At 43.7% G+C, this 125,088-nt stretch overlaps 1 protein-coding gene across 3 annotated transcripts; it reads right to left on the bottom strand.

The window, feature by feature from the left end:
* Positions 1 to 35,114: 35,114 nt before the first annotated feature.
* Positions 35,115 to 121,594, bottom strand: SLC6A11 (solute carrier family 6 member 11). Of its 3 annotated transcripts, none has more exons than XM_010409748.4 (15): positions 121,377 to 121,594; positions 120,702 to 120,932; positions 117,767 to 117,901; positions 117,460 to 117,600; positions 115,952 to 116,042; positions 98,935 to 99,067; positions 78,936 to 79,070; positions 52,402 to 52,505; positions 47,197 to 47,321; positions 45,403 to 45,515; positions 43,953 to 44,090; positions 41,896 to 41,998; positions 41,071 to 41,171; positions 39,669 to 39,839; positions 35,115 to 38,267 (listed from the first exon to the last, which is right to left on the bottom strand). In XM_010409748.4, the coding sequence occupies exons 2-15, from the start codon at positions 120,919 to 120,921 to the stop codon at positions 38,115 to 38,117; spliced, it is 1,863 nt and encodes a 620-aa protein (XP_010408050.1). In that variant the 5' UTR covers positions 120,922 to 120,932; positions 121,377 to 121,594; the 3' UTR covers positions 35,115 to 38,114. The 3 variants fall into 3 exon arrangements, with proteins under 3 accessions (XP_010408050.1, XP_010408052.1, XP_010408051.1); XM_010409750.3 differs by lacking the exon at positions 121,377 to 121,594 and adding an exon at positions 121,250 to 121,313 and having other exon boundaries at positions 38,044 to 38,267; XM_010409749.4 differs by lacking the exon at positions 121,377 to 121,594 and adding an exon at positions 121,035 to 121,143 and having other exon boundaries at positions 38,044 to 38,267.
* Between the last annotated feature and the right edge of the window lie 3,494 nt (positions 121,595 to 125,088).

Below are 125,088 nucleotides of genomic sequence, written 5' to 3' on the forward strand. Positions count from 1 at the left end.
AAAACCGCTTCAGGAAAAGGAGAAAAAACGAATTGCACTACACTTTTAATTATTTTCCAGAAATTAATGGACTGAAATCACATTTAGCAACCAAATCTCCCTTGAGCTCAACTTCCCTCCCTTGTATCCACTTTGTTGTCCAATACACTCCGACAGGAAGCAATTTTCAAGGCTTCACATCCACAAAATGACTTTGAAAATATCAAAGCTGACATTTTCCTAGTCAAGTCTTGTTGGACTCTGAGCCAGATTCTTAACTTGGTCTTGGTGGATTATTTCTGTGCTCAAAGACATTTTTATCCTTCTCAGTCTACTGCCAGCTATATAACTCCCCAATTCTCTTCACTTCATCTTGGCAGTCACTACAGGAACACAGAAAGGTGCAGACCTGTTTGAAGAATTGACAGGGAATCAGTGAGATGTCTTCCCCTGCTCCAGAAGACAACTGAAATCTGCTCTGCAGGGAAGAACACACAGAAGATACTTATTTAAATCAGATTATATGGGATATTTTACCCCCAAATGAGTGTCCACGGAAGGCCCCAGCCTTGTGCAATCACTGTGGAGCTCAAAGAGAGGAACAACCACACTGAGCAAGTTGATTTTCCTTTTCTGTGGCTACTATGAAATAAAAACCACCTCAACCACCACTGACAAACATCCTCTTATTCTCTCACTGAGGTTTTGTAGATCTGCAGCGAGCTGGGGACTAAATGACTTGGGATTCTGTTTCCTGGCTTTTTCTGCAGGAACTCTGGTGTCACTTTTTCACTTAATCTGGACTGGTCCCAATGCCTGCAAAAGGCCCAGCAGAGCCCCAGTGGAGTGAGTTCAGCTGGTGTCGGGTCCTTTCACCAGGCTCACACACAAACTATGAACAAACAGCGTCTCCAAAGGCATCCTGAGACCTGAGCCCGCTGCTGATGGCAAAGGGTGATGGATAATTTCCCTCTCCATTGATTTCCATGTCTGTGTTTGGCAAAGAGAAAGCAAGAATTCAACCACCTGCTCAAACCTCTGTGCTGAGCACATCAATTTAAACCCCTGGGAACGACAGCAGAGCCTTTTTGCACTCGATATTTCCAGCTGGAATTCCGGATCAAGGGAATGAAGGATCTTTTCCCTGGTGCTGTGTGAGGGTGGTTTGGTGCTACGCTGAGCACAGAGTGATGTTTCTCTCTCACCCCTTTGTTTGGTGTTATTACAGGTGGGTTTTGGTGTCTGTGACACTGAATTACCTTGTGCAAGCTTTAGATGCACCAAGCAGAAGCCACAGCGGGGAACTGTGGTGGTTCCCTTCTCCGAAACACAAGGTCCCTTAAATTTTTGGGAGAAATTGAGCAGCAAACAGCTGGAACTGGCATTTACAGCAAGGGGTTATCAATCAAACATAACCAAATAACTCGGTGCAAGCAGGACATGAACCTGCACACGGGGTTTGTTTGGGTGGGAGAGACTCTGAGTGTTCAGGTGGTGCAATAAAATCAGTGACACACCTGGCCAGGAGGGTGTTAAATAGGGATGTGCAGAATTTCCTGGCACCTTCCTGTGGCGCTGCTGCTTCAGCTCTTCTCTCGTGCCTGAGGGAATCTGAGAGGGAGTGAATCCCCCCCACACTCAGGTAATTTCCTGTACAACGCCTCAACCCCAGGCCAGGTGAGTGTGTAACACCCAGCAGGATGTCTGAGGTGAAATCTGGAAGTACAGGGTGTGAAAGAACAGGAATATATTTCCTTTCTGACCTCAGCGTACCTCAACACTTCCCTCGAACCCCATGAAGTCATTTGGCAGTGTCACATCCCATTATGCAGCTTGCTCACTCTGGGACACATTCAGTGGCATTTCCTCTCCTTTTTTATCTGTTTAGAATCCCAGCACAAGCAGTGTATTGAAAATTAATGCACAGGCAAATATTTTCATTCTCGGCAGGTAAAAAATTACACAAGGACCTTAAAATTCAAAATGAAACTGGAATTTTTCCCAGTTGATAAGGCAGAGTTTTCCTTTTGCATTCATTTAAATCTGAGTGGGAAAAGACTTCTTATACATTGCTCTCTGCCCAGGTGACAGAAAGCTTCCACAGATAAAAGCTCTCACTGCAGATGTATCTGAATTTCTTTTTCTTCAGTACACTTTCTGTTGATTTAATCAAGTTGTCCTGTACCCTACTTTTGACCCTGTAAATACTGTCTAGAGAAGAAATATGCATTTCCTCTCTAAATCATATGGGAGTGAAGAGCATTTTTTAAAAATTATTTCTTTTTTGTCAGGGGCCATAAAAATTTGGGAAGCCATGGAGTTACCTATTAAAAATATGAATTAGCTGATGGGAATATTCAGCTTCTTCCATCCTTTATAGAGACCAAGCCATCCTTCTTTGTGGAAGTTACTGCCAAAAGTATGAGAGAAGTCAACCTTCAGGGCTGGTGGCAATGTGGAAATAACTAGCCCAGCCCAAACTCTATCTTTGGAGCCATGAGCCAAAGGAACGTGTGTTGGTTCCTTGATTTATTTTTAGGAGGAGACACACAACAAAGACATGGTGCAGAATAGATAAAGCATCCTGATTCTGCCCAGGAGCAGACCTTCCCCTCGAGTGGAGCAGCACAGGAAAATGTCCAAGGGGAGAAGAAACTGATTGTGGAGGGATAAATCCTGCAGCACAGAGACAGCCAAGAGGAGGTTCCTTTGTCTGCACCTCATCTATTTCAGAGCCAGCCAGCCCAGCAGATTTTGCTCCCTGACCTGCAGCAGCCTCTCACCAGGCAGAACTCTGGCTAAATGGGCTTTTTGGCAGCAGAAGACCAACTCTGCTCTTTGCAAAGCCAGACACCAAGCTCAGAAGGGCTCCCGAGGGTTTGGATCAGCCGAGATGCTCACGCAGTGACACAATCCTTTTTGGCACAGGCACAAAGAGAAGATACATCCCAGAAGTGCATTCCCGGGTGGCTTCACCAGCTCACATGCAGCCACAGGCAGTCCAGATTTATGCTCAAGGGATTTTAGGGCTGGGGGAGTGCGGGGAACAAAATGGTGCTGCTGGAATGAGCCACGGGGAATTTCAGTGCTCAAATGCACCCCAGACTTTAGTGAAGGACTTTTCTTTGCTTATCTCAAGACCACACTTCCAAGTTTTGTCCAGTTTTTCCCTTATAAAGTCATCTCTTTGAAATGATTCCTCTGATCCCACCATGGCAGAACAGGTCTGATGCTTTTTCCATTCACTTTGGGGGAGAATCTTGGATTTCCAGCAGAGCAGACCTGGCAGATGGCATTGAATGTGGTATTGTGCAACAAACAGAGCACTGCAGAGATTTGTGCCGCCCAAAACCTATTCAGGATATTTTGGGATCACATTTCCCAGTAAACTGGAAGGGAATTACAAGAATGAACACGGGCAACACAAATCATACACCACAACCAAAAAATATCTCCACAAAAGGCACAGAATTGAATCAAACACTCCATGAGGAGTTTTTCTGAACTGAGGGACACCTTTTTCTTTGATCCCTGCCTCAGATTGTGCGCTAAGATAAAAACCATTATTTACAAAACATCTTTCACTGTCTTTACATAGAAGACTTCATTGCACTGCCCCAGCAATTTATTTCTCACATGGAATTCCTGTATAAATGAAAGTACATACAGATTATGGAAACGTTGGTGAGAGAGTGAGAGCTCTGAGGTTTTTGGGTTTTCTTTTAAACCACAGTGCTGTTTGTTGAAGAAAAATGAATTTTGGTTCAGATCAATTTAGGTAATAGAGAAAGAACCAAACAAAAAAAAAAAAATTAAAGTATTGCTGAACTCACTTTGGAAGCACAACTTGGTCAAAAAGTCCCAACCCCTGAGACTGTATTTTTATTTTTATTCCCTTGGAGAACTTCCATTACAGTGTAGATTTTGTGGATGTGCACATGCTCAAGGGAGGGAAGAGACAGCACAGGAAACATGCATTTTTTCACTTTAAAAACTGCAAGCACCAGCTGGGTAGTGCTTAGAAAAACCTTTTATTTCCTTAAATCCAAAGCAATAAAGAAATAGTCCATAAAGGTGGCCAAAGATGATAGCTTAGTAATTTCTTAGGGTTATTTTTAGGATGTAAAATTGAGGTGTTTTACAGAAAAACTCCAATAGAGAGCTTCATTTCATTTGCAGTCCTGCTGGGCTGTTATCTGAGGAGAAACAATACCTCAGACATGTAGCTTAGCTCCTCTAATAAAACTAAAACTTCAAGACCTGAAGGCCACCACAGCAGAAAGGTTTTAATTTCATTATTAGATACAAATCCAAGTGCACTGGTAATTCCTTTGGATACAGCTGTTTCAGGGTGAACCAAGCATGACAAGAGAATGGCCTCCTAACAGGTTTTAATTACGAAGGCAGAGCATGAAAGAGAAGAATGGAGGGGGAATTTTGCTGAGTTCTCTTGGAAAGGAGGAGTAGAAGCTACATAACTGCCCTGAAACTATGAAAGCAAAAGGAGCCACTCTTCTGGTGCAGCCCAAGCTGAAATTCCAAAGCAGAAAGCCCTGGAAGAGTGGGGGACACAGCAGCAGCAGGAAAACAGCATTTTGAGTGTCCACCCCAGAGCAGCTGGACAGCCACAACCCATCAAAGCCTCTGCAAAATAAGAATTCCCTGCTCGCTGTCGTGGTCATCAGCAGCAAAATGCCAAATTATCTTCCAAAGATTACATGAAAAGCAGCAAAGGAATGTCAGGTAGGCACTGCTGGATCTGAAAATGGCTCTGGGGAGCCCAGTGTCCATTCTTTGTGCTTTAAGAGAAAATTTACCTCCAGAAAAGTTGTCCCAGTTTCCCCTTCAGGAACTCAGGCTGGGTTTTCACACGTGTATCTCAAAGAGCTTAATGTCTCAGGGCATGGTGGTCTTGGGAAAAACAAACAAAGCATTTTTAAGAGAACTCTTTTCCTTCCAAAATCAAGAGCTCCTCTCCCTGCAGTTACCACCTCCTGCTCTGTGCAGCTCCTCCAGCCCAAAGCACAGGAACACAGAGTTCCCAGTTTAACAAGCTGGGTGTACCCCCAGCTCCTTGTAAATCCATAAATGTTGGATTCAGCTGTGGAATTCCAGTGGTTCTGGATCTACTCTCACTGACACCACACAGATAATTCACCTCCAGGCTGGTAAGGGCCCTACATTTATTTGTTTTCCCCTACACAGGCTGTTTGGAGCATAATTTAACACAACAAACATTTCAAGCTGCTGTATATTAACTCCTAAACAATCAATTTGGTGAATTCTGCCCCTCTTCTGAGGGGTGATGGATCCCATTTAGAACACACAGTGATAGCCTTCATCTGCCACGGGTAAAAAGCTTTTGCAATGAGGATTAATTAGCACGTTGAACACACATCTGGGGATGAGCAAGGGAGCTGCAAAAATCACAAAGAAATTTCTCTGCGCCAGTCTCCTCTCAGCTTTTCACAAAATCTCACAGCAGTGAATTCACTGGGAGTTTAAGCAGGGCCTTCACCTCCACTGCCCATTAATTTCTTAGGGAATGCCCTGTTTTATTTATTATCTAAGCAGACAAAGGGAGCTGACCTCGTTTGGTGTCTGCTGCAATTTGCCCCGTCAAAGAAAAACTTCTGTTGATGCTAAACCAGAGCAATTCAAACCTCAGGAACTGCTCAGCTTCTGCTGAAAGCTGGATGTAAAACTGATAGGAAGAACAAATGTATTTGTTTATTCACATCTGGCAACCAGTCATGAGCTCAGAGATCTTTTTCAGACTCAAAGTTTTGTCAGGATGGAGAAAAGTCCTCCTGTTTGTACATTCATATCCCCATAAACAGAAGAATCCCACAACAGGATCCTCTGTCCTCTAGAAAGACTGGGCTCAGAGACAGCCCAGGCTCTAACAGGTGATGTTAGAAGTCAATTGCATCACTTAGCAGGGAAAGTCTCTTTCATTTTAACTCAAAATAATATCTTTTAATTGGATATGCAACAGAAAGACCTTTTTTTTTTTTTTTTCATATTTGGATCCCCCCACCAAACCTAGCTCTTAATTTCAAGTTTGATGAAAATAGTACCAAAAAAAACCCCCAGACACCGATGCGAGTCAGATTTTTTGGTTTGGAGAAAAGTAAATTTTTCTCTTGATCTCTGACCTTTACCATAGTTTTGATTCTGTGAAATTAGAGCAGAATGCTGCAGCTTGACACGAGGATAAGCCTGGATTGAGGAAACCTTGCCTCTCTTCCTGACATTTAATATTTTAGCTGTTTTAGACTGTTGTACGATGAAGGGAGAGGGGATGCAGTTGTGTTTTCTGCACCAGAGGGTTTTCTCCCCTATTTGCAAGTTCTACTGCAGGATATATTTAGCTACAACAGCACTGGAAATGAGAATCACTCCTACTTTTGGAATTTACTTAATTTCCCTCCCACACTGATGTGAGGAGGAATTACAAAGCTGGATCTGTGGCTGAGGGCACATCCAGAGATGACACAGCTGATGCCAAGTGACACTGCTGAGGACAGAGCAATGTGTAAACCCACACGATTTCTGCTTCACCTCAGAAATATTTTATAAAGTAAAACAAACTTTCAAGAGCAGAAACAACATTAAGAAATAGAGTTTAAGGGGTTTGTTTGTTTTACAAGGGTCTTCCAAGCTACCACCTCCTCAAATGCATGCCGCAGATATGGATGTTTAATATTTATTTAGCACATGCAGTATTTTCTTTTTGCCAGTCTGGAAAACTTGGGCTGTGATTGTGGGATGGAAACTCTTCAGATAAGCCCTGCCAGCAGATAAGAAGTCAGATCAGTGGCATCCACACAGCACTGAGGGGGAAAAAACATTTGAAATCACTCACAGTGCTTATTTATCCACAGAAATTATTCCCATTTAATCTCGGAGCGGGAATAGCAACAAAGAAGAGACTTCATCCCAGCTCTGAGTACGGGCATGGAAAATGATTGTGCTCCCAGAGAATGGCGAGCTGGAACAGAAAACCCTGTGGGGTTGTTGATGTGCTGAAATGCACATAAGGCCCATTGTCCTTTCTCTCCAACTTTAGCTCTGAATTATTCCTCTGATATTTTGCTGCACTCCCCAAAACCCTTCAAAAGCAGGAACATTGCTGGAATATGCCAGACAAGAATAGAATCACGAGCAACGCTCGGCGAGGGGGGTGAGGGTGGGCAGGAACAGAAAAATCCCATTGTCTAATTCTTAAATCTGTTCACCAGGCTGGGGAAGGTGTCAGAAGACTCAGAAAAATTCATCCCAACAGCAGTGCTGCAATTAGGGAGCTGCTCCAAGGCCTGGGGAGAGACAACAAAATGGGAATCACAGCTGAGAGTGGTGGGAAAGTCCATTTAGGGTCCTCAATTCTTTCCCCCAATGGGGCTTCTCACCTGCAGAGTGGCCAGAAAGGATCAGGAGAGGCCTCAGGAAAGGGAATATTCTGAGAATTTGGATGGAACCCAACCTGTTCCAAGGAGAGAGGCAGCGGATGCAGAGCTTTGTGTCGGTTTTCATGGAAGGAGGAACAGTTCCATGAAGTTTTTTCTGCCTCCCACAGGGAGTGAATTTTTCCAAGCAAAGAGATAAAAATGATGGGATTCAGCAGCAGAAATCATTGATCCCCTTGATTAATTCCCAAAGCTTCCCAGGCCTCGTGGTGTGGCGTGACTTTTGCATTTCTGAGATGATTCTGAAAGCCCATCTGCTGGAGCCAAGTGATTGCATAGGAATCTCAGTTTCCACCAAAGACCTGAAATTAATTACAATTTAAAAGCTGTGAAAGCAAGATCTTTAAAAATTATGTCCCCAAGAAGCCCAGTAGTATTTTTAAAATGATGAACATTTAATTTTTCAGATGCACATTTTGGGAGTTCACAAATTTGAAATTCAAATAGTGATGCCTTCTTGCTGGATCACCGCATCTATCACGACCTAATTTTTTTTTTCCTACCTAAATTTTAATTTCAGCTGTAGAATAGAAATTAAATGAATTTATTTTCATTTTGCAAGGAGTTTCATGCTTGTAAGTGTATCCATGATAATTTAAGAAGTGTTAAATCTAATTATAAGTCAAAGACCCTTTTATACATTATGGTCTCATGCAATATGACACAGAGTGGCTGCATAGAATGCATAAAATTATTTTTTTCACTTTCTCAACATCCAGATACAGAAATCTGTCCTGCTGGTATTTCTCAGATACAGAACCTGAATTCAGATTCACACACAATTTTGGCAGAAATAAAAAGAAGCAGCCAGGAGAGAGCAGATAGCGACTCAAGAGAACATTCCTTGAATATTAACCGTAATTTCAAATAACGTCTTTACAGTCTTCCAAAATTTTGTTTGCTGTTCCTTAGAGCAAATATTTACAGAAATAATAGAAGGATCTGCTGGGAACAGCACGAAATATTCCCAGCGTGGTACTGCAGGAGCAGTAGGAACTTCCTCAAAGCATTTTTGTGTGTACCTCCAGTGAGAGACAGGGTGTTTACACTGCAAACAGCCTCGTGGAGGATTTCAGGGAAAATTCATCATCTCGAGGCAATGCAGGAGGAATTCTCAGCTGAGCCTCCAACAAGGAAGGAAATATCTCTATTTGTGTGTGTTTGGGAGAGGATCCTGCGCTGCACCAATGGACAACCCAGGGATGTCAATTCGAGATGGCTTGGAATACTCACAAATAAAAGATGGAGGATTTCCATGGTCCTGACATCCATGGAAACGAGCCCCATAGGGAGCAGCAAAAGGAAAAATCCCAGAGGACTCAGCTGCCTCCCAGAAGAGCCGGAATTGTGCAGGACTGATGATGATGATGGGAAGCCTTCCTGTGCAATTTTAAAGTGAACTGTTGTATTTTGGGGCTGCAGGCTTTGGGGCTCCTGCTGCAGCCCATGGGGATAGGTCTTAAAGCCTAAACTTAAGGAAGGCCCAAGACTTAAGCACAAAAAGAGCCTCTTAAGTTCGAGGACACTTCTCTTTGGTGATGCTGCCAATGTCACTCCACACTTAAAGCCCTTTCAAAGACACTGCAGTTACCAAATTTAGCCTTTTTTTTTTTGGCTGTTTCCATTCCTACCTTCTGGTAATTTATTGGCTTGAATTTTTTTTCCTGAAGACAGGGATTTCTGTGGGGTTTAGAGTTTCTAACTTCATTAGGAGTTGCAGCTGCTGCCGCCGTGGTTCTGATTAGTTACCTTCAGCTGCTTGGCAAAAGACAATTATCATTCCAGCTTGCCCAGCACGAGCAGGACGTGGCTCCTCGCGCCAGAACTGAATCAGGAAACAAAGTGGAGCATGAAATAAAGGGAAATGAGATGAGCTGATCACACCTTCCTGGCCTCGAGTATTTTAAATAGAGGCCATCGCCCTGAAAGGCAGGATATGGGAGGACAAAAGATACAAATACCACCAATGAATGTTAATGCCAATGAAGTGAAATGATCCTGCAAGGAAGGAGGAAATTTTACATATCCAAAAGCCAAGCCCCTCCTACAACAGATCTCCAATTAATTCTCTTATAATCTCTGCAACTTTAATTTTCTTTTCTTCAAAGGCCCGATTCCAGCACAATTATCCTTCATCAGCTGTAATTTCTGATCATTTCTATTCCATTAGTGGTCAACACTCCCCTCCAAATGCCTCCTGCATTTGCTTTCAGCCTCTCTGGCCCCATATTGACCAAGATGCCTTGAACAACATCATTTTCTCTTTGATTTATGCTGATCTTCTCCACATTGAGAAATCATAATGATTTCTCCAGCTCCTTCCTTTCACTCCAGTCACTCAATTCCAACTCAAAGGAGCCAATTTAGTTTTTATCTGACTATTTAATTCCTGTCTTAGCATCTAAATGACACCAAGCTGGTGGAGTTGTACAATTTGAAGCTGGCCTGTGGTTTTCTGATGCCACAAAAAAAGAACCCAAACATCCTGGGCTCAGAACTCCACTTGTTGTGTATAATTTGGGAGCAGACCCATTTCATTTTCTCCAGCAGGTCCCACAGCTCAGTCACAGCTGTCTCACTCTGCCTTTCTTTTGCTGACTTGCATAGAAAATGTTCCTGCATCTCTGTTTAAAAAATATGATTTTTGTATTGGGGTTCCATTGCACAAAATGCACAAAATCCCTGATTTTGCTTTTTTTTCCCCCTCCACTTTCCATCCTGATACAAAGCAGGCGCTGAGAAAACTCAGTAACTTTTGCTTGCCCTGCCTCACTTCATATTCCTTTAATATCTGCAAACCTTATCAGTGACCTATAACTTCCTGCAAGAGGCTGTGGCCACAGACAATCCAGCAGCTCAATTTTCTGTGGACATTATGAATCAAATTTTTTTTAAAAATGACATTAGAAATCTCTTTCAGGTTGCAAAGTCAAGCACCAAACAAAGAGGAAGTGCTGGAATTAAACTTGCCTGCAAAAACCTTAATTTGGCCCTTTTATGCACAAGTATTATGATATAGACTTTAATTACATGAACACAGCCTATTTTTTCCACATCTAAATGCATAGATGTGCAAATTCTCAAGCAGTTGACTTGATTACAAGTGTGCATAATATAAAAGTTCAATAGTCTATTGATATTTAGTCAGATTGCAGAAATTCCACATATTCATGGCAGCAGCTGACTAAATTGGGAGACCATGCCAAGAGCTGAACAAATGAAATCAGATTACTGCAAATGACAAGGAACAAATAGCCAGCAAAAAAAAATAAAATAGTAGGGCCAGAGGAAAAAAAAACCCAGCATGGTGAATGCTAGACAACTGAATTAGGTTCAGCTGAAACAAAGCAGGAAGTCTAAAGCAGCCCACAAATAATATTTAGTCTTTCCTCTGGTGCCAGGAAAACAGACTGATCAGCACAGTGCCACTTGATTTTGGGTGAGTCCAGAGACTAAACCACGAAAATGGGGTCAAAGTAGAGGTTTGAAATACACACAAAATATTAGAGCCGACATCTTGGCCTGTAGGTCTTCTTCTGGCTGCAGAAAAAAAATAGAAAAAGGTTAATTTGAAGGTTAGAACTAACCTTGTTCTGGTTTTTTTTACCCCAGAGCCCAAAGCAGAGCTCATGGCCAACATGTCACCTCTAATATCCTTTACCATCTCAACTGTGGGTTTTATATTAACCTTTTCTCTTAAATTTGGCAGTCAGGATGCAAGTGCTCTGAAGGTTTTGCTGCAGTGTAAAGAAGCTTGGCTTGATCTGCTTTTAATCACTGGCCAAGCAAGCACACAGCCTGGCAAACATTGGTGGTAGCGTTGCCACTCTTTGCACCTCACAGAGAACCAGCCAGGGCAGAGCTGAGCTGACACCTCTGCAAGCAGAGCCAAGCAAGGAAAGGCTTTATTATTCACAGATTTATTTTTCTTTTTAATGTCTGAGGGTAAAACTTGGTGATTCAGGAGCATTTTCATGCTCTTTTCCTACGTGCTGTGCAGATTATGCTCAGTAATCCATGCCTGGTCCTCCCTTGGCTTGCTGGAGAAAAGTTCAAGACCAGAACTCAGCACCCGGCCCAGTAAATTCCATACATTGCATATATTCTATAGATATTCAGATAAGATTGGATATTCCATCCAGTTTTAAGCAAAACCAGATTTTCCTTTGAATACATCCCTTATTTTTATTTTGGCCACTCAGATTCCTCAGTGGATTCTGTCCAGCTTGGCCTGGGGTGAACAGCCAGTCCCAGTCACATCCCTTTCAATAAACGGGGATACTCAGAGCTAATTCCAGCTTAAAAGCTACCACTTGGTCTGAAGAACAGGTTTGCTCACAGGAAAATCTAGAGAGGTTGTCAGTATTCTGTTTCAGGTTCTTCCTATGCTGATGTCTTTGGTGAGGTGAGGCTATGGAGGAGCTTCTTTTTCATTTCACACACACAGGACTCCCCACATCCCGCCTCATTCACGCCCTGATACCCAGAGCAGGGCATCCCATCGTAAAAGCCTGTGCCACCAAGCCTTTTCCTAGGCTTTTCCAGGGCATTTTACAGCCCACCCCACTGGCATGGGGATTGGTGGAGCCAGCAGCACTCCCCTCTCGTGGCAAGGTGCTGTGCTAGGGGTGAAAATGCAAAATACACTGCGTGGGTGCATTGATGTTGGAGTGTCTGCCTGCCTCTTCTTGAAGCAAAATGTGGGATATTTGGCTTTTATTTCAAATTACTGAACTGAGCCTTCTGCTAATTGTCCTGTTACATGGGAGAGCCAAGGAGAATTTCACGTTGCAGATACTTCTCAGGGCTCACAGGCTGGAGTGTCCAAATATAGTCCACGGGGAGGAAAAGCTCCAGGGAAAAGCTGTCAAAAGCAGTATTACTGCCCTGGTATGGCAGAACCAGGAACAGGGAATGCCCAGGGCATTGCTGGGCTCCATGTGCTGTAAGGGGATTTTATTGGGGGCAATTAAAGCCAGGAAGAAAAAGGATGAAGGTCAGGAAACAGCCATTGAACCTTGCTACCCAACCACGTTCCTGTTTTGTGCAGAAATATCTCCTGGCTCTGCTCACGAAGCTCACGTTGCTCTGGTTTGAAATGGGGTGTCTTGGGAAGAGCAGCACAAATCAGGGCACACACACAGATGGGTTCTTTCTTTGTAGGTGATGGAGCAAGAGCAGAAATCATCAGCTGAGCTGTGCCAGAGAGGAGTCGGGCTGGTGACACGGACACAGAACCAGGTCTGCTCCATTAGCAGTCTGACACATGGCCTGAACCACAGCTTTACAGCCCCTGGAAGATCCCTATTTATTCTTCTCTGAAGCAGATTTAGAGAAGGCTTCGGGGTTACAGGAGATGGGATGGCTGCAGGCTGCTGTAACAAAGCTTAGGGCTGCAGCCCTGACATGTTCCCTGCAACTGAATCCTCCCTTCTCCCAAAGATGGCCAGAATTCCACGGGCAGCTCTGACTCAGTCTGGAGCAATCCCACGTTCTCCTGCAGCACATGGCTGGTGGCAGCCTCCTTAAAGACCCCCAGGAGCAGGCTGGCCACGGAACTGTGCCACAGCCCCCTGGCAAAGCCATTCCAGGCTCTCTCCAGCCCTCACTCCAAAGCACCACACACAGAGCAAAAACAGCTCTAGGTGCTCCTGGTGCTTTCCTTCAAAAGCAAGAAATGGAGCCAGAAATCGCTTTGGATTCATTCTTGGGCTGGTGGTGCCTGTTCTGTTTGAGAGGGAACCTCTGTGCCCAGCCCTGCAGGGATTCCGGGTCCGTGATTGCCAGGTAGGGAATCACCTGGAGGATTCCTTATCGCAGCAGGGGAAGATCTGTCTCTGCAGTGGAGGAGATTGCAGCTCCTACTCACTGGAGCAATGATTTCCAATCTCATTTCGAAGACCTGGAGTTAAAAGGATGAAGAAGAAAATATCTTAAATATTCCCTCGTGCTCTTTCTTGTCACCTAAACCTCAAATCCCCTGTGCTGCCTGGGTCCCTCACCACACCACAGGTACACAAAGGCTGGCACACAACCTTTTCTCTGTATTGCAGCAGGAATTTTATTACTGTTCCAAGGCAAGTCTTCCCAGAGCTTTCCTAACTAGCTGAGAATGACATTTTTATGGGATTAACAGTTGCAATAGAATACACCCCAGGCTCTAAAACTCAGCTAAGAGTACAGCGTGAATGAGAAGTGACAGAAGAAAATAGGAGATATTAAAAAGATGAAGAAAAGCTTCAACTTCAGCCTCCCATAGCTCCATTAAACACTGAGAGCAGTGTGACACTCCCTGGGAGACCGGCCTCCTGTCCCACAAAACACCCCCAAACCTGTTTGGCAGTGGTTTTTTAACACATCACCTCGGATTTCCATCCCAATCCTGTCCCAGCACAAGGGCCTCAGAGCCAACATCAAGGGTTGCCTAGCGACAGAGCTGAGCCCGGTGGGATCATCCTGCTCCTGATTTCTGCATTGAGATTTTGGTTCCCAAGGATGCTTTGGGATTATAAAGGACATTGATAACCCTGCTTTCTTAATTAATGCTTTTGCTGCTGTGAAAGTCACTGCTTTCCAGAATATCTGTTTGTCAGCTCTCTTAGGGCATTTGGGAGCAGCACACGGCCCTGGGTCCAGCAAAAGAACCACAGGTTTCAAGCAAACAGCGTTCCTGATCCTCTTAAATCCACACAAAAGTCACTATTTGCAATGAAACTACAGCTGGGTGTGACTTCTGAGGTCACAGAACAGAAGCATTTCAGGTTGAGGAGATCACTCCAACGCCACCCAAACGCCATGAATATCACTTTAACCAACGAGTATGAGGCCCAGGAATTGTGTCTGACACACAAATGGATTACCTGAAATCCAGACCAAAGGGAAAGGCAGCAATAATTTTTTCTTTAAGAAAGCAGAATAGTACTCTTGGACTAAGTGGCAAATACCTGTTCCATCGTGCCCCAGCCCAAAAGCATTACCAGCTCAAAGATACAAATAAAAAGCCATCAGTGACAGAGCAGGGGACTTTATTCCCCTTTGTCTCTGCTGAACAGTGAAGTCATCGTTCTTGATACAATAAATATTTTTCTTCTATTACTATTAAAATGCAAAATGTGTGTAAGAGAATCCTGGGGCTCCTCAATCCCACGGCCAGCACAGTAAGAATCAATGAGACGCAGAAGTTACAGTGAATAAATCAGCAAGGTGTGCAGTACATCCTAGAAGTGGGTCTTAATTTGTGTTTGGGGAAAGTTTTAGGACATCCCTACTCCTGCACATCCCGTGGCTGCCCAGGTAAGAGGCAGATTTATTTCAGGAGTCGGAGGATTCTTTTTCCAGAAGGTTGGAATCTGCTGATGTGCAGCTCACACCAAACAGGACCTTTAAGCCCCCAGTTTGTGAAGCCTCTGTGCCTGAGCAGGTACTTGGACACAAGGACAGAGAGGGGCTGGGAGCTGAGGAGAGAGGCAGTGACAGGGTGGCTCCTTCCAGCACAGGGGGCCAGAGGTCAGCCCCGTTCACGTTATTTGTGCTCCTGTCATGTGCAGTTCCTGGGTGAACACCACACTCCTGACCCGAGACTAAAGCCCAGACTAAAGGCTAAGCCTTGCCCAGATGCTCCTGTATAAGCTGGAGTCAGATTGCAGAATTTCAAGGGTATTCCATACCAAAACCCCCCAGAGATCCAGCCCAGACTGGCTTTGCAGTAGCCGTGATGGGAGCACTGTTGGATGGGAAGCAGGATTCCACTCATTCCACAGGGGAATGGATTAGCTCCCGCTGAAAATGGCTGGCCACCCATGACCTTAAACCTGAATTTCAGCCATCGTGATCTGCAGAGCTCTCCACACACAGACTTCAGCTGCCTCTCCTCAGATTTAACTTTTCCTCTCTGGCCCTGCTGTGGCTGCCAGGAAACTGCAATGGGACCTCTGGCCTTGGGGACGGCTTCAACCTTCATCCCAAAGAAACCAGCTGGCACCATTCCCTCTATTTTCACAGCAGAGGCAGCTCTTTTTGACAAGTGAATCCCAAACAGAACGAGCAGTTTGACAATTATCATTTTGAACAAATATTTCCAGCTCCGCGCAAAACACCGTGGCACAAAAAAAAGCAAACTTTCAATAAACAGAAAATAGATGATTGTTCTCAAATGACAGCTTTCGTGCTGTTTATCCCAAAGGATCCTCAGAGCTTATGGAGTATGAAATAAATTTGCCACTGGTTAAAAATGTAAATTCTTTAAATACATAAAACCCTAATGAAAAGGCTTGTAACATTTCCCTTTTCCTGATTCCCACTTTTCTCTTTTTATCTCCCTAGAAGAAGACGTTGATTATAATTACAGTGGGGACTAAAATGTAGGCTTGATTTTGTGTGTTAAAAAAAATCTGGGAAGTAAAAGGAGCTCTTGGTGTGATTGGGTGTGTGCATGAGCTTCCACACATGCATGCATGGCTCAATTGTGGCATGGCATTAAAAAATGCGTAAAAGAACTGATGCACCCAGGACATTCCACATTTAAATGCACATAATTTGTGGAGAGCACACAGAAGAGAAGCTCTGCCGATGGAGATGAGAGGGAAAAGCTGCTCTGAGCTTCCAGCCCCTCTTTAGTGCTTGCAAAATGCACAGGGATGCAAAAGGCAGGGGCTGACGCTGCTTTCCTTGGGCAGAGCGAGGATGGAGGCAGCAGAGCCCAGCCTGGGCTTGGAGTCATCACTCTGGGGTCAGCTCTTGTCCTGGGCACACAGGGCTCAGACCTGCAGCAGGACGCTGGGTTTGCTGGCCAGGGACTCATTTTGGATGCCTTTTCTTCTGCTTAACTTGGATTTCCAGTTTAGCATTCTGCTTTCTGAGGTGAGGAGCTAAAAGTGACAACAGAGAAACTCGACTATTTTGGCTCTGAAAAAAAGGCACTTTGGACCCCTCTCATGCCAACCCTCTCCACCCAAACACAAACAAGACCAGGGCACTACTTTAACCCCCAGAGCACCAGGCGGAGGCAGGTGTGGAATTTGGGTTAGATTTCCAAGCACAGGGTGACCCTGCAGGCTGGTGCCACTGCCCACAGCAAACCCAGGGTGATTTCAGCCCAGCAGGACTGGCCCAGAGGGAGCTGCAGGAGAACTGGGCTGGGATCAGGACATCCCAGCAGGTCACACACACACACAAACCCAGCAGAGCCATGGCACAGGCACAACTGCTGGATTTAGGCAGAAATCTGGCACAATCAGGACATGTCAAACACATCTGTGTGATCCCTGCTCCTGTGTTACACCAGTGCCGTGGTGATGGGACGGACTTTGCTCCATATCCTGATTCCTCCTCATCCACCCCAACAGATCATGATGAGCTTGAGAGGTGCAGCCACTCAAGTGCCACTGTATCAATTCCTGGACCAGAGGAGAGGATCTGAGCCCTCATCCCATCACTCCTGGTCACTCATGTACAGCTGTGTGAACAAAAGTTCACATCTCACCCTTCCTTAAGTAAAGGAACCTGCCAAGCCTTCCTCCTCACACCTGCTCAGGCCCCGTTCTCTTGGACAGCATCTCAGCAAAGTAAAAAGAGCTTTTAGTCTGGTTTTGATTTTTCTTTTTCAGTTCAATTATTTACTATCAAATAATTTATTCAGTGTTCTCACCAAAGCCTTGTTCATTCCATGTGTTTGGGTTTCACTTTTCATGCCCAGGATCCAGAAGCCATTCCTCTGGGGCTGTCTAGAGTAAAAAGAAAAGGCAGTTTTAAGGCAGAGAATAAACTGCAGAAGATTGGCTTGGACTCTTCCAGGGATCCAGGGGCAACCACAGCTTCTCTGGGCAGCTGTGCCAGGGCCTCCCCACCCTCACAGGGTGGCATTTCTTCCTAATATTTAATCTAAACCTACTCTCTGTCAGCTTGAAGCCATTCCCCTTGTCCTGTCACTGCAGGGACTGAAGCCCTGGTGAGTGCTGTGCCCATGAAATGCTGTGTGACAGCCCAGAGCTGTGTGACACGGGTGCCATGCAGGGGCCTGAGGACATCTGGGTGGCAGATGGAGCACTCCAAGCAGGGGATGGACTGTGCCCAGACCACTGGAGTAGTTTCTGGGAAAAACTCTGTGCCCAGGTGGCTCACGGGGAGAGCAGGGGATGTGTCACCCTGAACCCTCAAGGACAACACCCAGCCCCCCTGCTCCTGCCCCCACCCTCTTGTTTGCCCAAAGCAAGGCTGATGGGGAGAGACAATTAATTAGCCTTTTAATTCCATAATTAAAAGCTTTCTACTCTCTTTATCAATAGGTGTCTATTGTGAAATTTCCTATGTTTTGCTTGGCCCTGAAATGAGAGAAATTCCTGTGCAGCTCCAGCAGGGCCAGCCCTCCAGAGGTGCTCACAGCTGGGCTGAATGCACAACCAGCAGCTGAACAGAAATATTCAGTACATTTTAAATGAGATCTGTCCAGACCATAATACTGCAAACAGTATTATCTTCTGGAGTGAGGCAGCTGAAGAAAGGTCAGGGTGCAGAGATCCCTTTATCACAGGAGAGCTCGAGTTTTGCTCTGGACTTTGCAACCCAGATCCTCTGCTTCTTTATTTTTTAGTGAAAAGAGCACCAACACAAAAACCTTCACAACAGTGGGTTGTTTGTTTTTTTAGTGAAATGCCTTGCAAACCTTTTCTTTTTTTCTGAAAACGTACTATTTTTGCTATCAAACAAACAAAGGGAAAAAATGTACCATCACCTTCCTTCAGTTATGGCAGAGACAGAAGTACAAAAGGATCTCTGATGCTCAAGTGGGGTTTAATTCAGACTCAAAGTGTGCTTTATATAAAATTTAGACCTTCTTCACGTTTTATAAGTACTTTGTGAGTGAACTTAGCCTTTCTTTGCTGTCTAAATTTGCTCTGAGCGTGAAGCTCACACTGACTCTGGGACTAATTCAGGCAACCAAATAAAGCCTCAGTCAGGTCTCACCCCAGGGTTGTGCCAGGGATACCAAACTGCTTGGAAACTCAACCCCACAGTCGCATTTCAGTGCTAGGTATGGCATTTATCATATCACTGATCAATGATGCAAAATTCATTCACTGTTCCATTGCATCAATGACAAAGGAGTTGGGAAAAAAGTAAAATAGTAAAAAGTGTCAAATGTTCAAGAACCTCACCTGAGTATTTGTTGCCCACTTCTCATTTTGATGTGTCCCTTTTTTATTAGGACTGGACGTATTGAAAACCTTTCTGGTTTTTTCTCTAAGTGATTTATTTATGTGAAGAATAAGAAGGAAAGGCTCTTCAGAAGAACAGGTATTCCCATTCTCCTACTAATACTGTTCCATGGTTTGAAACCCGTGGGAAATTGTCATAAAAGAGCTATTACGAAGATTACAGCAGTTCTAGGGCTGTGATTTTTAAAGGGCTCCTTTCAGCTTTGACTTCTTTGAGATCACAAAAGCTTTCCAGAGTCTCCCTTGACTGGAATTTTCAACACCTTCCTTCCATGTCAGTTTTCTTATGTCAAACATGACAGTGCAGCTTTTCGCTCTGTGAGAAAAGAGATTTCATTCCTACAAACACAGCATCTTTGATAAGTTGGCTCTTCTCTCCTTGGCCACATATTTTCAGAACCCTGATAGGAATTCGGTGTCTTAAGCCCTCTGTTCCCCTCCCTTATCCACCTGAACTTTACCAAGTGCAAGGATGGCTGAAGGCATGATGAGAAATGAGTGTCAAAGCTTCCAAGGTGCACTTCCTTAGGAACCCCAGACAAAGAGAAATCTGTTCTCAGATATTTTCAGATAAACCCCTGGCTGGAGAATTTGGGAGGGTGAGACTTTCCAGGCTTGCCTCTGAGCTCGGCTGGGAGCAGGGGATGTGGAGTTTCTCAGGCTCCTTCTCCTCTTCCCACATGTTATTGTTCCTGTGCCAAAATAAAAGAACCAGAGCTCTATTTTTAGAGACGGTTGTTCCAGCTAAATCCATCCATCACCCCCTGAAGTTATTGTATGTGGGTGAACCTTCTCTTTTTATTCCAAACCAGGCCAAATTTTACAAATGCAATTCACAATTCGGGCAAGGACCAGCAGATCTCACTGTTCAGAGGGGGATTTGGACAGGCTGGATCCGTGAGCTGAGGAGCTTTGTGTGGGTCCTGCCCTTGGGTCTGCTGCAGACTGGGGCATGAGAAGATGGAAAAGGCCCTGGGGGTGCTGGGGACAGTGGCTGGACACGAGCCAGGGGTGCCCAGGGGGGCAAGAGGCCAACGGCCCCTGGGCTGTGCCAGCCATGGTGAGGCCACAGGAGCAGGGCAGGGATTGTCCCCTGTGCTGGCACTGCTGAGGCACCACCCCAAATCCTGGGGCACTTCTGGGCTCCTCAGGACAAGAAGGACACTGAGGGGCTGGAGCGTGTCCAGGGAAGGGAACGGAGCTGGGAAGGGGCTGGAGAGTTCCTGAGGGAGCTGGAAAGGGGCTCAGGCTGGAGCAAAGGAGGCTCAGGGGGGACCTTGTGGCTCTGCACAACTCCCTGAAAAAGGGATGTAGTAAAGTGGAAGTTGATGTCCTCTCTTAAAGAACAAGGGGCAGGACAAGAAATGGCCTCAGGTTACACCAGTGAAGGTTTGAATTGGATATAAGGACAATTTTTTCACTGAAAGTGCAGTCAGACATTGGCAGGGACTGCCCAGGGCAGTGGTGGAATCACCGTTCCTGGAAATGCTCAAAGGATTTGAACGTGGCACTTGTGGCTGTGGTTTAGTGGTGCTGGATTAATGACTGGATTCAGTCTTCAAGACCTTTTCCACCCTTACCCATCCCATGATTCCATTCCCCAGCACACCCCTGCCAGCTGCACACGGGATCCTGCACGGGTTCTGAATCACCTGATTTGCCCTTCCAGTTTCCATTGTGGAATTGCAGAAAAGAGGCAGAGGGAACTTTGCACCCTGCTGCTGCTGCTTGGAAGTCTCTGCACGCTGGATTTGTCCAAGTTATTTCTGTTAAAAGCAGCTATAAATAGCCTGCATAATGCCTCAAGAGTGGGGCGGAATTATTGGGAGTTTTGCCTGATTAGAAGAAATAAGAAGCAAAAATCTCTGAGAAAGGAGCTCAGGATTTTACACAGCAATAAAGAACAGAAAGTGAAGTGATACATATCTATTTGTGGGCTTAAAATTAAGAATACACTCAAGTGTTTTGCTCAGCTGGAGATAACTTTGTGAAATAATGTTGGTCCTTATTTGCCCAATACAAAAATGGCCCACAAAATGTCTTATCTCACACCACGTGTGAGTTTCATCAGAACTTTCAATTGCTATCAAATAGTTTATTCAGTGTTCTCACCAAAGCCTTGTTTATTCCATGTGTTTGGGTTTCACTTTTCATGCCCAGGATCCAGAAGCCATTCCTCTGGAGCTGTCTAGAGTAAAAAGAAAAGGCAGTTTTAAGGCAGAGAATAAACTGCAGAAGATTGGCCTTGGACTCTTCCAGGGATCCAGGGGCAGCCACAGCTTCTCTGGGCAGCTGTGCCAGGGTCTCCCCACCCTCACAGACAGGAATTTCTTCCTAATATTTAATCTAAACCTACTCTCTGTCAGCTTGAAGCCATTCCCCCTTGTCCTGCCACTCCAGGCTCCTGTAAATATTATAAAATTGCACTAAGCAATGTTGTATATTTTTCCTGGAGCCATCATTTTGCTCAAGCTGGTTGTGCCCACCCTTCCCAATGTTTTCTCATGGATTCATTTGAAGATGTATTTGTCCATCTCCTCACTCTCAGGTAGATAACCTGAGGTATCCTTTGGAAATCCAAGTTGCAGGGGAGACAAGAATGCTCTCATGGCCCTTAGGCTGCCACATTCACTGATGGGTTATTTGGTGAACAGAAATTTAGGGCTGGACTCCTGTCTCTGAAAACCTCTTGGAGTTTCTTCTTCCCCAGCACAGAGTTAAAGCTCCTCACCTCCCTCCTTTTTCAGCCTGGTTCAGTCACCTGAGTGGTGCTGCAGAGTGATTTCAGTCTGTGATGAAAGGATTAGATGAATCTCCCCCTCCTTTCCACAAAACCCCAGTGTTTAATTCTCTTTTGCTGCAAAGCCAGTGCGACGGGAGAAGCTTTTATCACCTGGGCTGGTGAGCTGCTGCTCTGCTTGGAAGCTAAATCATGTTGGATTTTGGGAAGGTGGTTACCTACTGGAATAACTGCCAAAGACAGTCTTGCATTCCTGCACCAGAAACCCAGGAATCTTCCTCAGCTGAAAAGCTATCTGCTAAAACCCAGGTTTCCATTAAGTCCTGTAAATGGGCATCCTCAGGAAGAGCTGACCTGATGCCCTCTGGAGACACTGACCTGAACCTGTGCCTTCAGTGGATGTTTGATGAGCTTACCAACCACAGAGGTGTCCTGCAAAGACAGAGATTCCAGCTCCATCACTGCTGCAGGAAGATGCCACATCATCAGGGATGATACGGGGGTTTTAATACGGCCAAACCCATTACAATTTATAGTTAATCTGAGCCAAGCAAGAGCATCAATGACACAAAAGATTGTGATCTCTCAGTTTGCTCAGTTTTCTGGGGTGACCATTTTTTAACCAGGCCCAGTGAACTTTTTTCTGTATAAGTTTGAACAGTTTAATCACCCATCAACGCAGCAAGTAAGAATTCTCCTATTTTGTCTGACTCAAGGCCAGATTTGAGGAGCTGAGGGACAAGTGAGCAGTGAGTTCACCTTCCCAGCCTTCATAACTGCCTAAGAAATGCCTGCAGAGAACAAACTCCACAACCACCACCATCCCCCGAACCCAAAACTCGTAATATTGATAAATATTTAAAATATCTTATTTCCACAGCAGTGGGGTTTGGTTTCCTCCCTCTGAAGGCCTCCAGAAAGGCTGTCCAAGGACACAGGCAGCAGTTTCCCCCCCGACAGACAATCCCACTGCTCCCAGCCCTTCGGCAGCTCAGCATCTGTTCCCAAGCAACTGGGGAGGCAATTTGGGAGCAGGCACCACGCTCAGCACTCTCTCCTTGCAAACCTGTCACAGCCCCAGCCACTCAGTGCAAGCAATCCTCTCCACAAAGGCACGAGGTTAATGTAAGAAGATTATACATTTCCAGAAATAAAACTGCTTCACCACTTCTCTAATCTATAGTTAGGGGATGTTCAGGGTATAATTTTCCCTCACAAGCACTGGATACTTAATGCAACAACTGATGAGCCCAGAGCTGTTTCTAGGTCAGAGACACAGCCTGGAGAAAGCATTCCAGTGAATTCATCCCTTGGTCAGCAGTTGTTGTTGCTTCCACAGTTCAGGTTGGCCCCTGGGCTGCAGGAGGGCTTTGTCCTACTTGAGAAACTCCCAATAATCCCAAAAGTTATTCCTAAACACACATGATGTGGATCTCCATGTTAGACACCGATGGATTTAATTTAAGAATGAGCTGGCTCTGCGTCAGTCTTTGAAGATGTTAGTCAATTTACTGTGTGAAATACCTGGTTTGTGGTGGGCAGAGGCCACAGGATTTTTATGGGAAGCTACTGGAATATTTACTATGAGAAGGGAAGAAACCCCTCAAGTATTGCCAGTGAAAACTGCATGTAACAGCTGGAATTTAAGCCCCAACACAAATAAAGTGATATTAAAGAACTGATGGCACTCTGGTCAATACCCTGGCTCAGACAAGTGAAAAATCAAAATACTTTGGGTCATTAAACAAGTGAGCTCTCACTGCTCAAACACCCTTTTACCTGAGCAAAACTTACATGTCATCTGAAAGGAGACTGGCTAAGAATCTTTTGCTATCTATTTACTATTAATCTACTATTTATTACTATTTATGATTCATTTTCAACGGTTGGGTGTGCAGACATTTAATCAGGTCAGCACTCAGGCAGTGAGAAGAGCCTAAAGGAACTACTGCCAGCAGTAAAAATTCAAATTACAGGGCAGTAGGGGCTTCAGACAGCAAGCAGAAATAAACTGAGCATCTCAATTTTACCACAATGCACAGTCAGTCAAGGTTTTGGAGGCTTTCACTTAAGAAGTGCTAGAAGAGGACAAGAGGTGGCTGCAATCTGCTTGCTCCTCTCGGGAGAAGCTGCTGTAATTTGAAGTGTTCAACAGGATTCCAACAATACCAAGTGCTCTCCCAAAACCAATATTTTTGCTCTGCAAGAGCTCCGTGTGCTGGCTCTTATTGCCAGCCTCTCACTGATAACAGCTGCAGGAAATCTTTATCTAAACCCACAGATAACTGGATACTTGTAATGCAGAAGTGAAAAACTCAGGCAGCCAAGGCCTCATCCTGCCTGGATTTCAGTTTAGACTGAAATCCCCTCACATTTACTGAGCTGTGTCTCCCATCAGTGACAGCACAGTTAGATGTGAGCAAACCACAAAAGAAGAAACCAGCCCAAACCTTCCACCTGTGTCTAGGCTTCGAGTGATATTCGGAAAGGTTTTAAAAGGATGATGTATTTTTCCGTAGGTGAATGTGTTATGGACCCAAAAATAAGATATCTCTGCTCCTAATGCCGATAATGTTCTGCTTTTAACAGGAATTGGGACATCCAAACACAACAGGGCTGTCCTGGGGCAGGTTTGAACTAACTCAGAAGCTTTCCAGAATTTTTTCTTTACAGGAAAATGGTGTAACACCAGATTACCCAGAGGTTATAGATGCTTTGATCCCTGGGAACATCCCAGAGAGGCTGGATGAGGCTCTGGGCAGCCTGGTCTGGTGGGAGATGTCCCTGCCCATGGCAGAAATGGCCTTTAGAGCCCCTTCCCACCCAAACCACAGTCCCTTGTGCACAGCAGGCTCTGGGGCTGTGGATCTGCCTGGATTTCTGACATAATAAAGCAAATTTAATAATGAAAAACCTCAATCTGCATGAGCTTAAATAGGCACATGAATTCCATAAACTTTTGACCGCATCAGGCTGAGGGCAAAATTTGCAGCTCCACCTCCATCCAGGAGAGCTCTTACAAACCCTCCACAACCCACTGCAGACACAAAATTAAACTCAGCCCAGAAGAACCATCTCCCCACTTTAAGAGCTCTGCTAAACGAAGCAGGAAGATTTCCATGAAATCTCTTAAGCAGATTTTCCTGAAGCCACCAGAAACTTTTCACGGGAAGCCTTTTCTAGACCACTCACCCTGCAGATTTCCTTTTGGATGTGTTCATCTGGATTTCTGAGGGTTATGAAACTCCCCAGGTGCAGGAGGACAGGTGGTGCCTGCAGGGCCACCAAATTCATCCTTTGGAGCAGAAAGGAGCCTCACCTGGCTGGAAAACTTGCTCCAGTCCCGGTTTTGTTTGGGATCCCAGCTCAGGGGGTGTTTATATGAACTCCAAACCAGTTTAGGTGGAGCTGGGGGGGATTTCAGGTTTTGTGTGACATTCACAGATCAGGCCTGAGGAGGCCAAGCTTCAGGCAAAGCCTCTCGTGTTCCTTCTGCACCAACAATCACCCACAGCATGTCCCATAGCAAACAACTCCATACCCTGCAAGGTTTTGGCACGGCAAGAATGCCAAAATAATGCAAGGAGCTGATCCCTTTCCTAAAAGGACTTCCAGAAAGGGCTTTCTTTGCTGCTTCAGGCAGGTAAATGACGTTTAGGGCCACTGGAGCCAGCTGTGGTTTGTAAAACTTGCAGTAAAATGCACCAACAATCAGCCAGTGTAATCAAGCTCCTAATCAGGAAAGCAACCAAAATAGCTTGAAATGCACCACAACTACCTGGTACAAATCAATCTTTATTTTTGTTGCTGTTTTACTCCAACCTTGAGGATGTGCAGTAAAAGAAAGACAGAACCAGACAGGGAGTTGCCAAAGCAAGGCCAGGTTTTAATGTATTTATGGCTAAACGAGGCCAGAATTGCTTAGGGAATGAAGCAAGACGCCTCTGTGGTGTTAAAACAACCAATAATCCAATGCAAAGAGGGAAAAAAAGCATTCACTGTGTCACTGCTGCCTCACAGAACTTCTATTTCCCACCCCCCCAGCAGTTAAGCATTTCAAAGGGTATCAGAGAACCCCAGAAAAGCATCACTGGTGTTGGAGTCCTTTCAGAGGAGTTTGCAGCAGCCTTTCATCCCTCCAGGTTCAATTTTGGCCCTCCCCAGCTGGGGCAGAAGGTGGTACCACATCAAAGCCACATCAGAGCACGCTTCCTCTCTGGCTCGCAGCACTGCAGACCTGTGGGGCTGGCTCTGCTCTCTGCAGCCTTTTCCCACCACATCCCCTCCCAAACCCCAAACCTGGATTTGAAACCAAGCTGAGCACATCCAGCCCTTCTAAAAGGGTGTAAATGGGGTTCTGGCTGTGGCCACACCAACCCCCAGAGCCTCTTTAAGGGGCACAACCTCAAAAATGAGAAATAAAACCTCAGGGGGAATATTTTCAGAATAACAGGCACATCCTCTCTTTGCTGACAGGCTGAGTGACATGAACAGAAAGGGATAAGATTTGGGGTTTTTTTCCTGGAAAGGAGGTCTGTGAGTCTCACATTTTGTATTAACCAGCCTTTGGACACATCCAAGGGCTGCATTTCCCTGCCCGTTTAAATGAGTGATAAAGAGGCACGTGGGGGAAATGAAGGCCCTTCCCCAACACTTGTTAAAGGGCTGAGCTATTTATGTGTCACCAGGGAGACATCCATTGATTTCCCAGGGATGAGCTGGATAATGGAATTCAGAGATTTTTCTCTTGGAGTCACTGAGTCAGCTTCAGGTAATGAATGACACAAAGGAAGCACCCCCTTGCAGCAGGAGCTGTCTGACATCACCCATCTCACCTCATCTTGCATCTCCTCTCCCAAAAGAGCCCCAGACCACAATTTCTAGGATGGTTCCTCTGAGATTCCTACTGGCACCAGAATTCCAGAGGAACTTCCACCAGGAGACAGCTTCCTGCATGCCAAACCACTCCGCAGCAGGGCTCAAGTTAAAAGAGAAACTTGTGTGACTCAGTCAGCTAATTATGTAATTAAAATTTTGTACAGTGCCCTGACATTCCATTCTATTGTAATACATGGGGAAATTATCCAGCTTGCCACAGAACTTACATTTTTAACAGCACTTACTGGATTTTCCAGCTATCTTGTATGTTTTAGGAGCAATTGGTGAGTCTATTTAGATTTGAAGCAGTGGCTGCAGCCCCTGTGCAAATATTTCAGCAGCTTTTCTCACAGTGGGACTAAAAGGAGATGGAAGAGGGAGGGAGAACCAGTCCAGGCTGAGTGACAGTGGTTTATAAAGGTTCAGCAGGGTGGGAGAATCACCGCAGCTGTGTTCAGCAGAGGTCAAGAGGTCACACCTGGATAATTTAAAAGGTATCATCCAAGTTATCTTAAAGTATTCCATGAGTGGAGATGCTCCTCTGGTGCACCTTAGGGCTTCTCCACCCCGCCAAGCATCTGAAAGGATGATTCTCTAGCTGTCTTAGGAGCACCCACCCTCAAATTATGACTTTGGCTGATTTGTGGCTCGAGTTCTCTGCGCAGCAACTCAACCCCATCACTTGTTGCTTGTCCTCAGGAGAGTCACTTCTCTACAGAGACATTTCACATTTGAATTTCGTAATGACAGCATTCTTGGTGCCTGAGCTAAATTATCTTTTATCTTCTTGTCACTCTTTGAAAGCTGAGGACAGGGTTAGATTTTATTGATTTTTTACTTGATTTGAACATTCAGCTTCCACACTCTGCACTGAAACTCTCAAACGTGTAAGGAAATGGGACACAAAAATAGTCGGAGTTGACATTTTCCTTCCCTCTGCACCCAAAACAACCCCTGCAGCAAAGTGAGGCTCTAGAAAGAAATCCTGAAACCTCCAAGATGATACAAAAACCCAAAATGAAACCTGGGAGTCTTTTGACTGATAGAATATTTGAGTTATCCACAGGTTCTATGTGGGAACCTCTGAATTGCTTCATCCCCTTTTGCTGAGGAGCCCAGAGTTTAAGAGACCCTGATTTACAATGGAAATGTAAAGATTTGGATTGCCAGAGCACTTTGAGCTTTGTTAGAGTGACATCCAGTGGCATTTTAAGTTTTCTTGCTTGTGGCAGCATAAAGCAGAGAAATCCCTATTTGAGCAGTACCAGCTGTGCAAACATTTCTGCTCAGGATCCGGTCAGTAACCAGGGCAGGAGAAGGAAATGCATCAGCTGAACTCTCCAGGTTAAAGTAGGACATGGAAACTGATAATGTATTTATACAGGTTACCTGCTGGTGTTGAGAAAGCAGAACTCTCCACTTGATTATAGAATTTGTGGAAACTTCGGAAGAGTGGGATCTGGAAAACCCAGCTCACTGGTTTCAAAGTCAGGTTTAAAACATCACCTCACCAAACCCCATTAATGCAATAACCACACACTCTGCTGGGAACTGCAGAGTTAAACCTGGGAAAGCCTTCTCTCTTCTGGCACAGCTTTTTAACCCAGCTGTGCTGACTGAAAAGGCTTCAGAACCTCAAAACCAGATCCCTGTGCACATCTTGCTCCAAGCCCTGGAAAAAGAACCCACCTCAATTAATTCTTTAATCGTAAAAAGACCAACATGGAGACAAAAAACACTTCTCCACACAAGACACACTAAAAATAGGGAAGGCTCCAACAGAAAGGAGGCATTGGACCAACCTGGAGAAGTTTTGCCATTCCAGTACGAATTATAACCTGTCCTGCTGCTTCTGCATGTTCACGTTCCAGATTAATTCATGGTTTCCTTCAGCTTCTACAGACAGGCCAAAGCTCTCAGCCAATTCCAACAGGAGAGCACAGCTCAAGCAGGGTGGCAGAACCAAGCTCTGTCCAGCAAACATTTTTATTTAAAACAAATTTTGCATTGATGTGGAGAATGCGCTCCCACCTGAGCCAAGTTCCTCAGTGTAATCTGGTGCTGCAAAGAGCAGCACAAGAAGGACACAGAGGGAGGATCTGGCTCAGTTTCAAGCCTGGCAGAGGGGAGCCCGTGTTCAGGTTTCACATTTTGCAACTTTTCTGATGTTTCTAGCTGAGCTCCCCACTGAGAAGGTGTTAAATCAGATCCCATCCTTCCTAGGATTATGGGCTGTACTTCCTTCCCAGCCTGCTCTCTAAATCCTCCAAAAAGCATCTTCACCAGGCAGCCAGAGAAACCAAAATGAGCCCTGGACTCGGAGCAAGGGGCCAGTGTTGAGGTCAGGATGGCAACTGAGGTGGAACCAAGGCAGGGCCCCGGCAGCAGCTGGAGGCTCCGTCTGCCCCAGCGGGGGCTGATCCAGCTGCTGGGGCTGCCCAGAGCCAGCAGGGCACTGAGGGGACCATTCCTGAGGCAATTCCTGCTGTGGGGAGGAGAGAAGGGCTCAGCCCCAGGCCAGAGGAAATTTGGTGTTTTGAGCAGCAGCTTTTCCAAGGAAGGAGCCGCTGGAGTGGGGAGGCAGAGCTGGGGTCAAACAAGGGGTGAGACAAAGCCTGGACAGTAAGAACACAACAGGCCAGTGGATTTCCCTCTCTGCCTCCTTCCTTTCCCACACAGTTCTTGGTAAAACAGGGAGAAAGTTATACAAAAGGTATTGAGGGATGGTAGAACCATCATAGAATCATTTAGGTTGGAAATGCCCCCTAAGACCGAGCCCAGCCACTAAGCCAGGGCTGTTGGCATGTCCAGGTACAAGTGACAGCAGAATTTAGGCTCAGCCTCCATCAATCTGCTGTGCTGCACAAGAAAAGAATATTTCTGGTCCAACAGGTACAGGACACAGTCACCCAGCTGGTGCTTTAGACACTCTTTGTTCTGCAAGAGTGTTTTGGTGCTAAAGATCCAAAAGTGCAACACAGACACAGCTTAACATCCAATGCAAAATTTGCTTGAAAAGACGAAATTGCTGAAGCAATTTCAAACATTTTTCTGAAGCAAATGTTGCTCAGACAGACAAATCTGGTTTTGACATGCTCCCCAAAAATAACCATGTCAGACTCAGGATTTACATCTACATAAAGAAGGTTAATGAACCAGGCAAATTGTACTGCTCAGGAAACAAATGCCAAATATTGCTCTTAGCTTTTTCTTGTGAGTCAGTGGCTGCTCTGGGAACGGGGGCACTGAAATAAATAGTACCACATCCTCAGTGCAGTTGGAACATTCCAAAATGCCATGAAGCTGTCAGTCTGCATGTCAGAATCGATGTGCAAGCTTGTCAGGAGAAGAGTGTGGGGAATTTGGGGCTTTAAATAGTCACCAGCTTTTATGGTTTATTAGTAGTAATGGAAGGAAGGCCACCTCAGGATTGCAAATCAGGCTCTTTGTTCAGAACTGTGCTGTAGTAATTAACTTTCCATGTGAAATCGTTAAGAGATACATGTTTATTCCTGTCTGACAAAGAAATACTCCAGTCAGAGGTGACAAGACAATTCAGATTATTTGGGGATGTTCGGGGCTCCAATCCAAGACTAGGCTTGGAAGCATTAACAAGGACTGGGAAAACAAGGAGTTGGAGAAAGCAGAGGGATTTTGACTGATATTGACAGAAGCTCAGCAATGCAGCTCCTTTGCAGGATCACAGAATTCCCAGGGCAAACCCTGAGGGTCCAAGCTAGGCATTTCAAGGAATTCCCATAAATTAGAGCTGAAGGGCCTTGATAGAGCACCAAAGATCCAGCTGCACAACTCCTGAATGAGAAACCTCCCAGTAACTCTCACAGCCTCTCAGCTGAAGCCTCAGTGTGAACTATTCCTCACTTCCCTCCTTTTAGCCATGGCCTGGCCCATCTCAGGTGCTTTTTTCCTCTCACACAGCTGCTTTCCAAGTCTGTTCACAAAGAATGTTTAAAGATAGGGAAGGCTTTGCTTAAAATGCAAGCACACACAGAGTTAAATAAAAATCTGCACCTTGTTCCCATTTTCCTCTGCCTGCTGCTTTTTACCTGCCCGTCATCACCCCACGCCTGGATCCAAAATTATCTACAGGTGTTAAATACACCTGCTTCTAATTAAAGAGGAGGTTTCCTTCAACTGTTAATGCTCTGATTCCTAGATATTCAATGAGCCAGGGTTGAGGATGGGCTGACAGTGTAGTTGTGCAGACTGGATGTTCTGAGATGTTCTTCAGAAATATTGGGCAGGGTTCAGACAGAGCAAGAATAAAGTGAGGACCAAAAAATGTCAAATTTGAATTTGCCTTTCCAGGTTCACGTAACCAGAGCTAAGCAACAAAGCCAGACATGAAATTTATGGCAGTGGCCTTTCCCACAGGATGTCTTGTCATCATTTTCCCTCACACCACACACTATTCCCCATAATTTAGACATCTCTACCAGTCTCAGTGGCAACTCAGGGCAGCTTGAGCATGAAGCTTTATGGATATTTTACAAAGATATAATGAAATATCTTCTTGTAAAGACTCGCTGCATTCTTTGCATTGTGATGCAGATCCAAGGAGACCTCTCCTGACTCTCTGTCTTCCAGCCCTGGGGACAAACAAATTTTATACTGGCATGTGCTGCCACCTAATGACATGGGAACCAAGGCTTTGGAAGAAAATCCCTCAGAGGTGCGCCAAGAGAGATGCAGCTGCAGAAGGGATTTGCAAATCTCATCACACGGAACGGGACAGGGCACGTCCATGTAGGAAAAGCTGGAGGTAGTGCTGGCTGGGCAGCGGGTGTGAGGTGGGCTTTGGATCCAAACCCAGGTTCAGGCTGCTTCCAACCTAAAGGTGTCCCCACAGCACCACGGAAATTCTGTTCAAAGGTTCTTCTGGAGCACCTGCAGCCCGAGGCTGAGGTTACCCTGCACCTCAACTCTCCCCCACCAGCAAGAAACCTTCCCCAGGGAGCTGCTGCCTCCCTGCACAGCACAGGGCACGCAGCACAAGATGCTGCCTCCAATTTCTGTTCTGGAATGGGAGTTTCAGCTGGGGGAAATCCGATTTTAAAGTCAGATTTCACTCACTATTTCCTTCTTGATAGGGAGAAATAATGTCTCTCAGATAATTGCATATAAAAGCAGAATTCCGTGTGCAAAGCGTTCCCTGAGTTTGAGGGTTCCTCAGACGGTTCTACCAGCCCATGAAATATCCACATTGATTTAGGAACAAACCCAGAGAAGCAAAACCACATTTCCTGCCCCCAGTGCTGCCTCTTCACTCCATCCTGCCTGCAGATTCCTTCCCAAAACCGAGCTAAAAACACAGCTTCCAATAGCATTGGATGATTTCATACAAAACCCCCAAGCTGTACACAAATGCAGGTAACTCAAACTCCTTCAGCTGAATAGATAAAACCTTGTGTTTACCTTGAGGCACCAACCCAAAGGACACCTAACAGGCCAGTGATGCACAAGAGGATTAGTCCAGACAATCTGGTACATTCCCAACAAAAACACACGTGGGTTTGTAAACACCTGCTGAAAAAATTCCTTAAATTCCAACCATTTTAAACCAATTCATTTGAATCATCCGAGTAATTAGGATTTTTAAATTAGCAACAGCGCTGTAATAAACAGAGCAGGTTTACAACTAAACCTGAAGGGGTGGGGTGGATGAAACAGGGGTTTGAGGAGGTTGATCTTGGCAAGGGTGGGAATAATTGAGGACAAACCTGCAAAAAATTTGCCAATTCAGATCACACAAAGGCCTCTGGGAAAGCCCAGAAACACATAAAAAACCCCCAAACTCCAGAAGTAACAACACTAGAAAACCAATTGAGAAAAAAGCTCTTACCCCTCCTTGCTGTGTGCACGAGGAGAGGAGACCATGAGCTCCAGCACTCACCCAGAACCGTCCCACAGTACCTCCCTCCAGCTTCTTCACAAAAAACCACCTTTTTCCTGCCTTCTCTCTCTATCACTTCACTGTCCTTCCCCAATCGTGGTCACCATGTGCTGCCAAGTTCTTTTAATTAATCCAATTAGCTAATACCCCCCAACACCAGCCCTTTCCCCTCCTGCTCCAGAGGCAGAGGCTGCACTGGCACCTGAAGATGTTGAAGGGGAAGCTCAAGTGTATGGGAGGAGAAAGACAAAAGTGGTACCTACAGGAGGTGAGGGGAGGAGGAATCTGTGCCTCAACAAACCAAAAGGTTTCCTGTGAAGTCTCAGGAAAGAGCTTGGCAAACAAGCAGAGACTTTTAAGCAGAACCTGGGCTGCTTTGCTGGAAATAATATCTAAAAATAAGCAGGAAAAACCAAAGGCTGATTTAAGTGTCACATCGTGCTTGCATCCCTGCAAACAGCACACAGAGGTTCCTTATTCCTGTTAATGGCCTATTCTGCTCTTATTTCTCTTTTCTGTCCTGGTCCTGCTTTCTTCGGCTTGTGATTTTTGCCTGCATTTCACCAAAGCTGATTTCACCGGGAGAAAAAAAACCCTGAACACCAAAGCCAGGCAAACTGATAAAGCCCAAAATAATTCCCAGGCAGGTTCCTATTGGAGTTTAAACATTTGTTCTTCAAAGGTGATTTGGGGGCAGGCTGGGAGGAGAGCTGAGTGTCTCCAGACAGGCACAGCTCAGCTCCTGCTGCTCCAGCCAGGCTGTGCTGACCCACAGAGGGCTGTGAGCACAAGCACAGCCCTGACCCCCGTGTCACGAGTGAATAACCCACAGAAAGCCTGTTCTGACTGCCTGCAAAGGCACAAGGGGCCATGGCTTGGCTGTGCCCCGTTCCCTGCCCCGCTGGGATCCATCCCTGTGTGTGTGGGTGCCAGGGCTGTGCCACCAGTGCTGAGCAGAGCACAGCCAAGTCCCACGTCACTGCTGCTGCCAAACTTAGCCCTGGCCCTGGAGGTGTCTGCCCGAATAGCTGCTGTTTGCTCTTTTGAGCATGGCATGCCTTCATGCAGACAGCTTCCAGCCCTTTGGGAAGAGGGGAGGGATGATTCATCTGCGAGGCTGGGGTGAGGAAGGGGGTGTTGTCAACCCGGCCTCTCCGTGCTCCTCAGAAGATTCTTCACAACAATATTGAGGAAAAGCTGCTGTGCCTCTTCCAGAGCGCCGTGGGAAGTGCTGGGAATGGAGAGGGGGCTGAGGGGCTGGATTTACAGAAAACACCCCAAGACTTTGTCATTAGCCACTGCTAGCAGGGGATTCTTGATTACCTTTATGGAATGACACAAGGATTCCCCAATTTTAAAAGCCATGGAGCTCATCACAGTGTGGAAGGAGCCTCTCCATCAGCTGCCAGCAACATCCTGGGAGAAACAGGGCCCTGGCTGTGGCTTCTGGCACAGAGTAAAACAGCACAGAGGCACCCAGGAGTGGCACAGCCAGAGGGGGGTGTAAAGGGTTTGTCAAAATCCATAGCACGTTTTCCCTATTAGAGCCAGGCTTGGGCAGTCAAGATGAGAAAGAGCCTTTAAGAACTTCATTTCCTCAGTTGCAGGCTGCTGTATAATGGGATGCCTCAGGGCACAAGAGCAGAATTTTTCATAAGTGTATGGGGGTATTAAAGCAAGAATTTCTCCCTGTACACGGGCCAGAGACAGAAGAAAGGATCAGAGAAAAATTTGGGTTGGGAGAGACCTTAAAGATCAGCCAGTTCCACCCCCTGCCAGGGGCAGGGACACCTGCTGCTATCCCAGGGTGCTCCAAACCCTGTCCAACCTGGCCTTGGGCACTGCCAGGGATCCAGGGGCAGCCACAGCTGCTCTGGGCACCCTGTGCCAGGGCCTGCCCACCCTGCCAGGGAACAATTCCTTCCCAGTATCCCATCCATCCCTGCCCTCTGGCAGTGGGCAGCCATTCTCCCTTCCCAGACTCTTGTCCCCAGTCCCTCTCCAGCTCTCCTGGAGCCCCTTTAGGCACTGGAAGGGGCGCTGAGCTCTCTCTGGAGCCTTCTCCAGGTGAATCCCCCCAGCTCTCCCAGCCTGGCTCCAGAGCTGAGGGGCTTCAGCCCTTTCATCACTTTTGTGGCCTCCTTTGGATTTGTTCCAACAGCTCCACATCCTTCTTATGCTGGAGGCCTCAGAGCTGAATTCTCCAGGCACTCAGAAGAGCGTAAAAGCATCAAATCAGAGCACAGAAGATCATCAGGGGGACAGAGCACTGGCTGGGAGTGAGGCCGTGGCTGGGAGGTTATTTCAATCCAGCAGCTGGAAGATGCAATTCCCCTCCCTGAGACATCTCCCTCCAGCACCAGCATCCATCTGGGCAGGGGGCTGGAGGCACTGGGAGCTTGGGTTGGGCTGGGTTTTCATCCCCAGCAGTTCCTGAAGCCACTCCCTGCATGGCTCTGACTCTGCCAGCAACACAAAGGGGCCCCAGCAAAACCAGCCATGAGTGTGAGGGAAGGGGCAGCAGCAGGAAAGTGGTGGCTGGTCTGCACCTTTCTTTCTATTTATATATATTTATATTTATACTTATATTTATATTTATTTATGTTTATACTATTTATAAATATTGCTATATTATTTATATTTGTGCTTTATATTTGATCTATATTTATTTATGTCCATATTTTATAGAGAAATTCCTATTTAATAACGGTGACATGAAGTTGTTACAGCAGGGGGGTTCAGTTTCTCTCAGCCACAGACTTGCTGCATGACCTCAAACAAGTTACTAAACCTCCTCTTGTTTCTCAGTTCCCCATGTCAAATCAAGGGATATTTGTCTGCTCTACCAGGGTAGCTGTGATTATTTAATTCATACGGGGAGTGTCATGTAAATACATCGATATAAACTAAAATACACAGAATGGGGTTTGCCCATTTCCTTTAATTTTTGAGAACAAAGCAAGTAGATGAAATCTTGTGCCCTCCAAAACCAAACAGAATCTTTCTTTGTGCAAAATGTTACAGAGACCTTAGTGGCTGTTCATTTTTATTGCATTATTTTTAATAATACTGCAAATATTTCAGAAAAGGGCAGTTGGTTGCTACTGCATAAAAAAATCCTCACCACAGAGTTGGGTTTTTTGCATTTCCCCTTCATATAGTTCCAAAAAAACCCCCAAACCAAACACAATTAGGAAATGTACCCTCCCACTTCCCTCCCCACAAAAAGAAAGAAAGAAAAAAAGGTTTTTAAAAATCAGTAAAGCGTTAAACAAGTCAGATATTAGGAGCACACAGAGCACAGCACATCAGTAACACCGGGGATGCTTTAGACCATCCCAAGCCCTGCAGGGGTACAAAGCACAGCTGAAATGTTCATAGCAGCACAAGGAAGCAGCTCCCAGACACAGCACAGCCTTCCTGGAGCAGCTTGGATGAGGACAGCCCTCCAAAGGACTCGGACAAGGCACAGGACCCAAGTTTGTCCCCTACAGCAGCGTTCATCCCGATGCCAAGGGCTGCCTGTGCCCGTGTGGGGTCACCCTGTGCCCATGGATGGCCCCAGGAGCAGGGGCTGCGCCTCTTGGCGCTTCCTTAGAATCCTGATTGATGAGGGAATGATGCTGAAATCGAAGCCAAGCACAGCCTAAAGGTGCATCTCCCTTCACTGATCAGAAAATGTCCTCACATTCTCCCTGCCAGGGACCACAGCCAAACCCACGGGGGGCTCTGGGGCCTTGGTTCTGCAGCCCGGGTGGGTGGAGAGCAAGCCCAGGAAGGGACAATGGGCCACAGACATTTATGACCCACCAGGACTTCCAAAAATGTACATTCCTAGATTTTGGGGTGTCAGTGTCAATTTAGTTTCTTCATTGCATATAAATCAATCTGTGGTTTCAGTTCTGGGGGAATTTCTCTCCCAGTATTGTTTTCCCATGGAACTGAGTTTTGGCTGCCTCTGCGGGAGGCCCAGCAGGCACAAAATGATGGTTCTGTGCCTTCCCAAATCCAGGTTCCTTCCAAATGGCCTGCCCCAAGCACCTCACAGTGGAGGCACGCAAACAGGACTTAGAGGATTTGAAGTCCCTTGTTGGGTTTCCACCTTGCCACACACAAAATAATCCCCTAAAAATAAGATAAAGTAAAAATGAAATGGCTCTAGTAGATTTAATGAAGTGACTTGAGACAAAGCAGCTCCATGAAAATGTTTTTTTTTTAGGAAGTAACAGCAAGAGCTCAGAGAAATGCTGGTTGCAGGTACAGTTCTAGCCAATATTAAGATATATTTAGTGATTTCTGGGGAAATACTTCCTCTGGAGAAGGCCAGGAGCCACTTCTGTTCCTAACAACTCCAGGTGCTGGTGTCTGAGCTTCAGTGGGTTGGAGTTGCAGAGAAGGCAGCAGGTTTTATGACATTTCTTCTGGGTTGTCTCTTGTCTCTCCCCTCCAATCCTGCGCAGTGTAGGATGCTGTTCCTCCACAGGTTTCTCACACAACCATCAAATAACAAAAACAGGCCAAGAAAAATTGTCCAGAACGAACAACAATGTTTGGAATATTATCAGGTAAAAAAACCCCACATCCTAAGACAGAGTTTAGAGGTTTTGATACCAGGCCATCTGCACACCTCCTGGAACAACCATCCAGCACCTGGATTCACATACAAAATCAGCTTTAAACCCAGGCAGTCACTCCAGCCTGACACGACAAACCCAGCACTGCTCCCTCTGTGACACCAAGGAGTCACAACATCCCTGTCTGAATCCCTTCCCCTGCACCACACAGAAATGACCTCCTGGGACTCCTGCAGAGATAAAGGACCATTGCTCCAACCTTCTGCTAAAGAAATTCCTGCTCTGACTTCAGTGCAAGCCTCAAGCCCATCCAGGGCAGAGGAATCAGTGCCTGTTCTGAGGGGACCTGGAAAGGACCTTGAAGAGGAATCAGAACACCCTGAGTTGGAAATGACCCACAAAGATCATCCAGTCCAACTCCTGGCCCTGCACAGGACACCCCAAAACCCCACGCTGTGCCAGCAGAGGAGCTGTGTAGTGCTACACATTGGCATTGTAGGATCCTGGATTCCTTTGGAGGGGAATGAGTTGTGCAGACAGAGAGAGCCCTAAACCTGCTCTTTTCCCCTCAGAACATCTCCTGCTCTGCAAAACAAAGTTGACCTCCTGTTGTAGGAGCACAGACAAGCAGGGGTCACTGCAGGGGCTGGGAAGTGCCAGCCAAAATGCAGGAACAGCCACCCACGGAGGAAAACGGAGAGGTTCGGGAGGTCTCCTGAGGAGTGCATCCTCTCAGAGACCAGGAACTTACAGCAGCAAGATTCAGAGCCCTTCAGAACCAGTCTCTGCCCAATCTCCAGGAAAACAGTGGCTCAGGATGGGCCCATTCCACATTTGCAGTCAAAGCTGGTGGAGGGTGGAGGGAAGGAGGTGGGAGCAGCTGAGGCGCCGTCGGCGTCACCAAACTCGCCCTGAAAGGAGATTTCTTCCCAAGCAAACCACAGGATGGGCTAGTCCCCTTTATATACACACATGGACAGCTGAAATGGCCTGAAATGCTTACAGGTTAGGAGATCTATACAACGTTACACCTGCCACAAATCAAAGTAGAAAAGTTTTACAGCACATTATACAGGTCCCTCTAAAGTCTAAAAAAAAAAAAATCACCATATTACAAGAAGTCATCACTAACAGACCATATAATGCTATTTCTTTTTCTTTTACAGAATCATTACGTATAGAGTAATTTAAAAAAATCACTTTTTAAACAAGTATACAATTTTCACTTTAAAATTAACTGGTTAATAAAATTCTGTGCAAAACAAGCCAGCCTCTATAATTAAGTGAATTTATTTATTTCTTTATACAAAAAAAAAAAAAAAAATAAAACAACAAAAAAAAGTTCTTTCAGAAATGTGTCTCCTTTTCTGTGATGGTGGAAATGGTGCCATCTCCTTTCAGTTTGGCGTCGCAGTCATTTATTGCTGCAATGTAGGCTCCTCCTCCCAGCTTGCCCCGCATTTTCAGGTCTGAGCTAGGTGTAATCAACTTCCTGAATTTCTAGAAAGTTGGAGAAATTGGAAATCATTATGTTTTTCTTGGTCACAGAAAATCATTACGCTTTTCTTGGCCACACCTCTCATTAACAGGTTGATTATAAAAGGCTTTTCTCTTTCATGTCTGCTTCTCACTTCCCTGTTGTGTGCAGCCACACAATTCTGGATAAATTCCACCAGACCAAAGAAGGCAAAGCTCAAACCAAAGTGAATTTTCATGCTGATTTAATCATCCCCTTCCATGAAGACACCCAGCACTGTGTCTGTTCTACGGGTACGTTTTGTTTCTGCTTTTATCATCAATGGATGTCCACTGAAAAAAGCAAATAAACCAGAGACAGCCAAGGTGTATTGAGCTGCAATAAAGAAAACTCTACATGTTCAGCCAAGAGCTTTCTCTTTTCTAGCAATGACATCCACAGCAGGGTTGCTGCTCACAGCAGGACATTGGCTCCCTGAAAAGCTCCCAGCTGTGATTAAAACAATCCTCTTGTGGTCCTTGCAGGGAAAAGATAACGACCTGTCTGCAGTGCTGCAGCTCCAGCAAAGTCTGCTCAGCTGCAGGGACAGCTGAGGCTGGAGCACTGAGGAAGGATTTCGTGGTTAGATTTGAGCAGACTTCTGTTTTTTGACACACTAAGAAAAATAGATCATGGAAAGTTCACTTTTAGCTTATATAGCCAGTAAAGATCTCCTAGGTAGTCTTCAGGCTCTGTTTAATCAGCTGAATGGAGTGGTTGCAATATGGACAAAACGAGGCTTTTCTGCAGTGTGAGAAATCCCAAAAGGCTGGATAAGGGTTTGTGGTTTTGTTTCTTCCATTATTGCCTCCTTCACTGCCTTTCTTTGCAGTTCCCACAGAAATGAGCAACCTTCCAAGCTTCAATTTGATAATAACCTCAGCCTAGACCTGAGCTAACCTGACACCAAATGTCAGAAAATTCTACTGAATCTCTTTATTTGTGTTTCTCACTTAGAGAGCTGAAATCAAGAAAACTGTCCAGAAAACAGGAATGTGGGCAACTCAGCTCCTGGAGAAAATGCTGGCAGCACAAACATTGGTTACTAAAACCATGGAAAAAGGCAGCTGACCTGAGGCAATGGCTGGTACAAACCTTGTGGGATTTAGGGGATGTTACAAACATTTTAAGCTACAAGTTGAGCTGGGACAGAGCACCTTAATTCAATAGTTTTGGTTAGTTTACCACTGGCTTACACCACTGGAGGCAAAAAACCCAACAGGAATTCAGAATAAACCAGAGAACATTCAGAACTCTGGGCTTCCAGCAGCGACTGAGAGCCCTAACCCAGGGAACAGGGATGTGGCACTGCTGTTGTGACTAAAGGGTGCAGGTGAGGACTCCCACTCCCTTCCCAGCATCACTGATCTGCAAATCCCTCTCACCTCCAGGAAGGTGCCTTCTGTCTTCCAGAGTTTGATGCAGATCCACAGTGGGATGCAGACCATGGAGGAGAGGGCCATCATCCACCCTATGCCATAGCCCCAGTCAGGGTAGATGTACACATTGTTGTATTTCAGGGGCTTGTATTTCACCAGGAAAAAGATGAAGATTCCCTGAAACAAGCAGTGCTATTATTAGAGGTATTATCAGATTTGAGCAGACCCTGCCCTTGTTACAAGGACCTGACTGAGTGTTTAGGCCAGGCCAGGCTCCCTGAGGAGGGAAAGCAGAGGGAAGCTCTTCACTCAGAGAAAAAAACCCACCAGCAACATCCTCTTTTCTGTACAGCTTAAATAACACATCTCAGAGGCTCCTGCAGAAACGAACAACCTTTCAAGTTTAATCCTATTTACCTCGGGATGACAATAAACCCTGCACTTTGATGGCAAACAGCACCTGGGCAGGAAAGATTAAGTTTTGCTACAGTGAACCAGCTGTGATTAAGTAACACGAGCTGGGTTCTCTCCAACCTGTCACAATGAAACAGAAAAGCCAAAATTTTTGAAGTTGCCTTAATCCACTGTATCTACACTTTTGCAGGCCAGTGCTTTCATCCTGCCAAAAGCCCTAAAAAATCTGTCTAAATTTCTAATCACCAGCTTGGACCATTTCAGTGTATGAAATAGAGAAAAGCTGCCATGTAATGCTCTCCGAAGGGGTAAAATTAGTGTACAAGAGCAAATGGTATAAAAGTCATTTCAGATTTGGTGCAAATGAGTCAGAAATGTTCCTAAGTTTGCAAATGAGAGTTCAAAGAAACCTGGATGTCCAGGTGCCCCAGCTCCTGTGGTTTGCAGTTGTCCTTATTTGAGCATGACACAGCTGGAAGGCGTGTGAGCATCTAATCCTCACTTTTAAGGGCAGTCAGATCACGCTGCTCTGGGAATTTTCTCCCTGTGACACTGCCACACATCTCCAGAGCTGGCACCAGCTTCCTTCCTCTCCTTCATGGCTGTGGGATGGGCTTTTGGCCTCCCCTATCACTTTTAAAAGTAAAAATGTCTACTCCTCCAAAGAGAGAGGGGAAAGGACCCAGCACAAGTCTGGAGGAGCTTGAGCTGTGTGTTGGCACACAAGGTGTACCAACTACAGGTCTCTCTTGTTCTGGAAAATGTTCATTTAGGGCCCTGGCATTATTTATTTCCTCTGGTTGTACATACTGAGGTTTTTCACAGAATATTTAACAACTTTTACAGATCCTACAGAGCGGGCTTTTTATTTGAAAGACGTGCTACGAATCAATAGGCATTTCTCTCAACAATTAACAGCAGCAAAATTATTAAAAGCATGTACAGAAACCCCTCTTTCTATCTACAACAAGTTATTTGGACATTCTGTACTTACTGCACAAATACCTGGAGTTAGGACCATCCAGCACCATTTGATCAACGACACGGGTTTGTAGCCAATCATGTCTTCGATGTTATCATAAAAGCGATTGCTGCCTGCCCAAAACACAAGGGAAAAGCAGATGTAGAGTGCACATGGAAGGGGTTGGCCAGCTCAGGATTTAAAGCAGTGAGAGGAAAGCACAAAGCTGGGAAGGCTGAAGCTGCTGCCTCTTTCCCTGGAAAACTCCTCCCTGCCATCTGCCCCATGCTCGTGGCAAGGGTGGATATAAAATTCCTGCTGCTATAAAAACTTCTGGTGCTATAAAACTTCTGTTCAACTGCATTTATTCCATACAGGTCATCATATCTCTTATCAGAGTGGGAGATTTGATTTGAGTGTCACAAGCTGTCACTAAAATATTAACACTGCATTTAGTCCTGCTCTCCACTTTCCTCCACGCCTTTAGTTTTGCTTTCCTTCAAAGCATGTAGAAACCCAAAATATTTTGCTTAGTTCATTTATTCTCTTCACTGTGGAATCAAGTTGTAAACAACCCCAGTTAAAGAGTATATATTTTATTTATAAATGTATTTAGATGCTAGGAGCTCACGTGTGAACCCAGGGGTAGCTGGGCACATGTGATTTGCAGTTCCTATGTCATTTTACAAAGTGAAATTATCCAGAGTGTGCATCTTCATGGACAAAAAGGCATTCCTGATTTTTTGGAGGCATGGGAACGTGGAGGGCCCCATTCCATAAGGATACAAGGTCCTCACTTTGCTTTTATGCAAAGAGAAAACTTTGCTAAGAAGACCAGAGCAATTTCCAGGCACTCACCGTACACCCAGCCTATGCAGACACACTCAAATATGGCAACAAAGAGCAGGCACATCCCACTGGCTGCATAGGAGTCAAAGAGCTGAAAGACATACATCCCACCCTGGAAGGGAAAAACAGGAAAGGGAAACAAATCTTGTGTTGGCAGCGGCGGGAATATTTCATAGCAAATCTGTTTTAATTACACAGTCATGCTGTTGGCTCCCTGGCAAGCTTCCTACTCAAGCTGGTTCTTCTTGAACAGAGAATATTCATTTCTCGGGGTCTTTTTTACTCTTCACTCATTTTAGGGTGGTAAATCTGGAGTGGAGAGAAGTAAATTTGATTTTTTTTTTGTAAATTCTCTCCCACCTCTCTGCTTTTACCTCCATTTGTTATCACATCAAGCTGTAGATATTCCCAGGTGCTTCTGACCTCCAGATCCTGCTATTCATATGCAAAATAGTCAGCTAAAATGTGGGGAAAGAAGGTAAAATCTGTAGCTACCAAAATCCCTCTCTGTTGGTGTAGGGACTGTAAAATGAGTAAAGTGACCTAAAAACTGTGAGTGTAGCTCACAGCCTTTAAGCCACTTGGCTGAAACAAGTCTTTATTATCTGTCGCAAAGAAAAAGCAACAAGAATCATCCAATCATTATATTATATACAATGGTTATTATATATTATATATAATGGTTATTATATATTACATATAATGGTTATTGTTTTATACACAATATATATTATGGTTAAAATAGTTAAAATGATATAGATAATATTACACTACTTCTTATGTGAGGTACTTAATCATTTATCACATCTGCATTTAATATTGAAATAATGAGGAGGAACGGTCCACAAGAGAGAATTTCAATGGAAAGGAATCCTAAGGAAGGAAAGAGGGGCTTGAGATGAGCTGAATTTAATGTTTTTTGAGGAGCTCATGAGATCCACTACATCTCAGACAACTTTCTGCAGATGGAAGAGAATCCTAAAAATAGGAAGAAAACTAAGTTTCTACTGCAAAGTCATCATGGTGAGGCTCAGCAAATACCTGAGCAAAATGCAAATTTAGAAATCCACTACAACAGCACAAGGTAAGGACAACAAAATTGCTGCAGGATATTCCTGCAGTTTGGAGAACTTGCATCCCCTTCACTCTTCATGTTAATATTTCTTTTAGCCTGGATAACTTGATAATATCTCTCTGTGCTCTGCCCAACACGTGCACTGTGAGGGGTTATTCCAAGATTTCCCATTTTCACAGCAAAGATGATTTATTTCACTGAGAGTAAGAATGATTCCAGGTAGATGTAAAGTATATAAGAATATAAAGCTTCTGCTCAACGCATTAGTTCACACAGAGAATTGTACCTCTTATCAGAGAGGGAGGTTTGATTGGTGCAACTAAAATATTAATGTTCCAAGTTCCAGATCACTCTGAGTTGGAAGGGACCCACAAGGATCATGGAGCCCAGCTCTTCAGTGAATGGCCCACCTGGGGGTGGAACCCTCGACCTTGGTGTTATCAGCACCAAGCTCTGCCCGCCCCAGCTCATTCCAGTGCCCATGGGATGGATGGGCTGACACCCTGGGAATTTTTGGGTTAGAATATCCCAAAGCAAACATCCTGCTTTGTTTGGGAAAAAAAGTTCTGCTCAGAGATTGGCTGCACTGATTGACATGGCCTGGTGATATAGAAACCAAAGATGTTTTAATTTTCTCTTTTCACTTTACTTCATCTTCTTTACTGTTCTTTCGATCCAGAATGTGGCTGTTCATGCCCAGGGTAAGCAAGCAGAAACCATGACTGATGTGTGTGGCTGGCTGGCGCAGAGCAGATGGAATTTCCTTGGCTAAGCTGTGTATTTCTGATTAAAACATCTCCTAAGCCCAGCTGACAACACAAGGACACTTTTCCCATTTCAGGTGTCCCACAGGAGCTGAGAACGGGCTCTCAAGTATTTCCTTGTCACATTCCTGACAGGGAGATTTGTCTGTGGCAAAGATTCTCGTGTTTTATTCTTGTGGTTATAAACACAAACCCAATCCTTTTTCTCTGCACAAGTCAGTGCTTACCTCAGTCAGCATGATGAGGCCAAGGAAGTAGGACACGATGGAGAGGCCGAGGATGAGCAGCTCCCTCCTGTAGCCCCTGCGGAACACCTTGGGGTACATGTCCACCACAGCTGTCACGATGCTTTCCACACACACAAACTGCAACAAAGGACAGCAAACACCAATGAAAGCTGTGTCCCCTCTGCTGCTGGGATTGGGATTTGCCACCAAACACTTCAAATATCCTCCCACATTTTCATCAGAGAGAGAGGATGATCCCTGGGGACACTCCATAAGCACAAGCTCAAACTGAGAGGAACATTTTAGAATGAAAAAGTCCAAAGTTATGGAGTTCCACCAAATTCAAACAGTTGGATTCTCTAACATTATCTCAGAGCGCATTTGCCCTGCAGCAGGTGGATTAAATGAAAATTAAATCTTTCAAATGTGGCTTGAATGGGAATTAAATAATGTACAAACCCTTCATGGCATTGTGTCACTCCAAGCACTTTTGCCATGCACCTTCCAACCTGCTAAAGGAGCAGCAGGGCTGGGGGAAACTTCTCTCCATTTACCAGAAGAGAGAAGTTCCCCAGAGCTGTTGAGTGCCCAGGCCAGGTACCTCTAAGGAAGGAGGGCAGGAACATGTTCAGTGTCTTTAAACATCAGCAAAAAGCAAAAGGCCTGAGCTTCTGACTCAGGGCTCTGAAGCAAGGTTTCTAAAACAGGCCCCAAAATTAATGCCCCAATGACAGTGGAATAGTCAAGAGCAGAATCCAGAAATTGCTCACTTTAAAAAACAAAAACCAAAACCCAAAACTTTTAAAAACCTCTTACATCATTAAAAAGAGCAGTTATTAAAACATTAGGTTTAATGATTGGAAATGTCATGCAGAACAAGCACTGCTGAGCTTTAGAATCACAAACTTTCTGAACCCAGTCATGCCAAGGGCTGAGCTGCATGCTAAAAATCCCAGCCACTTCACATTTTTCTTCAGGCAGCCTTTGCAATTTTTACAGTCACACAGGGACAACAACTCCTCTGCTGCCCCTTTGCTGCAGGATATGACTACACGTTCCTTGCTATGGTATCTTGCAGTAAAAATACACCATAGAAAATTGCATTGTCACTATCTGATATTCGGCTTCAAAATTCATTGCAAAGTGCTTTAAAAATGGGCAAAGACATGCTGGTATTTTACTGAACGGTGAATTTTGATCAGCCCCGTTGAAGTTCAGACTGATTTCCATGTTAATAATGAAAGCTGGAGTCAGGCTGAACCAGCCTTTAAAGTGGATCGTGGAGGAATATCCAGCATCACAACTAAGATTTAAAATAGGGACTTGAGTGGAAGCTCTCAAGCAAAGAATTAAGTTAGGGTTCAGTCTTTCATCAGGGTGGTGCTGCTTAGGTGTGATGTCCACGTGCTGGGGAGGCTGCCAAAGCACTGAAATGGGGTTTGTTTCATACCTGACTGTCCAGTCCCAGGAAGATGAGCATCATGAAGAACAGAGCTGCCCACAGAGGAGACAGAGGCATCATGGTGACAGCTTTAGGGTAAGCAATGAATGCAAGTCCTGGTCCTGAAAAGGAATAAAGAAATGAAAAGTTTACACTTGTGGGGGAGTTTGAGATGGAGTTCAGCTCCTGCAGAGCAGCCTGAGCTGTGGGAGAACAGCACTGCTGACATCAAAATTGTGGCTCTGGCTGAGCAGGGCTCACTCAGCATCACTCATCAAACTCTTTTGGCTGGACACACCCACTTTGTCACTTTTCCTGTTCCCTTCCCCATCCCACTGGGGCAGCTGAGTGGATGAACAGCAGTGTGGATGCTCAGCTGCTGCTGAGGGTCAGCCCACCACACCCTGATCCTTCTTTCATGGCAGGTAAGAGGAGCTAAACCCAAGACTGAAAACCTTGACAAACTCTGCGTCTCTCACAGTCTAAACAACTGGTGTTGAGGCTTATCAGAAATGGAGGCTTGCTTGGCACAGCTCTGCCTGCATCCTGCCCAAAGGATGCTCAGCCTTTCTTCAGACATCCCAGTGCTTTATGGTCCCCTTTTTTGTGTGGATGTGCATCTACGAGCATCCCTGGATAAATCATAGCGTGTGGTCCTGTGATTGCCTTGTATAACTTAGGAACATATCTTGGAATCTTTATTTTTTTCCTAACCTGGTGCAAGGCAAACGTTGGTTCCCATCCTGCTCTGTGTCTTTGGGTGCTTGTTTCCCATCCTGCTCCGTGTCTTTGGGTGCTGCTGCTGGTGTGTGACACTGGCTACGTATTTAGAGAAATCTTCAAAACAGAACGCTTTTGTAACAGCACAGATAACTTCTCAGATCTGCTAAGATACCTTCTCACCTTGCTCATGTTTTTCTGTTTTTATTTATCTAGGCCTGTTTTTTATGAAGCCAGCCAGCTTTCAAAGCAGGGGTACAGAGGCCCTCTCCCAGCCGATAGAGGAGAACTCTGTGCTCCTGCTGCAATAACTTCAGTGAAGACCTGTCACACACTGCTGCTTCTTCACTGAAAGCAGCATTTACAGGCTCCTATAATTGAGTGTCAGCCAGTTGTGTTGCGGGCTTTAGGAAAAGAGAAATATTTTCCAGCAGAAGAATATCAGTGGAGCTCTGCTCCTTTTGCAGCTTTCCTGGGACTAACTCCATGAGAGTCCTTTCTCCTCCTCAACAGCTCAGCATTGCTTTGGGGTTTTTTCTGGGAAGCCTCTTGTTCTTTTTCTTCTGCTTGAGGATGTTACAGCCATAAAGGGGTGGAGTAACCTCCACTGGATGCCCAGCTCCAATGGTGGTTGTGGATGGGTAATTTTTCATAAATCTGGGCCTGTGTGTCTGTCTGCTTTCTCATTTTAACAGGTTTAGGTTTTTTTCATTAATATCCTTTTTCATTTTCTTTTTCCAGAAGGATCAAATATCTGTGGATTTCAGCCTGTCTCACTGGAAGAAGATGGAATGCAGATGAGGATTAACACTCAACCGAGTTTACCTCTGCCAGACAACATTCTGGATGCTCAGCTGGCGTCAGTTTGTGTGGCAGGGGCTCCTTGACTTTATGAATTTGGTTCTATGCACAGCAACATTTGCATTTTTCACACACAAATGTACGGCCACAAAAATAGTTCAGAACTCTTCCTGCAGTGGTCACTCCATGGAGTCAGCTCAGGCACATGGCACAGACCAAGAGCTCTGATCACAACCTCAGGGGCATTTTTTGTCAACTCAGAAATCTGCTTTTGGAACTTACCTGATTCTGCAACTTCTGCAATGGGCACGCCTTGCTCATAAGCCATAAATCCAAGAACTGAAAAGATAGCAAAACCAGCAACAAAGCTTGTGCCACTGTTCAAGCAGCAGAGCATGATGCAGTCTCTGAAAATATAAATAAAAAACACTGCAGTTGATCTCCAGAGCTGGGGTTTCTTTCATCCACTGAGCCAGAGGACTGACAGAACCCTGGACTGCAGGAATGGAAAGCAAGTTGGTCATTAACAGGAAGGTCCCAACTCAAAGTGCTCCTTAGAGCAGCCAGGGATTATCACATGCAGGAGGACACCATCAGAATAACCTTGCTTGTGTTTTAACTGCTGGAATTGCAAACTCGCTCACAGTTTTCCAATAGAATCTTTAAAAACCACGTAAAACTACTGTAAGAATGGTGCTAAGAACAATTTCTCCATAGTAATTGTACTAATATATTCTAGAGGGTGTGAACTCATTTATAAACTTGATAAAAATGGTATCATTTGTTTCCTGGGGATAAAAACTATCCTATGGTCAGAGCTCATCTCCTTCTATCCCAGCTACAGAATATTGACAAAATATATCCGTGTAAAATACAGCTCCAGTTTGGTTTAGAGACATATTTAAGGGGCTGTGGGAATGAAAAGCACTGTACAGAATCTAGGAAGTGTGTGCACACCTAAAAAAGTGCCTAAAATAGGCAAAGGCATTGCAGGGACAGTGATCCCTCAGACAAACACATCCCACACTTCAAACCACGACAAGGCCAAGGTGAGGAAGGATTTCTTTGCCCAGAAACGTCACAAGAGTAAATCACTTTAGAGAAAGGGAAGATCCTCTTGCAGAAAGGTGTGAATTTCCCCAGAGCCCAGGGAAATCTCATTGTTCATGCTGCTCTGACAGCTCTCCAGGCATGACAGATGAGGAGGCAGTGATGATTTATCCTGACAGCCACTCCTTTAAGACTGTTTGCCATGAGAGACAGCTGTGTACTAGAGAAAGTAATAATCTAACCCAGATGTCTGAAAGAAATTAGGGTTCTATCCCACTGAAACACAAGGCAAGCCTGGAGCTGTCTTGAGCCCATCCCTTAATCCCCATCCCACTGTGGCTCTGAAGCAAATTCTTGTGCAAGTTTTCATGAGAAGAAAGGACCCTATAAAATCCAGCAGGTTCTGAATCCACAGCTGCACTAATTCAGTCGTGGATCACATCTTTGTCACAGATTTGGTGCTGAGAATCAGAGACAATTCCTGCTTTATTCATTCCCTCAAAACTTCTCTGCTAATCTCCCTGTTTTGCTGCTTGTCTCATTTAGTATTCTTATCCTGTAACATCACCTCATCAGTTTTTGGAGCTGAAAGTGAGGTGACCAGTTTCAGCACCTTGTTCCTTCACCAATGAGCCCTGCACTATCTCCCACATCTGTCCCAAACTCTTCTGCCACCACTGGGACTCACCTGAGCACCAGGCACACACATTCCCTGGCAGGGAGCCTGACACTCCTGAGCTGCAAATCCAGGGATCAGCTGAGCCTCTGGGCCATGGGAGGCTTCGGCGCCCTCTCATCACCTCAGCTGTACTTAATTTTAGCTATTATTTTGGGAAGGTTTTATGTTTTCATCGTTTCAATCATTTCAGAGTAAAATTAATCTCTGTGGCACATCATCTACAAATTGCTAAAATTTGCCCAGTAATGAAAAAAAGTGAATATTCCCATTTGTAATGAAGATTCAGACAGGGACAAGGGCAGTGATGTTCACACTTCTTTCATGCCTGGACTCTCTCTCTGTTCATTTGCAGTGAAATACTTGCTGAAAATACAATTGCAACCTTTATTTATTTGTTTTTCATATGAAATTCTTCCTGTGGTTTTGCCCAGCCAGGCCAGTTCTACACTTTGGATGTTTTAAAGCAAAACAGCAATCCAAAAGAAAGGACTGAGGAGCCCAGAGGCCTTTGTGCTTTGCAGAGAAACAAAAAATGAAAAACCAGCCCCTTCCCAACCTTCTCAGTGCATTTCAGCTCTGGAGAGCTCTGGAGGGACTCTCACCCCAGGAGCTGGTGAGTTCGACACCGAGAAATTAAAACTGTGATGAAACCCTGTCGATAAGAGAGGTCAGAAAGATGAATTTTATAACCCTCTGGTGGGGGGAAAGGGAGACACTGCTGGGGGGGGATGCAGCCAGATGATGCCTCTACTGGGCACAGGCTGTTTTCTTCAGATAAGATTTGGTTTAGGTAATTCCCTGCTTCAAATGCAGCCTGAACAACCAGATATTTCCTTCTGAGGAATGCTGTGGCTCAGAGTACTTGAGAGCTGCTGGTTCCTGAATGGGATATAAAGGCTGGAGCCCCTGGCAGGGTCAGCTGCTCCCTCTTGAAGCAGGTCCAGGGGCAGAGCCCAGCTGGACAATCCCACAGAACAAGAGCATCCCAGGGATCTCCACTCTCAGGGAGGTTTGGCAAACCACAGCACTGGGGTACAAACTACCTGCAGAATAAACACACCTTTCTCCAAGGAAATGGGGAAAAGAGGATTTTCATCCCCTCCAGCCGGTGAGGAGCCTGTTCTTTTCAGATAACACCACCCTGGCTGAATCATTTCACCCACAGATGGAACACAGCTCCTCTGGGGACCCCAATAAAAATATAACCTGCAATTCCCTTCCTTTGTCTTTGCAGGAACTCCACCAACTCCCCAACTCCTGGCTTTTATGCCACAGGCAGAAGCAACCTGTAGTCCAGTCTTTTTTCTCTGCTCTGGGAAGAAAAACTGGAAGGGGGATCTGGATCCATTGATTGTGAAACCAATGAGTTTTAAAACACAAATGCTCAAGAACCGTCGGGAAGACAACATGAATTTTTTATGCGCACCCTTGGCAGGAGGGCACCAGAGCCTGGATGAAGCCCTGACTGATGTCAAGTGAAAGGAAAACTTCACATTTTTATGAAAACTTCACATTCTTCCAAATTAAACTCCTACCAATCACCTGAATAATTCAAGATGTGCATCACTTCTCCTCTCCCTGCCTGACAGGCAGGACACTTGTGGAAATTCATCCTGCCTTCCTTAAGGAGCTTCTCCAAGCCCACAGAGCCCCTGGCATCCCTCCAGTCCCTTCCTTCCCTTTATGGATCCCATCAACACCAATTCCCATTTCTCTTTTCCTCCTAGACTAGAAACTTGACAAAGGACAAATCCTCAGGTCTTAAAAGTTTTGTCCATGTGTGAAATCACTCCTTTATCTCCTGCCTCACAGTGGGAACAGGGGAGCTGACCCCGGACTTGTACCTGGGAGTGCATTTGGGTTTCTGAGCTTGATAAAAATTAGAGGGAACATCAGTACACCTGTCTTTTATCCCTGTGGGGAAACACTGCCTGCTGAAGGCACTGCCAGGCCTTCCATCTTCTCAGAGGAATCACTCTGGATAGAAACTCTGGGACATCCAGGGAGGAGCTGTATTTATGTTTTTCTATGAAATGCACATAAGGATAATAAAAACTAATTTCCTATTCAAAGGTATGAAGTGACTTTTGCAATTCATTTATGAGGTTAATGAATTAAATCAGGTTTAAATCTTAAATTCACAAGACCCACGTGCCATCCAGATTTTCCCATTTCCCACTGAAATACCTCTTGCCATTATATTCCACTGCAATTTTCCCTCAGGAAAAAAAAGAGCAAACCAGAGCAGAAAAAAGTCGATGTTATGATCAGACTGTGGGGGTTGCAGGAGGCAAACCCCCAGCTTGTTTTTATTTTTTTAAAGCTCTGGTTAGAATACAAAATTGTGCTTTCCACATCACAGCTCTGTTTATGTCTTGCCCTGCTCAGCTCAGCCACGTTCTGCACTTCCCTGCACCACTCCTTCCCTCAGACTCCTGTCAGGATATATTAACATCTACTACCCAGCTGGAAAACTTGGGAAATGTTTTGTGAGGGGGACTGTGGAGCCTGGATGCAGTGAAAGGTGTTCTGCTGCAGCATCCTGCTCGGGAGCTTTAGAGCAGAGCTGCACAAGCTGAGCTCCCTGGTCAGAGGGAAGGAAGGAAGGAAAATTCCACAAGCACACACATCCAAACTCCTGCTTTTTGCAGCGGGTTACAAAACCTCAGGAAAAGCATTCCTGCACTCCTCGAGGCAGTGACAATTTCTAGTTGGGATACAACTGGAAAGAAATAGAAATAAAGCTGAGTAAGAGAGGAAAGGGAGTGGTGTCCTTGCTAAAGCATCACTTGTGCTAATCAGGGAAAAGGTTCATTAACAATGCTCTGTGGGGTGGCTGTGAAGGTTGTAGGGGACTCACATCCCTTTCTGCAGGAGAAGATTTTGTCTTGCTCAGACATGGAAAGAAGGAGGCATTTCCTAAAACTGCCTCCTGAGCTGTCCAAGTAAAACTGTAATTTAGAGTTAAATATTTTTGGGAGGTTTGGGGATGGTTTTTTGGGGTTCTTTCACTTTTGGACTGTGTTATTTCCTTTACAGAAACATGAAATTTTAATTCTCCACCTGGAGATCTTAATGGAGTCACTACAACCAAACTGTCCTTGTAGGAATTGTAGGAAATCTGATTCAATAACCATGGATTCCAGAAGAAAAGAGTAAAGCTCATCTTGCTGCCCACACCAGTACCATGAAATGAGGATTTTGTGCAAGTCATATCCTTTGGGCATTGATTCAGGGGAGATTAAAACCTCCTGAAGTCATCAGCCATTCCCTCCTTGGGAATACAGAGATAAGCCATGATGTGCTGCCCATTCCCTCTGGGCTAGGGCCTGCAAACTTCCCCAAAAAATGGGGACAAGTGACAGTCAGGGCGTGGACCAAACTGAGGTGATTTTTAATGACAATTTTTTGGTAGTATTTTTTTAAAGAGCAGCTTAAATAATGCGCACACATGCAATTATACCTGTCTGAAATTCTGTATTTTTGCATGAGATTGGTATCCCTGTGCATACTGAGGGGCTGTGCAAGGGTCAGATATGCCCAAAAAGGGATGAAAACACCACATTTTGGAGCAGAGTTCCTCTGGGGCAGTACCAAGAAACATTACAGGTCTCTGTCCTATGAAAACACGTGCGTGGGCTTATGGTTATCCATGGAAAAGGAAAAGAGAAGGGATTCCAAGTGAAGCTCAGTGCATGGTCACTTCCACCCCTGCAAATTGCCCCCCAAAAGCAGAACTGCAGCGTGGCAGGTGTTACCTGTAGCAGTTGTTGTTGTAGTTGTTGTAGCTCCCCAGGGCTGTCAGGCACCCCAAGCAGATGGCGTAGGAGAAAAAGATCTGTGTGCCAGCATCCACCCACACCTGCAGACAGAGAACAGGGAGGGCTTCAGAAAGCAGCCAGGAGAAGTCACCCTCGTGCCAAATATCGGCTGCAAATCCACAGAGGAGGCTCTGCAGGTCAACAGAGTCTGGCAAACCTTTCACAAATCACAACCTCAAAAGAAAAACATGCTGAGAGTGAAATCCCCCTCCCCATCCCAAGGGTGTAAACGAGGAGTAGCTCAGCTGATCTTTACAGGCTCAGCCTAAAGTAGAAAGGGAAGACAAAATTCCTAGAGAACCTCACCCATTAAATTCTTTAATGGCTTTTATATGGTGTCAGTAACTGCAGCCTAAATAAAATCATCTGCATTTATCTCACTCCAGTAGGATTGTTATTCATTCAAACTTAAAAACTCAGTGTGAATAAATGCTCTGAAGGCAAAATGAGCCACTCCTAGATAGCACATAAATTAAGCTGGGGAAAGAAAGGATCACTTATCCAGGGAAAGGATTTTTTAGCAATAGTCAACGGATCCAACAAGTACAAAGTTATAGTGCTGGTCACCATACAATCAAGAAAAGGTTCTGTGGAGCTCAACAAGTCAGTAGCTTTGTAATATCATTGTGGGAACATTTACATCCTACAGTGATGCAAACACTTAATTCTAAATCAGAGAAAAGAAGAAGAAAGCGTGAGTTGACACAGTGAGATTCTTCTCCTCACAGCAACCTCAGAATATTAACGGGTAGGTTCACCTTGCTTTAAAAGTGTTGCAATAAAGCAATTTATTTCACTTGACCAGTGTGGGTGTGTTCCCACTGGACCTGAAGGTACCCCTTGAAGCCTTGGCTTTTCCAAGGGAGTGATGTGGAGAACCCAAACCCACACAGCTGCATTATGATTTCCAATACAGTAAAATCCTGCTCCCGTTTTCCTGGGAAAAATGATCTCTTGAAGTTCTTTGTTAAAGCAGAGCAATCAAAGCACCTAACCCTGACTGCTAACCAGAGGCAGTGGCTGTGAGGCCATTCCCTGCCGAGGTTGGAGCCAGGGAAGAGGCAACACAGGGAAGGATTTCAGGACTAACAACAGCCATCAAACCCTCCTGAACACACGAAGGGGATGTGCTTGTTTAACATGTGATCAAGTGAGACCTTGCTCTCTGGAGCTGTTGAGTGTTTCTGTTTAGAAATAACATTAAGATCACATTTGATTTACATCAGTGGCTTAAAGGGTTTCACTGCTGTCACCCTGAATAAGACACAGCTGGTTTCATCCCAGAGCTGCACCATCGCTGAGGAAAAGCTGCACACGGAGAGGCTTTTGACAGACAGGCTCTTTAACAAGACTGGAAGCTCCCAAAAAGCTGGAAGGAGCATGGGTCAGCTGAAAATGCACCATCTTCTGGGGCCCAGGCAAAAGCTGGGAAACTGGATCAGCACACGGATCCTTCCCTTCCTGCCCTTCCACAGTTGCAGGGGAGGGTAGAGCATTCAGAGGAGCAACAGCCCTTCCTGCTGGCACAGCTCCCACGAGGCTGATTATTCCTTGGAATGCCAGTCCTGGTGGAAGTGGGGGCAAACGAGAGCTGTGCTGGAAGAGAGGAGCTCCAGAGCTGCTCGAGCAGAGGAGCAGAGAGCAAATCCCTCTGGAGGTCCTGTGTTCCCAGACAGAAAAGCAGATCAAACTCTGGCCACAAGTGATGCTATTTCCTTCAGAGAAAACAAAGACTGTGGCAGCCCACGGTGAATCAGCCTAAAAAGTGACAAACACTTTATGAGAAACATCTGCACAGAAATATTCACATATTCTGTAAAACTGGAATCAGACTGAAGAGAGTTTTTGTTGCACTCTATGGCATCAGTCTGGAAATTCCCCCAGAACTTAGGGCTGATGTTTAAACAGGAATGGAGAGCAATTTTATCTACTGAATGGAATAATACAATCAGTATAGCCTCTTTTGGGTTGTACACTCAGAGGACCAGGGACATTTAATTTGTTCAGGTTTCTAAAATGGCAAAAAGTGATCAGCAAAGTGGCAAAAGGAACATAAATTTAGAACTCCCAGGTAGATTAGATTGCTGGTAGCTGAAAAAACACAAGAGCTGGATTTTTGCCAGACATGCCAACATTTCCAAGCCATGCAGGTGACATTTCAGATCAGTTCTCCATCTCCTTGCTCCAACAGCGAGGAACCATTTGACATCTATCCTTGGACTGCAGTGCTCAGGTCATGGCTGGGGAATCTGGTGAGCTCCCCACATTGTTTATGAGTCTATGTGACCCCAGTTTAGCCATTCACAAAATGCACCTCAGGGGAATTGTTCTCATTCCAACTTGTGGTGGGCACAGATGGGCCCTTGTAGACACCAATCCCACATCCAGGTGCCATCCAGGTGCCACCCACCCAGCCCACGGCCACAAAACCATTATGGGTTATTTCTGAGAGCGCTGAGTCTGCCTTAGACCAGAAGCTTTTCCATGGAATGAAGGTAGCACGGTTCTGCAGAACAATGACATTCTGAAGGGCAGGGACACAGAGGACACTGCCAGCAACCCTGGGGCAGCAGCTGGGACTAAAGAGGACATTTGTCTGAAAGGTGACACAGCTCAATACTTTTCTGGCATGAGTAAAGTCCAGAGGAAAGGACCTGGACCAGAGAACACCCTGTCTGTGCTTTATGAACTGTGCACCTTGAAAACCCTTTGGTCACTGCTAATTAATTCAATTTAGCACTCACACACTTGGGATTGGAACTGTTTTATAGTTTCTACCAGCTCCTACTTTAAAGGATGGAGCTAAGCCTTTGTCAGCTTTTTTAATCACATGTAAAATGTTTCCATGCCAAACAAGATTAAAATTAAAGTACAAAACCTTTGGTAACTGACCCTAATATTTGAAAAATCCCAGTGCCAAAGGACAGGACCTTTGTATCTCCTGTGTTGTGCTTTTTTTCCCCGTTACAGTTTTATCCTCCAGCCGGGTGGAGTGCTGAGCACACAGCACAGCCACTGCTCCAGCTCCTTCCTGGACAGGAATCAGTGCCTTCCCCAAGCCCCTGTGATGAGCTCTGTTCCCAAAAGGAGAAGGGGATGTAACTCCACGGCATCCCTGCTTTCTCCCAGCAGGAATGAGGCAGGAGGGTGAGAGGCTGTGAATCTTCCCATCTTGTGAGCGGGAAGGGAAAGCAGAGCCCTGATCCCCACTCCAGGGCATTCCCACACTCCAGCAACAGCTTTCCTGCCTCACACCATGAGCTCTCACACAGCAGCCTCAGCTGATAACTCCTGTTGGTACAAACAATCCCACAAAACAATAAACAGGAGCATTTTCTACTAAAAATGGAAAGTGCTGCTTGGCAAAGTCCAGCTCTCAAAAGTTGGCCATACCCACACTTTAAGTCTGTCTGGGTAACCTTAACTTGGCCTTCTTGTGGCAGGTGCAGGACACAATCTTCACTTCCATGAGTGCTTTCTGTGCCCAGGGAGATGAATTGAGCTGGACAAACACAGGATGCTGCTGTCTGGAGGATGCCTTGCCTCCTTTGTAGCTCCTGCAGTGAAAGCAGGATAAGGAAGAAAGAAGGGGGATGCGCTGTAGTGCAGACAACAGAACCCTGCTCTGGAGAATTAGGTCCTTTTCATGTCCCTGCTATAAAGTTTCTAAGGGATGTTATGTCCATAAATCACTTCAGGCAACCTTTTCTCACGTGTTTCTTAACTTGGCTATCCTCTAATGGGTGTCCAAAGTGAAGGACAAAGTGACTGGGCACTCACTGTTGCAGATAAAGTGAATTAAAGTCACTTCTTGAACAACTAAAAAACCCCAATTTCAAACTGAAAATCCCCAAAAGAGTGGCAGCCCCTCGTTTCAGTCTCAGTATAAATGTCTTTCTGTCAGTAGGATGGGCTCATGCCATATACTGAAAATAAAATAACCCACATTTCTGCAGCACGTGACCAGTGCAGAAATAAGTCCTTTTGCAAGGCTGAGCCATTTTTTCTTTGGTGATGCTCAAGCCCCATGCAGTGAATTTAGAGGGCCAAGCAAGGAGTGAGAGGGATAAAACGAAATATTGCATAACTGTCCTGAGATGAGCTTAGTGCCTGAACAAAGCAGAGACCTGAGGGAAAACCTGTGACGTGTTGGTGTTGATTATTTTCATAATGCATGGAATGAAAAACAATGGTGCTCACCTGAAGGAATAGCTCTGAATTCCAGGGGTTTCTAACTTTGTACCTTCCCTTTACTTCCTGTGCTCTCTGGATATATTTTGGATTTGCAGCTGTTATGAAACCCTCCCGTGAATGCAGGAAGACTGACTTTAGCTGGCACTTCCATGAGCTTTTAGAGCCATGACAAACAGCTGAATAACCCAAAAGGTGTAAAACTGTTCCATGTCTGGGGATCATGGGAGGATCAGGCAGCTATTTTCAGTCTGATCCTCCTAAAAGATAGGAAGGTCTTTTTAAAAAAAGAAAATACATTCTGTTGTCACCGGAGAGGGCTCATTTTACACCCCAGGGGCTCAGGTGACAGCTCGGGGCTTCAATGCAAGGGCTGAGCTGAAGGAGCTGCCACATCCCAGTGTCCCCACGTAAACAGGAACAGCAACGGAGCACCAGGAGGATTCCCCCAGTAAATAACAGGAATATATTGCTTTTCTGTCTGGCCCTGGCTTTTCCTACAGCCCACACAGCTCTGTTTGCTTCCTTTGAGTATTCCTGTCAAAACCAAGGGCATTAATTTCACACTGGCTGGAATCTGCATCCCATGGGTGTAGCATCATAAATATCCTTTTTTTTTTTTTCTTTCTCATTCTCAACAGTGAGCTTGAACACCAAAGCTCAAAGCATCCCTAATTCCAGAGTGGTTAATGACAACCCCATCATGAAACTGTCTGAGATATGGGAGAGCTCCCAGACCACTTAAAAGCTGTGCCTGCTCTTTAAAACACGATGTTCCAAATGCTGGCAGTCATTTATTTCCCATTTTGTTATCAGAGAATGAGCAATCACTCCAGGTTTTCTTTTAATTTCAATTACTCATTACTTTTTGATGAATCTCAGCAGTGTTTGTATTTTAAAAAGCAGACTGCCTTCAGTTTCAAATGAGAATTTGAAAAATAAAGCCTGTGCTGTCAGGAGATAATAAATGAAATTTCAAGTAGAGTTGCAGAATTTTATCACAAATGCCTGAATAAAAGAACCTGTTGCCAGATAGGTTTAGGTATGACAGGACTGTAAGAAACCATCAGAATGTGAGGTCTTGACCTTGAAGCAACACCTGCACTTAAAGAGTGACCCCATCAGACACGGGGCCATTAGCACCAGGTTTAATTATGAGCACTAATGAAGCTTTTGGAGAATCAGAGCATTTCAAAAGTACCTGCCAGACCTCTTCCTAACAAAGGCTTCCTTCTGGTCCTCTGGAATGAGGTCAGAGTGGCTCAAGCACTGCCACAACATCTCAGAATAATTTCTGACATAAACTATAGGAAAGCCCAAAATAAATGCTAAAAAAAGCCAGGATAAAAAAAATGCAGTTTCTAATAGGTTTGGGAAGAAGCCAAAGTCCCAATTTCACCCTTTGCTTTCATCTCCAATATCCTGGGAAGTTCTTTTCTCTCAGTGGATCATTCCAGCTGCTTTCAGTGCCCAGCTGGAGCACCTGACTGGGAGGAGCTGGGATTGAAAACCAGGGGGGATTTCTGTTGTCACCCCACAGCAAACACGAGGTGCTCGTGCTGTGTGAGGCTTCACACGCAGCTCAGGGTTCACCCATACGGAGAAACACATCCCACCAGGACGTTCTGACCTCGCTGAAGCTCCCCACACAGAGAGTTTACCATTGTCTATTTGCAACACTCCTTTTCCCAGCCTTAGAGCCCGGCTCTCTCCAATAAAGGACAATTTTAGCCCAAGATGAACTTTTGGTGACACCAGGAAGCTAAAAGTTATTCTGCTGCTTGCAGAGTGCCTTCACAGCACCAGGGTAATGTGCAGTGAAAAGAATCATTCCCTAAATTGCATTTTATTACACTCCTCTGCTACGAATCCCATCTTTATGTCTATATGTAAATGTATTTCCAGGAATAATGCTAACGTAGGCAGTAGTGGAGGACTGAGCATTTTATCTCTGATCATATTCCAATAAAGTGATTTTTTTCCTGGCTTTTTCATTATGAAGAACATTCAACCACATCACAGCCTCCTCTGTTGGTGTGGCAGCAGGAGGGAGCATGGGATGAGAAATAGGCTGCACGTACCAGGAGGAAGGCAACAGATCTACACCTGGCTGCTTCTTTTAACACTTCCCATGTTCCTCAAGTTGAAAAATGTTATATATTCACGTGACAGCCCCTCCCAAAGGCAGACAGAGATGCAGCCTGGGTATTTTCAGTGCAGAACACTTTGTGGAATGGATGGAGAAGAGGCTGAGGCACCACATCTGCCCAGGCCCCGCTGAGCAGGAACGTGCAGCACCTTCGGATTCTGCTGCACAAGGTGCAAAACACAATTCACTGCCACCAACCCAAGCCTCTGTGCAGAGGCAGGAACAATAAAACCAACCAGTTTGCATTCACTCTCTAGTCACTCTCTTGCAATCAAGTGAAATTTTTTCTTGAATAGCAGCGAACACAGAAATCAGCTGAATGTCTGGGCTGTGCAGCTGCCAAAACACGGAATGCAGAGGTCAAGGTTCTGTTCCATTTGCAAAACAACCCAAACACTTGGAGGATGCAGACGTTCAAAGTGAACAAATCCATTCCTTGCACGCATGCTGCTGTTCCCTGACTAGCAGTGCACTGATTTTATCTTCTTCCTATCAATTCTGCAGGCAAAATCAAACAGGGAAGAATAAACTTTATCATCTTAATTTTCCCACATTGTCAACACAGTTATTGCACCTGTACAGTTTTTCATATTTGACTAGAAAATAGCCTTGGTATATGTTTGGTTAAAAACAAGCTACAAATCTTCTCAACAGAGTCAATTTAAAAGACATTCGGTGTTTAGCAATCAGACCAAAAATAAGTTATTTCACAAAATTAAACCAGTTAATCCCTGGGGTCTTGACGAAAATCTTTTTGCTGAGTACAAAAATACAGCTTTCCACTTGGAAGTAGAATCTTGGAAGACCCAGTGAGTAAAACAGACTTCAAGAATACAATTTTAAAGCAGAATATTGCTTTAGCTACAGATGCTGCTTAAAGCTCTGAGAATTTTTAGGATGCTCTTCACAACAGACGACTCTGGATGTCGCTGCCTCAACAAACACACTTGCAGCAGTGATACAACTTACTGCTGATATACTTCTTTTCCAGTGACTACAGCCCTTTAAAAGCAAGCTTTCAATGCCTGTTATCCTCTCTGCATTTATTGAACCTATGCTAGCAGTGCGACTGTAGAAAAATAAGGATGTAAGTCAGACTAGGCACTGAAGACGCGCCTCAGGCTGCTTGAAGTGGCAATGCTTCTGACGGTCATTGATGTAAAAGTGGTTGGTGTGATGTTGGACAAGTGATGCTCAGCTCCTCCAGGCTCATCCAGACGGCAAGAACAGCACAAAAATATGCCTCAGTTATCTCCAAGCAGCCTCAGCTACAAGAAGTCGTGGCTGAGGGCAAAGCTGGAGTGCTTGGCTGAAGAAAATAAAGGAAAAAACCCACTGGATCCAAGCAGCCTGGCACCAAGCACGTTACCTAAAATAAATAAGCTTTTTGGCCCCTGTCCCCTGTCCCCAAATGCCTTCTTGGAAAAAAAAAAATTATCTCTCTCGACTCAGTGGGAAATGTCATTAAGTGGGGAACTAAACCCAAACAAAATATGAACTGTGCATTGTGGGGAAGCAGCAACAAAAATGGTGCATTTTGGACCCAGGAGTGAGTTTGTTTCTGAAGTTTACTACCCAGGGCTTTCTAAACAACACAGCTTCTGAAAGCAGAGCCTTCATTAGAGCAGGAAAACACCACTTAAACGGCCAGGCAGAAAATGGCTGAATTAAGCTCTTTTTCCCTCTCTTTGATGGTAGTGATTCTCAAAAGATTCAAAGTAGGTTAGGGGAAGAATAAAACAGCTATGTTTCTAGTGTCTACCTGACAACAGCTTTTGTAGGGGTGAATAATTACATGAAAATCACTTCCTTTCCACCTCTCTTTGGGATTTCTGTGGGTTGCTAGGCAGTCTCTCTCCTACCTTCTGCTAATGTCACTTCCAGAGGGTTGAATGCGGTATATTCATTGGGAGAATGGAAACTCGGGAGAAGCAGGACCTAAATACTCTGAGTTTTGTTTATTCATTGCTGCCTTTGGAGCCCGACACTATAGCTGGGATCACTTTACAGATATTGAGATGCTAATTTCCCCAGGGGCTGTTGTCAGCCAAGTACCACCCAGTTAAAATGGGACAGGACCTTCCTCAGCACCGGAGCCACACCAGTTGCTTGTTCCTGTGGCATCCAACGTGGAAAGTCAGGTGCTGGAGCAAAGCATGCTGAGGGTCCTTCAGGGATGTATAGAAGGAATTCTTTGCCTGCCTCTCGCTTCTTTTCATGAGGGAAATAGTGTTTGTTATGAGACTGGTTTGCTTTCCTGCACTCCTTAATCCGAAGTTTAGGGGGTATCTTGGTTGCCTTGGTGTGATTCCAAGAGGAGCAGCCACAACAGGAGACAGGGAAGAGACCAGAGACTTTGAATTCACTTCCCTGTCAGCATTTTCTGAGGGCAGGATGCCAATCTTTTGAACTATGTACCAGTTTTTCACTGCTTTACTTCTGGAAGATATGGTAAGGAGAGGCCTGACAGTACAATGTACAGAGAATATACAACCGTATAAACCATGAGAGTGTTCACAGAGAGGAGGAGACATGAAATCCTTCCCTGTGAGGGTGGGCAGGCCCTGGCACAGGGTGCCCAGAGCAGCTGTGGCTGCCCCTGGATCCCTGGCAGTGCCCAAGGCCAGGCTGGACATTGGGGCTGGGAGCAGCCTGGGACAGTGGAAGGTGTCCCTGCCCATGGCAGGGGTGGCACTGGATGATCTAGAGGATCCCTTCCAACCCCAACCACTCTGTGATTGTGCATGGGTTAAAAAAAAGAAATAAACTTTATCCAAAAAGTCCCTCTCCACTGCAGAGTGCTGGCTGAGAAAACTGGGGCTGGAATGCTCCCTCCAGAGAGCAAGGATGAGTGGCTGTGGGAAGGGCAGCAAGCGAACCCAGAGCAGGGTTCTGAGAGATCCAAAAATTGCCTTTGGTTTCCAAACTGCAGTTTCAGTCTCCTAAGAGTGAGATTCTCTTTGATTCTGGCCTTATCAGTTTTCATCCTCAAAGTTACCTCACTCAGCCTGGCACAACAGGAGACAGGGAAGAGGCCAGAGGCTTTGGAGTCACTTCCCTGACAACATTCTCTGAAGGCAGGTTCCAAATCCCTTGAAATAGGTATCAGCTTTCCATTAATTCAGTTCTGGAGCACATGGTAAGGAAATGCCTGACAGTATAAGGTACACAGAGTATTCTGGAGATATAGTTCATATAAAAACATTTATATCCTTATCATAACATGATTTTGGGGGGGGGAAAAATGGCATCTGTAACAGTTCTTTTGTGTCTGAGGTATAGGAAAATAAAATTGTCTTCAGTGGATTGGGAGCTTAAATTTGGGAATATGGCAAGCTGGAAATATTTTTAGAAAGGTATCGATACTTAATCACAATATCTCTCTTTAAAAGTATGGAGAAGAGGCAAAGCATCATTAAATCCCAATATCTCTGGGGAGCAGCACCTTTTTCTTCACTGACTTGTTTCAGGTGCACAAGTTCAGGGCAGGAGGATGCTCTGCATTGTTCCTCTGGGATGTTCCTGTGAGTTCTGGGGAAAATCATCCCACCCTCTGGGAAGAAAAAATCACTGACTGCTGAGCATCCCCATGGTCCAGTTTGCTGAGGAGCCCTCTTCCTTAAAAGCATCAAAAGTTCTGCCTCCTCCTACATTTTCACTCTATCAAGCTTCAGGCATTTGGAAATAAAAGCATTTCTTTTTCCTTCCGTGCACGATATGGAAAAAGTACAAAGAATAACCATTGTCTTCCTTTCTCTTTTCATATTTCATGTATTCCTGTGTATATTTCATATATTTCCAGTGTCCCAGAGACACCAGGATTTACCAGGTCTTTTAGGCGGCCTGTTAATGTCATTTCCTATAAGTGATAAATAAAGATACTCCATTTTTTAAAATAAATGCAGGAAGGGCAGGCAACTAATTTTTAAAATGAGGATGTTGATTAATGTTCCACTTTACTGAAACACTACCAACGAGTGCTCTCAGGATGAGAGATTTGGCAGCTCCCACATCCACCATAATGCACTCACAGGAGTTCCAAACTATTTACACTCAACTGCATCGAGGCATTGATGGCAGAGGTGACCCTGATTAATTCCTGCACTGCTCTGAATCCAAACCAAGATGGTGTTAAGGTCTTTTTTCTTCAAATATTCTAATTGTGTGACATTTGCCAGAAAGCAGGGCTCTGGGGTGGGTTTGGCTTTTCGGCTTTCAGGGGGAGAGAGGAGATTTAGCAAAGGTAGTGGGGTTCCAGCTCCTCTCACCAACTTGATCCCTTCAAGACATCCAATTTTTATTACAGATCTGCCCAATTGTAATATCCCAGTGACAAAAACCCTTCTCCAATGGCTTTTTATTAACTCCTCTTACTCTCTTTAGTTTGTCCTTCAGCATCCTTGGAGCCTGAGGAACAGTGGAGATGGCAGACACAGCACTCAGCCGTGATGTTTGAATTCTTTGCAAAGGGGAAATGTTTTGGTTACGAATCATTATGCAAAGACTTCACTCAGAAATGAAGAGGAAGCTCTACTTGGGTTGTATAACATCAGGTGAAACGTTATTTAATCTTTCTTTAAAAATAATAACCTTCCAGAATTCTTTTTAAGCCACTTGAAGAATACTTATCTATGAGCTGAACTTCTAACAAAGGATCCAAAAGGAACAGTTCAAAACAGAAGAAAATAGAGCTATAGAAGCATGAGGATGTTTTGATTTAAGTTCTTCCTTTTATTGAAAACAGCCTCAGCCTTGTATAAATATCTGATACCAAGAGATCCTCCCAGAGGATCAGTTTATTTTGGGAACATGGAACTCCTGCCTGCAGAATGAACCATGTGCACCACCAAAGAAGGTCACACATCAAAAGCATTGTTTTTTCCCCAAAACATTGCAGTTGCCTCCCTTCAGAGGAGCCTGTTTTCTCTCTGTTGCTTATATGGGGAGTGAAAACCACTCCACCAGGGTTTTTCCTGCTCTTCAGGAAGCCCCAGTGATTTTCAGCGAGTCCTGAAGATCCCAGACTGCTTCAAGTCCTGAAGGTTCTACTCGAGCTCCAAATTTCACCCCGAACATCTTTAATGTCTAATTCATCATGTGCAAATTTCTCTGTTTAAGATAAACCTACACTTAGCACTGTGCAGTTTTAAAAAATAGAAAAAGGAAAGGATGCTCAGAAGAGAAAGAATCTGCTGCCTCACTGCTGAAGGCTTAAAATTTTCACATTTTTGCATTTCAAACAGGTGAAGCTTCTGCAATGTTGGGGCACAAAACTCAAAGGAAATTTTCCTATCAGTTTCCAGGAGCCTGGATTTTACCTTACTAGATTTTACAGAATTGGAATTCATGAAAACAAGAAATGCAACTAAAAGACTGCTTTATCAGCTTCTTTCCCTTGCAGAAATATTTCTCAAGCTAAATTAAATATGTGAAGAGTTTATATATATATATATATATATATATTCTGCTACTCTAATGCAGCATTTGGCAAATTATGGGCTTGAGGACACAATATGCAAAGTAAAAATTAAAAAAAAAACAAACTCATCCCTTACATTATAAAGACTAAAATTGAATTGGTTTGTGTCATAGGTTAGCAAAACAATCAAATGTGTGTATTAAAATTATCATCTAAATAAAAAACAGCCTGCAGGAATCGATTTAAATTTTCTAAGCAGTAAAACAAAGTTTGTCTCACCAAAACTTAACTGTGTTCATTAGAGCTTTGTTCCCCTCAGAAATCCCTCAGAGGACAAAACAATTCCCTGACTGCCAAAGGATCCCTGAAGGTGGCAGTGGGAGTTGGAGACAATATGGAAAAATAAACTTATAGAGAGACTCCCCCCTTGGATAAATTGTCACAAAGACAGAGAAGCTCCCTGCCAAGGTCCCTGCATGACCTTAGGTGACCGAGGCGTTAATTGTGCCTTGGGTATGCAACAAACACTGCATTAACTCCTGATAAAAACCCTGGAGAGTTTTGTCAAGGGATATCTGGGAGTGATTTGGTTTTGCATACCTATAATACAGTTTTTTCCCCGGGTTGCATCCTGCAGTGAGCTCTAACAACTCCTCTTTATTCCTTGGATGAGGATGTGACCAATCCACGGCAATGCCAGCCCCAGTGGAAACAGCTCCTCTAAAAGGTGTCCTTCATGTTTATATATTTTTTAAATTTGTTTGTTCTCGCATTTCCTGCAGCAGCAGCTCCAGCATTAGAGGCTGTTTGGGGCAGCCAGTGCACCAAACATTTCATTCCCACTCCCTCAGATCAGAGCAGATCCTTCCCTTCCTCCCTGCTGGGGAAGATGGCACTGAGGCTGAGTTCTGTTTTTCCTGCCCGCGGTTTCTGCTCACACACCTTCTGTTGTCAGAGCCTGCAGTCAGCAGGTGCTGGTGAGGGGATCTCTGTCTCCTGCCTCCATGGAGAGCAGGGGAGCAGTCCCAGAGCACAGCTCCCAGCTCCAGCCGCTGCCAAAAGCAATCCCAGCCCGAAGGCGAATGGAGCTGGAGTCGGCAGTGTGGCCCTGCCCGGAGGGAAAGAACAGATTTCCCCTTCTCAGCTACCCTGGCACAGTGCCCCGGGTGGGCACCTCCATGCTGGAGTCTGGCCCAGCTGCTGGAACGGTGCCACTGGCAGCTGCGTTCCGAAAATTGAGAAACCAATGGAGTTTCTATAGCGCTACCAGTGCAGAACTCCTCTCCCTCTCTCTCCACAGCCTGCTCCTTCTGTGCCTTCTAAACTTGGAATTGGAAACAGCACAGAAGCTGCTGGTAAAGCTTAGAAACTGCAAACAAAAAAAGATAAACTCCCTCCAAGAGAGATTATTGTTCTGAAGGGTTTTTTTAAGCGGTCAGCAACCACGTGGTTGAAGGTGAAGGAAGCCTGGTTTTATATTCAGAAACACTTTGGAAAAATCTGTCACTAAAAGCTCTTTAGAAACTTCAGCAATTGTGGTTTAAGAAAGTCACTGCTGGATAAATCTCTAGGGAACAACCTCTTGGAAGGCCCTAGGGGACAAGCTGACCACGAGCCAACAGTGTGCCTGGAGCAAAGTCCAGCAGCATTCCGGGCTGAGGATGAGGAAGAGTATTCCCAGCACCCTGAGGGAGGTGGGTGATCCTTTGCCAAACACCACAAATTCAGTGCTGGGATCCCAGTTCATGAGTAAAAGGGACTTACTGGAGCCCAGTGAAGGCTCCAGGTTGAGGGACTGCTGCATCTAACATGAAAGCAGAGGTTGAGAGTTGGGACTGCTCAGGTTAGAGGAGAGAAGACTCAGGATTCTTGTGTATAAATAAATGTGTATAAATGAATGTGTATAAATGAATACCTGGTGGAAGGGAGTAAAGGACAGGGAATCAGTGTCTCCTCAGAGGTGCTGATAGAAGGACAAGAGGCACAAACTGAAACTCAGCAAATCCCACTTAAACTGAAGAAAAAACTTACAGAGAGAGTGGTCAAACTCTGGAACAGGTTGCCCACAGAGAAATTGTGGAGTCACCACCCTTGGAAAGCTCAGAACCTGACTGGATATGGACTTTAGGGGAGTGGCAGTGGGTTTATGGTTGGACTCGATGATCTTAAAGGACTTTTCCAGCCTAAGTGATCCCATGGCCCTCAACAACCTGTTCTGGTTGAACCTGCTTTGAGGGGCTCTATTCAAACAAGAATTTTCTGACCTGCTGCCATTTGCTTCACTTTGTTTTACAGCAGGGACACAGAGACTGCCCTGCAGGATGGACACTCCAGGGCAGGGAACCTCCCCGTGAAAGCTGGACTGATGCCTTGAAGAAACCAGCCAGAACCCCAAGTTAAATCTGGACTCTTGTGTTTAACAGTTTGCAATTGGCCCATCCGTAATTAATGGAATTAATTGATACTTTCAGCCTCCCACATCCCCTAGCAGCGAGTTCCACCATTTAGTCATTCATTGTGTGAAAAAGCACATTCTTTTGTATTTTTCTAAACCCACTACATCTCCATTTTTATAGACTTTTGCCAAAGCCAAGGCAGGGTTCCAGGAGGACCTCCTGAGTTCCTGGCTGAGTGCCACCCAAACAGGGAATGGTGCCTTGGCTGTGGAATCAGGAGGGCTGTGCTCTGTTTCCAGGTTTGACAGTGTGTAAAAGCTTTTTTTCTTTATTTTTTTTTGCCTTCTCACACAAAAACCTCACCAGTGATTGTTGGGTGTGTAGTGCCCTACACTGCTATTTAATGAGCGTCACAAATGAATACAAATCTCTGAGCTGCCACTCCAAATACTCAATTTTCTACAATAGCACCAAAACCATGGCCCAGCTTCCGGTTATTATCCACTAAGTAACTCTATTAGTTTTGATTTATTTAAAAAACCCAATTTATTGCCTAAAGACCAAAAGGAAAAAGGGAAAATGTTTTTAATTTAACAGAAATGTCCCTAGAAAGTCCCTCAGTGTTTAATAAACCCATTAAAAGGCCAAGTGACAACTTCTGACCCCACATTCTGCTGCACAAAGAAATGTTTAATTGAAGGCAGCATTGATTTCATGCTGCCCACAGAATAGTCTGAATATTGCCCTTCACAAGCATAATAAAAACTGAGAGCTTAGGCAGGATAAATACTAAAGACACAATTAAAAGTTAATTATCTTTTCTAAAGTAAGCTCAAAACAGAGAAATGAAATCTGGGGCAATGTATTCTTCAAATATTGGTACTGACACTACGGGTCAACAATCCGAGAGGATGGACAGGAAAAGATTTATCCTAATTTAATCCCATTTCAGTCACTCAGCCTTCCTCAAAGCTCCAGATGTGGACAATCCCATCCTAACTCAGCAAAAAATGGCCCAGGAAACGATGAAAATCCATAAAGTTAACCTAGAGCATGAACCACTTTATTAAAACATCCTTTTTCGTTTGAGAACCGTCATTTTCTGTTTAACACGATTTAATAGGACAGAAAGGATTCAAATTACTATCACGAGACGGAAACAAAGCCATTTTTTCACTTCAGCTACAAGGGATACCTACTTAGCTATAAATACATAGCAGGAACACGTTCAGTCAGTGCAGAGGTCACCCACTGTCCTCTTTTTATTGTTGCAAAACCAGACGATAGCAGAAAGGTTACGGCAACAAATTCCAATTTTCATTTAGGCAGTTAAAATGCAGCCCAATTCAAATGGCTGGAGCACAATGCCATGGGAATGCTCCCCAAAGGTGGCCTTCTCTTCCCACTGTCCCCACAGGAAGCCTGGGAATCCCAGCAGCTCTCCTACCCCTGCCACATGCCCTGGCTAGGGGTCACCATAGGTCAAGGACATCCCCAAGGAGCAGCCAGAGCTGGAAAAGCAATAAATGTCTGCAGGCACCACTTAAGGGTGGATGGATGTGTCCCCTCTGAGCATGGCAAACCCAAATGAGTTCCAGCATTACTCATCTCCTTCAGTCAGAACAATTCTGGGGAGCAAAGGCAGGAACCCACCAAGGCCACCTCACCACTAAACCCTCAGCAGATCAGTTCTGTGGCAGCACAAGCAGTGAATTGGTTCAGACTTCATTGCAGTGACCTCCTCTGAAATGTAGGTCACAAAACCTTATACATTTATTTACTGCAGCCTCAAAGACTCCATATCCACAAACACTAACTCTTATTTCATTTTTTTCCATAGCCCCATCCCCGAATTCCAACAACGATAAAGTACTGAGCAAGCAACACTCATTAATCAACACTCATTAATTTTGGCATTGTATAGAATTGTAGAATAATTCAATTAGCTTTAAATTCATCTCTCCCCACACTCCCAGCTCTTATGGTAGGAATCCTACAAGCACAGCCATCGAGGGTGTGGGACCACAAGTGCCAGGAAGGAATTTGGGGTGGCACAACGGGGATTCTGTGGCTGAGTGAGCGCAGCCGCAGCTCTGCGACTGCCAGGGCAGCACTGCAGAGATGATAACTCGGGGTGGCCCAGCTGCCTCTGCCTCAGAGTTAATTGCTGGTGAATGCTGGCTGGAATTTGCTTGGAACCCACCCAAGAGCTTGGCACCCACCCAGGATTACGTGCCAAGAATCTCCGAGATCACTCCAGCAAGCTCAGAGCAACAATTTGTCCAATCAATCTCAGATTTTAAGAATTTTTTTTTTTTTTTTCTAAAGGGGCATTTGGGATTTGTGGTTGTTCTCAGTTACAAGTTTAGGGAATCTCGCATTCCTGGGTAAGGAGCTACTGACAGAAAAATCAGAATGAGCTTTTATAAACAAATACGAGGAGGGATGGAGGAAGACAAAGTAATAATGCAGATTTGGTTTAGACCTTCAGGCACAAGCTGGTGTTCTTTTCCCTGTGACAGATTTGTCTGGGAGAAGCTAATTAGGAAAACAAACAAAGCACTACTGATGTCCTGGGCTTGTTTTAAAGGCTTATCTGAAGTGATCAAAGAGCTGATTTAGGGGTGGTTCCAACCCAAAAAACATCCTTGGGGTCATGTCTGTCCCTCAGAATCACTCCTTGCATGTTCTCCCTCCACGTGAAGGACCTTGGGTTTCTGTCTGATCCCTCCAACCTACAGCACTCCCCACACAAGATGGAGAAAAGACAAAAAGGGGCTGTGGTTTGGTTTATTTCTTTCCCTTTCTCACTTGCTGAAAGCTCACTTAGTGTTGCATTCTTCAACTCTGTATTTTGGAAATATGCACTCATCTCTTACTTTTACTTGTAGGAACGAAAGTAAAAATTTAAGCGAGAACATAAAATTTTTTAAAAAACCACAAAAACCACCTAAACTACTTAAAAACTAAACTACTTTAAATTCTGCAGGTAAGGGGAGTTATAGAAATACAAAAATACATTTAGCAGTGATATGCCTGTACTGAAAACCATCGGCTGGTCAGTGTCCAAATGCACAAGAAAGTAAACTAAGCCCTGTGTTATTTAATTTCTGCCTGATTCACCCAAGCTGAGGTGTCTCAGCTCTGGCTCTTGGGCATTCCAAATGCTCCACAGGGTCAGGGCAAAGAGGAATTTCTAGGACTGATGAAATAGTGGGGAACCCACCCACACTTCCAAGACAAGTTTCCCTCCCCACGCTGGAAGAACAAGCCCTGCTCAATTTGATGACCCTGGACCACCTCACCCACTTTGTTGTGAAGATCAAATTACCAAACAGATCATTTTAATTTGTAATCCCTTCTCCTCTGCCACGTTTTCTGCCCTCATAAAATAGAAACTCACTGAGGGCTGCTTCCCACCTGTACACTTTTCAGCTCTGCCATCATTTCCCACCTCTGGTCTGCTCACCTTCATGGCTGGATAAACAAATTCCCGGAGGCCCACGGGCTGGGAAAGTACCAGCTTTCCCTGGAGTTTTTGTGAGCATCCCCCAGAGTCCCCATGTTGTTTTATTATTTTACCCAGAGGGATTTAGAGCATTTGAAAAGCCCAAGTTGTTTTTAGAGTGGCAGGAGCTGTACACCCAGCTGGAGAATTTTAGTAAACAAGTCACTCAACATTCACTGGAATTCTGCTGTGAGCCTGGGCCTTTTTCAAGAGAGCTGGGCAGTGGAAAATCTTGCATTTAGAGCTGGCAAAAACGTAAAGTAAATCTGAGATCAAGACAAAAAAAGCGCTAGGATAATAAAATGTCGTTTAGAAACTGTGTTCAGGACCTTGCTTCTTGACATCTGGGGCTACTGAAAGTACTGACATTGATCAAATGTTTAATTTTGCAGCAGAATGAAGCTTCAATTTAATTTTATTTGCAAATTTGTGTGAAACAGAAAAGCATTTAGCCAGAAACTGAAAGGTTATTTTGACAAGCCAAATGTTGTTTCTCCATTTTTTTTAAATGAAGCATTTGATTTTTAGCTCCTAAACAAGATATTGTCTCCAAATGTAATAGTAATTAAAAATTTAAGAAGTATTTTTATTTTAAGCATTTTAAGCTCTGGTCTGTGTGAAACACTTTCTGTTTGTTCTGCTAAAATATCAGTGTGCAAACAGAACTTGAGTGCAGAATCACCAAGAACCAGATCCCACCTCCCACTCTTTTGGAGGTCAGCTGCACTTTTTTATTCCAGTGTTCTCTGGAATTGACCCCAAACAAGTGAGAAATCAGTGAACCCTTACCCAAACGACACCAACATCTGCAGAGTTCCTGCCAGGTTTGTAACACCTTTTCTCAAAGCATTTCATTCCCTCTTTGCTTGTGACACTTGAACATTTCCTTCCCTTTTCCTTATTTACAAACCCAAATTGCAGCAGCAGTGTGGGGTTGGCCCTGGTGGGACAAAGCCCATTTTATTGCCTCTCTTCCCCCGTGGCATCAAAAACTGTTCCTGCAGCCAGGATTCTGGGGAAAATTCTGAGGAAAGCTGAGTTTGTTGAGCCTCAGTTTTTAAAGCCTATAAACATCCACACGGGCAAATCCGTCTGTGTGTGGAAACTGAGACTGTGCCCACAGCTAAGGAAGATTTTCCTTAACATATCCATGACCTCTGCAGGAATTCCTGTACTACAAAGTTTTCTGGAATTTAATGTTGACAAGTGGACATTTCTCTCTTTAAAGACTCATTTCAGAGGAAAAGATATGAACAGTCACATGATGCACCACAGCCAAAGCTGAAATCAGGAAAACATGCTGATTTCTCATCCTGTCATTTATTTCATGGGCAGTTTTGGTGATGCAACATCAGTGTGAATATATCTGTGTGTGTTTTATCAAGCAGAAGGGAGAAACGGTGGTGTAATGGTAGGTAAAGAACTGAAATTGTAGGACCATAATCCAACAAATAATTCAACAACCTAACCCCACCCCACACCAGCACAGCGGAGCTGCTTTGTCCGTAGGGAAGGCAGAGGCAACAGTGCAGTAAATCCCATATATAAGCACAGTTGTCATACACATTTTAGGGGATACCAAAAGCAAGGTTGTAGATCCTGAGGGAAGCACCTTTCCAGCCTCACACCAACCCCCAGAGCCAGGCACGTCTCCCAGGGCAGGTCTGCGGGGTGCACACTCTACATTTTTGCTCAGCCTTTTTCCTGTTGGGTTATTTTGAGAATTCAGCTGTTACCCCAGTTCTAGGGAAGAAATAAAAAGAGTCTCAGAAACTCCAGGGGGATTAGAAAGCTTTTTTTTTTTTTTTTAACAGGTCTTGAAAGAATAATCTTTAGGAGCACTCAACTTTTTAAACAGCAAATTCCAGATTTCCTGCGAGCAGCATGTCATTCCACCAGTGTAGTAACCTCATCTTTTGCTTTTTTCTCACATTCCTCTGGAATAATGGGATTAAGAAGAATCCTACTAGCAGTTCTTAAAATAACTTCATATTTTCCAGTGTCTCTATTCATGTGGCAACATAAACCCACTTGTGTCACAAAAATAGCACGGAATGTTTATTTGTTTCACTTTTGACTCCCCCCACTGTGTGCAAGCTCCCTTATTATTATTTCCTCATTAATATCCATCTGTCACTTAGCTTTTTATTTCACTAATTCCTAATTTAATCTGAAACATGCATTTTTAACAACAGCTTTTCTCTGCTAGCAGCCTGGGCTTCTAAAGCAGCTGACAGGGTCAAGCCATTGATATTATTTGTAGTCCTTTAAATGTTCCAATTTAGGCCAAAAAAAAAAAAAAAAAAAAAAGCCTCTTCAAGTTTCTCTTGCATTTCTTTTCAGGTTCCATCATGAAAACAGTGGGAGATCTCTGGCTGTCATGCCCATACTCCGAGTTAATGTGTGGATCCTGTCTCCCTCCAGTGGCACATTGCACCAGCCATAAAATCTGATATTAAAGAGCAATTAAAGCTTCTCTGAAACTCAGATGATGCCTCTCCGCTGGCAGGGTTGCTAAGGGGTTGCAGGGACAGATTCCACGTGGCCCAGAAATCCCAGAGAAATTCCAAAATGAGCCCATTCTTTCAACAAGTCTCTTCTCACTGCCCAAACCTGCTGCTGCCTGCTCAGCTTGTGCAGCAAGGGCAAGAAACACAGGGAGAAACCATGGGGAGAAGGAGGCAAAGTATTTGTTCAGGGCGTGAAATAACACCCCAGAGCAATCACTGGACTTCAGAAAGCACATTTGCTACATCAAATTAACAGCCGCAGCTTCATGCTGTTGAATAAATCAGATTTGTCTGGTGAGCCATGAGTTCTGTTCACTCACACACCCCAAAAGTTTGTGTAGGGAATTTAGATCAAGCCTTTCCCACAGAATACTTACATTTACCCCAAACCTTTCCACTTGAATATACACAAAACTTTTGCACTTAAATATACTTAAATATACCCAAAATATCCATACCATATCAAAACTGATGTGGTGAGCAAACACTGAGCTGCTCCAGGCACCCCAGAGAGCTGTTTTTTGTCACAGGACACCTGGTTCAGGCAGTGAGTACCTGATGAGGGAAACAATCCAGAGAATGGGAAGAAAGTGGGAGGAAAAAGAAGAGTAAATTCCATACCCTTAGCAGAACTGCACGGGTGTCACAGGAGCTGGACCTCTTCCTCCTCTCACTATTTTTTCCCAATTAAATTTTTGGGTTTTTTTAAAATCGCTGCCCAAACTCTTATAAAAGTCAAAAATGCAGTAAATCACTGAAGGGTTTACTGACTTATTTGTTAAAATTCTGGTAAAATTCAGGATTTTTGACCTGTCTCTGAACCATTTTTTCATGTACTATCCTTAAAAACTCACCAGCCTGCATTGAACATATCCTAGGGAGCAGTTTCTCATTACACTGCAAGTTTCTCACTTAGGGAATCATGGAGTCATTAATGTTGGGAAAGACCTCTAAGATTGCTACCTGTCACATTTCAAAAAAATAAAAGCACACCAAAATTCCCCAGCAACCAGAGATCATTTCATTGCCCACATCTGAAAAGTCTGAAGTTTCTATTGTAAGGATCACTAGGCTTAGATGCAGGACAGGTCTAAAATCCACTGCTCAGCAACCCGAATTTTCTGAGCATGAAAGCACCCAAAGAGGAAATCACCATTTCTTTTACAACCTTTTTTTTTAAGGAAAGCAGAGCCCCAACATTTATGTTTGAATGCAGCAGTTTGCTCCACTTCCAGAGGCAGAGAAGAGGATTTTCCTCTGCCTTGGAAAAAGGCTTCACTGGCCTCGAGGTGGCGACAGGATTGTGGATTCCAAGGCTGAAAATCCTAAAACTGAATCAATCTGCATTATTTCTTCTTCCTAAAGCAACTCAGCATCCCTAAACTTTGGGAATAAAATGGTGAGGGAAGAGAAATTCTCAAAAGCTTTTGCAGTTTGGGTTTTCAGATCAGGATTTAAGGAAATATCACCTCCACACCAGGCCAGTATTCCCAAATGCCTCTCAAAATATATATATTGTAATTAGATTAATTAGAAAGCAATTGGTTGCAGTTTTCATGAGTAGCATCTTTTTTTAAAGTATATTGTTATGTATATGCTGAAACAGAGTAAAATCATGTTAAGGAAGGAAAAACCACCACAATAAACTCGTGCTAATACAAAAATTAAGGAGTAAGCCATGAAAAATCGCAATTTTCAGGGGAAAAAAATGATGTGCATTTATTTGAGAGTGATTTTCTACCAGAAAAAAAAGGTGTTTTCTCCAAAAGAGATGTACTAAAATGCTCTTTTTCTCTACAACCACACGTGAAAAGAGCCCAAATGCCATGCAGGACAAAGCATTTTTTGATCCAGAGGGCAATGTGAGGAAGAGGGGGATCTTTGTAGTATAAAGTCTCTCCAGAGTAAGTGGGTTTTCAGGTTAAGCTGATGCTCTTTGCTGTGCACTCATGCTTTGGTGCTTATTTCCAAGAAGGAAGATCCAGTGGGCTTCAAGCCAGTCAACCAAACCTCAGTGCTGAGGGAATTTATGGGAAAGGTCCTCTGGAAGCCCTTTCCCAGTTGTCACCTGCACATCCCAGCTGCCTAAAAGAGAATTCTCATGGCTGAGCTACCAAAGAATTGCAGAAATCAGAAATCTTATTGCAGTTTGAACGTTTTCCCACTGCAAATAAAAGAGCTGAGGAATCTAAAATCAATTTAGCCGTGATGGCTCCGATTTTCCTGGGCCTGATTAATTTGGCATCATTCCTCATGCTCAACATTCACGTGAGAGTTTATCAGAGATAAGGTACAACCTGTATTCTTTCCACATGGAAATGGAAATTTGTCCAAGATTTTGGGAAGCAGCAGCTGTTTGGAGGAGTGTGCAGTTCTGTTTGTGTTGATAGATGCTCTAGCGCATATGTTCATCAAAACAATTCATATTTTTATAATTTAAAAAAACCAGCAAGTTGGCCAATTTTTAGCATGCAAACATCCAATAAACAAGAGAGTGTTATTCTTATTTTCCTCCCCATTTTAGCAATCCACTGTTACAGCAGGGGTTACACTGATGTGTGAGTTTTGCCATGTCATATCCATAATGTTACTTCCTGACCCACCAAACTGCCACATCTGCCACTCCCTCATCCACTTCACCTCTTCCAGGCACAAATGTTTGCAAAATCCCCTTCCAGAGCACCAAATGTTTTCCCCAGAAAGACTCAGTGAGCACCACACACAAGTACAATCACATACTGAGTGCCTTAAATCTGTCGAGGGACAACCAGAACCATATTGTGAGTCAGGCTTGCACACAAACCCCATAACAATCCCATTAACTTGCTGAAGCACTGCTTCTGTGTGAGTTATTTAAGCTATAAACAGCACCTGTATCTCCCAGATTAGGGCAGAGGGATGTATTTCAAGCCAATTTGAGCATGAAGATTATAGAGACCTTTTTGTTGATGAAGCAAAACACTTCTGAGGCTTAAATAGAGCTCCAGACTGTTCCAGCTTCCACTGCTGCTGCACAAAGTGATTGGTATGAGCTCTGCACACACTCAGGACAGAAGATGGCATTTTAAGAGTGAGAGGATTGGGGCTGCTGGAAAGATAAAATATAAAAATTAAATGGAGAGCACAGCCCTGGGAGGCTGAGAGGAGCTGCAGAGATGAATAGCTGCTCACAAAGCTCAAACCCACCGTGGAATGCAAATTGCACAAAGACAAAAGAGTCGAGGACTTCAAACTAAAGTGAGCCTTGAAGAGAAACTTCATTTGTTTAATCCCAGTAAACAGAGCTGGCTGTGGGGTTCAAACACCTCTCTCCTAAAGCAGACCCAGCACCCTCCCTGAAATATTATTGAAACAGGCCCGCAACTGAAGGGGAAAGCAAGTTCTGCTGGTACACATGATTTATGCTTTGGCACTGCAGAGTAAATCAAAAGAAACAAGAGTGAAGGTGGGAACTGGAAGCACGAATCTCCAGGTAGTTTCAGCTGTGTTCCTTGGCAGAAAGCTCTAGAACCAATTGACAAGAGTTTTGTGAAGTCGGAGGGGAGGGTGGGTTTATCCAAATATTTGTGGGTTTGAACATTAAATTCTACGTTTCTATAAAATGGAGAATGTCTATGCATCCATCTTATCACCATTAAAAGTTGTACTAAAGCTGAACCAAAGGCTATTTTTAAAATAAAAACTAGTTGTGCCAAATTCTGGTTTTAAGTCTGAAGAACTAAGCTTCCTCTATTTCTTGAAAAGTGACTAGAGATTGCACCCATTACTCTGGAAGCTTTCTTCAAGTTTTGAATTCATTATTCTCAACGACATAGCTCAGTTTTGCTGGAATGGCATTTTTCAACACAAAAATAATTCTTAAAAGCAATTTAGCATTCATACCCCGGTTCAATCACCTGCGTTGGTGTTCACCATCTCTGGTATGGCACATTTTATTCCATCTGCTTTCTACTAAAAGGTGTTTAAAATACAACTGAAGAACAACAGCTCAGCCGTGAAAGTCTCCCTGAACCTGAGAAGGAACTGGCTCCTCAAAGCAGCCACTGAGCATTCCCAAAAGGCATTCCAGCCTCACATGTGTGGGACAGACAGACACACCCCACGTGTCCCCAGCGCTTTGTGCTTCCCAGGCTGCTCCCACCAACGCCGTGGGCTTTGCAAATTGTCATGGCAACGACATATTTCTTTACAAGTGGCAACAGGATAGTAAATAGGCATGTAAACCCTCCTGGGAGCTGGCAATAATGTGCCTTAAGCTGGCAATAATGTCCCTTAAGCTGGCGTGCCCTCCTTCAGTGACAAACACAAGCAAGGGTGTCAGTGGCACGTGGAAAATCCAAACGCAGGGCAAAATCCTGTTAGCAGCCTCTAGAAAAGCCCTGGACAAGGGAAGGAACCAGCACTGAAGCAGCAGGACTGAGCCCTGCTCATACGAGGAGCTCAGTTCTCCCACGAGGAAAGGCTGGGAGAGTTGGGATTGTTCGGCCTGGCCAAGAGAAGCTTTGGGGTGACCACTGTGGCCTTGCAGTGCCTGAAGGGGCCAGCAGGAAAGATGGAGAGAGACTTTTTACAAGGGATGGAGTGACAGGACAAGGGGGAAAGGCTTCACACTGACAGAGGGCAGGGTTAGATGGGATGTTAGTGAGCAATTGTTCCCTGTGAGGGTGGGCAGGCCCTGGCACAGGGTGCCCAGAGCAGCTGGGGCTGCCCCTGGATCCCTGGCAGTGTCCAAGGCCAGGCTGGACGTGCCTTGGAGCAGCCTGGGATAGCAGAAGGTGTCCCTGCCCATGGCAGGGGTGGCACTGGATGGGCTGTAGGGTCCTTTCCAACCCCAACCATTCCATGACTCCCCACAGTCGCTGCGGGTGGAGCAGAGCCCAACGTGTGGCACAAGATCAGGGCACCCTGAGCACTGCTGGGGAAGGCAGGGGGCACCTGTAGCTGCCAGCCCCACACCCTGGGGTGAAACTCCAGTTCAAACTGGGCAGAACAAACCAGTGCCACCCCCGGGCTCAGATAAACACACCACAGACAATTCCTTGTCCCGGCTAAAAGTGTTTGGGCACCCAGGGCTCAGCTGGAACCAGGATGGATCCACTGCGCACTGAGCCTGTTGTAAGGTGCAAACAAATGTCTGGGAGTGTGCCAGAGAATCCTGTCTTTCCCTCTGTTCCAGGGCTAATTTCAGGGTGACCTGAGGCCACCTCTGAGCAAGGTGCTGCTGGAATTCCACAGCCAGCACTGACACCACTTCCACAGCCCTTTCCCTTCACCCATCCATGCTGACACACAACACCACAAACACTGCCAAGTCCAAAAGACACAACGTGGTCAAATTTTCATCTAAAATTTTTATCTAAAATTTTCAATCTTTTAAATGAATCTCTTTCTTTCTGTTTTCTTTTCCGTGTATAAATACTACTTGTTTAAAGCAAACACCACAGATGTTTCTGATGCCTCAAGGCAATTACCTGAAGGAGCCCCTCTATTGTCTTTTGTGACACAATACATGTTTAAAGTAAGCAGAGATTTTAAAAAATTACGCTGACATATCTTCAGTAAGCAGATTAAGAAAAATCATTTTGACAAATATTCCCAAATTCCCTTCTGTCTCCTTCTCAGGATCCATTTAATAATGTAATAGCCTCAGGAGAAACACTGTGTAATGTCTTTTACAGTGCCAAAGCAGATCAGTAACATGCTGTCTGCAACCTGTCAGGTGCTACAGAGATTGTGTCATTTTCCCCCTTCAATATCACACAAATGATGTCCAATAACTGTTTTAAGGCACTCATCTGTCACTGGGAAAGAACCAAACAACTTAATCCATTATTTCCGTGTTCTACTCTACTCTGGAAACAACAAAACAGGCAGAGATCCTGGTTTGAGCACTTTGTTCCTCTTTGGTTGCATACTCCGCTATGAAGACAGCAATCCCCTGAATGAACAATTTCTCTGTTAATTCTGACTGAGATTTAGATCTGGAATGACCAAAGAACCATAAAACGGCTAAATCCCAGTGAAATTTCTTCCCATTAAACTGCTGGCAACGCTCTTGTCCCTCAGTGGCAGAAGCACCAACTGCAACTGCTTCTGAAAATCCTCATTTATCAACCAAAGTACTCTCCAATTAAAAAAATAACCTGTTCCAACACGCTTTACAGCCCTATCCCCAAGTCCAGAACTCCAGCGAGGAACAACTCCCCAGCAGTCACCTGTATTCAGACTTCAAAACCAAGAAGCTCTTGCAGTTTTTCTCAGTCAGAGAGGCAAATAAAGGCACGGCCCATGGTCCTACCTGTGGGTCAGAGAGCCGGGAGATGTCGGGATAAAGGTAGAATTTGATCCCCTCGGAAGCGCCGGGTAACGTCACCCCCCGGATCAGGAGGATCATCAGCATGATGTAGGGGAATGTGGCTGTTACATACACGACCTGCAGGAGGAAATACACATTAGAAAAGGATTTTCTTCCAGCTGCAGCAAAACCACCTCATTTTCACATCCACTGGAGGAAAAGTGCTTTGGATACCTTTGTGCAGGGTTTTTGTCCTGCAGCCGTATTCCCTTGTAAACTCTTCAGGTTTTGTGGGAGGGGTCAGCACTTTTTATAGAGATTGGGACTGTAAGTAATATATATATATATACATATATATATATATATATATATAAAGTATATATAAGACTGTAAGTCCTCTGTAAGTATAATATTTCCAAACACTGGTACTCATGATAACAAGTCATTAATTCTATATATTATACCAGCACGTGCAATGGATTCTCAGTCACCCCATAATTACTAAACTGGTTTCTCTTCAGACTGCTCTGCCTGCATGTCTGTGCTTCAGAAATAAACATTTCATCAAGCCCAAAGGTTAAATTCTGTCCATATCTCCTTGGGATTTGATAGAGAACCCTTATCATACAAAGCACCTTCAGGCAAAATTTCTGAGGCGCTGAACCCCAGCAATTTGTATTTTCACATATGTGGCCACACTTATTTGTTTTTTTCAGAGATCAGTTTGTTCTCTGCATGAGGAGCAACAGGAAACCTGCAAGAAATCACGTTTTCCAAGGGAAAAATGGAGGAGAATTGGTCCTGTTTTACAATCCCACATCTGAGAGCAGCACAGGGCTGTTCAAACTCAGAGAATGATTAAATGATAAATTCCATGGCACTAGAAATATTTTATTTATGTCATAACCACCTGAAATTTAACTCTCTATAATTCCCTGTGGCTGTTTCCACCTGTGCAGAGTAGGTTTAACCATCCAAATGTGAGGTGTTATTCTTACATCTCCCTTGCACCAGCCAAAATTAATTAAGCTGCAAGAATGGAAAAAAATCATTTGGTGAAAAATACACCCTCAAAAAAGACGCATTTTAAACTCAGGAGTCCAATATCTGTTTCCTATATAAATGAAAGGGATACATCAAAGAATGGACCTATGAAAGGATTCTCAAACATATTCTTGTAATTAATGAACTGAAATTTGATTTTCAGACTGAGTATGTAACCCCAACCATTAAATGATGTCATGTGCCTCATCAGGTACACTCAAAAATGGAGGAACTTGAATTTCCCAGGAAATGGAGACCATCATTCTAATCCTCTAGGTCCCAAATGCCCGAACTGATGAATTCATAGGTCAATACAATGCAAAATGGGAAGATTTATCCCAGTGCTTACATTTGTTGACTGTTGGTGGGAATGCAAACTGCTATGACTGGCTGAGTTCAAATAGTTCAAACTTTGAGTTCAAACCTTGTCTCTCCATGTTTAGGTTTCAAATAAAAAAGGATCAGCAGCTACAGAGAACTAAAAAAGAAACACACGGGATGGACACGGTCCTGCTCTGAGCCTTAAATGAGGTGGAGAGGATGGAGTAGCCAGCTAATGGTTTTCACTTATTTGGCTCTTTGCCAGCTATTTTTTCCCCTTGTTTTAAATCAATAGCTGCATTTAACAGAGGGTAGTAGTCAGCAGACACATCCATGTGATGGCACTGAAGGGCTTGCACCTGAATATCTGTAATGTTTCCTTGCATTTCCTTCCTTCTTTGCCCTGCTGTGCAGCACATCCACTGCTTCCTGCACATCCCACCGCTGCCTTGGAACGCCCCACTGAGCAAACGCCGCAATCTGGCAGAGGCAGATTCCTTCCCAGGTTGTGTTGGGAGGACTTCCTCTCTCAGCTCCATCAAGGAAGAGCCAAAACCATTCATCTCTGCAGCCAAGAGAGGCCAGGTAAAGGGATCTGTGCAATCCCACAGCAGCAAGGACTGGAACCACAACCTCCAATAAATTTTTCGGCCATCAGGCCGCTCTGCCTCACGAGGACTCTCCCTGCTCTCTGGTTGCCATGCAGGGATATAAACAGAGCACCATTGGCTCAGGATTTCTGGCAATAAACACCCATGCAGATATCCAGAACCACAAGGAAAGGGACACCAAGGAAGCAGGAGTGGGAAAAATGGGAAGATCCCTCCTTCCCAAGCCCACTGACACTGCTGATAATTGATCTGTGTCAGTGCTCACACAGCTCCTGGGGCTGCAAAGCTCCAACTGCAACAGGTGAGTGCACTGTGTTGGAAGAGAGACATTAACTCCCGTTTTCTCCCCCTTCCCAAGAGCTCCTGAGGTGAGGCAGGATGGGGAATTTAGGAATCAGTGCCATTATTAGCATCACCCTCACATCTGTCTGGCATTAAAAGTTTCCTGAATTGTTTTCTTTTCTTTCAACGCATCGAACCTCTCAGAATATCAATGTGAACACAACTGTTTCTAATTACACTGCATCCTGTTTTAATTGACTTTAATTGCTTGGTATGTTCATTTGCATCCCAATGCTCAAAATGCTTTTTTTAAACCCTTGTCAGAGCCATGCCAATGTTTAAGCAGTTGGAAACAAAATAAAAATTTCTGGCAGGCGATCTTTTCCACCAAGTTCTCCTCTTACAATGTGGTTGAAAGGAAAATTTACAACGATATTTAGGCATACAAGTAGGTGGAAATGCACCCAACAACTCTGAACTGTACTCAGGTGCTTAACTGAAAGTACATTGGAACCAAAGATCCTGAGAATGGATACTTTATTGACTGCCACGAGCTTTAATTATCAAAGAATAGGCATTAAGTTGAGCACCAAGTACTGGAAACTTAAATACCAAAACCTTCAAGGGGCTTAGATGTCAGTCAATGTTAATAAATACACATCTAAGTACCTATGAAATTATTTCATAAGTGAGGCACCATAAAGATTTTGAGAACTGAACTAGATTTCAGTTTCATCTTTTCATACCTAATTACTTTAACAACACAAATGTGTGCCTGTGTTCCAATTTGTCCCCTGGGACTGCTGAATTTCTTGTCCTAACTGAAAAGGTGGTTTTCTGAACGCTCCAGCCAGATCATGCTGCAGGGGGAGGGAGATATGGCTTGTGAGGATAAGAAATTCAGGATAACCCTGTTGAGAAAAAGGAGGAAGATTTCCATGCAGTGAACGGAGCCCCAAACCCATGGAAATCTCAAAGCCCCAAACCAGATTTCTCTCTTCTACAGGACACACCAGCCCGAGCTTCACACATTTCCTCACAGCAGCATGGAGCAGAGAACTTCCCTCCTTTGCGTGGCTCTGGCTAAGAAAACAGAACCAGGATTCCTGAACAAAATATGACTTGGAGGCCAGGAAGTTGCTGGAATTCTCCCCTGCAAGCTGCAATGTTCAAGCTCGTTTGCACTATAATGAACCAACTGCGTTTTATAAATGGCATCAAATTTCTCTGGCTGCTTCAGGAAATTACTGGCTTGTTAATCCCTGTCCCCTAAAATCCTCTGTTGCTCTATTGGCCTGTAAACGTGAGGAATATCAATGCAGGAATTGCCAGAGATTTGCCAGAACTCACTATTAAAGTGTTTGTGGGAAATCAGACCTGCCCCTGTGCCCTGCTCATCCTTATTTTTCACTGAGTGTTTTCAGCCTAGTTCATTTAACTTTACTTATTAATTTATTTATTCATTTATTTATTTGAAACCATGACCATGGAGAACTAGAATGAAACCTCCAACTATGCCCACACTGCACTACATTCCTGTGTGGAGAAACTGCTCAGGAACCAAAATTCCACTGAGTGACGTGAGAAAGAAAGAAGTAATTTTTATCCAGGAGGACATATTAGCACAATTATAGAAATATAATTATCATACCACTGCCTGGCAGCTCTGGTCTGAGTAGACACACCCAGGAACCACCAATTTGGGCAGGATCGCCATCAAAATTATTTTAATTGTCCCACATGCCATAGTCAACCCAGACTTGGCCTCACTAATGTTTGCCAGTTTCACAAATTCTGATTTCCTAGATGGTACCAGCAGATGATAAACTCTGCAAAAGGTCTTCGTTTCCAGCTGCCGTGGTGCAGTGTGAAATATTCCATGCAGCATTGTTTGGAAAGAAAGGCTTTTGCTCATCTGACTCTACACCATCCACAGAGCTACAGGTGACAACTGAAAGGAGAGATTTTCTACATTAATTGGATTTACGAGAAAAACGGTGCCAAATGGTATAAAGGAATGATTCACAAGGATTCTAACAGCATGTCAAAAGGGGGGAAAATGTTCGAGGTCTACCTACAATTTAAAGCTAAAATTTCATATGCTGAAAAAGAAACTAAAGCAAAAACCCAACAGCAGATAAGTGGAATTGTGTAATTGGGATCAGGGGAGGGGTTAGAATCAGCAAAACAGCTGATATTTCAGTTTTCTCTCAGTGTTTTATGGATTTATTCAGTATCACCTTCTGTTTGTCATCTTTGTTTATCCACAGAGGGAATCATGCTCCAGAATAATTCCAGTAAACCATCCTCAACCAGATTGCCTGTAAACTGCAGAATTCCTTCCAAATGACCACTGGATCATGTGTGAGTGCAGACAGCTTCACTCCGAGCAGAAAGGAATTCAAACCCCAACAGCTAAGAAAATTTAATGAGATTGGAGGGCTGAGAAATAAGTATCAAAGAGGAAAAATTCACTGGGAATGAAAATTCAATGAGATGAGCCAGAAAAGAGAGGCCAAGAGAGGACACTCGGGGAAGGGATGGGGGAACCTGAGTGATCACAGGAAGCAAAAGATTCCACATGAAATAATAACTGCAGAAAGGAATAAACACTTCCAGCACCACATCACACTGAGGTCATTGCCTGGGACACGGAAAAATCGCTACCTGGCAGAGCTGTGCAAGTCCCAGTTTTTTTCCACATGGTGGTGAAGGCAATAAATAAATAAATGAAAGCCTGAGTCACTCTGGAACGGTTTCCTTCCCAATGAAATGAAAACTTCACTCCCGAATTCATTAGTCAATTAAAAAAACCCCAAAACATTCTGTTTCATTTTGGTTTGGCTTTCTTTCTACTGAATGGGTGGAAGGGAGATCTGTCTTGAATGAAAAATGCTTTAACAAGCCAAAGTCGTTATTTAGAAGCCTTAATCCCATGTTAAAAACGGGTGAAAAATCTATTTTCCTTTTTTTTTTTTTTGCAGCAAAAAAAAATCGCTTTTTACATTGGGTCTGACTTTATACACTTTTCAGCACTTCCCAAATTCCATTTCAGATATTCTCTGTTCCAAAAACTGCCTGCCTGTAGCCAAAAGGGCCAAAAGAAAAAGAAAGTTTTCTGTTAGAAACCGAGGAATGCAGCTAAAATTGGAAAACAATGAGAAAGCACCAGGGGCAGACAATACCCACACACAGCAGCAGCTCATTTTCCCAGCTGAACTGAGTGAACAATTCACTTCCATGATGAGCTGCTTCTCCCCATAAATACTCCTTAAGCAGCATCAACTTTTCTAAATATGTGTTATTTCCCAGCTAATTCCAACAGCTGGGTTTGTTTCCAGATTGCCCAGGAGCAGTAAAATCAAGATCTGTCTTCTTTCTGCTAAAATTGCTCTTCAGGCTTGGTGGTTCTTTGGATCAGCTGTACAGGCCTCCTATTTAATAAAAAAAAATATCGGTGTACTGTCTAGAGCTAATGCAAAGATAGATTTCCTTTTATTCGAGTAAAAATTCTCTAATTAGCAGATCCTGCCCCAAAACATTCATTTGTAAGACTACCAAGAGCAGAATATGCAGACATATCCAGAAATCCCAGTCATGGAGACCAGAACACACAAAAGTGCTCATCTAAAATGTAGAACCAGTGAATTTTATCCCATTATTGCAATCATTTATGGGAGCACTTGCATGTAAACACTATACTAAATAAAATTAAAAAGAAATAAATAACAATGGCAAATAAATTTATGAATAATAAATTATTTTAAAAAATAAATAATGGCAAATGCAGATAACCAGATTAATTCTTAGTACATGCACAGCTTAATAATGACCTAATCAGTGAAAAATAATGTGCCAACAGCTTCCAAAAAGGGGGAGTGGTCAAAAATAATCAGGCTGGATCCTGAAATAATGTCTTTAAGTCACAGTTCCTTATATTTCAAGGATTCCTTACGGCCTGAATAGGCCTTGGTCAAGTTCACAGTATCAAATTCACAGTAAAATATACACAGTGCACAAATCAGTGCAGAGTAGTTTTTGGTGACTGCTCTGAAGTGGTTTTAAATGTTCACAAGTGAATCTGCACTAAACAAGGATCAACCTGAGCTAAAAACTAAGAGACTGTTGGAAATGTGTCATTAATGTTATTACATTTTTGCTGTCATTAAATGCCAAAAAGGAAAGTATTTATCTATTTCATAGATAAATATCTACAGCAAATACAACTCAGGAGCTCAGTGCCTCCTCCCAGTGCTTCCTCCGTCTCCAAAATTATATTTTCCACACTCAACATTAATCCTCCACTCACCAACTGTTCCTAGAGGAGTTATGTTGATGAAAAAAGTGAAGGCTGCACCGATCCTCAACACCAACACGAGAATGTGCTCTCCATTTGTTACAAAATGTGTTCCTCACGTTGTTTATTTGCTCTTACCACACTGCTTATGCAAAAATCCCAACAGTTGTAAACACGACGTCCCCAAAATAACTCTGGGAGGCAGGGGAAGGTCTGTGGTGGAATTTCTCAAAAGCAGAAAGTTGCAGGAAACCTTTAGGAAAACGAGCACTACAATTTGGCAAGCAGACACAGCTCTCCCTGTGTAATACAAAAGCAGATTTCCAGTGCTAAAATCACAGTGTTACTGTCCCTGGCACCTGGAATGTGTTTGTTGGAGGTTTCTCCTTTAAAAGCAGAGGATGTTTTGGGGTTGGTGGGGTTTTTACTCAGAAAAGACCATTGATTGAAGTTTATTATTTTATCTCCACCACAAACAGTGGTGATAAAGCAGTGAAATAATGGCATCCTATAACTAAAATGTGATTTTTTGTTTGACTTTCAAGTGCACAAAGACAAAGAGCTGCCCTCTGGTTGTGGGCAGGGAGAGGAGGACTGACAGGGAGGAAGCAAATTTCAGCATCTTGTCTGAGCTCATCACTGCAAGCGAAGTGTTTATGTAGAACTCCCATCAAGGAGGGAATTTGCAGAGCCACAAATATCTCAGAATTAAAGACTGCTATTTAATCAAGTAAAAGTCAACTTTAAAAATCAATCAGGAAGAATTTTAAATATAAATTAAGCCTAATTAATCAACTGAGGGTTGGGGGTTTTTTCCATTTGTAAAGGTCTTTAAAATGTTCAAGCTTTTATAAAATAAAGCTCTTCCTTTCCAGAACCTTCCAGGATTTTCAGGCCTCTCAGTGCTATCTAGTTTACCTTCAGAGACAAACCACATACAGTGAGTTACATATACCCCAAGAAGTTTGCATTTTGCTCAAAAAAATGCTTAATACGGGATGACTATTCCTCATGACAACCCCATTTCTGTGAAAATAATTTACAGTGGGCCAGAATTATCCCGCAGGAGCACCTGAATTTCCAGTTGTGTAACTGGTTCTACACGGGCAGAAATGAGGATTCAATAAGGCGCTATGTGATTGGAATTTTTAGTTATTCTAGACAGATCTGCCAGCTCTCACTCCTTAGGTCCTGACCCACCTTAAAGCAGAGAGAGATGCAAAGGTCAGAACAGGGCAGGAGGTGACTTCTCCTGTCACTCCAAAACGTGTAAGATCTTAAATGCTCATTGGAATGGACCCCGAATCTTTGGCCAACTCATTCTCCTGATGCAGGGTTTGTTTGCCCTCTGACTCTTCCTGGAGAACACAGAACTGGGTTTCCTGGAGGGGTGCTGTCCTCATGGAATTATCAGATTCCCTGAAATGATTAGTTTCACTGAATCAACGTTTTCCAGGAAAACAGGGATTTACCAAAACATTCCTTATTATCTGTGGCTTAGATTCCTTTCTTCTCCTGCTTGATTTTCCTCACTTGCATTTAAAAAAACCCACAAACAAACAAAAACAACACAAAAACACACTCCCAAGTGAACACCAGCACTGAGGCAAAAAATGCTGCTGGATGAAGTCTGGGAAGTGGAAACAATGCTATGACCAGAAGGGTTATAGGGGAGGTTTTCCAGCCAGAGCTCCTCCTTCAGGTGCCCTCAAAAGGTAAAATGTGCCAGTCAGAAAAGGTCAATATATCAACCAAAGTCTCCAATCACCTTGCAGGCCTTGACTGACCAGGAGGTAAGGAGAGAATTAGGAACTGCAGCCTTTGAGAAGTCACCAAACAAATGCATAGTATTTTAAATAATTGCAAATATTAAAAATGTAAAACATGGATTCAATGGGAATAAGAATTTTCCCTAGAATTTTGCACCAAAACTAATTATATGTGAGACTTTCTTTGAAAATGGTTCTATCAATCCTCCAAGCACTCCAGCAGGTTTGTTACCAGCCACCTCTAAATCTTTCAGTCACTTCTGCAGTTCTCTGGGCACCACAGCATTATTTAATCTTGTGCAGTAAATCATGGGGGGGAAAGTGGTTTGTAAACTGGCAGGCGAAGATATCCCATAGCTCACCCACACCTCTTCTTTCTTTTGATGGTTTTTGCAATTCTGAAACTGAGGGAAACAGGTCAGACCTCACCAGGGGCTGCAGCTTCCTCAGGATGGGCAGAGGAGGAGCAGCTGAGGGGCAGTTCTGATCTCTGCTCTCTGGGACAGGGACAGCACCCAGGGAACGGCTGGAGCTGTGCCAGGGCAGGTTTGGGTTGGAGATCAGGGAAAGGCTCTTCCCCCAGAGGGTGCTGGGCACTGCCCAGGCTCCCCCGGGAATGGGCACGGCCCCGAGGCTGCCAGAGCTCCAGGAGTGTTTGGACAGCACTGCCAGGGTGTTGTTGGGGTGTCTGTGCAGGGCCAGGGATGGGACTGGGTGATCCTGTGAGTCCCTTCTAGCTCAGGATACTCCATGATTCCATGAATTGTCTTGTCCTTTCCAACCCAAACCATTCTGTGGATCTATTGGGAAGTTCAGGACTTTTGTAGGAGAATAAAGAGCTCACCATTTACATGGGAAAAGGCGTGTGTTTGTGTGCCCCAAGATGACAGCCCAGTTCCTATCAGCCACCGAGGAACACGAGCTCTTATCACCATGGTGACAGCTGAGAGATGGATTCACCATGAAGCATTTGCAATCCTACTTGGGCATTAAGTATAATAACAAAAAGTATAATAAATAGCCTCACCACCCAAACTAGCAAGCCTCCTTATCATCCCGACCCTAATTCTTCACATTTCCCTTCCCTGTGGCTACTCCAGCCCTTCTAATGCAGTTAGTCACACCTTGATCGAGCCTTTATTGCTCTGTACCTTCCCCACTAAGCAGCCTCTAAATGTAGCTCCTAAATCACCTCAAGGATGACTTGTAGGACACCAATGTGACACTGCTGCAATTAATTTGTTGGTTTGAGCAGATTTTCAGTGTGAGAAGAAAAGGTGACGTGATGCATAGCAAAAATGAGAGGGATCACAAGATGAAAACCTTAGGCTGGAAGATGGGGTGACTTGGGAGTGTGTGACTGCCACAGATTTATTCTTCTCTCTTAGGGAGATGCTTTGATCTCTCAGCTCTCCCTTCATCCCTTCAGCTCAGCAGAGATCCCTGAGTGCTGCTCTGTGGATGCAAAGGGTCTCTCCCTGGGGAGCAGAGACCTCTCCCTGTGCTCATGCCACACTTGGCACACTGAGATTCCAGCCTCAGAAGGGCACTCCAGGAACAAGGGACACACAAACCAAACCACTAAAAAAACCTCACTGACCTCAGCCGTGGTAGTTCTCCCTCATAGCAACAAACAGATTTTATACCCCCCGGAAAGAGCCCAGAATTTTTTATTACAGCTAATTAAGAGCAGAGTCTCACACTTTCTACAACACGACTATCTACTAATTGTCTAAAGTGTCTACTTTCTATGACACAATCAAGCTTCAGAGGATGTTTTGAGTTTCTTCCTTTCTTTTCTGAAGCACACAAGTTTTTTTCAGCAGCAGCAGTGAATAGCAGGTGCACGGCAGCCAAGTCACTCCTGGGGATGTGTTTTAGTTACCAGCCCAACACCAGCAACTGCCTGAAGCTGCATTTGTTGCTCATGTGGCAATTTATTTCATTAGGCTTTGCCATTCTTGGGAGTGAGTTTGGATCTGAGCCACGGGAGCTGACACTGGGGTGGGATACAGAATTCAAGTTTGTAAATCTCACAAGAACAGCCTTGTAAACAAAACTTGTACTACAAAGACATCTTCACATTGTAGATAAAGCCAGAAATCTGGACTTTGCTGGCTGCAGAAAGCAGAGACTGCCTTCCCACTGGCAGGAATTTCATTTAATATAACTTTGGCATATGGTGCTGTGGGGATAGATACCTAAAACTGCTTCCAAACTGCAAGTAATGAGCCAGTCTTGAAGCTGGATAGATTAGCAGGAGCTGAGGACAAACTACCTGTGTGAGAATTCTGCTTCATGGGAAGAAATAGGAAATTGGAGCAGCATTAGGAAAGTCAGAGCTATGAACATTTGTGTATCTGAACTGAGGGACCAAGGAGATGCCCTGTGTGTTCCTGCAGAGGAAAAGGTGCAAATAATATTCCAAATCAAGGATCGAGAAAAGCGATATTCACTGCAATTTCTGTGCAGAAATTCTGTGCACACATAGAGACCAGGACATGGCAACCACATGGGAAACGCAGCTTTGGGAAACCCTCAGGTATAAATCCCAGCCAGCAGCAGTGCCATGCACCTGAAGGAATAACATTTTAGCCCTGACATGTGCATCAACAATGATAATAAACAGGACAGCTTGTATTTTGGCTCCTGTTGGATGCTCTGCTGCAGGGCATCATTCACTGGTTACAGGGTTACCTGCTGAGCAAGGGCAGGTTCTGTGAGAGGAGAAATGAACCATGGAGAGATCATCTGGGAATAAACCACTGGAACTATCACATTTCTGAAGTCTCTTTGTTGGCTCAGTGTATTTTTGATAAAGGGCTAAAAGTTCCTGCTAACCTCAATGGAAAAAAATAACCTTTATTTGTTACTTTTATTTGTTACCTTTAGCCAGTCAGTGCATCGTTCCTGCAGAGATTCCTGTGTTAATCTGTGCCTTTGGGTTTTCCCTTTAATTTTGCAGCAATTTTCCCTGCATTGCCCCAGCACATATCTCAGCTGGCCTTCCACTCTCCACTGCTGCCCACCCCAGGTGATTTCTGTGCCCACAACCTCTCACACCTGCATGTGCCCCGAACTGTCTTTCAGTGCACTGAAACACTTTTCACTCTCTTCAGCTGTGGATCGGAGCATAGATCCACTCTAAATATTCATATAAAAGTGGATTTTCCCCCTAAGGTGCAGCTGGGAAGGACTGAAACCATGAAGAAACGATTTTGATGGAATTTGATACTATTTGATACTTTCCCCAGCTGTCAAACAGAAGGTCGGGAAAACCACAAAAATCTATTTTTTTAACAAACCCGAGGTGTCCTTAAATGCTCAGAGCACAGGAGAGTGGAAAAAAAAACGTGTTGAAACCTCACACAGAGGAGGCGGAGAGCAGGAACTCTGCATGCATCTCATGAATGTTCTACTTTCCCCCTTTGAATACAGAGATCAGCCTTGGCCAGAGCGTTAAAGCCTCGCCATGAAGGGCCATTCTTTGCTGTTACTTCAGGCTAAAACAAAAGACACTTCAGGAGATACAATCGTTGCTGCCCAGTTCCTTTTCCTGGGCTCCTACAATGGGCCCTGGTTCTTTTTTTTTTTTTTCTTTTTTTTTTCCTTCCACACATCTTTCTCTTTTTTTTTTTTTTTTTGTTTCTGTCCTTTTACTCCTTCTTTCTGCCTCATTGAATCCATTAAAGCCTTTATATGGCCTGCTATTGAGAAATAAATTTTCTTCAAGACCAGTGGCTGGGTCTTAACTGCTGACGAGCAAGGTTTAACTCCTGAGGGGAGAGAGCTGGCAAAATGATGGGGAAAAGGTATGAAAAGCCCATCTCTGAGTCTGGGCTCTTCAAGCACCTTGGATACCTTGCAGTGTCTTGCTGCTCAAGGGAAAAGAGCAACCTAATCCCAGAAATTTCCCCACTTCTCTCGTGCATTGACACACTGAGTCCTTTTTCTGCTTGTATTTTCCAGCAGATCAATATATTCTCTTATTTTAGGCCCACATGGCAGTGATTTTTGCACAACTGGAAGCTAGAAGGTCTCAAGAGAGGCCTCTGACCTCAAGAGAGGCACTGAGAGAGGTGCAAAACTAACACAAAATTACCCACAGTCAGAAATATAAGCACTGTTCAGGCCTGCCCATAGTGTGGTAGATTATTTCAAAGCCACTAAAGCCAAATTCAAGCAGGAACACTGAAATTCACCTCACAACCAGGACAAAAAAAAACCTTGGAAAGAAAGGAGGAAACCTTCAAAGAGCAAAGTTCTGAGAGTGACATAAATCATTCACAAAATATAAAGAAATATGAGCTGGAAATGTAGGGGGGGGTGCAAAAATAATTTGCTGTGTCTGAATAAGGAACTTTTCTGGGGATGTACAGCGAAACATCCACAAACCATCCCTTGCTCCCCTGTAAATGCAGGTGGAAGAGGGAGCAGAGCTATAAAAACACATTTAAGGGGGGAATTTGTGGAATTCAGTAGGGACAGGTGACACCCCACTCAGCCAGCCAGAGCCTGAGAGCTCCCATTTTGCATTTTAAATGGTTCAAAAAAATTCTGGGGATTTTCCTCAAGAGAAAAATGAAAAATAAATTATAACCAAAAGTTAAGTCCAGTTGCAGCCTTTTTGTTTTATTTTAGTAGTGCATAGTGTAGAGTTTAATTTGTCGGAATAAACTCCCAACAGCTCAGGTGTCTATTTTATATTAAACTATTCAGTCTTATCAGAACTGCAGCCTGGGACAAGCAGCTCTCAGAAGCACCAAAAAGTAAAAAGAACCAGGGCTCTCTGCCTTTAGTTACACCTGGTTGAAACATGGGTGTGAATTAAGTATGTTTTAGTACATTTCCTTGGCCATCTCATTTATTCACATTAAATAGTCCAGTTTTCTGTGAACGTTTCCTGCCCATCTCATTCACAGATTAACAATAATGTCAAAACCCCTTTGCAGGACATTTTTCTGTTATTGTTAACAGGATTCTATGTCAAGATGTCCTGGCAAACAGGCTGTACCTGTTCTCTTTCATCTCTGGTTTTTTGATAGATATAATTAATAAAGACTTCCAAAAATGTCCTGACTCCTCAGTGGCCCTTCACTGCCTTCAGCTCAGCAAATCAAAGTGGTCAGTGGCGCTAATCAATGGGTGAGGAACAGTGCAGCATTGCAAAGGACAGCAGCTGTGCAGGCACAGAATTAATTCCAGAGAATCCCAGAAGCATTAAGGTTGGAAAAGACCTCCAAGGTCATTGAGACCAACCCTTAGCCCTGCTGCCAAACCCACCCCTGTCCCCAGGCTCCACATCCACGTGTTTTGAACACCCCCAGGGATGGTGATTAAACCACAGCCTCTTCCTACACCTGATCACCTCCTCAGGGAAGAAATTTTTCCTAATATCCAATATAAACCTCTCCTGCTGCAAGTTGAGGCCGTTTCCTCTTGTCCTGTCCCTTGTTCCCTGGGAGCAGAGCCTGACCCCTCCTGTCAGATAATTTTAGAGAGCAGCAAGGTCCCCTCTGAGCCTCTTTTTCTCCGGGCTGAACAATCCCAGCTCCCTCATGAAGTTCATCTTAGCCCCCTCATACCAATCACAGCTTTAAATGCACTCAACAGCCTTTACAGGACTCTGGTCTAAGTTTAGCATGCAAAGGTTAAATAAAACTCTCAAACCAGGAAAAATCTGAGAGTCTGAATGGAATCTAACCAATTTTCCTAAATGTAACTTTTAGAACCCTATGGAGAACATTACAGATTAAGGCAATTGGCACAATCACAGAAAAAAAGAAAAAAATCAATAGCGTGAGAGTAAAACAAGAAGTGATGCCCTCACTTGCACGTATTCTACCCAAAATCCTGCTTCCTGTGGCAGCTGCTTTGACAAAAGAAAGTTCTCTGCTTTACTCTGGTGTTTGCAACTTTTCCAGGGGTGTTGTGGTGGAAAGTGAAATACTTAAATGAGTAATGAAGGTGACAAGTAATGAAGGTGACAAGCCTTTTATGCGTATATTCAACAACTGCACCACCAAGAAAGCTTGCCAGGTCATTTCGAAGGGTTTACAATGATGAGCTGCAAACTGAACAGTGTCCTTTTTAGAGATGCAGTGGATATCCAGTGATAAATCAAGGGGAAAGTCATAATGGAGAGCCTGTGCAATCTTTAATCTCTTATTTTAGATTTTGACTCACAGAACTATTTAACCAAGAATCTTAGCTCGTGTTTATGTACAGAGAGGAGCTACATCCGTGCTTTTTCTCATATTACAGCAAAACCTCCCAGCAGAGCTCTCTGGGCTGTGGTTAACTGAGCGTCTGCAGAGTGGAAAGGGGTAAAAATGAGAGACAGAGCCCTATTAATGTCAAAAGCTTGATGAGACAGTGTGCAAGACATTTGCAGAGTTGACTATGATCTGAAAAAACAAGCAGATTTATTTTAGAGCAGCATCCACAGTTTTAGCTGGAACATCCCAGCCTCTGGGTGTACACCTCTCACCATCACCCCCTGGATTTATGAGCCTCTGTTCCTGGGGCAGCTTTAAAATACATCAAGTGGAGAGGCAGCTTAAAGTGAACACATCCTAACATCAGCATGAAGTGGAAGTTCAGGGAACTGAGCACAAAGAGAAGGAAAGGATCAAAATATTCAGAAGTCAGAATTAGATAGAATAATATTCAGTGATTGTGTATGTAGATTAGTTCCAGAAAATGTTGGAGAATGGATTCCTGTGAGATTTTTCTCTCTTGCAGCTGGTTCTGCACAATGGGAAGGATTTCTCATCACTTATTAACCAGTAACTAGCGGAGAAGTAAAAATCACTGTGCAAGAACTATTTGAGTTTAGCTCTGGCAAAAGAATATTTTCATGGTATTAACAAGAACCCATTCAAAAAGACCCCAAATCTATGAGAACTGCTCTCAGTGTTCATACAATCAGTGTGATATTCTAATACTCAATAAAATCCTGGAGGAACAACAATGTTCTTTTAACACTCCTCATCAGAAAATGCTGGCTTGGTGTTGAGTCATAATGTGACAAAACCTGGTCTAGAGTTTGAAACCAGACATTAATATGCTGTGGGTGGGGTAAAATGTTCTACTATCAATAAATTGAAAATGGCAGCACGACTGTGAGGTTTTTAGAATATTTTTGATTCAGCTCTTCCTCATCTACAGCACAGAAAGCTGAAGCACATCAATGCTGATGAGCTCTCATTCTCATTCAAGACATCCAGGCAGGAAAGCTGGATTTTTTTTTTTTAACTTGAGTCTAGTAATTTAGATTATTAATACAGAAGTCTTTTCAAATCAGTTTGTGTGCATCAATAATTAAAGACACTCAAATCCATGGTCTGTAGCGACACAGATGATACAAAAAATGGGCTTTGGTCTGGGCTGGGTAACAGAAATGTAACAAGGTAATAAAAATGAAATAATTTATTAACAAAATAAATGTTGGAATGAACCTCAATGTAGGGAATAACTGATTAATGACTCATATGGTGAGGGAGATGAAGCATTGGAAGAAGTTGCCCCAAGACATGAGCAATCTCTGTCCTTGGAGGCTTTTCAGAGGCAGCCAAACACCAAGGCAACAGTTCCAAGTTCGGTGCTGAACCTTCTTCAACCAAGAGGTTGCACCAGAGACATTCCAAGGTCCCTCCCAAGCTGTACAATTTCATTAAATCCAGGCCCCTGCCAGGGTTTCAAACCAGGAATATCAGCACAAGACAGGGATGCGTTGATGCACCCAAAAAGGAAGAAAGAGAAGGAAAGAAGACTTAAAATGCTTTGCTATAACTTCGAGTCCAGCAGGCCCCTCCCTTCTAAAGGAGCTGGGCAGAAGTTGCTGCAAGGGAGACACAACTCTGAGCTCAGTGGAATGATTTGTTTGCAAAAAATCTCACGAAAATAAAAAATAAAAAGGAAAATATGAGGGTTGCTGCCTTCAGCAAGTAATTTAGGAAAAATACATTGGCAGCTACTGGTGTTGCTCCCTCAAAGTTTGAAGCACAGGGACATTTAGTTAAATTAATAAATGGATAATCAAGATCCATAAACAAACTGGTTCCCTTCTACCTGAATATTTCATCAATGAAACAGGAAGATCAAAAAATTGGGAAGACTCAGGAAGCCTATGCACATGATAGAAAAACTCAGGATTGTCATAACCAGAATCAAAAGTATTTTGAGAGAATCAGATACTGAACCAAGCCTAAAGATCAGAGACTGGAACAATAATTTAAATGCTAAAAAAATTAACTCTCTTCACTCTTCTAGACAGTCCTTACCTCATCTTTGGAAGCATTTGATCTCAGCTACTGGAAGCACTTCTCTGTGAGACGGAGATCAGACATTACCAAGCAAGCTGCACAACACACATCACATTATGGGATGTTGCTTTGTCACATTTTCCTCCTTCTGATTTTGAGTTTCTCGTTGCAAGACCCCACATTTTGCATACATGCAACATCTAAAATGTGCACAAATACCTTCAGATCTGAGATGGGGTAATTCAGGGCAAGAAAAGCTTGAATAATTAAGGACAAGATCATCTGAAAAGGCACAAATACATTTCACCTGCAAGCTGCCAGAATCACCTGGATTTATTCTGCTATTGCACATCTGTTGGAATGGAAAATGGAAATGCTTTGTGAGAAAGTGATGAATTTCAAGAACAGTAATGGAAAAGTTTGGAATATCCTGTTAACAGTGTAATAAGCACTTCCCCTGGAGTTAAACTTTATGTTAGCCTTAATATATTTAATATCCTGAAATATTAAATATTCATGATCTGGGGTAGTGCTGCTTGGAGAATGATGGAGTTATTTTATAACAGCTTTTAAGGCTCGGATTCTTTTTTCACCATGCATTAGAATGCAGAGTGAAAAAGAGGAGAAGGGTAAACCAACTTCCTGAATATTTCACAAAGCACAAATTTGTGGAGAGGAAGCCTCTCCTCACCTTCTCCCTTTCACACCTCTATCCCCTGTCCTCTTTCTCTCTACTAGCCTGTCCCACAGACACCTCCTTTTGAAAAAGTTCCAAAGGTGATAAAACTTTAAGAAGTTTTTTGCTTTGAATACATGTGGTTTTTATTGAAATTATTCAGTCCAATTAAAGTATATCATAAATTTAACAGACTGTTCTATTATTGTAATAAAAAACCTGGAAGTCAATTGTAAATGTTTCCTGGAAATGAGCATATGAAACATTCAGTTTAGTGGGAAGGCTTGTGATTGGATGAGCTTAAATATGAATATTAGAAATGGCATTATATTGGAAATGGAAACTGCAGCCCAGAAATCTGCTGCACCATTTGTATTTCAGAACATTTAATTCCTTTGTAGCATCCCCAGCACCTGAGTGCTGCCTTTGTTTTGAAGCTGGGAAGTTTGCTGCTCTGGGAAGGCAGTGACACGGCCCAGATTTCCAGAGATTAGGCTGGAAAAAGTGGCAAGTGGGAGAATATTTGAATTATTAAGTTAATAAACAGCAAATTTATGCCCAGGGAAAGAACCTGCAGCACAGGTAGAGAGCTGGAAAAATAAATTATCAATATTAGCTAAGACACATCCTCCCTGAGAGCAATGGACCTGCTGGAAAGGCAGATTCATGGATACCACAGTGTCTCCTGAGAAATGTGGGAATTTACCATTCCTCAGGAATTCCTCAGGATTCTGGAAACAGAAGAGCTGCTCATGGCAAACTGGTTTAAATGGTGCAAGTATATGATGAGTCTGCCTCTTCCAGAGCCCTGATCTAAATGTTTTAAGCTTGAGACCTACAAAGATGAATATTGGGTGTTAATTCCATTTTCTTTGCACTTCTGTTGCAAGACTAGAAGTTAATTCTGCTTGTTGAAAAGTTTATCATCCCATTTCACGTGGCCAAGACGGGCTGTTCTCTCCCAGGCTGCTTTTCCTGACCTCATCAGAGAGGTGGTTATCAAAATCCCACTGAACTAAAATCAAAGACAATTTATTCCACCTACCTAAAGCTGAGGGTTTAGCTAAGCTGTCAGAAAAAGAAAATAAAGAAAAAAGGTCAGACAGGTTAACCACTTTCAAAGCACAAGATCTGTTTCTGGGGAAATGGTATAAACTGAAAGAAGGGAAGAACAATAGAAGAACAATGAAATCCTGGATGTAAACTCCAGAAATGTAAAGTAAATCCTCTCCAAAATCACTAGAGCCCCTTCCTCTGAGCCCAGGACTGCTCCCATTGCTCTTTTTGTGCTTGCTCTTGGCCCGGCCTCGTGTGCGTGCACACACCTGCACCACAGAGCTTTTCCCTGAGCCCCTGCAGCAGATTAAACCATGCTAGAATAGATTCCCATCCTCAGACATTCCTTCTGATGGAAAAAAAAAATCAGTTTTGCTCAGTTTCATTTCTTGCCCACCAGCTGAAGCCCCTCAGACAACTCCCAGGCACTTGTGCACCTCCCCGGAGTGCCCAGGTCACGGACGTGGGGACACTGATCTTGTCATTCCCTTAGATCACTTCTGCTTCTCCAGATTCCTCCCTTTAGGATTTTTCCCCTCCTGTCCCTCCTCTAAACTATTCATTCTTATCCCCATCCCTAGACCGTCTTTCTCAGCATTTTCCCTGCAGTGACTCGATGAAAGCAGGGCTGCAGAAATCTCTGTGTGTGCGTGCGAACCCCTGAGTGGAGAATGCAGCACCAGATTGACTGGCACAGTTGGCAAACACACCCAGAATATCAGCAATTAGCTACAGCCAAAATGCTGATAGTGTGAAAGATGTGTACAGTTGACAAAGCTGAAAAAATTCACTCTGGTATTTCCCAAACTTCAAAAAAAATTACGTTTCAAATATTTCTTTCGTAAACAGAGGCCACTAAAACAGAAACAAACCAAAAAAAAAAAAACCCCAACCACAACCCAAACTATGTAAGAAACAATTGAAAATTGAATGTTTCAATGCACCAATTTTTTCCTGGTTTCCTTAATTCCAACATGAGAAACCAGTGCTTTTTTTAGATCCTCCCTCCAGATCTGTGGCTCTTTTCCTCTCTCTGTGTAGTTGATTATTCATAGATTCCACTCAGAGCTGTGTCTGATACTACTCCAGGGGCAGCGTCTCCCTCATCCCATGGCTCCCTCTCTCTGCTCCCAGTATTGAGGCCATTCACTCAAAAAGTGCTAAATAGTTTTAATTTTCCCCATAATTTTTCCCCTCTCTGAGTGCTTTCATTATTTCTGTTCTTGGTGTTCCATCTGTATTTTTAAATTCTCCTTTTATGTGCATCGAAGCTCTCAGCGACTCTTTTGTGGCACTGAGAGTTTTGACTCCTGTCAGTTTAGGGCAAAACCCTAATTTTGCAGAATTTGTGCACAGAAATCAACACAACCTGGTTTCAGAGCCCAAGGACTGGCTGGTAAAGCTCATTGCTAAATTAACCAAAAACAAAACAAAACCACCCAGCCTCACCTAACAGAATGAGGGGAAGAGCAAATCGTGAAACCAAGAGGAACAAAAAAAAAAAAACCCACAAAGCACAAGCAACTCTTAATTACAATTACTTTTGCGATTTATACACCCCCAAGTGTAGCTCCTCACAGCAATGCAAAATTCCCCTGCTCTGATGGAAATAAATATTAATGCCAACACAGGTTTGGAGCACATCCCGTTAAAAGTGCTGCACCAAATTTCAGCCTCACCTTTCCAGTGGATTTGGTCCCTTTCCAGATGCAAAAATAGCAGATAGTCCAAGCAGCCAGGAGGCACAGGGCGAGCTCCCAGCGCAGGTTCCCAATGTGCTCAATCCCATCAGAAATTGCCAGCACCCTTCGCCTTGCAGGGAGGAAAAAGAGGGGGAAAAGATTATGACATTGAGCTACAACAGCACTAGGTGTGAAATCGTGGGATAAAACTGAATTAATTACAAAAAATTTATAATATTGAAGGAAAACGGCATTACCCATGAAATACTGGGATAAAACTGAATTAATTACAAAAAAAAGGGTGATAATATTGAAGGAAAACAGCATTACCATTGAAATACTGGGATAAAACTGAATTAATTACAAAAAGAAGAAGATCATATTGAAGGAAAACAGCATTACCTATGAAATACTGGGATAAAACTGAATTAATTACAAAAGAAGATGATAATATTGAAGGAAAACAGCATTACCTATGAAATACTGGGATAAAACTGAATTAATTACAAAAAAAGGTGATAATATTGAAGAAAAACAGCATTACCATTGAAATACTGGGATAAAACTGAATTAATTACAAAAAATTTATAATATTGAAGGAAAACAGCATTACATATGAAATACTGGGATAAAACTGAATTAATTACAAAAGAAGATGATAATATTGAAGGAAAACAGCATTACCTATGAAATAGTGGGATAAAACTGAATTAATTACAAAAAAATTTTAATATTGAAGGAAAACGGCATTACCCATGAAATACTTGGATAAAACTGAATTAATTATAAAAAAAAAGGTGATAATATTGAAGGAAAACAGCTTTACCTATGAAATACTGGGATAAAACTGAATTAATTACAAAAAAAAGGTGATAATACTGAAGGAAAACAGCATTACCCATGAAATACTGGGATAAAACTGAATTAATTACAAAAAATTTGTAATATTGAAGGAAAACAACATTACCTATGAAATACTGGGATAAAACTGAATTAATTACAAAAAAAAGGTGATAATATTGAAGAAAAACAGCATTACCCATGAAATACTGGGATAAAACTGAATTAATTACAAAAAAAAGGTGATAATATTGAAGAAAAACAGCATTACCCATGAAAGACTGGGATAAGACTGAATTAATTTGAACCAAGGACTCCTTGTTACTCTCTACTGAAAATGCCCCATGCTAAGGTAGAAAGGAAGACAAAAGGAAAAACCACAATATTCTCAGTGGGTTTTGTATCTGGTTACAGATGAACAAATGTTTCACTTTTTCAGGTTGGTGACAAAATTTTAATTTTAAAACAGCTTTGCCTTAAAGTCAAAGAAAAGGAAATAATTTGAATTAGTTACCAAGACAAATGAGCCGAAAATAAAATACTTCATTAGCAAATGGTTTTTCCAATTTTATTCCTTTTCCAGAAAAAAAATTCTAACCTTTATTTTACATGCTAACCTTTATTTTCATGAGTTTCTTTCCGTAACTGAAGCTATAACATGAAAATATTTTCACAACCTCAACCTTTTGAGGCAGCTTAAAGCAACAGATGCACACATTCTCATACAAGTCCTTAACACCTGCCATCAACCATCCTGAGCAGAGATTTCTTTGAAATCCATATTTCAAGTTAATATAAATTATCACAACCTCAGAGACCTTAGACTTGCACTACTCTCCCTCCACACTGTGAGGGAACACAGATTAATTGATTTTCACTGGTTTGAATTGATTGTATGATTGATGTGTACATAGGTATACAGATAATTTAATTACAATTTAGTAGAAAGGTTGAGTATTATATTTAAAGCAAAGTAAGCAAACTACAGTTAAATATATAAAATAATTCTTCCTTTTGGATTCTGTTCAGTTATTGTCTGAGGCAATAAATTCGGGGATAGCAAGTCTGATCCTGTAATTCCAGACAATAAAATATAATGGTTCAATGATATAGAAAATGTATATGAGAAGATAATATTTATATGGAATATAAACAATAAAAGGAATATAAACAATAAAAGGAATCTGCTCTGGCTCTGCTGTCACCAGCAGCAGGTGAGGATGAAGGGAAATTCCCTCCCTGCCTGTAGGGATGGAGCAGGAGGCTGGAGATGCCAACAGCTGGAGTCACGGGGGGAAAATGAAAATATTGAACTCTTCCCAGGCTTTCCAGGTGCCTGTACAGATGCTGCAGCACCTGGGCAGGTTTCACACCTCCGAGAGCTGCAGCTGCTGCTCCTGATGGATGCAGCCACTCGTAAAATGTGCGTTAAAAACTTCCTCCTTAGCTGGGGAAGGACAGAATTAACTATTAAAACACCACATCTCAGGGTTTTTCTCCTTATTTTCCAGTCAATATAAAGGTAGATCTTCCCAGTCAAAATAAAAGGGGGCGGGGAGTTAACACAGACTTTTTGAATGTTATCTGCCCAAATGTAAAATTGCTGCAACCTCATCCAGGAATTAGCTTTATTCTTCAAATCTTTATTCTTCAAATCTGCCACCAGATAATTTGGGAGAGAAGTGATCCAGCATGGAACACCCTCAGCTAGCCAAGACCTGCAAAGAGCCTGAAGCTCTGTCATCAAAATGCATCCAAATGCAGAGAGGTGGCTTCTAATGAAGGATCATTTTAATCAAGAAGAGGAAGCACAGATTTGATACCTGCAAACATCACTGAGCCATAATTACACAGAGAGGTGATGAAATGCATCGTTAAAATTCAAGTTCTTCTAAGCTATTGACAGGTGAACGTGGAATTTTGCCTAGGATAAAGTCCACTCTTTTTACAAATTCTCATTCAAAACCCAAATGAAATCCTTGAATTCTTAGATCACCTGGAATAGGAATTTATTGCAAGAGAACCAGGACAACGATTGGCATAACATGATATAAAAGGGAATAAATAATATAGGGCAATAAATAATAAAAGGCCTTTTAGAACAGTACATTTTTCAGATGAAAACTGAGACAAAATATTTACACTTGGGCCACAATAATTGTGAAATGGAAACCTTTTTCATTTAGCTTTGTTTCCACTGTAAAATAATGATGAAAATTTTTCCTTAGGTTTTTATGAAACCAGGTTTCTTTATGGCTATTTGGACTTATTTATGTGCATGTGAACCTAAACATGAGTAAGGTTTCTTTTCCAAAATGGGTGTGCCAGACACTTCAATTCCTACACTGTTCTTCCCTAAGTGCAAAACCCCTTCATAAATAAATGTTATTACTCTCTCTCTTGTGACTGAAATATTTCACACACCAAAAGATGCCTTTGCCTTAAGAAAATAATTTTTAATGAAGGCTTGAGATGAAGATTTTAAAAGCAACCAATTCCCGGGAGCAGAAATCAAAGCTCGGTGTTTTCTGGATGCTCTGAGAAGAGCAGAGATATCTCTTTTATCCACCCAAAACTCTTGGCCTGATACTTTTGTAAAGTGTCATAGGAAGCAAATGGCAAATTAATGGGCTCACCGCAATTATCCCTGCGGGTCCCATTTAAAACAGACACGTGGTGCCAATCAACTGGAACTGTCAGCACCACAATGAGGATTTAATTACCCTCAAGTGCTGGAAATTGGTTTGATTTCCTTTGTTCCAGCAGAACAAAGGGTTGGTGTTTCCCTCAGAAAGGGAGCAGCAACAAGTCCAGAACTTATAATTAAACTATAACACACAATGTATGCAAAGGATGGATCCAAGGAGGGGGAAGTCCTGCCCAGAGGCCAGCAGGGATTTCCTCAACAGGGACAACACAGCTCTCCCTAAAGCCAGACCTAAATTCTGCTGCTGGAACCATCTGAAACAGCAGCTGTGGATGAAGCTTTGAAAGGAGGGAGCAATCAGAACAAGAAATTCTTCTCACAAAACCTCAGTTCAGCCATATCTACCCCAATTCTTTTCTTATTCAACTGATATAAAAGGAAAAGGGGGAGCGTTTTGAAGATAGGATTGTCCCCTGCATCTGAGAAGGGAGGTTGATGCCTTCAGGGGTCAGATCACAGCTCTTTGCTTCTCAGCAGTGCAGCCTCTATCCAAAAGCTGCCATGACCTTGCATAAATCACTGACAACAAAAAAAGGTTGTGTAGCTTCCTCTAGGCCTTCGTCCTCTTCTCTCGAGCACCCTGCACTGCCTTGTTCTCCTCAGCTCTTCATGCACAGAATAAAGAAACCAGCAGCAAAATCAGCATTGAATGTGCTCCTCTCTGGTTTGAAGGAGCAAACACTTGAGGAAATGCTCTATAGCAAATCAGCTCAGCTGCTTTGCATCACACCTGGGTGAAAAGAAATAACTTCATCCTTCTGTATATCAAGACTTACTAAAGCTGAGCATCTTTAAAACCCCCTTAAAGTAAATGAGAAATATCTTAAGAGACATTTCATTGAAATATCTTGAAACTTTCTCACTAGAATTCACTGCTGCCACTTCTTTATTTGAAGAAATGAAAAACACCAACAACATTCCTTGATAGATAAAAGCCTGGGAGACCACTGTAGCTGGCAGTACACCTGCAGGTACCCATTTGAATTATTCCAGACCATAAAAATCCCTGCTTGGTACAAGCCAGTTCAAGCAGAGTTTGCTGGCAGCAGCTTAGGACTGTGTGAAACTTCGCTGTGAGAAAGGTTTGTCCTGCACTGAAGACAAAAATCATTAATTACTGTTTCTCATTGAAAACAAAAAATTGATGAGAGTTTGAAAATATTTATTGTAGGTATTGGTTTGGTGTCATAGCTGTTTAAGGGGGGTGATTTTTGTTGTATAAAAATACTCAGCAGTTCAGCCCCTCGAGCTGACCCAGAGCCTGGGAGAGAAGCCAAGGTGGTGGCATTGGAGCTTCTTGAGCAGAATATTGAGGGAAACAAACTCCACTGCCATGGGGGTGAGTTTGGAATTAAAGGTTAATCCAAACCAGGGCAAGGTTTTAATTCAGGAGGAGCAAAGTGTTAATTCTAAACAGCAGCTCTTGCTTGTAAGTAAGAAGAGGGGATTTGTGGTGTCTCACTCTGTGCTTGAAGGTTTCACTGCCTCTGGTCACACAAATTTAAATTGGCTAAATGTTATTGGAGATTCTTACTTTTCTTCCTACGCATAACACAGAATAAAAGTGGTGAAAGTTCCAGGAATCCTAATGAATAAAAGACAAATTTGGGTGGGATAATTGGGCACATCTCCAAAGGGTGGCTGTCAGAAATGCTGAGGTTTGGTCTCAAGGGTCTGTGTGGTTGGACTGAACAAAATCACAACAAAGTTACTACAGTGTAGATTTATTCTGCTTAGAGCAACAAATATTGGAGGCCTGGTTTAAATTTCACTTGAATCTAAATATAAGTGTGGATAAAAAAAAAATGGAAGGCAAGATAGAAAGAAAAAATTCAGCATATTTTCAGCACACATAAAATAATAAACCCAGGGAGAAATGAGATTTCATACAAGGACCTCGTGTTCCCTACATGCTGGGGACACCCTGTTGCTGTCCAGGGTCACCTCTGCTGTCCAAATGAAGATCCCTGCACGTGCCAGATTTACCCAAAATTTACACAGGTAAAATCCCACTGGGAGATGATTTCAACAAGTATTAGATACTTACTGAAAATGGGGTTAATTTGTTTGAGAAAGTACTAAAAATACCTTCCAATTTGGTGCCTCAGTACATGTGAGAGGAAGAAGGGCCCCTCCCTTGTTGGAATTTCTGGAGAGGGGAATGTTGTGAGATAACTGAAAAGCAGCCTTTCCACCCAAGTTTGAATGCAAACATTCTGAAAGCTTACACACTATTTCTTGGCCATGGGAACACTGGCTTTTCCTGGGAAAGAGGGTCTTTATTAAAGTGTTCCAGTGTGAGGAGCTGGAGCAGGCTCTTGGATAGAAAGAGGATTAACAGCTGCCAACACATCTTGGAAAGGAATGTCCTGGGGTACTTCTTGCGTCATTTCATGATTTGGGAAGCTGAAGAACAGCTTCCATCTATTTGGGGAAGCTCCCTTCATGTTCCCACTTTGGTTTGGAGCAGTTTCCAAGACACTTTGCTTTAAAAAACCCAACACCATCCAAACAAGGAGCCCTCCTGAGGTCCCTTGTCCCTGGGGATGTGCCCAGCCAGGGGCAAAGTTCCCTTTTACCCTGGGCCACACTCTGCCCTCAGAGAACTCTGCAGGGATGAAAGGACAACAAAATGATGCCACTGAACAGTGCCACTATAGAGTGGCCTTTGTTATTTTATATTTTGGTGCATTTTATCCCTGCAGCTTTCAAACCCAGTCCATATTTCCCTTGTGAACCTCGTCACTGAAGTCCCCTTTGAAAAGCCAAACACACCTGAGTGGCAGTGCTGCACAGATTTCCCATCAGTTTAGGAGAAAAGGATCGATATCTTTTAGACATCCTCTATTTCTGTGTGAAAGTGAGTTTGTTTCCATCTAAAGACATTTCCTAAACTCACACCTTTCTTTCTCTCCTTGAGCTTTATGCAATTAATATTCTTTAATTTATTGGTGTATTTCCAACCCAAGTGTGTTCAAGTATCCTGTGCAAATAGACAGTTTCTGACTCAGAAACTCGACAGATACTACTGAATTCTGAAAATTGTAGGATTCCAATTCCATGCACCAGAATCCTCTGTGGATGCTTGAAGTGCCAGGAACTTTCCTGTGCCAAAATACCTGTCAGGAAACTCAAACATTTCCCTGTGGCTGTCTAATCTAATTACTGTCTAATTTGGGAGAGGCAGATCCACGCACCCACGTATGCATTTCCAGCTCCAAGGTGGAAAAGAAACAGCTGAGAAGGAACAAGCTGTTTTGGAAGAACCAGAGTACACAAGATATTAAAGATTTGAGATGTTCTCCACTGCCTTATCTACTCATATGATAACTTTTGAAAATGATACTGATAAACTTAAAAAAAATCTATGCTGAATGCTAAATATAAAACTGTGAAACCAAAAGGCTGGCAGCTTACTTGGTGAAATTCTCAGGATTTTTAACTAAAGATATCCATATTTTATATGGCTCAAGGTAAAAAGGAAAATTATCCTGCAATAAAATGAACCTAAAAAGAGCGTTGTTAATTTTTCAGTCAATTCATGACTGCATTTCTCACTTGTGCTGGTTTGCAAGATTTCTCTTCTCTGGTGTGGTTTTTTATCTTTTGACACAGAAAACGTAAAGAATGGTGCAATATTGTCTTAGAGAACAGGTATAGAACATTCTATGTACTGGAAATATCAAAGCTGGCAAACATTTTCCAGTTGTAACACTTAAACATCCTCTTCTACACATTACAGGACTGTATTTTAAAAGATAACTGGCAAATTAGAGATTTTTTGAGCTTCATTGCATAAACAAAAATTAATAGGTAGAAGATCGCATACCTCTGATGAGGGACTTGAACAAAAATGTGTGGGAGACCTCTCCTTTTTCCAGGAAGAGAACACCTATTTGAGCAGTGATAACCTTTCTGGTCTTTAGCCCCAGAGTATCACAGAATCATGGAATGGTTTGGGCTGGAAAGGACCTTAAAAATCACCAAGTTCCACTCCCTGCCATGGGCAGGGACACCTTCCTCTGTCCCAGGCTGCTCCCAGCCCCATCCAGCCTGGCCTTGGGCACTGCCAGGGATCCAGGGGCAGCCACAGCTGCTCTGGGCACCCTGTGCCAGGGCCTGCCCCACACCCTCACAGGGAAGGATTTCTTCCCAATATCCCATCTATCCCTGCCCTCTGGCAGTGGGAAGCCATTCCCCCTTATCCTCTCACTCCAGGCCCTTATAAAAAGCCTCTCTCCATCCTTCTTGTTGGCCCCTTCAGGTCCTGGAAGGCCAAAATTCAGTCACCCCAAAGGTTCTCTTGTCCAGGCTGAACAATCCCAGCTCTCGCAGCCTTTCCTCCCAGCAGAGCTGCTCCATCCCTCTGCTCATCCTGGAGCCTCCTCTGGCCTCTCTCCAGCAGCTCCAGGTCCTCCCTGTGCTGGCCCCAGGGCTGGGCACTGCTCCTGTACTGCCCAGAGCACACACTGAGTGAACATCAGAATTGAGCAGCACGTGACTCAGGCTGGATACTAAATTGGTTCTGACCTCACTTCCATCCAAATTCTACAATCTGGGATTAGCAAGAGAGGAGGAGAGAAGCAGAGAGACACTGGCTGCTGCTGTGCCCTGCTTTGTCTTGCTGCCCTGAGGAGCTCAGTGATGTGAGGACGACATGGGCAGGAGTGGCACGGTGACACATGAACCATACAGAGGGCAGGGATCTGACAGAGAGGATGCCTTACAAAGAAACTATTCCTTTCAGACTTTCTTTCCCCCCCCCCTCTAGAGGCTGATACTTGGGAAACTAAAGATGGGCTGGTTGTGCCAGGGGTTTTCCCGGTGCAGCAGTGTGGTAATCACTGAAACACCTCCAGAACAAGCATGGCTACAGCTGTAAAGTTAAACAAAGGCAATCTCCCAGTGGATTTGTTGCAGATTTAGCCCCAAAAATGTTTAAAATCAGGAGACAGGGTCTGGATGCCAAACTCTCCCTGCAAGTCAATGTGAGCTGACACTTTGGCTTTTCTGGAAGTTGTATATCCAGAACAAGAGGTACAGGCTCTGTGCAATGTCCAAACCTCTCTTTTTAAGGTTTCGTGTCAACTCTGAAATAGGGAATAGAGCACACCCACAGGTTTGTGAAAGAGCTACAAATTATCCTTGACAGATATTGCCTGATACCCACTTGTACTCTCCAACCATCAGCGCTCAGGGGTTAGAAAGATGTAGTTCAGCTTTTAGAGCTAATCTGTGGGTTACAGACTGAGAGAAATTTGTTGGAAATCCTTTAGAGTGTAAGACTTCGTTTCTGGAAATCCACTTAATTCCATACTTGGCTTATTTCTCAAAGCAGCAGACAGACAATTCCCGGTGGCCACATTAGCAAGAATCCCTCAGCTCCAGCGTTATTCTGAAATATTTACCTCTTCTAGCAGATCCAGTGGGACCTACACATACCACAGTGAACCATTCCTAGCTGAGCCACATTTGCTGCTCTTCAGACTGGTTCCTCCTTCTTAAATTCCTGCTAGGGTTGAATGTTGTTCCATTCATTACCCATTTCTCCACACATCCAATTAAAAAGTGAAATTAGGTTTTCTTCTGCAGGTTTTTCTCTAAAATTTCTAGTACAGCTTGCAAAAAAAGACACACATTTCTTGTGCCAACCCCTGTCTCATTAAGGTCAGGACTTAGGTTATTTGAATGTATGCATATATGTATATATTGTTTTTATCATTTTTACTTGTGTGTCTGTGTCTGTCACACAGAGACAGTGGGGGCCAAGCACAGAACATCCCATTCCTACAACCATTCCTGACCTATTTCCTTACCCCTCTCTCACTGAAGCCATGGCACGTTCTCCTTCAGCAAGCCCAAGGGTTTAATCCTGTTCAATCTTTTTTTCACCTCTGCTCTACAGTCTCTTTTCTCAATACATCCAACGACTCCTTCAGGCTTTTTTTTGTAATTTCCCCTCTTCTCCTCTCTGAAGAAGTCATCCAGTGACAAAAATCTCCCTTTTTATTCACCTTAAGTGGTATAAATTAGCTCAGCACACAGCACCAGCTGTGAACTGAAAGCACCCAGAAGAAATGCAAGTCAAGCTGTTGGCTCTCAGAATTTCTGTGGAGCTTTTTAGACAACCTGTGCAGTTGTACTGAGCTTTTCTCTCTTAATTAAATGTCCATCAAATGAGAACTACAGAGCACAAAATATTGAGAACTACTGCATGTTCTTGTAAAATAGAGGTTTTGGCTCCAAACTCATGTAACAAATGAATGGTGATAAGCTCTTATCTCTTCCTCACAGAGCAGGCTAAAAGAAAACCATTACCTGACCGGCAAAAAAAATTTTAAAAATTGAAAAAATCCCTCCTTCAACACATTTCTTATACTCACTGACCCTGGACTTGAGTCTTCACAAAATATCACTCTGCTGTAGCACTTGCAAATTTTGCAGTATTGTTAATTAAATGCAGATAAATTCTACTGACTCATTTTTTCATTTATGAAGTAAAACCTATGGACGTCAGATAGGAGATAATGAAAGAAGAGCTGTTGAAGGGATTTGGGGGAGAGATCAGTTATTTCCTTTCCACCCTGAGGACAGCTATGCCCACACTGCTGTTCCCAGGCCTGCACTGACTGATTGGAAAGGTTCTGTAGCCTTTCCAGGAACTGCAGTGCAATATTTAATGAGTTTCCTCTGGAAGTCCTCCTGACACTGCAAAGCAATTTTGCTGCCTTATAGGAATATAGTAGAAAACAGTGAAATAATGAAAAAAAAAAAAAATTAATTCAATTTAAAATCCCAAGCAACCACCCTTTCTGTTAATGCCCTGAATCTACAAAGCCATACTTGGGAAATACTCTTAAAAAGTGTCTAAACATTTGATTTTTCTTATGATGATACTTTTTCAAGAGCCAAAAATAGACAGAGGCTTGATGAATTGCATGGAAATAAGTCCTTTACACAGCGTCCATGCTGAGATAGCCAAAAACCAGAGGAATGTGATTCCTGCTTGACAATGTTTTCAGTTACTTGTTCATCTCTAAAATTCCTCTCACCAAAGCCCTTCACATTCCCGATTCCAAGACAGAGAATAAAAGCAATGGACTCATTCTTGGACAGCTGGAAATAACAATCTATTATTTACAAGGCCGGTTGGATATTTAAGAGGTTCCAGAGGCATTGAAAAATATGCCTTGGAAGAGTTTCATGTGATTTGTTCACACATCCGGCCTTGCACATCCCATTCCTGTGGTCAGCCACTAAAGAAAATAATTCCTGGAGTGGGCAACTTTGTCAAGCATGGATGTGACTTTTCAGCTTGTGCTAGGCAGGACCTCTCACACAGGGGAGCTGCTGGAGGGGACTCATTGGTTTCAGGCAGCAAATAGCACCAGAAATATCTTATTTTCAGTTTTCTAGAAGATTTAAAAGTTTGTGTAGATACTTGTGGGAGGTTGTACATGATAACTTGAGGAAAAAGGGGATGAGCTGGTTTTATACTTGCATAAAACCAGGTCTAGCTGAAGGGAGGCCTTTCCGTAGAGGGGTTTTGTTCATAAATAAAAAAATTAAAACCAAAAAGCCTCACATGACAAACCCAGCAAACCAATAGCTCATGAGAAAGCAATAAAACCCCTGGCAAAGGCAGAAGAAACACCCCTGGTTCTTTTGGCTCGTGCTGCTCCTTGCTGATTTGGCCAAGCCCATCCTGGCACAACTGAGGTTTTGCTGTTTTAGACTTTTCATTTTATATTAATTTTACCCCTTGGAGCAAAATGTGCTTCTCTCCTATAATTCTTTCCCTACAATAGCAAAACTGGCATCTGTAGATGTGCACGTCTGCAAACACACATTGCTGTGTTAACCACAGCCATGGAAATGCCCCTATGGTTACAAATAAACAAGATTTCCCATTTTGCAGCAAAACTGGAGATCTAAGCCAGCAGCTTCTAAAGATCATAATTTAAGCACCTCACTCAGCTTCTGAGCGTGTTTACCTACTATGAATAGTCATAATACTATTCTAGAACTTTGACAATTATGCAGTTAAGGGATATTTTAAGTGGCTCACGTATGATCTTTGCCACAAAAATTTAGTTTCTGGTTTTGACACCACTGCAAGCCAAAGCTTGACCATATTCTGACACAGGAATCAACCAAATGCTACAAATTCCCAAAGGAGTAGAAAGTCAGGAGAACTTGCAAACTTGAAGGTCCTTTTTTCATTGTCCATAGCAAAAGTGTTATGTACAACAGGAAATGTAAAAATCAAAAACCATGGAAGTTCATCCACCTGGCTTAGGGTTCAGCCCTCAATACAGGAGAAACTGGCAGCATTTTGACACCAATCTCATTTGCTTTTTTCAGCTGAAGTCAGGCAAAGTCAGTGATCTTGAGGCAAACCCAGATGGAGAGCTCACGTGGCTCCAAACAAAAAGCAATTTTCACACGGCCCCTTACAAACTGGGCAGAAAGAGGAGGGTCTGGCACAGCTCAGTGTCCTACAAGACACCCACAAAGGGCTGGTTTGGAGTGGTGCTGAGTCCCCTGGGTACTGAGCACAGCAGGACCAGACTCAGCTCGCCCCTGACTTCTCACTGTGCTGGGGATTAACCACAATGTGACTCCTGCACTCATTTGTAGCCTGAATGGAACAGGAAAAACCTCTTTTTTGACTTTGCAAGGAAAGGGTTTGTGCCTTTTCCTTTTTGCTGAGAACAGCCCCTTTTCTTTTGACCAGACAAAACCGATGTTTTTTCTCACTAGGCTCTACTTGGAAACGCTAAGGATGTGTCACCCCCTCCAGAGAGTGACAGGCCAACAACCAGACCTCCTTTAACAGAGGACTAAGTTGTTGCTCCACAGCCAATAAAAAACTATTGAGGTGGAATCAGCCACAAAACCGTGGGTCCTCTTTCTGTCCAGCTCCCTTCCCAGGCACTGGAAACCTCAAATTCCTGCCCGTGGTGACAGACTGCAGCAGCAGCCAAAGGAGCACACAAGGCATGGCTGCAGCCCCCACACCTGCCAGGCAATTCCCTCTCCTAGGAAAGCAGAAAAGTGATGGAGCAGAGCATCTCCCCCTCCTGTTCCGATTCCTACAAATACACCCTCACCTACGGCCACAGTTCTCTTTAATGTCCTGCTTAAATTTATCAGTAATTATCAACATCGCAGCTACCACTATGTTTGAAATTTGGGCACTAAATTTCCATGTGCCACACCTTGAAACTATGATTATTACTTTTTCTTAGCAAATCCATAAGTAAACTATACTATTGGAGTGAGGGAAATGACTTAAAGGGAGAAAACAGGTCAGTCTCTGAATGCTGGCACCACCATGAAGGGGAAAGTGGAGGTTCAGACTCTGGTCTGTCCTTTGGAACACAGCAGCAGAGAGTTTGAGGAATAAAAAGTGAACTTATATCAGTTTAGCTGCTTATCTTAGGAACTGTACCCACAGAGTGTGGAACTTGTCGAGGCTGTGGTTTGCAAGGCCTTTTTGAGTAAAGCAAGAAACATTTTAATCCCTTAATTTTGATCAGTTGCCAGCGGTTAGTCTCCTCACCCAAATGAAGTCTTAAAACAATAACAGGGATAGATATTTCCAAGCAGGAGAAGAAGAAAAAAATGTTCAAACTCCCAGACTTTGCCTGCTGCTCCTCCAGCAGGATCAGACCGTTTTCACTGTGTAGCCACAGGTAGGTGGTTATCAACCACAGCCTCACAAAAATATTTAAAGTTTTGAAGTTTAATAAGTTCTTTGGCATGTACCAAGAGGAAAACAGCATCTAAGACCTGCTGCAGGTTTTCCCTCTGAATCCTTTTTTTATTTGTTTTAACAAATAATCAATCCATGCAAGGTAAAAACGAAACCCTCACACCCCCTTTGTGTGACAGTTACCAAAGCAGGTAGATAATGATGAATTATCAGAAGAAGTGAGGCTATACCTGCTCAGGGAACAAGGGAACAGCATCCTCTGGGGACACCTGAGGAAGGGGAACTGGAAAAGCTTCATGGCACTGCCAGGTATCCTCTGCCACCTCTGCCCATGGGTGAGTCCCTGCCTGACTCAAGCCACAGCTTTAGGAGTCGCCAAGGCCACAGAAGCACCAACAGCTACAAACATTTCAGCAGAAAGGCTGAAGTTTTTGTTTGCAATCCTCAAGCCAGCTGAGGATTTGGATTTAATTCCAGTCACGAGTAAATAAAGGCTGAGCCTTACAGCATAGTTGGTGGAAAATTATTAACAGCACCAGTTAAAAAAGATTCCTTTCCAAAGCCAGAAATAAAGATGTTTTGGGCCTGGTGTATTCATTTGCACACACAAAACCAAATCCAACTTGTCCCCCTGCTCCTGTACCTCCCTCAGCACGAGTAACTCTCAGACTGGGAGCACTGGACTTGAGAGCAGCACAGAGCACAGCAAAAACGCTGGGGAATTACTGAGTCTTCCCCAAGCACTCTTCTGGTTAGGCTGGGTTTAATTAAAACCATCTGAAGACATTGTGATTACTCTACAAGGCTGTGGCAATGTGATACAGCTCTGAAAGGAAAGCTGCAGCATCAGCCTGACACGTTACAAACGCAGGATTGAGTTTTAGGTGTAAACAAGCTCACGCACAGCAAACAAACAGCATCACTGTGCACAGCAATCCCCACTCTAATCCACAGATTAACTCAACAGACAAAAAAACCCACCACAAATACAAAAAAATCCCACAAAACCCCAATTTTTTTTCCCCAAAGCCAACCCCTCACACAATAAATTGGCTTTATGTGGCCACGACTTGGAGGAATTTCAATGGCAGCCTTGGCATTACAGGGAAAGGTTCTAAATGGTTATTCAGAAGAAACCTCGAGCTTTCCCCTCCCCTTGCCAAGCATCAATTGTATTTTTAACTTAATTTTAATTAATTATATTAATTGTAGTTAATTAATTGTAAGGAACCTGGTGGTTATGCAAATAACCCCAGGTCTGAGAAGGGTTTTTGCTGCAAGGAGGATCCTCACACGCTGCCCATGCGAGCTCTGGAAATAGCCCTGAGCAGCTGCTCTGTGCAGTCTACTCCAGCTACTCGCCTCTTACTAACTGTTTCAACAAGTTTACAACGAGTTTATGGCTCCTGGCACCAGAATTTACAATGTAGTAAAGCATCATCACGAGAACACCACCTCTGGCTGAGGGAAATAACATTGCTGGTAACACTTATCTTCCAAACAAATTCATATTTACTTTGTATTAACTGCTTTGGGATCTGCTCTGCACATTTATACAGAAAGGCCACTGCTGTGTAATTAAGACATATAATTTAATTATAATCTTAATTCCAATGAGTTATTTCAATGCAAAATCAGTCCTAGTTTTTAATGAGGCTCATTCTTCCACTTTGAAACTGTTATGTCTTTTTTTTTAATTTTGAAGCCATGCAACGTCATAACCACTTAAATTTTAAACAAGGCAAACCCCTTCCTTAGCAGGAAGAGAGTATATTTTTCTTCTGTGTGAAGAACTCCAGTTTTGGTTGGACAGAGAAAGCAGATAAATTTAATATCTTAAGTTATTTTGGCCAGTAAACTGTTAGTGTTACAAGTTTGTCTGTGGCACGGTAAAGAAAGAAGTTTCAGATAAATAACAGATTATTTAATTTATCTTTTCTTTTGCTGTTTGTGATTTTTAAAAGGTTTGGACCATATATTTTCAACTTTTTATACACAAGACTGTAAACCCAGTTAAGAGAAAAGTTTAAATCCGATTATCCCTTCTAGTTTCATAATTCATTCCTGACTTAGCCAAAGTCAGGTAGGGAAATATGCCCCAAAATTGAAGGGTTTAAAACCCACTGCAACTTGATTGCAAGCTGAGCCAGAGAATCTTGTTTGGTTTCATTTTTAGAGATCTCTGAGAAGGAACGTGCTTCAAATGGCTTTGGATGTGCTTCAAAATAACACTGACACAGGAATTCAGGCAATCCAGAGATGAGCACTAACACAAAACCCACAAAACCGTAGAAACGTGAGAGTATAACACTTGCTCTGTGCCCTCCATGCAATTGAACTGAACATTTCTTACTTCTCTGGGTAACTGGAGTTACCATCAGTGGCTGAGTTGGGAATACTGCTGAAAAATAATATAAATGCAGGGGTAAATTGGCTAATAATTGAGAAAATATTCTGTTCATTGACTCTAATGATATGAAGTCTTAATTCTCATTATCCCAAAGAGCCATAAGAGATTTTTGCTAAAATAAAACTAAGTTGTAGCATTAAGTGATGCCACCTGAGAAACTCTTGTTTATTCTGAAACACTGGAGCAGGTATATTTTGATTTCAGATTATTGATGTTCAGATTATTGAAAATTTGAACAGAAAATAAAATTTCAGTTTTACCCAGAGAGTGAATACCTCTCATATTGTTCAGGCTTAATTTAGCTGGGGGGGGGGGGGGGGCACGGTATTTTATTTTTAAATAACACAGTATTATTTGCTGAAAGAACCCATGAAGTCTAAGTTAACTGATGTAGCAAGAAAAAGAGGTTCAGGCAGACAACAGCACATCCTAAGATTCAAGGAAATTATGTCCATGTAGAGTTCTCCCCTCAAGGGGTTTTCATTCTTGGTTCTTTCAAAGTGTAGCTGTTGCTGTCCTGAACACAAAACAGCCTCAGAATAAGGCTCTGTCTTCAAGATAAAATGAATGGATCCCCAAGAAATTGTAGTAACCCAGAATTTTGTAGCAGGCTTCAAGTTGTGAAATCACTCAGCGTTAAAAGCAACATTCCATTTGTGTGACTGGCTTAACACACACAACGCCCTGCGAGGAGCAAATGGGAGACTACACTGCCCTGATTAAATATTGATAGTCAGGAAAAATATGTCACCACAAAAGCAGATCATCTTTTGCAAACAGATGATTTCCTTCTCTTAGTCTAACAAGAAATCAGAGTCAGGGGGACAGGAGAGAGTTAAACTCTGCTGTTATTCTGGCTGAATAACTAACACTTACACAGTCCTTTAAAAAATAATGAGATACAGAAGCCAGAGTATTAGTTAGCTGAAACAAGGATGAGGATGCAGCTCTCAAACTCCTAAGGGAAGAAACATTTGGGGGAAAAAAAAAAAAAAAAAAAGAAAAGGAAAAAAGAATATTGTAAATCATCCTCTTTCTTTCACCTTTGCCTCCTCATTAGTATGGATTTGAGGCTCTTTCCTCCAGCAGCAGGAGCCAAGCTCCCGAGCAAGTGGCACACTTTGTTCTATGTCCTTTCAGGATATGGAATTCCTTTCCTTGTATCCTCTAAAAAAAGAGTTAAAAACTCTCATTCTGACTGTGGCAAATAAGAAAATTTCCAGTTGAGCTCACATCCCTAAGTGCTATAGGGTTACGAGGTATCTAACCACGTGTAAATGATCAAATCATTGCAAGGTAACAAACAGTCTGATCAAATATAAAGTTTCTGTGCACTTACTCCCAGAATTCCATCACTGGAGAGGTGGCATTTTGTAAAGAGACTTGACTGCAGTTGCTCATATTAAGTTTTTGAAATTCCACACAGTTTTCTAGAAAAGAACAAAAAAAAAAAGAGTTTGCTCTGTTGACATGCGAGCACAGTTGCTGTTGTTCATCTCCCAGTTTGTGCACCTTGGGAATGGGAAAAAGCCTCCATTCTACACCACGTTTTCTGGGTGGGCTTAAAGTTTCTGGGTACACTAAATGCAACAGCTGCTACTTCTGCAACACCAGATTAGGATAACCCAGGGAAACATCCATGAGGACCCTCCTACAACACTTCCCAGAGGCACAGGGCCAAAAAATCCCCTCAGGCAGAAGAAACAAACATTGAGAAACTGAGGCGATGGATTGGGAATTGCAAGATGCTTCTACTCCAGCTGCTGGTTCAATGGGTTACGGCTACAAATGGTTTAAGGAACATGGCCAGCCATAAACTTCCACTTTTTCCTGGTAAGACAAGTGGATATTTCCTCTGGTTTATCATAATTATCTCTAACACAGAGAAAGGCCAAAGCAGCTCAGCGTTGCTGAGCATTTGAGCAGTGATAACACTGGCCAAGCTCCTTTGCAGGGCTGCCAAAACTGACACCAAAGCCTTCTACATCCACTGGGCCCAAAGTTCATTCCCTGACATAAACTAAGATTTCAGGCAGCTTTAGGTGGGCTCAAAGAGCACAACAAATGGCCAATCAATGAAACCATGAAAGACAATACAATGAGTACTTGATTTGAAATTGGACTGTGATTTAAGGGAAAAATGCAAAACTTCAGGAACATGGGAACATGGCACTGGGATGAGATCCTCCCCATGGATGTTTGTGATCTACAGACTCAATGAGCCGAGAATTACAGATATAAATATCAATGAGAGGACAGATGCAGAGCCCTACCCTGCAAACCCTCATGAATGCACACCTCATCCTTCATGCAGGAGGCTACTTTACATGCAGTAAGGATTATTTATGAGACTAAATTTCCAGAAGTAGCTTGATGAACATTATCCCTCAACATCTGGCATTTAAAAGAGCAAATCCAAAGATCCACATTTAATATTTTTTCCTCTCCATTCAAACTCCTCCTGATCTCATTAGAGTGAAAGAGCAAGATTGCAACCTGTCATCAGGTCATTCTCTGCTGCAGAATTCACTCTCTGTGTTCAGGGAGAATAGATATGATTGCAAATGAGAGTCTTGGGATTTAGCCAGAACATCTTACAGAATTAACGAAATCCACAGTCTTTTTCTGCTGACATTAAATTCTCCAGGAGTAAATGCTTACACAATGACCCAACCCAGAAAGGTCCAAGGCAGTTCCACTCCAGGTTTCCTTTCTCTTTGCTGTAGTGGGATGTGGTTGGCCCACTTCCACTGACTTGGCCACAGCAATGGCTTTGATCAGGACATTTCAGTGTCAATAAATCACTTGGAAGGATTTGTATAGCAGCAATCTCTGCTGAGGTCATACCTGTATTCCATTCATGGCCACAGGAAGCCCAGGGAAGCTCTGTAGTAAAGCAGTTGAACAAATAGAAGATAGCCCATGCTAAAATGATGATGTAATATACATTTAGGTGTGCCTCTATAACTTGGGTAGCATAGCCAATGCCTGGAGAAGCAAAATAAAAAGTGAGATACAAAAGAAAACTGCTTGTCAGGTAATTTAAAAACAAATGCTTATTCTTAAGTCTATCCTAACTTCCATTTTGATACTATTTATTTCATTTTACTTCAAATTGAATGCTTTCTTTTGTAGTAGAACACAGAATTGTTACCTTCAAATAGAGGGCAAACTTTCCTCCAGCATGTGATGCCTCCTTCACTTGTAAACTGTCCCAAGGCTGTCTCCAAGAAAAATACTGGTATTCCACAGCAAATAAAAAAGACCACGTAGGGGATGAGGAAAGCACCTGCAAGTGAGTATTGGGGGGTGTTGGTTAGAATGAATCCAGTTCCTCAGCAGCACAGTGAGGATTTTCCCAGTAAAGGAAGGATCAGCTGTGAGCCATCCCCCAGGCATCACTCTGGCAGGGCAGGATGGATTTACTCTTGCCCCAAATATCAAGAGCTAACCCGTAAGCCAGGGCTAAACCAGACGAGATCAAAGTTCCTCAGCATAAAGTCAGCTCTTGAGGCTCTCAAACACAGAAAAGATCCCAGCCGTGCTCAGCTGCAAAGTTCTGCTCTGCTCAGCACCGCGTCAGTCTACACTACCTCCCCTGCTTTTTTCAGGGGTGAAGAAGGGTTACAGATATTAAATCCAAGAAATCCTTTTCACATTATTTATATGAGCCTGATGATAAGGATTGTGAAAAGGGAATGAGGAAACAAACTTCAGAACTACTTACAAGGACAGGAAAGCAGGGCTTGGCCTCATCAGCCAGAAATATTAATGTGAAATTCTAGGAAAATAACAAAGCATCAACACTTTTGTTGGATGCTGGCAGTAAAGTCCAGCACAGGCAGTGAACCACAGCAAACCCCAAACACAGCACACCCACACCCCGAAACAGCTGTTGTACTTCAGCCACCTCGATCAGAAAGTTGAGACAATTAAATCCACCTGCTCTGACTGTTTCTTTCACATCTCATCACCAGGAGTCTCTTCCCTCAGCCAGGAAATTTCCCTAGAGCTGAATCCCAGGTGCCTCTCAAGCAATCCATGGGGATTCCACAAAGAATGGAATATTTGCATGGGTTCTCTGGATGATTTCCTGGTCAGTATCAAATGCACTTGGCCCTCTCATGCACACAATCATAGTGAGTTTAACATGGCAACTTGTGGAAAACCAAAGTATCAGCTCAGACTGTTTTTCCAACACTGTTCCAACAGGCATACATCAGGAAAATGAGAAAACATCAGGTTTCCCAGCTTGCAAAAAGATCACATTCCAAGAAATACCTAATTCTAAGCACGCAAAGAAATTAATTTTCCTTAAAACCTGAACATTCATAAGAAGAACCTAAAATTATAGAAGATGATTCCTGCACTCCAGTTATGACTTGGAGTAAGTCCCAGAGAGGTCAGACCTCACAAGTTCCATACTACAGCTTCCAAATTTGTTCTGTAAGCAGCAACTTATTCACAACTAGCTCAGATATTTACCACTGCCTCCCCCTACCACACACCAAGGAGTTTGATGCATCAGATGAAAGTACTAAGAACAAGCTCTGGTCTAATTCCAGCATGGGGTTACAAAGCCACAGGTCACAGACTGAGCCTTCATTGACTAAAACTGCTCAATGGCAAATGTCCCATGGTGCCAGGACATGACCAATTCAATCACACCCACTCATTCTATTCTTAATTAAATTAATTAAATATCATATTCAAGTAATTAGTCTTTCATCAAATCACCCCAAGCAATGATTAGAATTCTTTGTGCCTCATGTTACAGCCTTAAAAATGAGAGCATCACCATTTGACAAGCTGGCACATACCTATAAATAGGCACCTAAAGGTGGCCATGTGAACCCAAAAATTACACACCAGAAATATATTTCTGTTATTTCCTCTGCCAGAAGTTCTCTGGGAACACTTTAACAATCAACAAGAAGTGCTGTGTATCTGGTATGCAGCATGTTAATATTCATGTATAACAGCAGGATTTGGTAGCAGCATTCTCTAAAGGGTGAACTATTGCGACCTAAGTTTTGCCAAAATACAGATCCATAAAGAAAGGAACTTCCAACACTAAACACAACTTCCACAGCAGTGTTTGTCTTGTAGAAACAGCAGACAAAACAGGCTAAAAACCATCCCCGAGTTCAGATAAGGAAGGACAAGGAATAGAAATTTGGCACAGCATTGTTAGCAAACAAGCCCGTCAAAGAGCAGATCACCACTTATCAGCCCTGCACATCCCATTTTTCTCCCAGCCTCTGTGTTTACACTACCACTGACCCAGGCCTTAAGTGGGGAGAATGTTGAACCCAGTCCACAGAATTCTAAACTGAGTTTGTAATTTACTTTTCTTCCTTCGTTGCTTCCCGAGCAGAGCTGATGTGCTTATTCTCAACTGTCATACATCTTACACGGTTTATAGTCAGCTATAACCAACACATGGTACATGTCATACTTCTGTAGAAGTTGAGTCTGCTCTTTTCTTTCTCAACCAACATTCGTATTTTACATTTATTAGTGCTTGCTCTCTTTGAGTAACCTGTAGTTTTACATCTTCCCCTACCTTGCTGTAGGAACTGGGGAAGTACTGAGGGAAGAAAAGGTACACTGAGGTATAAAAAATTTCAAGTAACAAAGAAAAAATATTTAGTCCTTGTGGCATTATTAGAAAAAAAATTCATCCTCTCCCAAGTACAGTGTTGTGACAAATAAAGTGCTGCCTCCTTTTCTGTGTCAGACAAACTTAGTTAAGTATGCCTGGGTGTGTATTCACATGCAGAAGACAGCCTGTACTACTATTACAGAACACTGGCTTCTTCTGCATGAAAAATGCTACTGAGAAAAATATCTCAATTTACTAACACAGAAGAAACTTGTAAAAATAAACCACACAGTGTTTGGAGAGAAGGAGAGAGAAACACAACGATTTTTCTTAGTTGTCAGATGTTTAAAGCTTCCCTGTCTGCACATGCACTGAAATCCTGAACACGTATCTCTTACTAGAGCAATAAATCACTGCAAAGCATTCTTAACGCTTTAATTCCCGTGTTTAATTCCATGTAAATCCACACGTGATGCCATCTTACCTCCTCCATTCTTGTAGCAAAGATATGGGAATCTCCAGACGTTTCCCAACCCAATAATCTCTCCTGCCACAGAAAGCACAAATTCAACCTTATTGTTCCAGTGGCCTCTTTCATGAACTTTCTTATCATTGATGTGGACGAGGTTAGTACTTGAAGCTTCTGGGTCCAAAGCATCTTCTGGCTTGCCATTAATTATAGGAATAGTCTTTTCAGCTGTCATGACTTTTCAGCCTAGTGGAGAACAAAAGAAAAACACACAGGTGTGTTAGGACGCTTGCTGGTACTGATCTCCAATGACTGAAATCTCCCAGCGCGGCATTGGCTTCTCATTACCTGTGGAAATCTGCAGGTGAAAGTGAGGGAGGCAACTCCACAGGGCTGGAAAAGTTGTAAAGCAGGGGAAAAGGAAAAGAAAGGGGTGGGGGGAAGAGAGAAGGTTACGTTCAAGGGAAGGGAGTTATTTCCAAGTGCAGACAGACAACTTCCTAACCGAGGGAAGCCTTTCAAAAATCCCTCCCCGGGCACGGATCCCAGCCTGACTGACCTACCAGAGGACAGAGATCTGCTGCACCTTCCAGGCGCACACCTGAGCCCAGGAGCCCTCGGGGACGTCCAGAAAGGGCTGGAATGGTTGTGGCCTGCCTGGAGGAGCGGGGGAGCTCCCGCATTACTCACCCAGGGCTCTGCCCGTGCCTGCGCGCCGGGGACAGGGGCCGGGCTGCGGCTCAGCGCTGCCTGCGGGCGGATGGCCGCGGCTCCGGGAGCGGGGAGAAGGCGTTCAGGATCCCCGGGAGCCGGGAAGCCTCGTCCTGCCCTGCCGCTGCTGGCGGCCCGGCGTGGGTAGTAGGATGCTCCCCGCGCTCTGGAGCCGGAATTTGCAAATGCTCAGCCCTCCCCGGAGCGATGGTTTAACACCCGCCTCCCCCCTCCGCCCACCTCAGGCTGTCCCGCCAGCTCCCCCCTCCTCCTCTTCCTCCTCCTCCTTCTCCTCCACCCAGCATCACCACCGAGCATCACCACCGAGCATCCCCAGCCTGCGCTCCCCGCCCCGCGGGCAGGGCCGAGCCCGGCAGGTTGGCAGCCCCGTTCCGCATCCCCTGCGGATCCCGGCGCTGCTCCGCACCCCTCGGGCGGGGAGGGGCACCCGCATGCGGCGGGCGGGGCGCACGGACAGCCCCGCACCTGCGGCGCTCGGGGCTGGCGCAGGCCCGGCAAGTTAAAAAAAGGAACCCGCCGGGAACAGATGACAGAAACTTCAGCTGGAAAGGGCGGCGAGGGGAGCCGGGGGACAGACGGGATGAAAAAATAAATGGAGGGGGAACATTTGGGAAGTGTGGAAACAATGTGGGCGCTTTCGAGTTACACCAGGAAAATGCAGAACCAGCCCATGTGGGCATTGCTAGCTGGGGCTTGGCTTAAAATTCAAGCTGTAAAAGAGGCGAGAATAGGGAAAAAAATTATTACAAATGGTTTTGTTTCAGGTTGAATCAAATATTTCGAGTAGAGAATTTTTTCCCATTTAACCCTCTCCTTTTTAAAATTTTTTGTAGGTCAGTCAGTTTCATCCCGTGTTTCCAAACCCAAATTAAATACCTCTTCCTGTCTTCATCTCTGCAGCTTCTCCTCAGCAAATGGCAGCACCCAAGCCAGGTTCTTGCTTCAAATCTTCCCTCGGCTCCACACTCTGCTGCAGCTACGATCAGCAAGGCTTTGCTCTGCTGCTCCAGGGGATGCACTTTGGAGCACACAGGCTCCTAAATGCAGGATTCTCTGCTGGAGAATGCCCCAGAGAGAGCCTGCTCCTCTTCCAGGTGGATACTCTCCCTCTCCAGCTCCATGGACTTTTCCCACTGCCTGGACTCCTATTAGCATGGAGGACAGTGGAAAGGTGCCCACGGATAGATTTTATATTAACTTGAGCTGACTTTGTACCCCGCTTGTACATTACACACTGGAGCTTCTGCTGTGGTTAAAGTTTTCAGAATTTTGCATTTCAACGATGCCTGTCACAAGGGTGGGTGCTGGGGCTTCACCTTGTCAACTCTCTGTCACATCAACCCTTGCACCTAACAGGTGCAGGATGAGCCTCTCTCTTTTCTTCTTGATGCCAGTTCTAGTCACACCTATCTTGGGAAAGGAAAAACTGCTAAAAAAATGCAAAATTCTTATATTTTATTTTTTTTAGAAGTATCCTCCCCATGGGTATTACCAGATCTAGGTTGGTCTGGGGTGGTCTATTTGTGGTTTGTCTCTGTTTTTAATGTAGTTGGTATTAATTAATTGAGGATGGAATAGATCAATTTTTCCCAAGCTGACTTTGCATAAACCAAACTCAACTCGAAGGGCTTTTTTTTGTATATTTATTTTTACCCCCTCCTTCATCTTGTTTTCAGCAGGGATCAAAACAGACACTGCTTTTCTGTATTCCAGCCAGGCCTAGCAGGCTCAACAGGATACACTTGAACATCAAAGCTGACAGTGAATTCTCATTTTATTCCTGAGAGTAATTCTAAAACTGGAGGGGAGCTAAGGGACAGTAAACATTTGATGATTCAATACAGAGGAGAGACCAACCTTCATCAAACAGATTGATGACCCCCAATTGAAGGGCCTGCTGCAAGAGACAGGCCACGGGCAGATGCTGAAGGTGTTTATTCACTGCTGATTTGGTCACCATTTGAAATGATTAATTCCTGGTGTCGAGTGTTTTACCCACTGCTGTACTCCTGCACCAGCTCCCATTCAGTCTCCTACCAGCTGAAGTGTTTATGGGAGTAATTGCTGGCTGCTAATCCTTGTCAACACTGCACTGTGTTTGCAACATAAAATGACAAATTTTAGAGCAGGTTGAGAACCCTGGAGTTTTTTAATTCTGGTGGAGCCTTTGCTGTAGCAATGAGAGAAATTCCCTGGATTGCAGGCTGGCTCTCAGTTCATGCTCTTGCCTGTGTCTCTGGTGCTCCTCATCCTGCCCGTTCCCGTCAGCCTGCTGGGAGACCCTGCATAAGTTTCCTGGCCACACCTTTCAGGCCCTACATTAATATGGTGTGCCCTAAAAAGCAATCCAAGTCCTGCTTTATTCAGGTTTATCTCCACACTCCCAAGGAATCCTTTACAACTCTGCGCAGAAAGTACAGGGGTGGGGGTGGAAATCAGATGTTTCTGCTAACCAGAGAATGGTGCTGTGAAGTACCTAATGTTCCAAGGCTACATTTATTTAGATTTATAAACTAAAATTAATCAAGGGAAGTCATTCATACCTAGAGTAACTTGGGAAAGCAACCTCCAAGAAAAATCCACATTTCCACAAGATTCTGCCAGGCTGCCAAAATTAATGTCAGCTAAAGTCATGTGATGTAGTTTCAGAAATTAAAAACTGGGGCTTGGCTCCTTTCTTCTCCTTTTTGTAACTCTGAATTTCTGTGTTGTTTCTGCAATACAGAACCCTGTGACAATATGATTGGGGGGGGGAGGGAACAACAATTCTCTTCGGATTTAAAAACCTCTGTTAAGATTTGCTATAAGCAAAATCTGCACAAGCCTTATATAAAGATTTCATAAAGCTGGACTCTTTGTGGGTAAATAGCTACACAAAAGCAAAGAAATGCCATAAGAATTTCATCAGTGATAACAATCTGACAATATTTCGGATCAAAAGCCTAAAATCACAAAGCCATGATGAACAGCACAGACGCCTTTAGCTGTTTTTGTGAGCTGACTTCAATCAAAAATAGGCTGATTTGTGACTAATCAGTTTTCTGCAATGGGAAAAAAAAAGATTTAGTTGTTGCAGATAATTTTAAGTAAAGCAACACCTGATTGTTTGGCTTCTATTTAGAACGGCTTAACCTCTATCGCCGTAGATATCTCTCCATCCAATTTATTGCCTCACAATGGGTGAGATGCTGAGTTTGGGGTTGAGGAGAGCTGTAAAAATCAGTTTTCCATCTCTTGGTGTTGCCTTTCCTTTGTTCCTTGCTGTCAGTGTGAGATCTGTGTTTTGTTACTTGCATTTTATCTTCCACACCCTCTTCTAGACAGGAGTGGGTGATAATACTCCACAAAATGGGGTTTCTGCTGCAGACTTGTGCTGATCTCCTGGAAGACGCAGCACAAATTGTGGGTTCCTTGAGTTGATTCATCCATTCCCACTGTGGTTTAGGGACACACCCCTCTGCTAATGGGTAATGGTACCTTGAGCTTCCTAAACATGAATTTTGGAGAGAACCTCCAACCCCGAGGTTAAACACACCTTCCTAGAATTAGCAGTCACCCATCTGACTGAACTGAAACCTGGAAAATAATAAATAAATGACAGCACTAAATGAGAAGACACCTTTGGAATGTTTGAATGGGACTTACAGGTGAGACCAAATAAAAGAAACAC

Source organism: Corvus cornix, chromosome 12 (genome assembly GCF_000738735.6).
Source record: "Corvus cornix cornix isolate S_Up_H32 chromosome 12, ASM73873v5, whole genome shotgun sequence".
Taxonomy (NCBI): Eukaryota; Metazoa; Chordata; class Aves; order Passeriformes; family Corvidae; genus Corvus; species Corvus cornix.

Coding starts and splice junctions, on each gene's coding strand:
- SLC6A11 (XM_010409748.4), bottom strand. CDS start 120,921: ATGACAGCTGAAAAGACTATTCCTATAATTAATGGCAAGCCAGAAGAT. Junction 79,071..98,934: donor GGACCAAATCCACTGGAAAG/GTGAGGCTGAAA, acceptor TTCCTCCTGCAG/GTCGTGTATGTAACAGCCAC. Junction 41,999..43,952: donor GCCTCATCATGCTGACTGAG/GTAAGCACTGAC, acceptor TTTCCCTTCCAG/GGTGGGATGTATGTCTTTCA.